This window comes from Pelophylax lessonae, assembly GCF_965119305.1.
Source record: "Pelophylax lessonae genome assembly, chromosome: 3".
NCBI classification, from domain to species: domain Eukaryota; kingdom Metazoa; phylum Chordata; class Amphibia; order Anura; family Ranidae; genus Pelophylax; species Pelophylax lessonae.
Window position 1 is genome coordinate 186,254,954 of NC_138770.1, and position 131,143 is coordinate 186,386,096.

The 131,143-nt window shown below is 42.4% G+C and overlaps 2 protein-coding genes across 2 annotated transcripts; both read left to right on the plus strand.

The window, feature by feature from the left end:
- Positions 1-3,750: 3,750 nt before the first annotated feature.
- SHBG (sex hormone binding globulin) lies at positions 3,751-47,033 on the plus strand (the record flags this gene model as incomplete). Its single annotated transcript, XM_082249322.1, has 8 exons — positions 3,751-3,969; positions 12,231-12,340; positions 20,344-20,533; positions 29,083-29,250; positions 36,980-37,145; positions 40,908-41,050; positions 43,654-43,879; positions 46,896-47,033. The coding sequence occupies 8 exons, from the start codon at positions 3,751-3,753 to the stop codon at positions 47,024-47,026; spliced, it is 1,353 nt and encodes a 450-aa protein (XP_082105448.1). The 3' UTR covers positions 47,027-47,033.
- A 15,576-nt stretch (positions 47,034-62,609) lies between these two features.
- Positions 62,610-117,070, plus strand: LOC309551400 (uncharacterized protein). The gene is made up of 10 exons (XM_082251973.1): positions 62,610-62,799; positions 65,004-65,156; positions 83,014-83,162; positions 83,238-83,378; positions 87,498-87,637; positions 94,557-94,667; positions 98,718-98,853; positions 102,012-102,118; positions 110,207-110,319; positions 116,954-117,070. The coding sequence occupies exons 1-10, from the start codon at positions 62,623-62,625 to the stop codon at positions 116,960-116,962; spliced, it is 1,236 nt and encodes a 411-aa protein (XP_082108099.1). The 5' UTR covers positions 62,610-62,622; the 3' UTR covers positions 116,963-117,070.
- Positions 117,071-131,143: the final 14,073 nt, after the last annotated feature.

A 131,143-nucleotide genomic window follows, 5' to 3' on the forward strand; every position in this document is an offset into this window, starting at 1 on the left:
TTTCTCTCTCCCCCTCTCTCTTCTCTCTCTCTCCTCTCTTTCCTCTCTCTCTCTCTCTCTCTCTCTCTCTCTCTCTCTCTCTCTCTCTCTCTCCCCCCCCCCTCTCTCTCCCCTCTCTCTCTCTCTCTCCCCCTCTCTCTTTCTCTCCCTCCCTCCCTCCCTCCCTCCCTCCCTCCCTCCCTCCCTCCCTCTCTCCCTCCCTCCCTCTCTCCCTCCCTCCCTCCCTCCCTCTCTTTTCTCTCTCTCTCTCTCTCTCTCCCCTCTCTCTCCTTTCTCTCTCCCCCTCTCTCTTTCTCTCTCTCTCTCTCCTCTCTCTCTCTCTCTCTCTCCCTTCCCCTCTCTCTCTCCCTTCCTCTCTCTCCCCCCTCTCTCTCCGTCTATCGCTCTCTCTCCCTCCACCCCTCTCTCCCTTCCTCTCTCTCCCCCCTTCTCTCTCTCCCTCCACTCTCTCTCCCCCCCTCTCTCTCTCCCTCCACTCTCTCTCCCTCCACCGCTCTCTCTCCCTCCACCCCTCTCTCCCTTCACCTCTCTCTCCCCCCTCTCTATCATTTAATTTCTGTAACACGCAGCATGAGGGGGTTAATGTATTGTCCCTGATACATCAGTAACACTGACACTTGTGCCACTAATGCAGCACAAAGGGGTTAATTAACTGCCACTGGTCATTAATGTATCAGTGACCAGCGCAATACATTAACCCCCTCATGCTGCATAATACAAATTGAGTCAAACACCAGTGATAAACACAAAGTACCAATGTGACCGGTACCATGGTGACATCAGCACATCACTCCGTCAGCTGACGTCACGGCGCTTCTCGAATCCCGGAAGGACAGGTAGCTGCGATTAGCCAGCTGGCTTGTTTTGATCCTAATGAAATGACATGTTCTTCTAGCTATAAGTGCAATATTGTATACCTTAAATACATTTTTTAAAGATTTTTAGACTACTACTAGCGAGACTTTTGTATTTTGGGGACCATCTGTGTATTTGTTTCCTGGACGGTGGGTCCATTTGCCATAAGAGGTTCCTGGGGACAGTTAACCACTTCTATACCGGGCATATTTCGGCACTCTGTAAGAACGCTGAACTGCGGGGGGTGGGGGGAGGGGGGGCGCAGTTTGCCATCTTCGCCCTGGGCACCATATGACCTTGTCCCAGCACTGCTAGTAGGATTACCAGCAGGAGGAAGGAGGTTCTGATTCCTCTATATAGATCTTTAGTGAGACCCCCATTTACAATACTGTCTCCAGTTCTAGAGAACTCACAAAAAGATTTTGATAAAATAAAACAAGTCCAGAGACGGGTAACGAAAATGGTGAAAGGTCTGATAAATAAAACATACAGTATCAGGAGAGACTTCAGGAACATTATAATATGTACAGTCTGGAGGAAAGAAGGAAAAGGGGAGACATGACTGAAACATTTAAATACATCAACGGGGTGAATAAGATTCAAGAGGGCAGTATTTTCTATATGTAACCAAGATCAAGAAAACGGGGACATGACCTCAAACTAGCAGGAGGAAAGTTCAAAACTAATCTTAGAAAGTATTATTTTGCTGAAAGAGTAGTTGATGCTTGAAATAGACTTCCAGCAGAGGTAGGGAGTCAGTCAACCATAAGTGGATTCAAACATGCTTGGGACAAACCTAGATCTATATTCAGATAAAAAAAGCTAAAAAAATAAATAAATAAATAAATAAAAAAACATGTATAAATATTTTAAAAAGGGTCAGACTTGATGGGCCACTTTGTCGTTTTTCTGCCATCAGTCTTTTAAGCTTCTGCAGCTGAGGATGAATCTTTAGAACTCAAATGGTGCTCTAGGACTTTCCAGTGGAGTAGCATTGTGTGGAGAAAGGACTGCCACTCCTGAACTAACTTCCTTAAAGAGTTGCTGATGCTCATCCACACTTTGGATCAGTACCTTTGGTCTCATGAAAGGTGCATAATCTCCAGGTTTGTGGCTGTTTCTTTCAACCCATGCCCGAGTCTATGTTAGTGCAGGGTGTCTACAAATAGCAGGATGTGGCTAAGGTACTGTGACCCTTTGGTGAAGAAAATGGACAGAGAAAGAGGTGGGCGCTCTATATGCTGGACCGATGCCCTATTCAACAGTACCCGTGGTTTCTCTATGTCCTTATACTCTGAATTTCCACTCATTTTTTGTGTATTTCACTTTTTACTCTTAAAGTGTATGTAAACCCTAACATTGATCTATTTTATTTGCGCCCTTTTGATCTGTTAAATATACAATAAAATGTTTCTTTTACAGTATATCTGTTCCAAAAGGGCAAAAAAAAATAAAAATAAAATTTGAATCCTACCAGCAATCCATTGAGTTTGGAGCTTCCTTCATGGTTACCATATCTTTCTCTTGACCTGGTGATCATCGATGACTTTGTTTTTTTTATGTAATTAGATTTTTTTTTTTTCGGTTTATTTTTCTATTTTTTTACACAATAGAAAAAAAACTATGTCAAAGTAGCAGAAAAGTTTAATGGGGCAGCAAAGTTGCTATTTTGGTACCATTTTTCTTATTATGTGATAAAAAAAAGTCAAATAGCACCAAAAATAATTGATAATAATACAAACAAAAAGGACATAGAATTTTATGACAAAATGATTTTGGCTATTTTTGTTGTTTATTTTAATCAGAAGGTAAACTTTGCATAGAACCTTTGTCCATTTCTGCGTGTTTTCTATTTATGTATTAAACTGCAGTTTTTTTTTGTCTTGAACTTAATTTGAAAAGAAATACAGACAAAAAATAAGCATTAAAGGCTCACAAACTTTTTATCACAACCATACTTATTTTAATGGTCCTTTCACACGGGCGGTCCGTATGTCCGTTTTTCATCCCATTTTTTTGCGGATGAAAAACGGACATAATGCATGTCAATGGGATTGCGGATGTCAGCGGACAACCATCCACTGACATCCGATTTGCGTCCTTTCCTATCAGTCCTGTTTTTTGGAACGGAAGAGAACCCTTTTTTTCTTCCGTTTAAAAAAACGGAACGGACGCAAAAACGGATGTCAGCGGTGTCATTCACTGACATCCGCAATCCCATTGACATATATTATCTCCGTTTATCATCCGCAAACGGATGGGATGGTAAACGGACATACGGACCGGATGACACAAGTGTCATCTGTAAAAAAAAAAAAAAAGTGCCAGAGCGGATCAAAAAACGGTCCGCCCCGTGTGAAAGGACCCTTAGTCTCTGCTTTTAGGGGCCCTTAACTAGCACTCAATTTCCTGGTTTCAAAACAGGTGCTCCAGCTCAGTAACCCACAACATTGGAACTTTGTGAAGCAGGCCACAATTACGATGCATGGCATGTGGTCACTGCAGAAGCTAATGTCAATGCCCCATGGCAGAGTATCACTTAGAAGAATGGAAAGGCTCCAGGTTGAGCAGCACACCACTGCGGCATATTGGCAGTCCAAAGCTTCTAAGCAGAGCTTCTAAATCGATATGAAAAAAGTGAGATACCTGGAGATGTCTGTTTGCAGCGTCCCATAGTTTATAGTGAGCTCTGACAATTTTTGCACATGGCTAGATAAGATAAAATGCAAATGAAAAATAGGACAGCATGAATGGATAAGGACAAACGGTTAATTATAGTTATAAATAAAATCACTGTCCTTGTGGATAGTCTTTGTCCCTTTGGTAAAGGGTTAAACAATTTGTCTCCTCTGTTCTCGTGGAACATCTGCAGGAGGCAGACACTGGGAATGTGTTATGGTTGGAGCCAAGGTTGGTCTGAGAAAAGGTCTGATTCCCTTCTATCTGAGCTATATAAAGGATAATGAGCATGTGACAACTATTCACATCCACTGCATCGGTAACATGAGGATTCTTAGCTGTATATCCATTCCTATCACCCTATTGCTGCTTTCCTATGGGGAGTTTTCTTCGGGCAGTCTGCCACATGCTTCCAGCAAGCATCACACAGGACAGGTAATTGTTTGCGAGACTGTCTATGATTGAGGCATAGGGAAAAATAGTTCATAAAACAATGTCTATATGGAGATCACCAGTTTGATTTCCGTGATATTTTATTTATAAAAATATATTAAAAAATATTACATATGATTTGTCTAGCTTCAGAATGCTGATAATTCTGAAGCTATATGAGGTGTTTAACAGGTAATCAGAGATGGAGCCATTCCAGAAGGAAATTACCAACGATTTATGAGTAAAATACCAATTCATGACACATAAAGCATTCAAAAGGGACAGAGACCCATAGCTGTACATAAAGTGTACTCTCTTATTAGTTGATAGAGGGTAAGCCCATTATAGATCTTTGCATTGTTACAAAACTTAGACAGTTTAATTTCAAGTACCAGTTGGGGCAAGATATATCTGTAGGAACATCTTAGAAATAAGTTATATGTTCCTTTAAAATAATGTGTTGCTGTATAGTGGCTGAATATTGATATTAGATTTTCCTTTGGGAATTATTCTTGTGTTACTTTTTATGGTTGGGCAATAACTGATCTGTTGATGGTGACTGTGTTGCTTGCAAGCTTTACAGCTAACTGAATTGTTTTGCCAACAAATTTGTTAGTTATCTCTTTGAGGACAGCCAATCAAATTATGATCTTTTGACGTCAGATCTATTTTTTCTGTGCTTTGTGTTCTAAAGCCATCTAAACCATTACATGTAGCATGCTAATTAATTTTAGTATGGTTATAATTAAAAAGATGGTAGGACCACAAAGGAATTTCAGTCCTGCAAATTCACCCTAGTGCCAAAAGAGAAGTAAATTCAAATTTTTAAGTTAAAAAGTAAATTGCAAACCAAATGTAAAACAAATACCTTTTTCAGCTCATCCATTTGTCTTTTAATGTACTGCAAAGTTTGGTATTACACAGCTGACAAATTTTTAAGATATTTTCCACAGTTTGGTGCATCTTATTCTGTATAATGGTCTTGGACTACCATTTGTTTCTGTATAACTATTTCGGAAATACTGTTTAAATGTAAATACATATACCTAATAATTGTTACCTGAGAAAGAAGACTTATGCTGGCCATAGATGATTTTTTTTGTTCAGCCAGTGGGAAACAAAGCAAAACAAATGGATTCCTCCATCCTCACAAGCTAGGTGGATAGGGAAATCCTCCCCACTGCAACATTGTATTCTGACAGCAGTACTCTCTGATGTGAGAATACACCAATCAGTGGATGCAGCTGGCTGGTCGAGAAAAACTTTCCAACAATACTGTACAGCAAAAGTCGATCTAGTGGTTGTCTTCTGTCAAACAGGCATGGCCACACATGGATTAAAATTCGTCTGCTGAACCGACTGAAATTGTAATCCATCCATGGCCAGTTTTAGATTACTCTAGTGTATCCTGCACCTGGCCCATGTTAACCATATGGAATATTTGGAGGGATATATCTTTAGTACCAGAAATGGACTGTAAACATCAGAATACACAAGTCCTCATACAATAGCACTATGGACATAAACTCATGATGGTAGAAATATGTTAGATATATCTGCTGATTTGCCTATAAAAAGTGCAGGCTCAAAGGCTGCCTATCCTATGGACACTATCTAGTCAGTCACTGACTAGACCAAGTACATGATCAGTTGGGTTTAAAAAGCTGCATCCCCTGTCCTACTTGCTTGTTCTAGGTCACTGATATACTAGATTACCAGAATAAAGATAAAATCCCCAGATCCTGTTCCTCAAGAAACAACAATGGCAGTGCTCAGAACGCTAGACTCACAGGTTGATGTTGATATTGTGAATGTGCAATCATAACCTGTAGCAATCATAGATTCTTAGGCCTGTTTCACATGGGCTTTAGCTTGTATAAAAGCAGTGTGAATAGCAAGCATTGACAAAGCATTTGCAGAGCTTTCAGCAAGCTTTTTTGAAGCTTTTAAAGTACCAATCATCTCCAGTTTGTAAAAGATGAACACAAATTATTATGGTAGTGTTGATTGTCACTTTAAGCAAGCTGCTAGCAGGCTTTTAACAGGTTTCAAGAAGTTCTGAAGCCTTAGACCGCATTCAAATTGATCCGACTTGGACCGCGACTTGTCAGCCTGACAAGTCGTGGTCCGTCACGCTCCCATTGTGTAGTACAGGAGCCGTTCTAATAGAAGCGACACAAGTCGCTCCAACTTAGAAAAAGGGTCCTGTACTACTTCTGGGCGACCTGGAGGCGACTTGCATAGACATTCATTTTATGAAGTCTGTGCAAGTTGTGCCGAAGTCGCGCTGCACGCGACTTCACAGGTCGCGCTGCACGCGACTTCACAGGTCGCCCCCTAACTCAGAGCGACGTAGTGTGAACCAAGCCTTAGAGTAGCTTCTTGAATGCAGTAATCAACACTGCTATTAGGATCTCTGTTCAATATTTAAACTAAGGTGTCCTTTTATGAAACAGAGATGAGCAGTGATCCTGCTGATCACAGCTCATTTCCGATCATTCTCAGTTTATGAAACAGAAATGATCAGGGGAGAACATGTTCTTCGCTGATCATCTCTTCACACAGGAATCTGTCATTGCCTGACACAGAAACAGCCAGGCTATGAAGCTGCGATCTCCGCACTTCACTGGCGATCTGTGCCAGAATTCACACTCCCGGGTTCACCAGCCTGGAGCTTGTGAAGCGGGGAGTGAAGACAGAATCGGGGGAGAACTGAGGGGGAAAAACGAAGATTATCGACTTCCTTCATCCTCGTTCAGACCCCCCAACATAGTAATCATGTCCCCCTGCCATATTTATGTATATATATACATGTATATATATATACACACATACATGTAGATATATATTTAATGTGTATATATATATATATATATATATATATAAAATGTATGCGTGTGTGTATTCAGTGTATATATATATATATTTATGTAAGGGGACTATTATTTATTAACATTAGTGGGGATCGTGTACTCAGCAGTGGTAATTTATCACTGCTTGTTAAAGATCGCCAGTGATTTTCATACTACGGTAATCTCGCTTTGTCTCACGAGATTACAGGCATCCCATTCACTTCTACACAGATCGCCGAGGAAACACTTCTCCTCTGATCACCCTGGGAGGACTGAAGTTCTCCGATTCATAAAAAGGGTGCCAGAGGAGATAGTTTTCCCCGGAGAACTGCAGAGAAGCGAATAGAGAAAAAAATTCACCCTTTCATAAACGTACACCTAAAGGCTTGAACACAGCTCTGCACAAAGCTTGCTGTTCACAGTGCTCTTTTTAGATATCTGACTGATAATGTGTTCCTAGGAGGACTACTATTACTGCCCTCTGTATAAATTACAGACATGAGAATGGGCACATTCAGTCACAGCATAGTGCAGCATTATATATCTTCATTTCCTACAACGATACAGAACCGTCCTACTGGATTACAGGTGCTTTAAACTGCATTGCAGTACAGGTATGTGAACAAGTTTCTGTGGTACCCACAACCATATGATGATGTCACCTCATCTGGACAATCATGGGAAGTTTGCAATGTCTGTAGGCTTCCATAGCCAACTTATTTCAGAGGTAAGGGGTTTTTCTGGATTTTTTTTCCTATTGTTTCTTTTTAGATAGATTCAGTACCAAAGGATTTTCCCACATCCTGTTTTTTTCAGCAGTAATCGTTATCAATCCCTATACAGATGAATAAAAGATCTATGAAAATGTTCAAACCATCCAGGTATCAGTAACACCAAGACTAGTCTTCTGTGGTTCAATGATACAACCGTACTTTCTTGGTAAAAGTCATGCAAACCCAAGGCAAAACTTTTTTTTATATGGATTTGGATATAGTGGAGATGGATTAGAATACTTGTCAGTTTTTATTGCTGTCTGTGTCCCCATTAGGGAGATTCATCCTCTCTATTTGTCCTGTTTACCATTATTGTTGGAATTAAAAGTAAAAGAAAATCCCACATTTGGGTTGTCACTAGAAAAGTACTAGAGGGGAAATCTTCAAATGGGGACACTAGTTCTGGTGATCTAGAGTGCCCCAAGGGATTCCCTTAATTTGCAGGGATTCCTCTCACTTCCTGTTTTGGCTATGGGACAGGAAGTGCAGGGAAATCTCCTCAATGTGACACAGATGGCAAACAAAACTGACAGGGGTGATAACCCTCCCTTACTCTATCCAAAATGAAAAAAATTGATTTTCCTATAGTTTTACTTTAACAGTTTTTTTTTCCCAGTACATATCCAAAGGAAGTGGGAGAATGTCGCTCTAAAGGGAGGGGAATCCCCTATTAGACAGTTTCTACTAAAACAGGTGTCCCTGTTGGAAGATTTCCCCTCACGTTTTGTTATATTGACAACTGTGAACCTGATTTCATATCACTTCTGCCCTAGTGTCAGTGGTCACCAAGACAAACAGAGTGTAAATCTCCCCAGTATGGACACAGACAGCACTGGAAAACCTGACAGTAGTATGAACCTCTCACCATTCTATCAAACTGATGGATGAGCTCACTTTGAATAACAATTGTGTGGCCATGCAACACTGTACCCATATGAAATTGTTATCATTTTGTTCACATTAATAGAGCTTTCTTTTGTTGGTATTTAATCACCGCTGTCTTTTTAATTTTTTTTGCTAAATAAGCTAAAAAAGAGCAAACATTTTGGAAAAAAACATGTTTTTCTTCATTTCTATTATAAAATTTTGCAAATAAATAATCATTCCTTATTAGGTCAAAATGTAGACTGCTACATTTTTTTTTTGGTAAAAATAACCCAAAATCAGTGATTTTTAATTTAGTCTGTAGGAAAGTTAGGGAGACTACAAACTATGGTATACCGGTATATCTGAAAACTGATCAAGCATGATGTACTGCCAGTCTATCTCAATTCTTGAGACCCAAAAATGCTAGGACAGTACAAATATCTCCCAAATTACTCCTTTTTGGAAAGTAGACAGTCCAAGGTATTTAGTAAGGGGCATGGTAAGTTTTTTAAAGTTGTAATTTTTTGTCATAATTTTATTGAAAATAAAGAAACTTAAAAAAATAGTTTTCTGCACTTTTTTTTTTTTTCATAGTGCATCATAGTGCATCACCAGTGAAGTCCAGCATCATCATAATTGGTGTGGTGGTGATCAGAGACACTGACTGATAACAGTATGTAAAAAAAATTAAATGTAAAAACTATTTTTTTTCTTTTTTTACATTCTGTGACCAGAGCAACACAGTATTACCATAGTAACACTGTACTACTCTGGGGAGGGTATCAGGAATTTTTTTTTTTTGCACACTATGATTTCTTATAATAGTGAATATCACTGTTAAACAATCATTTTTACTGAATGAACTTGATTCATTCAGTGTTTACTGATTGGCCCCAGCTGATCACGTGGTACACATGGGCTGTGATTGGCCGTGTCTGTACCATGCGATTATTGTGACCAATTACAGAGATGAACACAATAGCACACAATGAATGGCACGAATGTAAGCCATCCAATGTGTACAATTGTCATGTGATCTGCTGTGAATGGCCACAATGATTACATGGTACTGGCAGCGGGTTGGTACACTAATTTGTCATCTGCTTTGTCTGGTGGACACAGTGGGTGACAGATCACACTGTAGCATCGCCCATTCTGGGAAGAATGTCATATGACTTCCACCATGAATGATGAGAGTGATTAAAGACGACCAATCAAGGTTAAAAATTTGGCTTCTAACCATTGAATCTGACTTCTGTTTAGGAAAAGTAGAAGGGTGCTGATATCTTAATGGGAACCCTTGTTCAGATCATCCAGTGCACACTAAACTATTTACATATTCTGAACAAGCAGTAAAATTACTTTTAAAACAAGGTCTCAGTCATCTCTGTATCTATAAGCCTTGTGAAGAAATTATTTTTCAAAATTTACAACACAGGCACTGTCTTTTTCTACGAAAGCATTTATTGGCAGGCTGCTAGCTCTGCAATGTAAACAAACAGCAGGTTTTTGTTAGCCATTTGCCACTCGGTCACAATACTGTGACTGGGCAGCAGCTGCAGGCTCGGCGACTTAAATGATTATTGCCAGCTTGCTTCCAGGTTTGAGATGCGCATGTGCATGCCCTCTGCTCACCCATGCTGTGGTTGCACACAGCACAATTTTGTCAGCAGGTGTCAGCCCATGCTTTATGGCTGAGACCTGGTAATTGGCTGTATTCAATCACAGAACAGAGTCCTGTGATTTTTTTTTTATCTGTACACAGAGCAGTGATCTGGCTGTTTCTTCTCCCTGCAAAGCAGGGAGAAAACACCGCCAGATCTCTTAGTAAAAGCAGCACATATTCCACATATTACACTTGTTAGGCACACAGTTAACACCTTGATTGCTTTTTGATGTAAACCCCTTCCCAGCCAGTGTCATTAGTACAGTGACAGTGTACAGTATTACATCTAATCACTGTATAAGTGTTACTTTTGATGTCAGTGTCAGTTATTGTACCTTTTGCTGACCACCGCCATTACCAGTATAGCGTCATAGCTGTGTAAATTTCAGTATATATACCATAGTTTATAAACTTTTACACAAACCGATTAGTATACACTTATTGGGATTTTTTTTTTTTTTTTTACCAAAGACATGTAGCAGAATACATTTTGGCTTAAATTTATTAAGAAATATTTTTTTTTTTATTGGATATGTTTCATAACAGAAAATATATTATTTTCAGAATTAATTTTTGTTGATTTAATAAAAACGTTTAGGAATGCTCTATTTGAGTAAAATAATTGCTATAAATTCCCCATTCACATGTGGTATTTTGGAATTGCACTGAAATCGTGGCAAAATGAACTGAACCACAGGTATTTGAGTTCCAACTATTTTTAATGGCATTTCAAATTTGGTGTGGTTTTGCCACGATTCTTGCGTGATAATCCCATAGCAATTGCGACAAATCACATTGTCAAAAGAAGCTCCTTTTTGGACACTGAGGTTTGCCGAGATTGGCACGTGACTGTCGCGAAAAAAAACGCACCTCATTTGAGGTACCATCAAAAATGAATGACACCTAAACACGTATGTCGCGTTTTGTCACAATTGCAGTACAATTTGGAATAATTAGCAAAATTGTGGCAATTGTGCCCCCAATCCCAAATTGCCATATGTGAATGGGGCCAATGGCCCGTTCACACCAGAACGTAGTGCAGGAAACCCATGTTTGGTGCATTCAAAATGCCTTGCAGTTCCAATCTGGCAGTTTATAAATGACTCCTAAAATAAAGGGGCAGTGTGGAGAAAACACTGTGGCGTCATGCAGATAGAAGTATCACCTCTCTGTTATCAAGATCCTCTTTAGTGTTTATCTTAAGCCAGCCATAGATGGTTTGAATTTCGGCTGGTTCAGCAGCAATAATCACTGTGTACTCCCGGAAGGAACAACTCCCCATGCCCCCCTGGCGGGAGAACACAATAGCAACACTGAACAATGATGTGTTGATGGGGGAGTCAAGCAATTTTCTTTCCTGCAACCTATGGTTTCTACAGGGAATCTTGGGTGTTGTAGTCCATTCTTCATTCATTCTTCATACAGTGCAGCACTACTCCAGAACTAAAAGTCCCATGATTCATTGCAGCAGTTGTGTCCTCCAGCACCAACCGCTCTGTGTGCAGTGTTGCTGCTGCAGGCAGCCTCTTGCAGCGAGGGGGGAAAAGCACAAGTGGGCACAGCCCACTCTGCAGCAGCCCAGGCAGCGCACCTCCAGGTCATATTGAGTACCTACATACAAATATATTTTCTATCACTTCCTATTGTGTTTCAAAGACAGGAGATAATGGGATTTCTCCCCAATGGGTCAATGGAGGCAAAAATAAAAGAAAAACTTACAGGAGGTTTAACCCTTCTCCACTCTGTCTGAAACTAAATGGGGTCTGCATGCAGAGGTACAGTTTGAGCCATGAGTAGTCCTTGATTTGCCTGTGGGACCTCAAAGTCCAAAAGTAGGTAGTGATGGATTAAAGGAGACCACATCCTTTTCAAGGGGACCATTCTATCATTAGGCATAGCGATCATTTTATTATTTAACATCATCTAGGAGACCTTGGATTTGACTTCAAGAAAAGAAGTCAGCAAATTTCCAAACCTTTGCTCTAGCTTGTTTGGTGACAGTAAAAATTGTATTAGCTAATACACTTTTTATAGCACAGTGTTTTTCAAAACTGACAAGGACTGTGCAGAGAAACAAAATAAGTTACTAGGATTGGTGTTTTTCAGGACTCTTGTTCAGCTGGAAGCCCAGTGAGATCCCCACACAGCCTGTATCTGGGAAATGGAGATCCAAAGAATGTTCTGCTCCTGGAATTCCCTCTGTCATCCTTAACCAGGTAAAAAAAATGCATCCTTTTAAATAATAGTAACTGGCTACTCTAAACACATAGGGTATGGTCTGTAAAAACTTGAAGCAGAACAGTCAAGTTCACCACTCCATTCTCTGACCTAACCTGGGTTATATGAAAGGAGGAGTCTGATGGTTGGCTACTGTATATACAAGAGTCTCTCTAATTTTTTACTACACGTCACAAGTCATCCCCAAGATAGTAGAGATTATGAGTTATATCCTAGTATATGTAACACAGGTGTAAGGTGGGCAACCTTTCTTAGACCTTTAATAATAGATGGGACTTGAACAGTAGCACTGTCTGCACCTACATTGAAGGGACTAGTATGTTAACAAGGCCTGGATTTTATGATTATGCCTCACAGTGTCAATAATGTGAGATAGGAGACCCAAAACATGTTTTCTGTACTTCAAAATGTAATTTAGGAATTGATGATATTAGTCCCCTAAACCACCTTATTTGCAAACCTGACAATGCTACAATTTAGGAATCATTAATCATTAGGGATGATCGAACGGTTCGGGTCGACCATCGGCTCGACCCGAACATTGACTGTTCGAAATTCGGCCGAATTTCGAACTTTTTGCTGAAAAAGTTCGGAATTCGGCAACCAGAACCGACCAAAATGCAATGGGACAGGAACTGAGCTTTAAAAGCCTGTGATTGGACCAGAACCATCAGTAAAAGCCAATTGAGGGGGCAGGAGGATGCTAGGAATGTGATTGGAGTGACTAGGGGGTGCAGAGGCCAATCAGTAGTGAATACACCCCCCCAGTATATAAGATAGCCCCGCCAAATCTCTAGCATTGTAATACAGGGATGTGGAAGAGAGTGGAAGCAGTTCTGTTACTCCTGCTTCAAAAGTGTCATTTAGCAATTATTAGTGTGAGGAAAGGGATATCTAGTGTAGTTAGGGTACTATTTTCCACTATAGTTAGATTCAATAATCTAGTTTCTGTAGGGAAAGTGTTAAGTGTCAGGGGGACCGTAGTGTAGTGTAGGGTTAACTGACTCTGACTGCTATTGCAGGGAGACCAAACCCTTCCATGTCAGGGTGTCCGCCATAGAAAAAAGATTGTTTCTATTAGAATTGCAGTAGAGCAAGATAGTGGCTTCACTACTTTCACACCTGGCCGTTTTTGTTGCAGGCGTTTTTTGGGCTTTTTTGTGGACGTCTTTGGAGGCAGGCATGACATCTGAACTTCTGTGTAGGGGTATATATAGACACACACACATGTATGTATATATACACATACACACATATAGGTGTGAAAGTAGCAGAACCCTATGCCTGCGCTAATGAAATTATTTGCAGGCATAGGACTTCGCTCCTATCACACCTATATGTGTGTATGTTTATAAATACATGTAAGTGTGTGTGTATATATATCCCTATACAGAAGTTCAGATGTTATGCCTGCCTCCAAAGATGCCCAAAAAATGGCCAAAAAAAAAACGCCTGCAACAACACACCTGGGCGTTTTTGTTGCAGGCGTTTTTTTGGGCATTTTTTGGGCGTCTTTGGAGGCAGGCATGACATCTGAACTTCTGTGTAGGGGTATATATACACACACACTTATATGTACTTATACACATACACACATATAGGTGTGATAGGAGCGTAGCCCTATGCCTGCAAATTATTTAATTAGCGCAGGCATAGGGTTCTGCTACTTTCACACCTATATATGTGTATGTGTATAAATACATACATGTGTGTGTGTATATAAACCCCTACACAGAGTTCAGATGTCATGCCTGCCTCCAAAGACATCCACAAAAAAGCCCAATAAACACCTGCAACAAAAACGGCCGGGTGTGAAAATAGCGGAGCCACTATCCTGCTCTACTGCAATTCTAATACAAACAATCTTTTTTTTTTTTCTGGTTCTGGACATGCTACAGAGCTGAAACTTCACAGGTACACTTTTTAGGTCCCCCAGACACTAAATCCAAAGAAATCTCATTTTTTTTTTTTCAATAATTTTTTCAATAATTGGCTCTCTATCAAAAATGACAATTTTTAAGAACTTTTTTTGTGTGATTAATAGTGCCTGGGGCATGACCCAGAACCCTATGCACTTTTTAGGGGCATTTATTGGGTTTTAGGGCCTCAAAATGGTGTTTTTTTTTTGATTACCGAAGTTCGGGTCCCATTGATTTCAATGGGGTTCTGAAATCTGGGCCGAACTTTCGGGAAGTTCGGGTGTTCTGGTCGAACTGAACTTTTCAAAAGTTCGATCATCCCTATTAATCATATGTAACTCCAACTAAAAGTGTATTCCAAAATGCCATGCACTGCTTTAAGTTGAGTTCTTAGTTCAGTGCCCCATCCATTCCAACAGCAAAACCAATAGTGCTTAGGTTGCACAATCTTAAAACCTGTTTAGGAAATTATAGGTCTGATATGGTTTGTGACACAACAGCCTGAAAGAGAGCCACGTCTAAAGTAAATAAGCAGAACTATCCAGTGGCAAAAGTGTTACACAATATGTAGAATATAGGACATCAGTGGCGGTTCTACATTAAATTGCTCCCCGGGCAAGACTCCCTCCCGGCGCCCCCCCCTCCCCAAAAAAAAAATAACATGACAACATAACAATAAATGCAGAGTGCCATAGCATTGCCCCCAATAAATGCAGAGTGCCACAGCATTGCCCCCAATAAATGCAGAGTGCCACAGCATTGCCCCTAATAAATGCAGAGTGCCACAGCATTGCCCCCAATAAATGCAGAGTGCCACAGCAATGCCTCTAATAAATGCAGAGTGCCACAGCAATGCCCCCAATAAATGCAGAGTGCCACAGCATTGCCCCCAATAAATGCAGAGTGCCACAGCAATGCCTCCAATAAATGCAGAGTGCCACAGCAATGCCCCCAATAAATGCAGAGTGCCACAGCAATGCCTCCAATAAATGCAGAGTGCCACAGCAATGCCTCCAATAAATGCAGAGTGCCACAGCAATGCCCCAATAAATGCAGAGTGCCACAGCATTGCCCCCAATAAATGCAGAGTGCCACAGCAATACCCCCAATAAATGCGGAGTGCCACAGCATTGCCCCCTTTCAATGTAGAGATGCCAGCGTGCCACCTTTCAATGCAGAGCGCCAGCGTTCCCCCCGCGAGACCCGTCCGTGCACTTACCTCACTTCTCTTGAGTTCAGTCCCCGGATTCCCCGCTTCTCCTCAGTCCTCCCGCGGCGCCTCCTCCTCGGCCAATGGCATAGGGTTTGCCTTTCGGCCAATCAGGAAGCGGGAGGACCCACTCCCTGATTGGCCAGGAGGAGGATCAGTGTGACAATAGCGAATTTTCATTCGCTATTGTCACACAATGGGCGGGCTCGGGGGGGAGCAATGCTCTGCGCCTCGGCTGCCACAGTGAAATTATTCAAAGTTCCTCGGGCTGGCCGGTACCATTTGATCCACGGACCGGTATCGGTCCGCGGCCCGGGGGTTGGGGAACACTGTCATGCCGGCCCTTCCCCCCCCCCCCGTTTGCCCATGCCTAAAACCGCCTCTGTAGGACATAGTGTACTGTATAGGCCAACCTATTAATTGCTTTTACAGATTATTGTTGGCGTCAAGTGTCCTACATATAGATACATTGTGATAAACAGAACTCAGCATGTTATGTACAAAATTAAGTTTATTATGTTTATTCACTAAACATCTGAAACCTAGGCTGTATTGGTTTTGGTGGTTGAATAGATAGGGAATTATACAAGCAACTAAAGCCATCTTAGTTAAGATTGCATTCAGTAAATGGACATTTGATGGACTCATTGATGACTTTATATGTACATACCATGAATGCTTTTTTTCTGTAACAAAAATTATTTTTTTTTTTTTTTCAAAGTACAGTAACCAGTCTAATACATAAAAGTGTGAAAGTATACAGAGCTGTTTTTGTTGTGGTTCAAGTATATCCATAAATGTTTTTTTTTATGATTAATGCATGTTTATTGCAATGATTGAATCTGTCCTTTTATATGACATCTTATAAATACTGAAAGAATATGTAATGAATGAACAGAGGATGATTATCTGATTGTGTTCCATCAAGCTTGGCATAGTTTGGTCACAAATACAGAAGTGTGTTGTATGTGCCAAAGGCTAAATTGAATTCCCAATCTGGCTTAAGACCTAACAGTAAAGGATAATGTATATATTTGGGTTTCTTTCTTTATTGAACTTCTCTCTGTAGCACCCTCTTCTAGTTAGGCTGGTAGGGTAAATTTAGTTTTTCTTGGCTCCACTGTAGTGAGTGGAGCAGTGATTGATTGTTTGGCATGTTCAGGGTTTTTCTGAACTAAGGGTTTGATGCCTCCCACCTCCCTCTAAAAAACATTTTTAGAGTATAGGGCAGGGAGATTCAGATGACTAGTGTGAATATTTATTAAAAAGGACTAAAGAAAGACCTATTACCCGTGCCGCATCCTGATATATACTATGTTTACAAAGAGTTTGCAAGACACAGTCCTGCTGGTGGAGGATTTTAATGGCACTTACATGAGACAAACTTATTATATTTCTAAAAAAAACATCTTTTATTATATATCATTAAGAACACAATGGGCAGCAACAAGAATTACACACATCAATCAATGGATTGAACGTAGACAGGAGTTCACACCAATATTCACAAGTATATTAGGCTACATTCACACCTGAGAGTAGCGTTTTCGTGCGTTTTTTACCGCGATTTTACCGCGATTTTTACCGCGATTTACAGGCGTTTTTACAGGCGTTTTTTGTGCAGGCGTTTTTAGATTGAATAGAGACCAATGGAAAACGCCTGTAATCTGCCCAAAAAGAAGCTCATGTACTTTTTTGAGCATTGGGCGTTTTGCTCACAGCGTCAAAACGCTCAGATGTGAACAGGGACCATTGAAATGAATAGGATTTGTCTTGTTGGGCGTTTTGAGAGCTGATCCTAGAGCAGAAAAACTCCCCAAAAACACCCCAAAACGCCTACATGTGAACGGAGCCTTAGTATATAAGTATTGATCATATATATTATTTCACTATTATCACATATCATACAGATTTCCCTTGAAGCGCGGTACTTCCCCCCATTTCTTTCTGTCTTTTAACTGTGTGGCCTACAGTAATAAGTACATGCGGCATTAAGGGTATTTCCACCTATATCTCTTAGGACAGCGCAAGATTCACACCCATATACACACAAGGATATTGTATTATACTTTCATGTATTTTAATGTAGTCACCTTTGGGCACCCATTGTGTTCTTAATGATATATAAAATAAGATATTTTTTTTAGAAATATAATACGTTTGTCTTATGTGAGTGCCATTACCACTTGCCGACTACCAGCAGTACATATACTGCGGCAGGTCGGCTCTGTCCCGCAAAATCACATAACTTTAAGTCGCTTCGCCGGACCGCACATGGGGGGCGCGTGCGCCCATTCGCCCCATGGGAAGCTGATCTGCGGGTCTGGCGGCCGCAATTGCCACTGGGCACCTGCGACCACTCCCTGTGGAGACAGAACGGCGGTCTGCCATTGTAAACACAGAAGACCGCTGTTCTGTCAGCAATAAACACAGGGCTCCTGTGTTCCTCCTACTTAGAAAAAACAGGTCCCTGTGTTCATTCCATAAGTACATCCCCCACACAGTTAGAAAGCAGCTCCTAGGGACACATTTAACCCTTTGATCGCCCCAGGTGTTAACCCCTTCCCTGCCAGTTTCATTACTACAGTAACAGTGCATATTTTTAGCACTAATTACTGTAGTATTGTCACTGGTCCCCCTGAAAGTGTCAAAAATGTCAGTTAGGTGTCAGATCTGTCCACCACAATGAATATATAGCTTTTTCCTTCTGCAAGGCAACCCCATGAAACAGAGGCATCCCTGGAGGCACGTTAATACTAAGGGGGAATCGACTGACTGACAAAGTAAGTGACAAGTTGCTAGTGCAACTGATCCCATCCTCCACCACCTCTGCCTCTTATTGATCCCATCCCCTCCCACCACCACAGATCTCATCCCTGTTCACCCCATCACCTCTACAGTAGATAGGAATAGGAATGAGATCTGTGGTGGGTGGGATCAGTAAGAGGCAGAGGTGGTAATGGGAGGATGACTAATCCCATCACCACTGCCACAGATCCCCTCTCCTCACCACCACCGCTGCCACAGATCCCACCCCCTTTACTACCATTGCTGCCACTGATCCCACCCCCCTCACCACCACAGCTGCCAATGATCCCACCCCCCTCACCACCACCGCTGCCATTGATCCCACCCTATTAACCACAGCCACTGCCACTGATCCCACCCCCTCACCACCACCACCACCGCTGCCACTGATCCCACCCCCTCACCACCACCACTGCTGCCACTAATCCCACCCCCCTCACCATCACCACTGCCACTCATCCCATCCCACCACCACCACTGTCATTGATCCCATCCCATTGCTGCCACTCATCCCATCTCACCACCGCTGCCACTGATCCCATCGCCCCCACCACTGCTACCACTGATCCCATCCCCCCCACCACTGCTACCACTGATCCCATCCCCCCCACCACCAATGCCACTCATCCCATCCCATCCCCCCACCACTACCACCACCACTCATCCCATCCCACCACCACTGCCACTGATCCTATCCCACCACCACCCCTGCCACTGATCCCATCACCATCGCTGCCACTCATCCCATCCTATCCCCCCACCACTACCACTCATCCCATCCCCCCACCACTACCACCACCACTGCCACTCATCCCATCCCATCTACCCCACCACCACTGCTGCCACTGATCCCATTCCATCCCCCCGATCACTATCACCACCGCTGCAACTCATTCCAACCCCATGCCTCACCCCTGTATACCTGGATAAGAGGGTCGGCATATAAAGGAGGGGACTAGTTCCTCTATATGCCGCCCCTGCCGCCCCTTTTATCCAGGTGTACAGGGGTGAGGCATGGGGCTTGGTCGCCCCAGGGATCAGGGGAGTCCTTCATGGTTTCTTGCACTGGGGCCCTGAAGGTTCTAGTTACGCCTCTGAGCCTGAGCATTGCACCCTGGGAAAAAAAGGGGAAAAAGTCATAGGCTACAGCATACCCAGAAGCACCAGGTATTTCCTATAGTTCAGACAGACAAATTGATTGGTGGTAAAGCCCATCACAAGTTAGTAAAACTCTGGGTGCGTTTGTGAATGGGTGGGGGGGGGGGGGGCAACATAAGCTTTAAAGTGAAAGCAAAGTTCACTTTTAAACTTGTACCTACAGGTAAGTCTATAATAAGGCTTACCTGTAGGTAGAGTGAATATCTATTAAGCTTGCATTCCTTAGGAGATTTTCACACAGGATGCAGCCAGTGACGTCACCAGTGTATGCGCTCTAATGGGATGACTTATCTGTGCCATACCTTCAGAGCTCCGTTCATACAGCCAGAGCCCGCAAACCCAAAAGGAAGACCGGGTGAGGAAGTCGTGATAACGCTGCATTGAAGGGCTCCGTAAGTTATGACTTTAACCTGTAGGGAGCCCATTTTTTTGTTTTTTGAGGGGGTTTACTACCGCTTTAAAGAAAACATACTACTTTGCAATGAATAGGTATGGGCAGGATAGGCAGACAATTTCCCTTCAAATCTTACTCCCATTCCACTTCATTGCACTGTCGGAGCAGAGATGGTGATGAATTAAGATATTGATGGTGATGGAATATGATATTCATTGTAGGATTCATCCCACAATGCAGTGTTAAGTACCTTAATACACAATGCATATACCTTTCAAAAATGTGGTATTTGTAGGATAATTTCAAGAGGCTCTTGTGTGGTACTCTGGCTGAAACAGTGATGGCAATATTTATCATGTCATGTTAATATCTCCCTGTGGCCCCCATAACGTTTGGCAGTACCTTCAGTTCAGATGTTTTATTCTGGTTATAGATATACTATACTAAAATACAGCATGACGTTTTTGTGACCATTATTCTATACGATTACAGCAATCTCTCATCGTTTGAAATCCGAACATATGACAGCACAGGCATCATATTCTTTGGAAATATTGGCAAGGATAACTGGTTCGTACTTGGGGTTCGCAATCGTCGATTGGAGATACAAATGAGCAATGGCAATGGCCAAATGGTTCTCTCTAAGTGGGGACCAGAAGTCAGCAATGGCAAATGGCAAAAGGTGAGAGCTGGATTAGCTTTTGAATTTCACTGCAGAAGTATAATAAATATAGATAATAAGCACTTCAAGTTCTCACACTCATGTGTGCTAATTACCCCCAGTTTTTGTAAGTCAATGAAGTCTATAGAGTGATAGCTGTAGACAGTAGCAGACTGAAGTAAGCAGAGCAAGATTTATGACACACCATCACCAACACTCATATAGGCATAAATGAAAAATTGTTCAAATAAAATATTGTTAAATTAGTTAGAAAACCCTAGCAGATTCAATAAGGCTGCCATTGATGATCATTCCTTTGGAAAATGCTAGTTGCCTGACATTCCAACGATTTAGTTTTAATGCTTTCTGGGTTTCTGATCTGACAAGTATATTTTATCTTTACAAGGAATTCTGACACTTCTTTATCAACTGGGTTCTGGGGTCTGGGATTTAGAATGTATTTATTTATTATTATTGCAGGTATTTCTATAATGCTGACAATTGATAGCACTTTTACATATTGTACATTGACATCAGTTCCTGCCCTTAAAGGGAAACACCAGTCAAAAATGATATTTTTCCTATTAATAGTATTTTAAATATCTTTATCTTTGATATTATTCAATTTCTGGCTAGCTGATTGTGTAGCTTAAAAAGTCTTATCTAAACTGGACAATCAGCTTCTTCCTGTTCTTCACCGACAACTCTATCTCCCTTTTATCTGAATTTGCTAACCTGTATTTCACTTCCTGAAAAGGTTGTTGGCCTTTCTTAGACAGACATGCCTAGACCCGCCCAGCCCCACCCCCATTCCTCTTATCCTTCACAGAACATGATCTCCTGTCTTCATAGCCTCATTTAGGCTAGCAGCTTCTCCTGAGAGAGAGAGAGAGAGAGAGAGGGGGGGGGTCACATGACCAGCACAAATATAAAAGAAATAAGGTACAAAATAAATTTTTTTTGAAAGTTTAAAAGGATACAGATTGATTTCTATTGCTCATTACATGTGAGTGATGAGTTTTAAGCTCTGTTTCCACTAGTGCGACTTGTCATGTGACTTTGGACACACAGAGTCACATGACAAGTCACAGCCCATTGATTTCAATGGCACCCATTCCCATCTATGCCACTTTGAAAATCAGCGACTTTGAAAAGGTGCCTGCACTACTTTGAAGCTACTTTGATCCAGAGTGTGTAAAGTTCGATCAAAGCTGCATTTAAAGTTGCACTCTAAATCGCACAACTTGAGAGTCACACTTATGGAAATGTAGCCACTAGGATAGAGTGTGACTTTGAGTGCAACGTTGTTGTGACTTTGATCCAACTTTACAATCTCTGGATCAAAATCACATCAAAAGTTACATCAATGTAGTGCAGGTACCTTTTCAAAGTCACTGATTTTCAAAGTCGCATAGATGGGAACAGGTGCCTTGAAATCAATGGGCTGTGACTTGCCATACCACTTTGTGTGTCTAAGTTGCATGACAAGTCACACTAGTGGAAACGGAGGTTTAGTCTACGTTTCCACTATTGGGATTTAGGGTGCGACTTTGATGCGAACCTGATACAACTTTACACTCTCTGGATTAAAGTTGCATCAAAGTAGCACAGGTACCTTTTCAAAGTTGCATAGATGGGAATGGGTGCCATTGAAATCAATAGGCTGTGACTGGTCATGTGACTTTGTGTCCAAAGTTGCATGACAAGTCGCACTAGTTGAAACTGCGCTTTAGTCTACATTTCCCTTATTACGAATTAGAGTGCGACTTTGATCCAACTTTACAGTCTCTGGATCAAAGCTTAATCAAAAGTTGCATCAAAGTAGTGCAGGTACCTTTTCAAAGTTGCTGATTTTCATCGTCCCATAGTTGGGAACGGGTGCCATTGTTTAGTTGCACTGGTGGAAACGTAGACTTTTAGTGTGGTGGCCTGTACTATGATTGTACACTCACAGTCCCCCCCGTGTCCAGCTTTCTTCTCCTATGGTAGTCTTCCCTAGCACAGCTATACTGTATATGTGCATGGAATACTCTAGGGGAAACACAAGTAAGCGTAGGGAAAGCATGCAAACTTTAAGCGGAAAGAGTCCTGGTTGGTATTGAAACCAAGGACCCCAGTGCTGGATATTGACTCCAAACATAGCCAGGCAGTTAGCATCTTTCAGGAGACCAGCAATGGCAACGTCTGTCACAATAGGTTCACTTGAACCGGCTAATTCGCTATCATGCATACTGTGTCCCGCAGTGCATATAAAATAATAATAATAAATAATAGCTAATAAAAAAATAGAGGGCCAGTGGCATGTGATCTGTGGTCAGTCATATCCTTTATGAATTTAACTTTACTTCTATTTACAGTGCCTTGAAAAAGTATTCATACCCCTTGAAATTTTCTACATTTTATCATGTTATAACTAAAAACGTAAGTGTATTTTATTGGGATTTATGTGATAGACGAACACAAAGTGGCACATAATTGTGAAGTGGAAGGAAAATTATAAATAATTTTCACAAGTTTTCACAAATAAATATCTGAATAGTCTGGTGTGCATTTGTATTCAGCCCCCCCCCCCCAGTCAATACTTTGTAGACCACCTTTTGCTGCAATTACAGCTGTAAGTCTTTTTGGGATGTCTCTACCAGCTTTGCACTTCTAGATAGTGACATTTTTGCCCATTCTTCTTTGCAAAATAGCTCAAGCTCTGCCAGATTGGACAGAGAGCATCTGTGAGCAGCAATTTTCAAGTCTTGCCACAAATTCTCAATTGAATTTAGGTCTGGACTTTGACTGGGCCATTCTAACACATAAATATGCTTTGATCTGAACCATCGATTGTAGCTCTAGCTGTATGTTTAGGGTAGTTGTCCTGCTGGAAGGTGAACCTCCGCCTTAGTCTCAAGTCTTTTTCAGACCCTAACAGTTTTTTTTCTATTTGGCTCCATACATCTCCTCATCTACTCTGGCCACCTTCCTTGTCCCTGCTGAAGAAAAGCATCCCCGCAACATGATGCTGCCTCCACCATGTTTCACAGTTGAGACGATGTGTTCAGGGTAATGTGCAGTGTTAGTTTTCCATCACACATAGCGTTTTGCTTTTAGGCCACAAAGTTCAATTTTGGTCTCATCTGACCAGAGCCCCTTCTTCAACATGTTTGCTGTGTCCCCCACATGGCTTCTCACAAATGGGAATTCTTATGGCTTTCTCTTGCCATCTTCCATAAAGGCCATATTTGGGGAGTGCACAACTAATAGTTGTCCTGTGGACAGATTCTCCCACCTGAGCTGTGGATCTCTGCAGCTCCTCCAGAGTTACCATGGGCCTCTTGGCTGCTTCTCTGATGAATGCTCTCCTTGCCCGGCCTGTCAGTTTAGGTTGACGGCCATGTCTTGGTAGGTTTGCAGTTGTGCCATACTCTTTCCATTTTTGAATGATGGATTGAACAGTGCTCCGTGAGATGTTCAAAGCTTGGAATATTTTTTTAAAACCTAATTCTGCTTTAAACTTCTCCAAAAATGTATCTCTAACCTGTCTGGTCTGTTCCTTGGCATTCACGATGCTGTTTGTTCACTAAGGTTCTCTAACAAACCTTTAAAGAACTGTTGTATTTATACTGAGATTAAATTACACACAGGTGGACTCAATTTCCTAATTAGGTGACTTCTGAAGGCAATTGGTTCCACTAGATTTTAGTTATGGGTATCAAAGTAAAGGGGGCTGAATACAAATGCATGCCACGCTTTTCAGATATTTATTGATAAAAGATTTTGAAAACCATTTATCATTTCTTTTCCACTTCACAATTATGTGCCATTTTGTGTTGGTCTATCACATAAATCCCCATATAATACATTTTACGTTTTTAGTTGTACAAAACGTGGAAAGTTTTAATCTGACAGAGCTTGAGCTATTTTGTAAGAAGAATGAGCAAAAAATGTCACTCTCTAGATGTACAAAGCTGATAGAGACATCCCAAAAAGACTTGCAGCTGTAATTGCAGCGAAAGGTGGTTCTACAAACTCACGGGGGCTGAATACAAATGCACACCACACTTTTCAGATATCCAATTGTAAAAGAAAATGGGAAAACCCTTTATCATTTTCCTTCCACTTCACAATTATGTGCCACTTTGTGTTGGTCTATCACATAAATCCCAATAAAATACATTTACATTTTTAGTTGTAACCTGAATAAATGTGGAAAGTCTCAAGGGATATGAATACTTTTTCAAGGCACTGTATGAAATGAGACAAGGCGAGGTGTTACATAAGGAAATCATAGACAGACCCTAGAGCTATACCCCGATTAGGGAGGTTTCAGGACGGTGAGATTCGGAGTGTGAGGTCATACCCTATTTTCCCTCTCAACATTTCCCCTCTTTTCCTTTTCTCTTCCCAGTCTTTGATGTTATTTCTCTTAGGTCTTCTTGCCTATTCCTTCTAAATTTTAAGGAGTTACTGCTAACTCAGGGTGAAGGCCTGTTTCTATGTGACGAGGGGTGTAGCTTCCTTTCCTTGGAGGTTTAGGTCCTCTTTTATGATTGTATACAGTTTATACTAAGCATATTTCCAAGCCTTTGCGGTCCATGGGCTGACCTTAAGCTTGGAGAAGCAATATGTAATAGCTCTGTCCTCTGGGGTACAGTAGGCCTGGGATGTGTCATGTTAATGCATTACTTAGTGTCTTAAACATCACTTGGGGTTACCCCACGCGGGCAGAAGTGAGAACTGACAGCCAGGCTGAACTAAGAGAAACTGAACAAACCAGACTACAATTTGGCATTGTTCTACAGCCATGCAGAACTAAATTTAGAGAGGGCTGATTTTCAGTACTCTCTGGATTGATCGGTTCATATTAGGGAATTTCAGGGTTTAAAAGAGTTTTGGGTGGGAAGAGTCTTCAAACCCTGATTACCAGGACTTTGGTCCTGTAGGGGTCATGAAAATGCAAATGGTGTGTTCTATGCCAGAGGGTGGGACTAACCTGTCTATGATAAAGACAAAGACTGATATGAGAGGCTTCAAAGTCAGTATCACATGAAAAAGAACCGCAATAGCAGTGGATTGCAAGCCCATGTTACAGATTGTTATTTCCAATGTTATTAGATATTGATTGCATACGTGTTCCCTTGCCAATTCATCCAAAACGCATTGGATCCACTTGTTGTTTTTTATCTTCAATACATTGATGAAATAAACCATCAAGTGAGACAATCCTTTGGTACCAGACACTCCTTTATACTCACCTACGTGGTTCCCGCTAAAACATCTCTGCAAACAATTCTCTTATCAGAAAGGTAGCAGCCCAAGACCTTACCATATCAACTGCCACTGTCCTCCATTAGGTAATAACCCCCAGAAGGGAATTCTACTATAACCTCCGCAAAAAATTTGACCAATAACCAAACTTTGGGTGCACAAGTCCAACACTGTCTTCCACACACACCACGCGGCCTCTGATAAGGGTTCAATGCCATGATCAAGAGTTTTGTAAGTAAAAGGCTTCATTCAGCGCTGTATCATCAAATTGCTAAATGTGAAAAGTAGACTAGAATGCCACCTGCTGGCTCTGAAGTTGAATGCAAAATATTAATATGCAGTATTTTATATTTACCTGACTAAAAATAAATGGTAAAAATGATAAAAGAAATAAGATAGGTAGAAGATACAAGGATTCTTCAGAAAGACCAGGAGAGAGGGAAGAAAACTGATAAAATACCATGGGAGAGATATCTGTCAACAGAGGCACCCATGATGGATGGAAGAGTGTGTTTTTTACATATGCTGTAAATACTGAACTTAAAAATAAAGTATTCTGTTTCCATCCATCACAAACACTTCTACTGACCTCACCTCCAATTTTGGGGTTCAAAATCTCCACTTTACACAGTGTAGGAAACCACTCATGCATGTACTTTAAATGGTCCAGTCAGGGACATATACACCGATTAGCCATAACTATAAACCACTGACAGGTTAAATGAATAACATTGATTATCTTGTTACAAATCCATCTGAAAGTCTATGGGATATATTAGTCAGCAAGTAAACATGTTGTCCCTGAAGCTGATGTGTTGAAAGCAGAAAAAATTGACATTGCAGGTTGTTGTGTATAGGGCTGTGTAGCTGCAGACCAGTCAGGGTGCTCATGCTGTCCACAGCCAAAAGTGCTAGCAATGGGCATGTGAACATCTGAATTGGACCATAGAGCAATGGAAGAAAGTGGCCTGGTGTGATGAATCATGTTTTCTTTTACATCACGTGGATGGACGGGTGAGTGTAAGACCCTTACCTGGGGAGGGAGATGACACCAGGATGCAGATTATGCGAAGGAAGAGAGCTGGCAGAGGCAGCGTGATGCTTTGGGCAAAGTTCTAGGAAACCTTGGGTCCTGCTATTCATGTGGGTGTTACTTGACACCTACCACCTGCCTAAATATTGATGCTAATCAATTACACTTCTTCATGGAAAAACAGTAATTCCTGAGAGCAGTGGTCCCTTTCAGTAGGATAATGTACCCTGCCACACTGCAAAAATGGTTCAAGAATTATTATTATTATTATTATTATTATTCAGGATTTCTATAGCGCCAGCAGTTTACGCAGCGCTTTACAATGTTAGAATGAGACAATACAGTTACAATACAATAAATTACAAGAGGATTAAAAGGGCCCTGCTCAGAAGAGCTTACAATCTAATGGGGTGGGGCAGGTGTTACAAGAGGTTGTAACAGTAGGGAATGAGCTGATGGAAGATTAGTTGGAGGTGTGATAGGCTTCCCTGAAGAGAGGAGTTTTCAGGGATCGCCTGAAAGCAGCTAGAGTAGGAGATAGCCGTACAGGTTGAAGTAGAGCGTTCCAGAGGATGGGAGAGGCCCTGGAGAAATCCTGGAGACGAGCATGGGAGGAGGAGACAAGGGAGCTTGAGAGTAGGAGGTCTTGAGAGGAGCGGAGAGGACGATTTGGGTGATATTTGTAGACAAGGTTGGTTATGTAGCTTGGGGCAGAGTTGTGAATGGCTTTGTATGTTATGGTTAGTATTTTGAATTTAATTCGCTGGGCAATCTGGAGCCAGTGTAGGGATTGGCAGAGAGGGGAGGCAGACACTGAGCGGTTGGTAAGGTGGATAAGCCTGGCAGCAGCATTCACAATGGACTGAAGAGGGGATAGCCTATGAAGTGGTAGGCCTATGAGAAGGGAGTTGCAATAGTCGAGGCGAGAAATAACTAGGGAGTGAATGAGTAGCTTGGTGGTTTCAGTTGTTAAAAAGGGGCGAATTTTAGAGATGTTGCGGAGGTGAAGTCTACAAGTTTTTGACAATGCTTGGATTTGGGGCTGAAAGGACAGGTCAGAGTCTAGGATTACACCTAGTACCCTGGCATGAGGGGAGGGATTGATGATTGCATAACTAGTTTTGATGGAAAAGTCATGGAGGGGGGGCACGGTCGGGGTGGGGAGGGGGGGAATTACCAGCTCAGTTTTAGAGAGATTTAGTTTGAGGAAGTGGTGCGACATAATGGTTTGAGGAACACAAGTTTGAGTTGTTGACTTTGCCTCCATATTCTCCATATCTCAATCCAATTGAGCATCTGTGGGATGTGCTGGAAAAACAAGTTCAATTCGTGTAGTCCCCTCCTTACAACTTACAGGATGTAAAGTGGTTGTAATTCTTCGTTTTTTTTTTTTCATAAAAATAACAAACAGGCCTATACTTATCCGCTCTGTGCAATGTTTTGCACAGAGAAGCCCCAATTCTCTTCTTCTGGGGTCCCCCGCCGGCACTCCAGGCCCTTTCTCTTCATTGGGTGTCCCTAGGGAAAGCTGCTTTCCCTGGGGGCACCCGTGCGTGCTCGCTCCCGTTGCTATCAATCTGTCCAATGAGGAGAGTCACAGCGGTGGGAACCGGTGAGCTCATGCATATTGCTGGATCGGATGGGCTCAGGTAAGGAAAAGAGGGGGGGGCAGCTGCAGCAGAGAAGGGGAAAAACCACAAGGCGTTAGAACTACTTTAAAGGATCTGTTTCCTGGGCGCTTGCTGCTAGATACCACAGCGTACCTTCAGAGGTCTAGTAGTGTCCATACCTTGAAGGGTTAGGGCTATTTTGGCAGCAAAAGTTGGTGTTTTTCAGCAAAAGGGGACCTACCCAATATTTGATGGTTGGTCATAAAGCTATAGCTGATTGCTGTATACTTGACAGGTTCGTCCAACATTAAAACTAGGGGCAAAAGAGGCTGCTGTTGATATTCCTTCTATAGGATTACTTTAGAAAGCAGTTCTAGGAAGTAAATTAATAACTGGTTGCTATGAATTACTGTACCTCATAAGTTTTGGACTGATTTAAATAAACACCATGCTTGCTGCAAAATCAGACCATTTAGCCAATAATATTGCGCTAGTCTCATGCAGTGTATATGAGTATTATTATAATATACTGTGAGTACAGAGATTTCCTACACTGAATAACATGTTAGTACATGCAAAATGTGGTATGTTCTAAGATCTGGCCAGGCAAAACATTTTTGTCCCTTATTGACTCACATGGAACTATTATATGGAACTCCTATGTCTTGCAGGTGACTGTGGACAGCTCGATTAATACCATAGATGTAAGAGTGAACGGAGAGGTGGTTATCATGCTAACTCATCATGTAAAGAATGAGCCTGTGATCTCTGACTACGCTAATCTGGAAATTATCCTGGGTGACCTTCCAGCAAATGGCCAAATTCAACTTCTCAGACCGGTACTGTAATCAAATAACATGTCTACAGCATTGAGCTAGACATTTAATAATAAAGCTAGCTAATTAAGAAATGTTCAATAAATTGCATCAATGTGTTATATTTTAGGAATGGGGTTATTGTTACGACCACAGCATAAACAAATGTATAAGTATACAGTAAACCCCCGCTCCATCGCGGTTCAGTTTTTGCGGTCCCGGTATATTGTGTTTTTTTTTGTAATGTTATTTTACTATATAAATCCTTAAAAATGAAATATTTCTGTGTTTTCCATAGCTCTTGCTATGTCTCTCCATATCTTTTATGTGTTTAAATGAGTTTCTATTGTTTTAAAAGTGTCTTTAAAGACCTTAAAATGCTTTTACACGTACAGTGACAGTAAAAAAATCATGCCTACAATGCATTTTAATAGGGTTTTTCTATTTCGCGGATTTTCACTTTTCGCGGCTGGGTCCGGAACGTAACCCCCGCAATGGAGGGGGGTTTACTGTACACACATCTGTGGCTACCCTATGTTTAGCTTTCTAAATAAGCTATTCAATGTTTTTCTAAAATAGGACTATTCCATATGTCAGAGCATGTATAAAATGATGCTATGTTTGTTCTGAGTGTATAAGGCCTCATGCACACTGGGTGTTTTTGCCCCGGAACATTGAACTCTGGTGTTTAAATGTATGTGAAAGGCACAGACGCACCATCCAACCGCACTGCCAACAGCCTGTAAAACTCTGAGAGGCCGATAGCGGCTGTGGCTGGATAGTGCACAGAGTAGTACAAACGTTTAGGGCAGTATGCGCCCAGAGGCACATGCCTGGAACGCAAGCAGTCTACGCTCCAGGCATTTGTCCGAGGCTGCATACTGCCCTAAATATTAGTACTGCTCAGGGCACTGTCCAGCTGCAGCAGCCATCAGCCTCTCATAGTGTATAGTAGTGATGGCGAACCTTGGCACCCTAGATGTTTTGGAACTACATGTCCCATGATGCTCAACCATACTGCAGAGTGCATGAGCATCATGGGAAATGTAGTTCCAAAACATCTGGAATGCCAAGGTTCGCCATCACTGATGTATAGGTTGCTGGCAGCAGGGCTGGATGGTGCACCTGTGCCTTCCACTGGCACCTAAACGCCAGAGTCTCATGCACCAGGGCTACATGCCCAGTATGCATGAGGTCTAAAGTGTATGTAGCACCCTCCTAGGTAGGTGCTAGAGAGTGAGTATAGTTTTTGGCTCTGTCTGCCTATCAGAGGAGCAGAAGGTAAATTCTATATTGCACTCTTCTTAACAGGGAGCAGGATCTGTGAGTTAGTTCTGCTCAGTTGCCCAGTGTGTGATTCATATGGTCTGAGGGAGTGTCCCCACTGTGCCCAATGGGGAGGCACATTGGACAGTGGAGGAAACCTGGTGTAACGTTCATGCGTTTTTGTTAGTGGATGGATTTACAGCTGCAGAATTATTACACTCAGTAGCCTTGTAGAGATTCTGTTGAACAACATATCCAACTCTCAGGACTTCATCACCGTGCACAGCCTGTTATGCAATATACATATACTCAATCAGATGTTTAATGGAGGGATAGAATATATGAGAATGTATAGATGAGAGACAGGCAATTGTATGGTGAACACTAAGAGTAGTATTAGGAGAGTTGCAGGTGATGGTAAGCAGATAGGTTCTGATGTCAAGTATAGTGCAGATGGTGAGAGGACACAGATGGAGTATACTTAGACAGAGTAACCTAGTGCAAAGATAGTTGAAGGTAGTCCCAAGAGCTAACTGTCTATGCAGATGATAGTAGATAGATAGATACAGATAGTCCTGGTATTTGCAGTAGATGACAGTAAATAGATAGATACAGATAGTCCTGGTAATTGCAGTAGATGACAGTAGGAGATTGGTTAGTAAGAACCCCCTGTGGGGTACTTATCACTTAGATAGGTTAGTAGTAACAGTGTCCTTAGAGAGAGGTGATCCCGTAGCGAGATACGGATCAGCAGCGAGGTTCCGGCTTCAGTTCAGCAAAGGGAAATGTCAGCAGCTCCGACTTCACAGGAGAAGGTGCGGTGAACATGTGGTTTGAACGAGCAATGAGTGAGAGAAAGCCGGCGATTGAAATAGCCGCTCATAGCGGCGCTCGGCAATGATGTCATCCGGTCTTAAAGGTGTATGCGTCTCTTGGATAACAAGATGGGACGCAATTTAGTAAGAGAGAAATAGGGAACAAGGGTACCAGAGGTACCAGAACATTACAGTACCCCCCCCCCCCTTAAGGCCGGCTCCGGAAGGCCTCTAGAACTGGTTTTTCTGGATATTTCGAGTGGAAATTGCGAATCAGTCTAGGGGCATGTATATTGGAGGTATCCAGCCAGGTGTCATCTTGGGGCCCATAGTTTTTCCATCGTACAAGATACTGGAGTCTTCTTCTATGGAAACGGGAATCCAAAATTTCTTTTATCTCAAATTCTTCTCCACCTTCCACTTGTACAGGAGGTGGAGGTGAGATAGTAGGCCTTATTCCTTGGTTAGGAACATGGGGCTTCAGTAGCGACACATGGAAGATGGGATGTATTTTGAGGTCCGTTGGTAATGTGAGTTGTACTGCAGCTTTTCCAATAAGCTTCTCTATTGGGAAAGGTCCCAGAAATAGAGGTCCAAGTTTTTTACTAGGGATTTTCAATCTCAGATTTTTTGTAGAAAGCCAAACAAGATCCCCAATGGCATATTGGGGAGAGGGTTTCCTACGGAGGTCGTAGTACTTCTTTTGTTGGCTATGAGCATGGGATATGGTATTGTTGAGTAATCCCAGAGAATCCTTTATCTGGGCAAGATAATCAGATGCCACTGGATTACTTGATGGCAAGATACGTGGAGGAAGGAGTGTGGGATGAAACCCATAATTTAGGTAAAATGGACTTTGTTTAGTAGTGCTATGAGTCGCGTTGTTATAGGCGAATTCCGCTAGCGGGAGGAGATCTGCCCAATCGTCCTGTAGATACGAAGTATAGCAACGCAGATACTGTTCAATGCACTGGTTAACTCTCTCTGTCTGTCCGTTGGTCTGAGGGTGGTAGGGAGAGGTAAGTTTACGCTCTATTCGTAGTATCTGACATAGAGCTAGCCAAAACTTTGAGATGAATTGTGAACCACGGTCAGACAGCAGTGTTTTTGGAATACCATGTAACTTAAAGACATGTTTCACAAGCAATTCCGCTGTTTGTTTGGATGAAGGTAGTTTTCGGATAGGAGTGAAATGTGCCATCTTGGTCAGATGGTCCACTGACACCAAGATGGTGTTGAATCCTTTGGAAGGTGGTAGTTCCACTATGAAGTCTAAGGATACCACTTCCCACGGAACCTGGGGTATCGGTAAACTACAAAGTAACCCCGATGGTTTCGTGTTGTCAATTTTAGACCTTGCACAGATATCACAAGATGAAACAAACTTTTTTACAGTTGTCTTCATGTCTGGCCACCAAAACTGCCTAGTAAGTAGATTGAAAGTTTTAGTCATACCCATATGTCCTGCCATAGGTACATCATGCGACAATTCCAAGATCTTGGTTCGCATAGTAGGGGGTATGTATAATTTATCGTTGTAGTAGAGGAAGCCTTCTGCGTCAGTAGTTAGTTGTGGTGGAGGTGAGTCCAGTCCTATGCTGTGCAAAATCTCTTCCTTCAGGGAGCGAATGACACCGATAATACGTTCAAGTGGTATTATAGGAACTGAGGGAACCTCGGTACAATCCTTCTCGGTTAGTCATGAAAATGCATCCGCTTTTTTATTTTTGTCTGCGGGCGTGTAAGTCACTAAAAAATTAAATCTCAGAAAGAATAACGACCACCGTACCTGTCGGTGGGAAAGAGTTCTATTAGTCTGAAGGTATTGAAGGTTTTTGTGATCAGTATATATCAGGATTGGCAATTGAGTGCCCTCGAGTAGATGTCGCCAATTCTCTAACGCCAGTTTTATGGCTAGTAACTCCTTCTCACCTACTGGGTAGTTCACCTCGGGGCTGCTTAATGATTTTGAGAAGAAAGCAACTGGGTGAAGAGGTGAGGTGTTTGTTGGTCGTTGTGAGAGAACTGCTCCTACTGCCATATTTGACGCATCTACCTCCAAGATGTATTGAAGGGATGGGTCTGGATGGCATAGTATGGGGGCAGTAGTAAAGCTTGATTTCAGCAGACAGAATGCTCCATTTGCTTCTGTTGACCAATTAAAAGGTTTCTTCGTGCTTGTGAGTTGTGTGAGAGGTTTCACAATCGCAGAGAAGTTCTTAATGAATTTCCTATAGTAGTTAGAGAATCCTAGGAACCTTTGTAATGCTTTGCGAGTGGTTGGCACAGGCCAATCCAGAATGCAGGATATTTTGCTCATGTCCATTTTGATTCCAGTTTTAGATATAATATATCCTAGGAATAGTACTTCCTCTTTATGAAACAAACATTTTTTTGATTTAACGTATAAGTTATGTGCAAGTAGCCTTGACAACACAAGTCTCACATGTTTTATGTGCTCAGGTAAGGAATGAGAATAGATAAGTATATCGTCCAAATATACTACGACACAAACATCAAGCAAGTCTCTGAATATCTCATTTATAAACCGTTGGAAGGCTGCGGGAGCATTACATAGCCCAAATGGCATTACAAGGTACTCAAACAGTCCGTATCTGGTTCTGAATGCCGTCTTCCATTCATCCCCTTTACGGATTCGAATTAAATTGTATGCCCCTTTTAGGTCCAATTTTGAAAAGAAAGAAGCTCCACGCACCTGTTCGATAAGTTCAGGAATAAGAGGTAAAGGATAACGATCCTTTATTGTAATGGCATTTAATTGTCTGAAATCAATGATAGGCCTAAGGCTAGAATCCTTATTACGGACAAAGAAGAGTCCAGCAGCAGTGGAGGAAGTAGAAGGTCGGATGAATCCTTTTGTCAAGTTCTCATCCAGATACTCCTTAAGATGAGAGAGTTCATCCTGCGAGAGAGGATAAACATGTCCGAAAGGCAACTTGCTATTAGGGAGTAGATCGATACAACAATCATAGTCCCTATGGGGAGGTAGCATTTGAGCGTTTCTCTCAAGGAAAACCTCAGATAAATCCTGATAACACTAGGGTATAATGTCATCCGGCACTACAGACAGTATCCTATCATATGTGGGGAGATTACACGTCGTTTCACAATAGTGAGAAGAGAAGGTTAGCGTTCTTGTTTTCCAATCGAGGATTGGTTGATGTATGTGTAACCAGGGAAGTCCCAAAATGATTGGAAAATGTGGTGAAGTTAATACATCAAAGGTGGTGGTCTCCACATGAGACTCGTCAGCAGTTACAAGGAGTGCCTGTCTCTGACTGGTGATAGGACCAGAGGATAAAGGGGTACCGTTAATAAAACTAACGGAGACAGGTTTGGGTTTAGAAACAATAGGTATTTTATTAAGGGAGACAAAACAAATGTCAATGTAGTTTCCACAAGATCCTGTGTCGATCATAGCCTTGGTGGTGATCCTAGTTTGGTCCCACTGCAATGTTAAATGAACAAAAAGTTAAGGATTAGAAAAGGAAGTTGTGAGTCCCCCTAGCAAGACATTTGAACACTCACCCTCTTTCCTGCGGACAAGGGGACAGCCGCTTATCAAATGATTCGGGGATGCGCAGTACATGCAAAGATGTTCGGTTTTCCTCCTGGCACGTTCAGAAAGGGTCAGAGGTGGGCGTATCATTCCTACTTCCATAGGAGTAGGGTCAGCAGGCAACATCCGAGAAGGACTGGAAAATGGTGAGCCCATCTTCTCAGCCTTTCTTTCTCGTAGTCGTCTGTCAATATTGATACTGGTCTGTATCAGTCCCTCTAGAGTGCCAAGTAAATCCGCTCGGGCGAGCTCGTCTTTAACGGCCTCAGATAGGCCGAGTCTAAACTGCGTTCTCAAAGATGTGTTGTTCCACCCTGAATCAGGGGACCATCTTTTAAAATTTGCCACGAAATCTTCAACAGGTCTCCTTCCTTGTTTTAAGGCCCGTAATTGGGTATCAGCGGTACTCTGCTTATTGGGGTCTTCATATAAACTAGCGAGTTGTGCTAGAAATAAAGGGTAAGAATTAAGGAGTGGATCATCCTTTTCAAAGAGAGCGTCTGCCCAGGCCCGGGGGTTCACCCGTTAAATAGGAGATGACGGTACCAACCTTAATTTGGTCAGTGGTGTAGGTTAGAGGTTTTAACAAAAAAAGCAAACGACATGCGTTTTTAAATTCACAAAATTTGCTCCGATCACCAGAAAACACTAGAGGAGGGTTTATCTTAGGCTCACGGGGCTGAGCAGCAGAAAGCTGTGTGAGATGGCCAACCTGCTGTCTCAAGGTCTGATTTTCGTTTTGTACCTCTGTGAGCGCAAGGATCAATGCATCTACTTGCTGTTTTAATTGTAGTACATGAGTGGGTAATTCTGCTGAATCCATATTTTTTTTTAAAGGCTCGTTCAATCTGTAACGTTCATGCGTTTTTGTTAGTGGATGGATTTACAGCTGCAGAATTATTACACTCAGTAGCCTTGTAGAGATTCTGTTGAACAACATATCCAACTCTCAGGACTTCATCATCGTGCACAGCCTGTTATGCAATATACATATACTCAATCAGATGTTTAATGGAGGGATAGAATATATGAGAATGTATAGATGAGAGACAGGCAATTGTATGGTGAACACTAAGAGTAGTATTAGGAGAGTTGCAGGTGATGGTAAGCAGATAGGTTCTGATGTCAAGTATAGTGCAGATGGTGAGAGGACACAGATGGAGTATACTTAGACAGAGTAACCTAGTGCAAAGATAGTTGAAGGTAGTCCCAAGAGCTAACTGTCTATGCAGATGATAGTAGATAGATAGATACAGATAGTCCTGGTATTTGCAGTAGATGACAGTAAATAGATAGATACAGATAGTCCTGGTAATTGCAGTAGATGACAGTAGGAGATTGGTTAGTAAGAATCCCCTGTGGGGTACTTATCACTTAGATAGGTTAGTAGTAACAGTGTCCTTAGAGAGAGGTGATCCCGTAGCGAGATACGGATCAGCAGCGAGGTTCCGGCTTCAGTTCAGCAAAGGGAAATGTCAACAGCTCCGCTCGGCAATGATGTCATCCGGTCTTAAAGGTGTATGCGTCTCTTGGATAACAAGATGGGATGCAATTTAGTAAGAGAGAAATAGGGAACAAGGGTACCAGAGGTACCAGAACATTACACCTGGCCAATGAGGACACAGGCTTTTGAAACAGTCCCAGAGATTGGCACAGACGGCTGTCTCGGTGCATTGTGAGGTGGGGTATAAAAAGCCAGGGGCACAGGTGCACGAGGTCTTTGGCAGGAAGCAGAGTCCCAGAAGGAGGGTGGTGGCTGCCTCCTCTTCTGAAGCAGTTGATGCGTGGCCACAGGTAGTCGGCCTGGTGAGCCAGAGGTGTGTAGCTGAGCCCAGAGGTTCAGGAGAGCTGACTGGAGGAGTCGAGGCACTGCGAGAATCTTGAAAACAGTATCATGTGTACAGCGGATCTTGCCTAAGGGTCTGCCCAGGAAGGGGACCAGTCCAGAGTAGTGTAGTCAGTGGACGGGTGTCAGCTGGAAGAAAGGGAGTACTAGGTGAGTGCCCTGAGGAGAAATGGGGCATGCGTGTGAAAAACAGTCATACTTTCTGCTCTTCAGCAAGTGTCAGTGATGTGAACTGTATTCTCTTAGTTGAATCCTGCTCTAGATGCGTGTATGAGGAACTGGGCCTGGGTGAAAAAGAGCACAAAAGCTCTAGATGATGCAATGGATACAGATGAGAACCGGCGGTGCTTTGAAAATGAGGAGAGAGGCACTTTCTTCCCTGCACATGGATATGCCATCTTCAAGCCTACCTGTAAGTCATATTTTATCTACAGTGTTTCTAAACATTGACCTTCAACGGTACAAGTTTTCATAACTTTGGGATAGCAGCACAATTTTGCTGATTACTACAAATTTTTTTAATTGTTTTTTAAGAAGAGTACAAAAACAGAGCCAATGGGTATACCCTGGCTCAAAAGAGAAAAACAACCAGAAACAAAACATATAAAACTTCTATCAAAACCCAACAAAACACACAGCCATGGCTGCTGCTACGAAAGTACTGAGTGCTTACTACATCAGGAGAAGGCAGTAATAATGATTACTACAAATTTGAGGGCCCGGCCATATTTGTACAATTTTTGGAACATCAGCTTGTTGTGGAAATAAGTCTTTAACCACTTGCCGACCGCCGCACGACTATTTACGTCGGCGGTCAGCCCCCCACAGGCAAAGCGATGTAGTACTACGTCGCTAGCCTGTGAGGGTCTAGGGAGCGAGCACGCGTCACGGTCACGGACCCCCCCCCCCGCGCGTGTGACCGGCGGACCCGATGTCCACCGGTCACTCGCGATTGTTGGGGGGAGAGGGAGAAAGGCAGGCGGCTAATGTAAACAAGCCGCCTGTCATTCTCCCCTGTGTAGGAATAGTGATCATACGGTTCTACTATGTAGGACCGTTGATCACTGTTCCTACACCTCAAGCCACAGCCAATCACAGTTAGAATCACGCCCCTAGAGACAAACATAACCCCTCCCTCTCAAAAAAAGTTAACCCCTTCACTGCCAGTGTAATTTTACAGTAACAGTGCATATTTATAGCACTGATTACTGTAGTAATGTCACTGGTAACTCCAAAAGTGTCAAAAATGTCAGTCAAGGGTCCGATCTGTCTGCCGCAATGTCGCAGTACCGCAAAAAAAATCGCAGATCACCGCCATTACGCGTTAAAAAAAAAACAACAAAAATGACAAAAATCTTTCCCTTTGTTAGTAAACGCGATAACTTTTGCGCAAACCAATCAAAATACGCTTTTTGCGATTTTTTTTACCAAACATATGTAGCATAAAACAAATTTGCCAAAAATGTTAAAAAATTTTGATTTTTACATTTTTTTTGGGGAATTTCATATAAAAAATGTGAAAAATATTGTTATTTTTGCAAAATTTACGCACTTTTTTGTTTATAGCGCATGATCAAAAAATCGCACAGGTGATCAAATACCACCAAAAGAAAGCTCTGTTTGTGGGAAAAAAGGACGTCAAATTCGTTTAGGTACATCGTCGCACGACCGCGAAATTGTCCGTTAAAGTCACGCAGTGCCGAATCGCAAAATAGGCCCTGGTCAGGAAGGGGGTAAAATCTTCTGGGGCTTAAGTGGTTAAAGCGCATCCAAGAGCCAAAAAATGCATCTGACTTTTTGCTTTCAGTGCACTGCAAGGCAATATATTTTTTATTACAGTGTGCTGGGGAGTGGGTATATTTCTTCTGTTGTTTACATGAGTTGTGATGTCATAGAAAATCGATGGAAACATACAACAACCTGCATACAACTGTCTGGTGAAAAGCATTGTCAGCAGGGTAAAATGTAGGAGTAAATCTCTCAACTGGAGCTCCAGGTAGCAGTAAATGCTGCCAGAAGCACTTTGCCTTCAAGTAAATTTTAGTGCATGGTAATGTGTCAACATAGTGTGAATGGGTCTTATGCCATTTTTTAATTTAAAGTCAACTCTTAATGGATGTATTTTTTTTAGGACAGATAGGATTTTGTAGGTACAGTAAGAGTCAGTTCACACTAAGGCCACACGACTCTGTACTACTTCGGGGGCGACTTGTGCATTGACATGCACCACGACTTCGGAGCGACTTGCAGGGACTTCACACAATGGAAGTCTATGCAAGTCGCTCCGAGGTCGCCCCGAAGTAGTACAGGACCCTTTTTCTAAGTCGGAGCGACTTGTGTCGCTCCTATTAGAACGGGTCCTGTAGCGGTCAATGGACCGCGACTTGTCAGGCTGACAAGTCGCCTGACAAGTCGCGCTAGTGTGGACCGGGTCTAGGTCGGATTCATATACAGTAAAACCATGGATTGCGAGTAACTTGGTCTGCGAGTGTTTTACAAGACGAGCAAAATTTGTTTGGAAATTTTAACTTGATAAATCATTGAGGTCTTCCAATACGAGTAGAGTCATGTCCTATTTTAGTCAACGAGAGCTGTCTTAATTAGCACTACTGAAGTTTCCTGTACTGCTCCAAGGCGACTTCTATCGGAGGTTTTGTGAAAAAAAACAAAAAAAAACGCTTATGCTCAAAAAGCTCAACGGAGCTCCAAGAAGCTTGAAGAAGCTCAATAAAAATGTGCACAAGAGCACAAAATAATACAAGATTCTTCAAGCTTAAAATAAAAGCTCAAATGCCTGTAAAAACAGCTTTTTTTTTTAGCTGCAGTGTGCATGAGCCCTAATTCAGCTCCTCATCTGAATTGATGCGATTTTGATCCAAAATCACAGGAAGATTACCCAGACATTCCCTGAAGTTGCCTCGAAGTCACTACAATCAAACTATAATCTTTTTAAATGGACTGTAGACTGAAGGACTTATAAATAAATGGCTGTGGAACGAATCATCTGTGTTTTCTATTATTTCTTATGAGGAAATTCACTTTGATATATAAATGCTTTGGATTACAAGCACGTTTCCGGAACAAATTATGCTCACAATCCAAGGTTTTATTGTATTTCTATTTCTAATTCGGAATGGAAAGAAAAAATTAGAAAAAACAATTCCAGTTATTTTTTAATGCTATCCCAGATATTTACCCTAAACATATTCAATAATGCCTTGTGACTACAATGATAGCTCAAATGTACAGTTTAAGAAAAAAAAAAATGATGGAATGGTAAAGCTTAAAGTTTACATTTTAGTTTAGAATAATTTTTTTATTGCAATTTAAACATTTTAATTATTACATTTTTATTGACACATTTAGATTGATGTTTGAAATTCATGGATTAAATGTAACTGTCAACCACAAAATCCATGAGCGGAGGTACCTCTATATTAAGCAATAGGTCACTAGGATTAGGAGGACAACTTTGCCTACACCTTCAAAAAATAGATCAGAATAGAGTAGACCATTCCCATATTTCTATTCTTATACCATCAATTAAGCCTGATTTAAAGTTTAACTGAAAGGCAAAACTTTTTTTTGTTTTGGATCGAGTGGAGAGGGATAAGAACACCTGTCAGATTTATATTGCTGGCTCTGTCCCCATTAGGGAAATTAACCATCTCTATTTGTCGTGTTTACCACTATCACCAACAGTGAAAGAAAATCCCATGTCCTCGGTTTTCCCCAGGACAGGAATTAAGGGGAAATCATCCAATAGGGACACCAGGGATCCCATCACTTTAGAGGGATTTCCTTTCATGTCCTGTTGTGGATATGTGACATTCAGTAATAGAAAATCTCCCCAAAGTGACACAGATGGCAAAACAAAACCTGACAGGGGTTATACCCCTCCCTTACTCTTATAAAATAAAAAAGGCTGTGACTTTAGTTTTAGATTAAGAAATATATAAAAACCATTACAACTGGATACCAAAATTATTTAAATTTAAAGATGCTTATATATGTATTTATATCAATAAATGTATTTTTTGTTTTTAATCAAACATGTTCGATGAAGGCTAAGTGGCTTGTCTTCTGTTCTTTAAATTTCTATGTCTAATCTGATGTATTTCTTCTGTCTTTCTGCTAAATTGTTCTGTAATCATTTCTTCTGGGTCCCTCATAGCATTCCCATTACATACACATGGACCCTGGCATCTATCGATTCAACTGTCATTCCGAGTCTTAGAGGATGGTGGGCTCCTCTTGGCCTTATATGGTGCAGGCAACACCTCAGCATTGAGCATAACCTTGGATGGCCAGAAACAGGTATACACAACACTAACCTGTTGCAACTGGGCTGACTACAAAAACTGGGTAATAGAACAGAAAGAGAAAATGTTGTTAAAGAGGTTGTAAACCCATATATATATATATATATATTTTTTTTGTAACCTGAAAGAGAAACACATAATGAGCTAGTATGCATCGCATACTAGCTCATTATGAAATACTTACCTTAGAACGAGCCCCCGCCGTGCCAACAGCTTACCTGTATGACGGGTGACATGTCCAGTCGCCCGTCTTCCGGGATCGCGGCATCCGGCCATCTGATTGGCCGCAGCCGCGGTGACGTCACTCCCGCACACGGGAGCCAACGGTCACGGCACGGGACTCTGAAGGAACGGCACCAGCGGCCGTTCCTTCAGAGCGCATGCGCCAGTGACATCACTGGCTGCATGTAAGGTAAATATCTCCTAAACGGTACATGTTTAGGAGATATTTACAGTACCTATAGGTAAGCCTTATCATAGGATCACCTATAGGTACAAGTGTCAGAGGAGGGTTTACTTCCTCTTTAAATACAGAAAATAGTCAGAAAATGTCTGTAGAACGCTGTAGAAATTAACTAGAAATCTGGAAACTTTCACTACCTGGCTTATATTAACTGCTTTCCGACCGCCCACCACACATGTACCACGCTCGCTCTGGGGAGTCTAGGGGGCGAGAGCACGCCGCCGGCAGCGCGCTCCCACCCCACTCATCAGCGGGGAAGCAGATGCAGCGGGCATTCGGCTCCGATTGCCGCCTGACACCCGCGATCATTCCCCGCTGAGAGAGAAGGACGGTCGGCTGTTGTAAACACAGCCGACCATCCTTCTCCCTGGGATGATCACAGAGCTCATGTGACCCTGCTATATAGGATCACGTCTCTATGATCATTTCAGAAGCCACGCCCTACTACAGTTATAATCACTCCCCTAGGCTCACATTTAGCCCCTTGATCACCAACAGGGTTAACCCCGTCCCTGCCAATGGCATTATTACAGTAACAGTGCATATTTTTCAGCACTGATTACTGTAGTAATGTCACTGGTACCCCCAAAAGTGTCAAAAATGTCAGTTAGGGGTCTGATCTTTCCGCTGCAATGTCGCAGTCCCGCAAAAAATCGCAGATCGCCGCCATTACTGGTAAAAGAATAAAAACCCAATACAAATGACATAAATCTTTCCTGTAGTTAGTAGACGCGATAACTTTTGTGCAAACCAATCAAAATACGCTTATTGCGATTTTTTTTTACCAAAAATATGTATCAGAAAACAAGTTGGCCTAAAATGTTAAAAAATTTTGATTTTTACATTTTTTTTTTGGGAATGTCATATAGCAGAATGTGAAAAATATTGTTTTCTTTTCAAAATTGTCGCTCTTTTTTTGTTTAGCGCAAAAAAAAAAAAATCGCACAGGTGGTCAAATACCACCAAAAGAAAGCTCCATTTGTGGGAAAAAAGGACATAACTAACTCGCACGACTAACTTGCAATTGTCCATTAACCACTTTACCACCAGAGGATTTTGCTGTCTTACGTCCAGGCCACTTTTTGCGATTCGGCGCTGTGCGACTTTAACTGACAATTGCGCGGTCGTGCGACGCTATACCCAAACAAAATTTATGTCCTTTTTTTCCCACAAACAGAGCTTTCTTTTGGTGGTATTTGATCACCTGTGTGATTTTTAGTTTTTACGCTATAAACAAAAAAAGAGCGTTTATTTTGAAAAAATAACAATATTTTTAACATTTTTTTATATGAAATGAAATTTTTGGCCGATTTGTTTTCTGCTACCTATGTTTGGTAAAAAAAATCACAATAAGTGTATTTTGATTGGTTTGCGCAAAAGTTATTGCGTTTACTAACTAAGGGAAAGATTTCTGTCATTTTTGGTGTTTTTTTTTTTTAATGAGTAATGGCGGCGATCTGCGATTTTTTTTGCGGGACTGCAACATTGCGGCGGACAGATTGGACCGTTGACTGACATTTTTGACACTTTTGGGGGTACCAGTGACATTACTGCAGTAATCAGTGCTATAAATGTGCACTGTTACTGTAAAAATGACACTGGCAGGGAAGGGGTTAATTTTATTGGAGAGGGAGGGGTTAATGTATGCCTGGTGCTTACTAACGTTTGTGGGGGGAGGTGACTGAGTGACACAGGGACAGATCGCAGGTTCAGCTATGCTGAACCCTGCAATCTGTCACTGTTTGTCACTTAGGAGATCCGCCCGCTCTGTTTACACAAGCGGGCGGATCTCCAAAGTAGATTCCCCGACGATCGGGGAAGAGCAGCTGAGATCGCCGCCGCTCCTCCCCTGGCCCGACTCCCGCTGTGACTGAAAACAGTGGGAGCGCGCCTACAGGGGGAGGAGTCCAGCCACGTAGGTCTACGTCTCTGGACGGAATTGAGCCACTTTGCCGCAGTACAGTCCCAGTGACTGGTCGGCAAGTGGTTAAAGTAACGCAGTGCTGAATCGCAAAATAGGGCCTGGTCCTGAAGGGAGAAAGGGGGGAAAATCTTATGGGGCTGAAGGGGATAATTTACCAGAGTATTAAATATTTATTTTCTGCCTGCTTTTAATGACCCTTGTTCATCCTCAGGTACTAGAAGCTTCTCTACTGGACAAACTAGCTAATTCCGTGACATTCCCACCTGGTATTTGCCTCAAAGATTGGCACACTGTGGATGTTAAGATACAGGCAAATCAGCTTGTGCTGAAAACAGAGGAAGCAACATCCTCTATGGACATACCGCCTGCTGATTTCAAAGCTTTGGAAGATACATGGATGGATCCTAATGCATACATTTCTGTTGGTGGCATGCCAGGTAAATGATGACCCTCATCTGCCTAGATATTTTACGTCTGGGTTCTCTATGAGCTTCCATTCCCATTTTCTATGGGGCAGTGGTATGAATATAATTATATGGGTCGTTTGATTTAAATAAATCTTGGCAATTCTACTCATGACAGCCTCCTTATAAGCATCAGCAGCTATATCATTCCTATTTTGCATGCATCACTCTTTTGAATAAATATTGTCCCTTAACATATTTAGTAAGGTTCAAAAGGTATCAGTGCATCTAAATAGGTTGCTATACAGTAAACCCCCGCTCCATCGCTGTTCAGTTTTTGCGGTCCCGGTATATTGCGTTTTTTTTTTGTAATGTTATTTTACTATATAAATCATTAAAAATGAAATATTTTTGTGTTTTTCATAGCTCTTGCTATGTCTCTTAGTATCTTTTATGTGTTTAAATGAGTTTCTATTGTTTTAAAAGTGTGTTTAAAGACCTTAAAATGCTTTTACACGTACAGTGACAGTAAAAAAAACATGCCTACAATGCATTTTAATAGGGTTTTTCTATTTCGCGGATTTTCACGTTTCGCGGCTGGGTTCGGAACGTAACCCCCGCAATGGAGGGGGGTTTACTGTGTCAGGTTTTACCAGCAAAAGTGTTTTTACTAATAGCATCATATTACACACTCCTGGTATTTTACTGCACTTTTTGGTAGCAAAATGGAAGAAGCGTGGTGCAGGGGCCCATTTTCTGGAATAGTCTTGCTTTTGCGCTACTTCCAGTACAGCTGAAAATGCTACTTATTAATTTTAGCATATTTCGGGGCATGTCAAGCTTTACATACTCTATACATTTAGTATAATATTTGCTGCATGAAAAGGACATTAAAGTTAAACCCCAAAACAATAATGTAACATCATAGCTTACCAGTTCTTAGATGTGTTGGCTGCATTGTTTTTTCTTCTTTCCTTTTAGGCATTTTCCCTTTATTTTTACCTGGTGATCCTGCCAGGAACCGAACATCCTGTGTAGGTTAACAATGCTCACTCAACACTGCTCATCTACTCTCCTGGATACAGTATGGTGTCATCCTAGGATTACACCTCTTCCTCTTCTCCTCATTTCCATTACATAGGGAGGAAGAGGATTTTTGTAGTTCATAGAAGATAGCTGGGAAAGCTGATAACATTGTTTGAGATTTTATGTCAGTACATAAGAAAACAAATGCAGCTATCACATCTAAGGGCTGGTAATCTGCAATTTGTCTCATTTTCATTCTTGGGTTTAGGGCTGTCGTGTCTGTTGAAAACTGCAAAAGACTGCACACGAATTTTGTCGGCCAACAACAGCCGACTGCAGAAATGATGTCATGTGATGGTTAACTTTCCTTGTCTTTTTTCTTTTCTGAGCATGCCCAGTCTTGCAAATCTGCTGTCTGTCGGCCGAAATCTGGCGAACAATCGGCCGTTCTGGTGTCGGCCTACAAAAATTTTAATGCTTGCACGACAGATTCTGTTCGGCCGAAAGTGCGCTGTCGGCTGTCGGAAGCATCATACTAACAAGCCTACAATCAGCCGATCGGTCGTCGGCCGAATCTTTACGGCCGACAATCGGTACGTGTGTACGGGCCTTTAGGAAGACTTTGTTAAAGACATTTTTTTTTCCAAAAAATACATTTTTTACAGGCAAGTTGTGGGAGTTGTTGGACCTTACACAATGTCTACTTCTCTGTGGACTAAACAATGGCGATTGCTATTTATGGCAATATAATTTTGAAATTATACCAACTGAAAATGTTTTTTTTTTTTTTCACATCATATAGAATAAGGGAGGGCTATTACCCCTGTTGGTCATTATTTTTCCCATCTGTGTCCTATAGTAGAGACTTCCCTTCACTTCCTGTCCCATAGCCAAAACAGAAAGCCGGAGAAAAAAAAACTAAAAATTCAAGGAATCGCAGGGTATTACAGGGACACTAGTGTCCCCATTGAAAGATTTTTCTTGTTCTGGTGGTGACTGAGAATTTGGGATTTCTTTTCATTTTCACATGGTAAACAGAATATATATAATGTATTTCCCTAACAGGGACAGACAGCAATAAAAACCTGAAAGCAGTTCTAATCCCTCTTCACTCTATCAAAAATTAAAAAAAACATTTTGGCTATACAGTAGTTTTACTTTAAATCAGTGATGTCCAGCCTCCGGGCTCCAGGCTGCCCAAGAGAGATAAGCATGAGATCCAGGCACGTCTGGGTGGGTGACGTGCCCTGCATGGCAGCCGCAGCCACCACGGACAATCCAGGCACAGGAATGTCTGGAGGGATGCTGTGTTTGGCATAGCACCAATGGCAGCGAATGCACAGACCCCCCTGGTAAGTAAGTGCCACATGACAAAATCTAGGGGGAGGGGTTGCGGTGGACTGCACCCCTTCCAGATTTCAGTTGCGCCCCCACCTACAACCCCCTCCGCCACCTCCCAACACAGGACATAGTTAAAATCCAATCATTAACTTGTGATCTGCCTGACTTTGTCTGCTAATCAGCTATCTTTAACCTGGGTACAAACCCTCATTTTATTTTTGTTCAACCCAGCAGACTGAACAAAAAAAACAGACAGATTGCTGTACTTACACAAGCGATGTCAGTGCCCCTGCACCAGAACACACTGATCAGTGCTCGCAGCTGGTCAGATGCTGGTTTTCCAGCATGTCTGTTAGACAGAAGCTGGTTGTGAAGGCTGGCTTCTGACAGAAAAGCAGCTGTATACACTGACCGAATGTCAGTCATATTCCATATTCAAATTGTGTGTACCCAGCTTATTGTTGTGTATTTTATGTGTGGCCCAAGACTATTCCTCTTCTTCCAGAGTGGTCCAGGAAGCTTAAAAGGTTACCCCTGCTTTTGTTTTGGGTGTTGTGAAACCTTTATAAGAGACCGGTCTTATCGCTGAAACATCCCATCATTTTTTTCTATCCAATGTTATAGTTTGACTTATCTATTTCTACTATTTTCTATGATTTGTAATTTCCCATGTCTTTTTCAGAACATTCAGAACAAGGAAACCTTTTTTCGTGGTGTATGAAGATCAGTCTGCAAGGAACGGCTATAGACCTGGACACAGCCCAGTACAAGCACCCTTATGTCCGCAGTCACAGTTGTCCTGCAGCAATATAATTAGGACCAAAAACACGATGCTGGGTCCCCAACATATTGATTTTTAAAATCTTTTATAAAAGATTGCTGTATGTTTTTTATTTTTTTTTATATCTCAAAAGCTTTAAAACGATTTGTTTCCTTAAGTCACGCATTTTTTAAAGTTGTCCTTATGGTAAAACAAAGTATGAATAGTTCAAGTTTCCCAGTGGGGATCTGAAAACTACTATATTAGCTGATTTATTTGTGGTGAGCCTTGTGCTTGTTCAAGAATAATGGTCCTTCCGATTGCCATTGGCTCACACAGATAGGTCAATGCCTTTTCTGTCTTATATTGGTTAATATTGTGCTTAATTCTTAGTAAATTGTTGTTCGCAAAAAATTGATGCTTTCATTATAAAAAAAAGTGCACAACACGTTGTATCATTGTTAGTTAATAGCTGCTTAAATATAAATATTATACTATGTAATAATTTGTATTAGTAATAACAGAGTATAGAGCTAATCTTAAAATACTCAATGGTTTCTAGCTCTTGGAATGATATTCTATATTCAAATCTGTAAAGTTTGAACAGCATTAAAATATATCAGAGAGATGGAAGCTGAATGTTAACATTTTACCTTCATGATGGGTCATTTCATAAAAAATAAACGCATGTTTAAGCAAATGTGTGTGTTTTTCAAGGAACTGCATGTTGGTTACACAATCATAAGAAACGCGGTGTAATATTGTGTTTATAGAGTGCCATGGATGTAACCACTTAGGGTACAATGGGCAGCAAAAGATCGGATCTTTATAATTATATTTGCAGTATTATAATAATACTAGGTGTGAGAATTCCATAATCAAACAAAACTGATTTAATTTTATAAATTTGTGTGATCTGGGTGGCTAAAGGATTAGAAAGAGGACAATCAATGATTTTCAGAATTCAACAAACACATCATTAGCTTATTTTTTATTCATTCACATTAAATCAAGTTTGCATTCCCCCTCCTCTTTCCTTTCTTTTTGCCCTTCTCCTTTTCCCTCTATTTTCAAAATTTTTTTTTTCCTTACACTTTTCTTTTTATCTTTCCTTTCTGATAAAAGTTTTACCATTTTACAATTGATACTTTGTTATTCCAAACACAAATGTGTGCATTTTAACTGACACTACCTTATATCCAAAGAAAAGAAATAACAGAATATAAAAAAAAGAAAAAAGAGAAATTAAATTTTCTATATAATCAGCATTAAACATGTTTAGATCTGCCGTTCAATTTGCACTTGAAAGTTAACATGAAAGGTTTTTTTTTTTTTTTTAGGAAAACTCTGGTTAAATGGTGTCTTGTGCTGGGTGTATGTGGGCAAAGTGCAGATTTTTTGTGACCACCTACTACAGAAGGGGCTTCAACAAAAATACACATTAGTGACACAATCTGTTTTTTTAAATCCATATAATATCACATCACTCCATAATGTAAATGCTGCTCCATGTCATCCCTTTTTTAAGCAAGAGGCATTTATGTAAATCAAGAATAAGAATATTTGTTAAGCAGAAGTCCCTTGACAAGGGGTTCTATTGACATGACAATGACACATTCATCACACTCTTCACCACTGAAGCCTGGTCCCAGGGGTAACAGTACTGCCACAAGCCAGCTTGGTTCCCAAGCAAACAGTACCACCATTGCCCACCACCACCTGGACTGGTCCCCAAGGTAATAGTACTATCGCCAATCTCATTTCCAAGGTAACAGTACTAGCATCACTGCCAGCACATATCTTGGTCCTTAAGTAACTATACAGCCATTACCACTACTCAGCCTGGTCCCCAAGTTAACAATACCACCATCGCCACCACCATCCGGGCTGGTCCCCAAAGTAAAGGTACTATCACTTAGCCTTGTCTCTAAATTAACAGTACAGCTATTAACACCACTTCTCAGCTTGGTCCCCAAGTTAATAGTACTACTGTCACCAACACCACCTGGATTGGTCCCCAAGGTAACAGTTCTATTACCCAGCCTCATCTCTAAGGGAAAAGTACCAGCATCACTACTAGTACCCAGCTTGATCCTTACCAGTACAGCCAATACCACCACTGGTCCCCAGGTTTACAGTAACCACTAGTACCACAACCACCTTGCCTGGTTCTCTGGTGTAAATTCTGAATTTGTTGTTTGGTTATTCTAGACATTGATAAATTGGGAAAATTAGACTTTATTATCTCCCTGGCCCAAACATAATTAATCACTTAAGGACTGGAAGGTTTTACCCCCTTAATGACCAGGCCATTTTTTTGTGATACGGCACTGCATTACTTCAACTGACAATTGCGCGGTCGTGCAACGCTGTACCCAAATAAAATGAATGTCCTCTACGGTTTTTATTTTTTGCGCTATAAACAAAAAAAAAACAATGCTGAAAAAAATAAACAATATTTTTTTTACTTTCTGTTATAAAACATTCACAATAAAAAAAAATTAAAAATCTGTTTTTTTTTTTCACCAATTTAGGCCAATATGTATTCTGCCACATATTTTTGGTAAAAAAAATTGCAATACGTGTATATTGGTTTGTGCAAAAGTTATCGTGTCTACAAACTAGGGGATAGATTTATGTCCTTTTTATTTATTTATTTTACTAGTAACGGCGTGATCAGCGATTTTTAGCGGGACTGCAACATTGCGGTGGACAGCTCGTACACCTAACTGACATTTTTGACACTTTTGAGGGGACAAGTGACATTACTACAGTAATCAGTGCTAAAAATAAGGACTGTTACTCTAATGACACTGGCAGGGAAGGGGTTAACACCAGGGGCGATCAAAGGGTTAGGTGTGTCCCTAGGAGGTGCTTTCTAACTGTGTGGGGGATGGACTCACTAGATTAACACAGAGACCTGTGTTCCTAAATAGGAATCGTCACTGACAGATTAGCGGTCTGCCTTGTTAACATCGGCAGACTGCCGTTCTGTCTCCATGGGGAGCATTCGCGGGGGCCAATTAGGCAACGTGTCTGCCGGACCCGCTGATTGGCTCCCCCTCTAGCCAATCTGCGCATGTTCACCCCAACTATCTGTTACATGAAGCGACGTATAGGTACATCATTTCGCGCAACAGAGCCGAACTGCCGCTATAAAAAAGATGAAGGACAGGTCATAAAATGTACCTGTCATTCATTTGTGGGGACGTAGCATGACAGTTGGTATAAAAAAAAAAAAAAAAAAGATTTAATTACATGTTATTAAAGACAGTCTATTGGTTGATAAGACAGAATATATGATTGGTCATTTAACTCTATTATTGATTGGACAATGACAATGTAATATTACTGGTTACTTTTTTATTACCTGTTGTTGGTTGGTCCAAAAGTGACAGAATTTTCACCTTGAGCCGTTTGGACTCCCCTATATAAAGAGGAAATCTAACGGTTAAAATTCATTCAGCAGCGGGAGCAACAGACAATAGCTTCAGGACTTTTTGTCCCTCCCGCCCGCCCTGTTTTTCTGTTTTTGTCACGGCTTAGTGGTTGTGGGATGTTTAATTTTATTTTGTGGTATAGGCTGTGCTTTTTGGCTAGCCTACAGTATATATATGTATTATTTGTTTATTTTTCAGTGGTGGTTAGTTTGGGCTTTAGGGCCAAGCTATACCTTTGTTTAAATCCCACATAGTATTTTAAAAATATTTAATAAAGGCCGTGGCCGTTTGTACCAATGCAAGTCTGTAGTGTCATAATTTTATATATTTAAAGCTAATGTATGGGTTATTTTAATTATTCATCCCTTATTGAAAGAGTTCTGCTTACGGCACCAAAGCTGGTTGTCAAGTGGGTAAAACATCCCTTTGGAAACACTGACCCTTTTGATTGGGTCATTAAAAGTCAACATTCAAATTTTACATTTATATATAGTGTATATATGTATATAGTATAACAGGGATTTATATAGTGCCAACAATGAATACAGTGCTTTACATATATATTACATATGTACAATAACATCATTACCTGCCTCAAAAAATTTACAATCTAAGGTCCCTAACTCACACACTAGGGCTAATTTACCTACAAACATGTTTTTGGAGTGTGGGAGGAAACTAGGGTACCCAAAAGAAACCCAGGCAAGCACAGGAAGAACATGAAAATTCCATGCAGGTATTGTCCTGATTGGGATTTGAATCAATTACCCTAGCGCTGCCAGGCAGAAACACTAAGCTACTGTGCTGCCCCTATAGCACTCGTAGGAATTCTAAGAAAAGGCACAGTACAGGTATTGCCTAATAGAATATGCTTCTATTATAATTGTGTAATGTCACCATTACTGGCCCCCATCATTGTAAGAAGTATAGTCCTTGTGATTTGATAAGTGTACCTGATCTTAGTGCTTTCAGAGAAGTGCTTGGGTGTCACTGGGGTGCACTACGTGACACTGTGGAACACCAGGGGAGACTTAGGCCCATTCAGGTGTTGTTGAATCATCATGGTGACTTTTATTCAATAGAGTTCAAGAGCAGACACTGAGTGGGTCCATTCACACCTACACATATATATGTGACCACACACCATGAACACAGGAGAGTGTGAATCCAGCCTGAACTCAGCTTCTGAGCCTGAGTGCAGGTTCATGTTATACTACTGAGTCATGACAGGTGGAGCAGAATACCCTCTGTCTATATAGAACCTGTACGAAGGCATTGGGGAGGATTATGGGTGATATTTGTTGTACATGAGGCTTCCAGGGGATTGGATATTAAAGCGGAACTTTACCCATAATAACTTGATATGTTCTCCTCCCACGGCTCGCCTCCCGCTGTGTCTAAACCAATCGCGCGTGTGTGCATCCCCACTAGCTGTCCCGTGAAACGACGTACAAGTATGTCGTTTTGTGGGACAGAGCCGACCTGCCGCTGTATAAGCACGGCGGCTGGTCGGCAAGTGGTTAAATACCAAACATGTTATACTTACCTTCCCCTGTGCAGTTAGTTTTGCCCAGAGCAGCCTGGATCCTCCTCTTCTCTGATCCCTTTTAACTTCTCCTGGCCCCTCCTTCTTGTCAAGTGCCCCCACAGCAAGCAGCTTGCTATGGGGAAACCCGAGCCGAGCTGCAGCTCTCTGCATCCATTCAGACATTGAGCTGCAGTTCAGCCCCGTCCCTCTCTCTCCTGGTTGGCTAACTGACCTTGATTGAGTGCCACGGGAGCCAATGGTGCCACGGCTGTTTCTCAGCCAATCAGGAGGGAGAGTCCCGGATGGTCGAGGGACTTGAGGACAGAGATGGGACTCAGGTAAGTATTAGGGGGTGCAGGGAAGGCTGCTATACGCATTAGGCTTTTTATTTAATGCATAATGCAAGCTGTCACACCCGAGTGCACACAGTTGAGATGCCCACGTCCGAGACAGAAGACCGGGGGGAAGGATAAGCTCGGGTGAGCATATCACTGGATCCTGGGACAGTTTTTGTAGCTGCTGACTTTTAATAAACACAAAAATGACTGGAGCTCCTCTTTAAGGGAAATATCTCTGGCAAAAAAAAAAAACTGACGGGGTCTTTGGTTCTTTACTTTACCCAAAATGTAAAGTTTGGCTTTACATATACCTTAAGAGCCTCATTTTGCACAGTTAAACAGCCATTATGAAGTAGTCATACTTTACTACTAGGTAAATGTATAGTGGGCCTTGTCTGCCTAACAGCAGGGCCATGATTTCTTTGGTTATGGTGTCGGTTTCCAGGTGTGCCTACTGAAGGGGAAGTCTCCCCACTGGCTCCTGTGAGACACTTCTCATAGGGTAGTGGAGGAAGCCCAATCAGGGGACACATTCAGGCTTGTAACTACCCCAGAAGGCAGATTATGCTGCAAAGGATTCTGGGAGTGGGTATAAGTTTGGGGGAAGCGCATCTTTGGCAGGAGTAGAGTCCCAGGAGAGAAAGAACGGATGTCTCTCCTCCTGTCTGAGGAGGAGGATGTCTCGAGGTGATGCTTGAGAATCCAGAGAGTGCTGAGTTGAGCTGAGGGGTTCCGGTGTGCTGAGAAACAGTGGAGAGCGAGAGGGGTTCAGTCCCAGGAAAGCCTACACAGGTCGTGAGTACTGAGGATTGCCCCTGGGGGTCTGCCTGGAGAGTTAGAGGAGACCACTCCAGAGGAGGTTCTGGGATCCAGTGTCAGCTAGTTGTAAAGGGGGTACTTAGGTTGAGGACCCTGAAGTAGCAAAGGGGGTACATAGTCAGTGGATCCTGAAGAGCTAAATTGTGCAGAGTGCCAGTTGAGAGTTGCAGCTATACAGTAATTCACAGTGAGCTACCTCAAGCCGGTGCCAGGCTGGAGAGGGTGGTCAGTGACTTTGCAGTGCAGCAGTGTCAGTAGTTCTATACTCCACAGTCCTGAGTCTGCTGGACCTAGAGTCGAGGATTCAGCACTTCAGTCAAGATACAGTGTGTTCTAAGCATCAGTGAGCGCTGGCTAGCGTCGGCTGGCATCAAGGCAGCGTTAACAGACATTTTCTGGATAAAGTCCCGAATTGTATTTAGTTAAGCCTAAAGGAGTATCCCACTCATTCCCTTCTCCCATCCCCTTTATCTACAATAAAAGCACCAAACAAAGATGCCGAAGTTGTCAATGTCTCAGTTCTCACATCCAGGGTCGCAGCTCACATGGGCTGGGGAGGTAACTGGTAACATTGGCAGACCTTCCTCAGGCCCAATGCCTGGAAAACCTGCTACACTACTATTGGATTTTTAACGCAAGAGAAGAAGCAAGGATGACTGAGAACACCTGGTACTTGTGAAGGAGACTATGGAAATAAGATTTTGCCCCTGGATTCCTACAGAGATATATGAAATCAGAAGGTGATGCTTACACCAAACACCACCTGCAACCGAAAAGCTGTTTTTGGGAAGAATGACATTTGAGAGTAGAAATACACTGAATAGTGCAATTTGTTTCTTCCATGACAAGTTTTCAAACTCTACAACAAATAATATCAGCGCAAGCAATTAAAGATGCAAATATCAAAGCAGCTGACACCAAGGTAAAATATATAAAACCCCAATCATAAGACAATAAAAAAAGAGTGCAGCGCTAAAATGGTTAAAAGTAAAATGTAAAATGATCAATGAATGAAATAAGTCCTTAAAAAGGCACAACCAATGAATAAATAAATCTATAAATAACACGGGGGAAACAAAAGGAAAGTCCAAGATAAGATTCCATATGAAAGTGCTCAGTGCTCCATTTGATAAGGTGCTCACAATCGGTGCAATCCTTCACCAGTGGTACTAGCCTCTCACCTGAAGGCTGTGAAAAAACAGCCTCAATCAGCTCTCAGCATGGCAATAGCTCCCGACCGGGTCATCAACCATATAGGATATCCCTTTGTCTCAGGTGCAAGTCACAGTATTTCCCCCGTAAAGAATAAAGGGCAAATCATAGTGTATTACATTTAAACATATGAGTTTATTGTAATAGAAAGACAGCCTCTTACTTGGTCAGTGGTAAAAACGAGCAGTTCATGTACAGCTGATTGCAGAGCCACGCTCTGCCGACAGGGACTGCGGGTGACGTCACAATCTCCCCCCCCTTCCGCACGCGTTACGTCCGTGGGCGGAAATTCTTCAGCGTATGGGCGGAGGGACGGACGTCACCTTTTTATCTGCGATCCCGCTTGTTTCAATGGGCATCGTTGCTACTATGGCAACACAGGACGCCGGACCGGAAGTGCCCCGGGACCCGCTCCACATAGGCAGCCGGGATTAGTTCCGGAACACGAACGGCAGTAATTAATATGCACCGGAACAAAAACAAAGATTCCTGGTCATAAATTGCCCTTAATGCCCTAAAGCGAAAGTACAAATGCAGATCTGAATACAAGTATAAAAACAATTGTGCATGGCAAGTAACTACAATTGAAATATAGATAAACATCTTATAAAATAGACTAATTATGTAAATACAAGGGGATCGTGATATGTCACCCGCAGTCTCTGCATACAAGTACTGTAACAATATTGAATTTACAAGATAAAATCACTAAACACACAAAAACACATCATAAATATACCTATTAAATGCATATTAAAAACATTTACTCAAAAAACGTATATTAAAAAAGTATGTTAAAAAACAAAAAATTTGAGCTACCGATCTGAAATAAAACAATTGAGGTCGAAGTCGACATTGAGACCTCTTGGCACCCCTACTTTTGTCTCAAAAATCCAGTATGATTCCCGTCTACTTAATTGACATACAAAGTTACCCCCCCCCCCCAATGTTTTTTGACTTTCTCGATCCCCCAAAACTTCAGCTCTCTGGGGTCCTTGTTGTGAAAATGCTTAAAATGCTGAACAACATGGTGGGCTTTCTTGCCCTTTCTTATGCTACTCATGTGTTCACCTATTCGTACTTGTAGCGCCCTAGTGGTCCGGCCCACATACTGGAGTCCACATTTGCACTCCAGCATGTAGACCACCCCAGTTGACGCACAAGTGATCAAGTCTTTGATTTTGTAAGATAAGTCCGTGGTATGGGCTACGAATTCCTTTTTCTTTTTTATATTGGATTTCGAGGTCTTACACGCCACACATCTCCCACAAGCATGAAAACCTGATAGGAATGAGAACAACCTATTTTCACCTAAAATCGGGGGATCAATTACCCCTGGTGCTAGAAGGCTTCTGATTGTGGGGGCTTTTTTGTAAACGAATACTGGTTTTGTAGGTAGGGTAGGACCTATTATCTTATCCTGCTGAAGTATCGGCCAATGTTTTGAAATTATTTTTTCTACTTTTTTATGTTGGGCGTTATACTCCATGATAATTCTATATCCACCATTGTCATAAAGTGCTGCCGGTGCCTTGTTGGTCAATAGACTGGACCTCTCCATATTTTTCACTTCAAGGATTTCACTGTCTAACCTATTGCCATCATAACCCTTTTCCTCAAACCGTTTTTTTAAAACCTGTGATTGTGCCTCATATTCATCAACCAATGTGCAATTTCTCCTTAACCGCACAAACTGCCCTTTGGGTATATTGCACAACCAATTTTTGTGGTGGCAGCTGACTAACGGAATATACGAATTCCGGTCTGTCAATTTAAAGTGCGTGTGCGTTTTGAAATGATCTTTATCTTTGGAGATAACAAGATCCAGAAAGACAATTTCTCTTTCGCTTACAGTCCATGTGAGAACAATGTTCTTGTCGTTATTGTTCATTTTAGCCATGAACTTGTCCAAAGTATCTCTATTGCCATCCCAAATGAGCAACACGTCATCTATATATCGTTTGTAGCATAGTAGCTCTGGCGGACGCTCATTGAAAATCACTTCTTCCTCCCAGTGGGCCATGAAAAGATTTCAAACTCTTCCTACATAAGCTGAGTTTTACATGTGTGGGTGAGAATAAAACTGCCAAAAAAAAAGGCAAAGAAGAAAAGTTTACTGTATTCCATATTAATGTTTTCCAAGCAACCTCTGTGATTAAACAACATGTTATGTGATTATACAGTAAATACTAGTAATCATTAAATGCCTACTAATTTGTTTTATGGCAGCTGTATTATTTATAGTATATATATATATATATATATATATATATATATATATATATATATATATATATATAGTGCCTTGAAAAAGTATTCATACCCCTTGAAATTTTCCACATTTTGTCATGTTACAACCAGAAACATAAATTTATTATTTTATGTGGTAGACCAACACAAAGTGGCACATAATTGTGAAGGGGAAGGAAAATGATAAATGTTTTTAATTTTTATTTGAAATAGATATCTGAAAAGTGTGGTGTGCATTAGTATGCAGCCCACCTGTACTTTGTTGAACAACCTTTCTCTGCAATTACATCTGCAAGTCTTTTTGGGTATGTCTCTTCCACATCTTTTTTTGGACATCTAGAGAGTGACATTTTTGCCCATTCTTTGCAAAGTAGCTCAAGCTCTGTCATATTGGATGGAGAGTGTCTATGAACAGTAATTTTCAAGTTTTGCCACAGATTCTCAATTGGATTTAGGTCTGGACTTTGACTGGGCCATTCTAACACATGAATATGCTTTGATCTAAACTATTCCATTGTAATCCTGACTGTATGTTTAGGGTCATTGTCCTTCTGGAAGGTGAACCTTCGTCCCAGTCTCAAGTCTTTTTCAGACTCTAACAGGTTTTCTTCTAAGATTGCCCTGTATTTGACTCCATCCACCCTACAATCAACTCTGACCAGCTTCCCTGTCCCTGCTAAAGAAAAGCATCTCCACAACATGATGCTGCCACGATACTGCATGTTTCATGGTGGGGAAGGTGTGTTCAGGGTGATGTGCAGTGTTAGTTTTCTGCCACACATAGCGTTTTGCTTTTAGGCCAAAAAGTTCAATGTTGATCTCATCTGACCAGAGCACCTTCTTCCACATGTTTGCTGTGTCCCCCACATGGCTTCTTGCAAGTCGCAAACTGAAAAGGGGACTTCTTATGGTTTTCTTTCAACAATGGCATTCTTCTTGCCATCTTCCATAAAGGCCAGATTTGTGGAGTGCACACATAATAGTTGTCCTGTGGACAGATTCTCCCACCTGAGCTGTGGATCTCTGCAGCTCCTCCAGAGTTACCATGGGCCTCTTGGCTGCTTCTCTAAAAAATGCTCTCCTTGCCCTGCCTGTCAGTTTAGGTGGATGGTCATGTCTTGGTAGGTTTGCAGTTGTGCCATACTCTTTCCATTTTTGGATGATGAATTGAACAGTGCTCTGTGAGATGTTCAAAGCTTGGGATATTTTTTATAACCTACCTCCGCTTTAAACTTTTTAAAAAATGTTATCCCTGACCTGTCTGGTGTGTTCCTTAACTTTCATGATGCTGTTTGGTCACTTAGGTTCTCTAAAAAGCCTCTGAGGGCTTCACGGAACAGCTGTATTTATACTGAGATTAAATTACACACAGGTGGACTCTATTTACTATTTAGGTGACTTCTGAAGGCAAGTGGTTCCACTAGATTTTAGTTAGGGGTATCAGTGTAAAGGGGACTGAAAACAAATACATGTCACACTTTTCAAAAATTTAATTGTAAAAAATGTTGAAAATCATTTATCATTTTCCTTCCACTCTATAATTATGTGCCACTTTGTGTTGGTCTATCACATAAAATCTCAATAAAATACTTTTACATTTTTGGTTGTAACATGACAAAATGTGGAAAAATTCAGGAGGTATGAATACTTTTTCAAGGCACTGCATTTAGTATCGTAAAGGATTCTTAGCCTTGTATGTTGGGATAGTTAAACAGGGTTACTAGTCTGGGAACACGCCCAGGCCAGTGCGTTGTCACTGAGCTCTTGTTGAGACGTTTGTAGATACCATAGAAACAACAGCTCCTTGCCAGACTCGGGCTGTCCAGAACTCCACTACAGGTATTGTAAATCTTGTCACAAAAACACATAGCTTTTTCTAGTTTTTACCAATGAAAAAAAGCACATTTAAAATTTTATGTAATTCTGCTGTAGTGTAGCACAATAAATGTCATGTTGCAGTGCACAGATTTTTTAAAATATACCAAAAAAAAGTGTAAATTAAATCAGATGAGAGCAAACTGCTGGTTGTTCTGTCTTTAGGGTATACACACACTCTGGTGACATTATTTTCATGGCTGCCAATTATTAATCAGAGTTCAAGGTCTTTTTCTGTAGCATATAATACATGCATGCAGTGGGGAGGGAGGAAAATAAAAATTTAGTTGGATGGCAGTCCTTATTATGTCAGATTTCATACAGATATGCTGGCAAATAGGTACAAGTACACAGGCTCACAAACAAGATTGTAACACATAAGGCTACATGCACATTGACATACTGAGGCATATAACATGGCCAAAGTTAAAAACACTTTGTTTTACTGTGGCTGGGGGGCTGCAGGTGGGGTATACAGCTGGCCATAGAATTGAATGGCTGTACTCATGTAAATGCTGATGCCTCTCTGTATTGGCATTTACTCACGCATGTAAGTATAGGAAACAAAGAAGGCGCGTAGGCCCAGCGCATTATCCTCAAAACATGTTTTATTAAATGGTATAAAATGGAGGTGAATGTACTCAGAAACCAATGCTTGCATCATAGCTTGGACATAACTAATCTGCTTAAGTCCATATACGTAAATTCACATTCTCGTAGACACATTGGCTAACGCCAATGAGGCTACAATCTTCTTCAGAGCATTGTCTGGATGCCTAAATAAATATATTGATCCTGCGAGCTACTATCTATGAAATTAAGAGAATTTAAGCTGCTAGCATTGTTCACAATCCCACTCATGTGCTAACTAAATCAATACACAATAAATGCTGCAATGCTAAATGACTATACAATCAGAATATAACAATAACAAAATAATATTAAACAGTGCATAAATATAGTGAAAAATTGTCCAACATACAGGGAAATATTGTCCAACATAAATGTGCAATCACCATATAACAATGAAAGAGTCCATGCAAATGATTGCTTGCAATGAAAATATAAAGAAAAAATAAGAAAATCAAGAAAAACACACAGTGCTTGATCCCCCGTGCAATTCCTTCTCAGTGCAAAAAAACAATAGTGTGCCACCTCAATGTGCTCCCCCCACCAGGAATATTCTCACCTGGGGTAATGTGACGAACCGCGATTAAGCATGATCCAAACCAGCTTTTTAGCCCACTGTTGGCTATATCCAGCTTCTCCAACCTCCTTCTAGGCTCCTCTCATTATGGATTGTAGTACCCCGATATACTGATTAAAAGATAAGAAAAAACAATAGTGCTTATACCCTTTTTAAAATTGCATTTATTAAAAAAAATCACATGGTACTCACTCTTTGCAGGTGCTTGCAGCACACCAAACCAACACAAGCGTTCACAATCTGAAGATACATTGTTTTTGGGACAATCCGTGTAAACAGCAGCCTCACAAACAGACCTAGCCTCCAGCTCCATATTGGTTCTTAGGTGTCGTCACCATCCTGGCCCCTCCCCGACGCGTATCAACACAGGGTCACGTGTCTTCCTCAGGGGGAATTTTAAAGGGTAAAAGCACTATTGCCTTTTCTTATCTTTCAATCAATATATCGGGATACTACAATCCGTAATGAGAGGAGCCTAGAAGGAGGTTGCTGGTTGCTTAACTGTTGGGCTGCAATGCCTCCCGCCTGGCTGCACACACAGGGTGAACCTTTTTAAATCAAGCGGCTCCTACGGGGTTAGTGCTACAATAGTATGTAACTTAAGGCAGAGCTTACAAAGGGCAGTGGTCAGTGTAAAGCTTGCTTACACTGGTGGTCAGTGCTGTAGTTTCCCTTACTTTCCTGGCCAGTGTAGCACCCCCTTATGTTTCAAGTCAGCAGTAAAATGCTTCAGGATGTTGATGGTCAGTGGTGAAGTGCCTCCTACCCCCTTATGGAATTGTGATGTGCACGCTTACCTTGGTCATTAGGTAAGCTAAACAAATTATTTGATTCAGTGGTTTCTTTACTGGCAGCTTTGCTATGCTGGGTGAGATCAATGCAGGCACTGTTGGGTGGAAGATCACTGGGTACCCAGCAGCAGACCTGTGCATGTGTCCTAGGTTTGGTTTGATGAAACCAGTGATGCCAATGCCAGTACTGGCCATCAAGGTTTTTCTACTGAACTGTTGAATTGACTTGTTGGAGCTTAGTTTGAAAAGGAGAAAATGTGTCCTCCCCGGGCACATGGAAATTCATTTTTTGAAGGGCCTGCAAGGTTGTTGCATTTTTTAAAGGTTCTCTTTGTTTTTTGTTTGTTTTTGTAAGATATAAAATACATCTGCAAAGTATTCACAGCGCTTCAGTTTTTCCACATTTTGTTGTGTTACAGTCTTATTCCAAAATTATTTAAATGTATTATTTTCCTCAAATATCTGCAAAAAATACCCCATAATTACAACGTGAAAGAAGATTGTTTGAAATCTTTGCAAATTTCACTAGACATTGGAGATTGTTACTTAATCATCCTGATTGATAGCTGTACATTCTACGATATAAACCAGGGGTCTCCAAACTTTCTAAACAAGGGGTCAGTTTACTGTCCTTCAGACTTTAGGGGGGCCAGGCTGTGGCCAGTGGGAGTAGAAAATGCCCCAATGTCAGTTGGAGCAAACAATGGCACATCTTTAGTGGGAAGTATAACGCTTCATCATTGGTGTCAGTGAAAGGAATAGTGCTCCATTATTGGTGTCAGGGAGAGGAATAGTGCTCCATTGTTGGTGTCAGTGGAAGGAATTGTGCTCCTATTGGTAGTGGGAGGAAAAGTGCTCTATCGTTGGTGTCATTGGCACGAATTGTGCCCCTGTTGGTGGTGTCAGGGGGAGGAATAGTGCCCCATAGTTGGTGTAAGTGGCAGGAAACCACTGATATAAACAAGTCATTTGGTAGGTAATATTAATCTGAGGTGTACTTCCCAAATTCAACCATCCAGCCTAGGCTCTATTAAACTTAGCGAATGTACCTTTATTTGCATTGGTTGCTTTGTATAAATGTAAGGAAGAGTTAATTAGGGCTTTTCAAGCTGACAAAGCAGGTGGTTAAGGTTTTTTCAAGTTCAGAATAATTATTTTTCCAGCATATAATGGCGGGTCCAACAAAGTTTTAGCAGCTATAGTAGTAGCTAGACCTTTAAACAGATTTTATAGGCATATAGACATTTCTGGGGTAAGCTGAAGTGTAGTTAGACTAGATTTAAACTCCACCACTTCCTGCCAAAAAGACTGTGTCAGAAGATATGGTCGGTCTTGGGAACACCTCCAGCGTGTCAGCAGGCAGAAAGGATAGATTCTAGTAATTTAAATAGATTTGGTGTATGCATTCATACTAAATAATCAATCCCTGGCAGATACTAATTAATCAATCCCTGGCCTTCAAAACTTCACCCAGTCTTCTCTCTCCAATATCAGGGAGTCCCAAAGCCAGGCAAATCTACATGGTCTTAATAAGCTATTTGTATCTGTAAATACTGTAACAACGTCCAAGCATTTCTCCTGTTTTGTTGGAATGCACATTTTGTAGGATCTGACAATTCACTTTAAGGTTACAGTCACACCACACGGTTCAATGAAACTTGATTTCATAACTAGAGTTCATAATAGACATGTAGGGATATGTCGCTGCTCCAAGGCTGTCTGAAAAGCTCCTGTTTCTGACACTGTTTGCCAACCAAAGGAAGCCCAACTGTGCTCTATAAATTCAATAGGAAAGCAAAAAGTTGCACACCAATTTACATGTCCTCAGTTAATTTTGCTTTTATCGGTGGTTGATTTTTAACTTTTTTTTTCATGTTGAAGATTTTTAATAAACAGTAAAGGTTTTAGGGTTTCTTTTGTTATTGATGGAATATTTTGATGCTCAATTAACTTTGCCTTGGGATATGTCAAATGAAAAAAAGCCTTATCTGTTGGCCATGGGATCACTACTGCAGAATTTGTATCCATTCTGATCCTCTTTATTTACCCTTCCCAGAAAGCCTATATACATACCTCAAAGTTTGCTTTTACAGTAAGCATAGATTTTCTTTACTACTGTAATAAGTGTAGGTTGGTATGTTTTTTTATTGTGAAAATGCTGTCTATTTATAGGAACTATTACTGATGCCATGCCAACGAAGGCAAAGAAGAAAACAGGATCTGGAATTAAAGCAGTGGACACATCAGTGCTGAAGAAATTTCTGAAAAGATATGAGAGTCATTGTGCCCAGTGCCAGTCAATTGCCAGCCCCACCATCACCCAAGCACTCAAAAAATGTATCCAAAATGGAACCAGTTACCTCAAAGTAAGTTTGGCATTTAAAAAACAGTAACTGATAAAAAGCACTGTAGTGCAGAAAGATTCCAAAAATGATCATTAGCATTCCTGTGTCAAGCAGAAGTTTCCATGATTCCATAATTGGTGCGAGGAATGTTTAGTTCCCATCCTCTTATGAAAATGTAAATCAGCCAATGATTGAAGGTGACCTTCAAAATTTTGTCTGCCCATTCACTGTAATGATGGTATTTTTACTAAAAACTAGACAGTAGAGTTGCCCCAATAACGTTTTTTATCAGCGAGTACCATTACCAATGCTTTTGGTCAAGTACCTTTCTAAATCGCATGCAGTTTCTAGCACTGCTCCTGTGTAAACCCAGGCTTAAGTCACTATGACAAAGCGCATGTGATTTGGGCAGGAATCGCACTGCATTCCAGTTCAAATCGGATGTGACTCTTTGCAGTGTAAATTGGGGCCATTCACTTTGTACGGGCTCAAATCTCACTGCAAAGGTATCGGTTTTAGGTATTGGAGCATACATTAGCATAAATTTGCACCTGCACTTGTGCAAATGCTCGGTATTTGCACTGATGCTGATATCGGTATCAGTGCAACCCTACTGGACAGTTTTAGAAAAATAACCAGAGCAGATAGATTTAATGTTAGGGAAATATACTGCTTTCTTCTGCAAGTGCATTTCATAATTTCATTTAATTTTTTATAACCATCATAGCAGTTAGTGCTACTATCCTGAAAGGAGAACACAGGTGCCACTCTAAGTGCAGTATATTGAGTTTTATTAAGAGTAAACCGATAGAAAGGTACTCACAAGGATGTATGTAAAAGAAGCATCATAAAACATCATGGTATATGCAGGCAATAGCTCCCGGTGTCCTAGTTCAGGATGGCTCGAGCAGTCTCTGGGCGTTAGGTTGTAGCCGATGGAAAAACGACACTTCCTGATTGCGGGGACACACCACTACCGTCCTGTCGTCACTTCCGGGATGCGTAATGGTGCCGGAGACGCGTTATCAGAGCATGCGATCCTTCTTCAGGCCGGGATCGCTCAGGTGTGAATGGAGCCTAACTGAGCCAAATCCTTAATAATTTGTGTCTCACTTGCCTTCTAGACACTACAGCCTAACAGCAGGAGAGTTTCAGCAACAGTGGCAGTGTTGTCAATCCAGAAAACAGTTAGGCAGGACTAGAAATGTCCAGCTGCTGATTGAAAAGCTATAGATTTGTGAATAGGTAGAGACAATGCCACACCCTGCAACATTTTTTTCATCCAGCTGTAGTGTAAGCAGGCACAGTCTACATGAGAGTGGCAACTCTGCTCTGAATTCAGGAGCAGTGCACCATTATTGCCACACCATGACAAGAAGCTCCATTAACTGGACCTCACTGGCAGGCTCAACAGGTATTTTTGGGACTTTGCAGAGGGGCTAGGGGAAAACAGTAAGTGCAGATGTACAGTGCCTTGAAAAGGTATTCATACTCCTTAAAATTTTCTACATTTTCAATTGAGAATCTGTGGCAAGACTTGGAAATTTCTGTTCATAGACGCTCTCCATCCAATCTGACAGAGCTTGAGCTATTTTGCAAAGAAGAATGGGCAAAAACGTCGCTCTTTAGATGTACAAAGTTGGTAGAGACATCCCCAAAAAGTATTGACCCAGGTGGGCTGAATACAAATGCACGCCACACTTTTTAGATATTTATCTTTAAAAAAATTTGGAAAAACATTTGTCATTTTCCTTTCACCTCACAACTATGTGCCACTTTGTGTTGGTCTATCACATAAAATCCCAAAAAAATATATTTAGGTTTTTTGTTGTAACATAACAAATTGTGTAAAATGTCAAGGGATATGAATACTTTTTCAAGGCACTTTAGTTATAAATATGTGCTGCAGCATGTTTCTTTTAAAAAGGGGATCATTGTTCTATGTTAGTTCTACATTTAAACTTTGCAAATACAACTTACATGCTTAGCGAAAGGTTTAATTCAATAATTTTTTGTTTTAGGGATTTAAATTGCAAACTTCAAACAGTAATTGTTTGTGTCAATTTGGTAATGGTGGCAATGTGATTCACACCACTTTAGAAGTGATTATCTTGGTCCACTTTTGTAGATTATTTTTTTATGAATGTAGTTCAACAGTATAAAATGATTGCCTATTCTAGTGTGACAATGATCCATAAATGCGGTACATGTCTATGTCCCTCCAGATTATCCTGTCCTGCCCTGGGAACCCTTCAGACAGCTCAGTTTCTGTTTCGTTAAGACCACTGCTGATGACAATCCGGGATGAACGGTATATGCTTGGGACAGACCTGTGCTTGTGGGGAATCTCACTCAGTAACCAGGATGTTGCCAGTCTTGTAAGTTTCCTGTATGCTGAAATCATATGTGCAGCTATTGTTAGCATCTTCTTGGTGATAATCAGCTTGGGTGTCAGACACCCCACTGGGTTTTTGACCTGTCAGGGGTGTAAGCAAAATGAATTTATGCCACATCGTCAAAGCCACGAGACATTGGAGGTCACATTCATTTTGTTGCAATGACTTGCAAAGCATTGTGCTAATCACTACGCAAATACCCAACAGAAATAGGAAATACATGCTGGGTGCCATTCAAAACATTCTTAAACAATTAAAATCTCATTACTGTTAAAGGATCAGCCCTTCAAAATCAAATTGTTGATTTTACCAGGGAAGGGTCAGCAAGGAGGACATGGAGTAAAAAAATCCTCATAGCCCAAAGTTGTATTACAAATATTGGCTGGCCTGGAGTTTGATAGTACATAGTCATGATATATCCAACCTATTAAATATAAATACACTTTATTGTCAAAAGTATTGGGACGCCTGCCTTTACACTCACATGAACTTTAATGGCATCGCAGTCTTAGTCCGTAGGGCTCAATATTGAGTTGGCTCACCCTCTACAGCTATAACAGCTTCAACTCTTCTGGGAAGGCTGTCCACAAGGTTAAGGAGTTTGTCTTTGGGAATGTTTGACCATTCTTCCACAAGTTCATTTGTGAGGTCAGGCACTGCTGTTGGATGAGAAGCCCTGGCTTGCATTCTCCGCTCTAATTCATCCCAACGGCTTTCTATCAGGTTGAGGTCAGGAGTCTGTGCAGGTCAGTCAAGTTCCTCCACCCCAAATGTGCTCATCCATGTCTTTATAGACCTTGATTTGTGCACTGGTGCGCAGTCATGTTGGTAATGAAGGTGAAGCTGAACTCTTGGCAGCTAAATCCAGTGGAAACAAAACTGACTTACTTCAGTTTATCCTGACACCCGAAAAGTACCCAAACTCGTCAAAGATAGCCAGAGCACCCACAAGGAGGAGTTTGCATCTCTGAGGTAGAGCAGGGTATCATCTGCATAAAGTGAAATCTTCTCCTCCAGGGGGCCGATCCGCCAACCCTTAACAAGTCACGAAATACACACCAGAATGGCCAGTGTCTCAATTGAATGCGGGTATCAGACCCCTGCCCACTTCACTAATTCGTGACAAAGGACCAGCCAATCTCACACCATGCTGTCACTTACCTAACAATGCCAATCTCAGCTGCACCCTACACCAAGATTTTCTAGCTTGCATGACCACAATCTAGGTAGCAGCCAGCAGCCTGAGAGCGATTGTCACTGGGCTAATTAAGCAATTAACCCTTTAAATGCCACCACCCCCCTGTTTCAGGACCGAGCAGGAGGGAGCTCGTAATTCTAACAATACCAATTATGATTTTAGAATAATCGCCTGTAACACACACTGTCACCGCAGACAGGTATGTTCATAGGATTAATCATATACAGTAGCACTCTTCTACTGAGCTGGTAATCCCCCCCCCCGCTCATGTCTCCCCCCCCCGCTCATGACTTTTCCATCAAAATCAGTAATGCAACCATAAATCCCTCCCCTCATGCCAGGGTACTAGGTGTAATCCTAAACTCTGACCTGTACTTTGAGCTCCAAATCCAAGCTTTGCCAAAAGTGTAGAGACTTCACCTCCGTAACATCTTTAAAATTCTCCCCTTTTTAACAAATTAAACCACCAAGCTACTCATTCATTCCCTTTTTATCTCTCGCCTCGACTATTACAACTCCCTTCTCATAGGCCTACCTCTCCATAGGCTATCCCCTCTTCAGTCTATTATGAATGCTGCTGCCAGGCTTATCCACCTTACCAACGCTCAGTGTCTGCCATCCCTCTCCGCCACTCCCTCTACTGGCTCCCGATCGCCCAGCCAGTTAATTTCAAAATACTAACCACAACATACAAAGCCATTCACAAATCTGCCCCGAGCTACATGACCAATCTTGTCTCCAAATATCACCCTAACTGTCCTCTCCGCTCCTCTCAAGACCTCCTACTCTCAATCTCCCTTGTTTCCTCCTCCCATGCTCTTCTCCAGGATTTATCCAGAGCCTCTCCCATGCTCTGGAATGTTCTACCTCAATCTCTCCAGCTATCTCCTACTCTAGCTGCCTTTAGGCAATCCCTGAAAACGCATCTCTTCAGGGAAGCCAACTAATCTTTTACCTCTTCCATCAGCTCATTTCCCACAGTTACAACCTTTTGTACCACCTGCCCCACCCTTTTAGATTGTAAACTCTTCTGAAAAGAGCCTTCTTAATCCTCTTGTATTTTATTGTATTGTAACAGTTTTGTCTCCCTTTTATATTGTAAGGCGCTGCGTAAACTGTTGGTGCTATATAAATCCTGTATTATAATAATAATCAGTGCCAAGGCAAATAGACTGGGTGACAAAGGGCATCCCTGCCTAGTGCCCATGGCCAAAGTGAAAGAGATTCTATCATTAGTGTGGACTCAGGCCCTAGGAGTCTTATACAGCACACCCAACCACTGGAAAAATCTGGAGCCAAAACCAAACCTAGGTAACACTCTCCAAAGAAAGGGGCACTCAACAGAATCAAAGGCCTTTTCCGTGTCCAAAGAGGCCACCACCCTTGTGTCAGCATTACCATGAGTGGCTGAAAGAGTGAGAAAGAGGTGACGGATATTTATGTCAGTGCCCTGTCAGAGAGATAGGCCTGTATGAGGCACAATCTTCAGGATCCTTACCTGGCTTGGGCACTAAAACAATAAGAGCTTAGAACAGGAGTCTGGTAGAGAATCTAAAGGTGTGAATTTTTTAAGTATAGATGATAGTCTAGGTGCCAATACTTCTTGGTAGCAGGAATAAAATTAGATGGGAATACCACTAGGCCCAGGGGCTTTGCCTGATTGGCGATTGTGACCAAGAGTGGTCTGAACCTCCTCCAGCGTAATATCTTTATCCAACCTATCTCTATCCTTGTCTTCGAGAACAGGAAATGCAACATGGTCTAAAAAGTCCGTTAGGGCAGCGATCTCGTAAGTCACTTTAGGGGAATAGAGAATCTTATAAAACTGGAGAAAACTGGAGTGATAGAGTCAAGCGTCATTACCATCTCTTCCTAATTCTGCCTATACGAGTAGCTGCAAATTGATGCTAACCATGCACGCAATCTTCCATTTTTATCACCATACTCAAATATCTGCTGGGCTGTGTTAGGTTTTTTTGAGTCTTTTCAACTCTATAAACTAAAAGTTCCCTGAGGACATGCGGCCAGGCCTGCTTCTGTCGTAAGCTCTTTTCCCGTTGCTCCAGAGTATGCACAGAATATTTTTTAATGGCGGCAATATGTGTAATATATTCTCCCCTCAACCATGCTTTGAAAGCGTCCTAGACCACTCAAGAATTAGCTGTTTCCTCATTGGAATGCCAGCAGTAGTATAATGCCTCTGGGAGTTCTTGTATTTTAGGGTCCATAATTCAGAACCTGGACAACCCCCATGCCAGCAGGTTTAGACAGTTGGAGAGTAATAAGGAGCAGAGCATGATCCGATAGTCCCCTGGAGAGGAGGTCTGCAGACACCGACCACCGAAGGACCTCCAACAATGTGAATGCTAGATCAATGCGCGAGAACATCCTGTAGCAGGTGACATGTGTATTCCCTATTAGATGGGTGAAAGTGTCTCCATACATCTGACAGGGCAAAAGCACTCACCCATTGAGGAAGGCCATAGGTCCATACAGAGGGGGATTGGAGTCTATCCAGGTCTGGGGATGAAACCAAATTAAAGTCCCCTGTAATTAACACATTAGAGACCCCATATGAGGTGACCATATGCATAACAGTATAAAGCAAAGCTACATCAGCTGGAGTTGACAGATATAGACCAACACTTATGAACAGAACACCAGAAATAATTGCATGTATCAGTACATAACGCCCCCCCAGAATTGGTTCTCACTTCTAGGAGCTGAAACTGCAGGGATCTGTGTATGAGGATACTGACCCCCCTAGCATAGTTTGAGTAAGTTGCATGATAATGAGCGCTGACCCAGGCTTTTTCAGACCAAATATGCGAGAGCCCAGCAAGTGGGTCTCTTGGATTATACAAATGTGAGGGGAGAATGTACGTGGAAAGTAAAAACCAAGAACCGTTTCACAGCAGAATTGAGGCCACGAACGTTCCATGAGATTACAGTAACTTTGGGCATTTAACATGGGAAGTATTAGAAAAATGGGGGGGGGGAGCAAAACCCCATCCCAGATACCTGCAGTAAACTTTAAATGCATCATCACTGTAAAACCAATAGCATCCTCAATAACATAAAGAGCAAAAACAAAGCAAACCTGAAGGAAAAAGAAGAACAATAGTAAATCAAAAACTGGAGAAACAAAAGCCATGCTCTCTCCACTCCCCCACCCCACCGAATCAAGAGCCCTGGATAAAGCATAAAACCCTGAACTTGTCCCAGCAGAACAGTTAACTTAACAGGAGGCGTGTGCCCAGAAACAAGGGCACAAAGTTATCTCCAAAACGTGGTATAGTGCAGACAAAAATTAAAGAAAAACCTTTAGGCCCCATGCACACAGGGCATCATAAAAACGAGCTCCAAAGCTGTTTCTTGATGCCAGAAAAAATCGGCATCAAAAACGCGCCTCAAGCTGCATTTTGCATTGGCGTCATAGTGCGTTTAGGCGCATCAGCGCTAACCAGCGTTTTTTGTACTAATCACAACCTTTTTCATAGATACACTCCCAAATTACCCAGAATTCCATAAAATATGTGAAATATCATGTGACTATGCCATTTTGTGAGGAGAAACTGAGGAGAGAGCATTTTACAGATTTTTGGGAGATTGTTTAATTGAGGAAAATGGATCTTGTGCTTCAAAAAATTGATGAAGCAATCCTGCTGATTGCTCTGCAAAGGATACGGTGAAAGGAGACAGATGAAGGAGGAGAGAAGCAGCAGTTTGCGTAGGTTCTGGATACATCCAATTGTATCCCAGCATCCTACGTTGGGGTACTTTCAGACCATGTACGCCCATCTTCGCATGCATCCTGAAAAATTTTATAACTTCACTAGAATGTCAGTGCCTGTCTTTGATGACCTGCTGGAGAGGCTCAGACCAAGACTGGAAAGGATGGACACCATGATGAGAAGCAGTGTGCCACCAGAGGAACGACTGCTTGTGACACTCCAGTAAGTGATATTTCTTTTGAAGGGGGGTTAGTGCCTGTTCACACATATGCAATGTCACACATTCCATGACATTGCATGCAATTTTTACCGCACTGCTATGCAAATCTCATGCGATGTTTGTTCATTGCGATTTCATCCAAACCGTTTGTATGGCTTATGTCACATCTCATTCATACAAAATGTATTGTATTGTATTGTTTTGACACTCACATTTTTTTTCTTTTAGGTTCCTTGCTACAGGACTAAGTTTTGTGTCCTTGCACCACCACTTTCTTCTTGGCGTCTCAACGGTGGGCAAGATAGTCAGAGAAAGTTGTGTGGCAATATGGGAGAAGCTGAATCAGGTTGTAATGCCGGAGCCAACAGAAGAACCCTGGGAAGAAGTGGTGGACGAGTTTTGGGAAAAAACTCAGTTTCCCAATTGTCTGGGTGCCCTGGATGGCAAACACATCAGGGTGAAGAAGCCTCCGCACTCAGGCTCGGCATATTACAACTACAAAAAATATTTCTCGGTATTTCTCCTGGTATTGGCTAATGCCAATCTGCAGTTCATAGTAGTCGATGTTGGAGCATACGGCAGCCAGGGTGATGCCCGCATATTTTGTGAGGTTGGCTACATGAAGGAAGGCTCAACATTCCAGCAAGCAGGCATTTACCTTTTACAGAGGAACCAAGCTCACCATTGGTCATGGTAGTAGACGAGGCCTTTGGACTGGCTGAAAATCTCATGAGGCCATACAGTGGCTATTGTCCCAGGGATGCCCAAAAAATATTCAATTATCGTCTCAGCCGTGCACAAGCTGCGTTGTTGAATGGGCTTTTGGAGTCTGCACAGCAAAATGGAGAATTTTACTAACTTATATGCAGCTTGATGTGGAGAATGCCATTAAGGTGGTCCATGCATTCTGTGTTCTCCACAACTTCCAGCGGGAGCGGGAGAGGGAGAGGAGCACCGTTGAACCGGAACCCCGAACGGGCACAGGTGATGGCCATTCGTAATCGGTTTGTCGATTTCTTCTTATCACCTGATGGAGAAGTTTTGTGGCAAAATGATTATGTTTAAAAAAAATGTGGTATCTTTCTTTCTAAGCTCTGCCTTCTTTAATTGTATTGTTTCTTGAAATAAAGCATTTTAAAATTTGGCAGTTCTTTTCATATCTCCCATTCCTTTAGTTCAGGTGTACCTTGTACCTTGTTGGGCTGTAAATACGCTTGCCCCAGGCAGAGGAAAAAGAGTCCATTTCTTCTGCATAAGGCAAGCGTATGATACCCCTTGTTGGGCTGCACATATGCTTGTCCCAGGCAGAGGAAAAGGCAAGAGTATGAAACCCGTATGCTAACATACTGCTGACGTGCACCATACCCCCCCCCAAAAAAAGACATACAAATTAATGTTTATTTAAATTAACAAAGATTTATTGGAGTAATAACAAAAAAAGGTCAACTCATAATTGCTCATATTGAAAAGCAGATTGGTCTGCAAGGCTCGGACGAGGTGATTGGGGATGGGAGAAAGTGGATTCGGGGTGGGAATGGGTAGGTTGGGGCAGGCGTTCGTTGCCAACGTCTTGAGGATAGTAGGCTCCATGGAAAGCAGAGGGTATGGGATCATTGTAGAAAGTTGAATGCCCTGAAGGAGGAGGAGGAGGAGGAGGAAATTCTGTGGAGAAATGGGGGGGGGGGGGGTATTAGGAAGGGTAAGAATGGGTAGGTGGTGGCTGCCGTCTAGGGTGCTGATATGAAGGGGGTGGTAGCGTTGCTGCAGTCCTGGGGGAAATTTTGAGATCCTGAAAAGCACTGTATGGATCGCTAGGTGGTGGCCCACCACTTAATTTTGCATTACAGTATTGCACAGCAATACCGTACATGCGATCCATACAGTGCTTCTCCTGGTCTCCCCCAAAGTCCTCCAGAATGTGGTACAGGTTGCGCAGGAATGAGGCTCGTGGGTTTAAAGGATCCAAGAATGGGTCTACACTGCGCCTCTCCTGCCGCACTTCCTGCAGCAGGGCTACCACCCTGTCCTCTGTTTCGACAGTGAATATGCCACCCCTCTGGCACTGATTGCGACCTTGACCGCGTACAATGCCACTGCCACGGCCACGAACCTCGCCTGGTTCTTCGTGTTCCTGATGGAGGCAGATCGAAACCACATCCTGGGCCCTAGATTTCTGTGAACAAAAATGAACATGTTCAGATTGGTACAGAAAGAGACATAATGGTCGGATAATTTTAACTGTACTGGGGATTGACTTTGTAGACTTGATAAGTTAGAGGATAGCACCTCTGTATCCGTGGCACTGGCACTTTCGGCACATGGAGCATCCACCTCCTCCTCGATACGCTCACTGCCGTCCGTAATGTTGGATGTTGTCCTAAAGAGAATAAAATGGGTAAAGATTTTGTACATTTTGGAATTTTTGTAGAATAGAGCAATGCACAAAGGGTATATGTGACATAAAAAAAAAAAAAACGTACTCTCTTGCGTTTTCTATCATGGCTCAACGCAAGAAAGTCAGATGGTGATAAAATAAATGTTGCTTTTTGGGCGGAGCTGCTGCTCCACTCCTCTGTGCCTTCTGAAGCTCTGTTAAATCCCTCCTGACTTGGTCGAGGAGGGATTTCCACCTACGTTCTAATGTTTTGCCTACAGAAAATTGAAAAAAGGGTTAATATGCTTTCTAAAAACACTACATAGCAAACATATCTTGCAATAAAACTTACTTCTGTCCTTTTTGGCTGAATTGCTCAGATGGGACCAGTCTGGTGTGAGAGCCATTGAAATTTCAGTCCATATCTTCGCCTTACAGAGGCGTTCATTATATGATGGGTGAGCTAAATCCCATAGCTCTGGATTGGCTTCAATGGCTGAAATCACTTCGGCCTGGGGAACATTAGCAGCAGCCATGCTCTGCTCTTGTCTCCTTCCACACTTCTCACAATGAGCAAAGGTCTCTTGGGTAATGTGGGCATGTATTTCCTGTTTTCCATGTGATTACAGTCACCAATCACATTTTTCTGTATTTCCTGGTTTTCAGGTCATTACAGTGACCAATCACATTTAAAAAAAAAAAAAAACGCTTGACACTGCTAAAAGCGCGTTATGCCGTGTTTAGCCACGTTTAGCAGCGTCGGGCGTTTTTTCAGCATGAAGCTGGAGCTCCAGAATGCATTGGTCCTGGTTTTTTTTGGAGCTGTAAAATGCCTATGCCACTTGGAGCTCCCAAAAGCTCTATGTGTGCATGAGGCAATAGAATAACATGGATGGGCGTTTTGCATCTGCAAAAAAAAAATGCCTGACGCTGCTAACAGCAGCTGCAAAAACGCCCTGTGTGCATAGGGCCTTAGTGTTTCCAACCAAAGACTTTTATATATTTTTACAGAAAATTTTGAATGCACCACCCCCAACTTGTTGGCAGATGTTAGTCTCCATTTAGGTTTTGCCCCTCCTGTAGTGATGTGGTGGGTGAAGATTGTTCCCTAAAAATGTCAGCTGTGGGTGGGGCCCAGAGTAGAGTGGGATATGGGAGAAGTTCACCCCTGTGCAGCACCATGTAATTTGGACTGGGCAGCACCAACAAGTGGGACAGTTGTGCATCATCCCAGAAGCAAGTGGAGTCACCTTGCCACCCCTGACCCTCTTCTGCAGATCTGTGGCGTGGTGTGGAGAGACCCTATGGGCTAAGACTGAGGAACCCTGCAGGAAGCTAAGTGATGCGAAGGACTTATGGTGGAAACATGGGAAGATGGCAAACACAATTGATGAGTGCTCTACACTGATTTGAATCCACTTTCAAGATGTTGATTAGGTACTGCTGGTGTTCTACACTATAGACTCTGTCAGTGATTCGGTGGAGATGTGGTGTTGTGACAGAGATGTCTTTGAGAGGAGTTGCAGTTAAAAAAGCTAAAAAAAGTAAAAAAGTAAAAAGTAAAGTAAAAAAGCTGTTGGAGTGGACATTCCTTTATTTCCAGTTGCGGGCTGGGAGGAAGTGTGGTATAAGATGGCACTATCTCCTTAGAAGCCAGGTAAGTGGTTGCCCTTCCTAGGAAGAAGCAGGGTTGGACCTGAGACAGCTTGTCGCCAACAGCTACGTTATCCAGGTCCCTTACAAACAGTTCAGTATTAGCTGCATTTTAAATAGCATTTCAGACTACTACTGCCATTTCTCATTTTTATTAATATTATTATTATTATTATTATTGTTGTTGGAATACAGAATTATATTTTGTGCAACAACTACTGTACATCAGTATTTAATAAAGATATATTCCTCAACCAGCAGATGGCAGTATTTATAAGTTTGTAGCTGCATCTATGATATGCCCTATGTCTTTTCACTGTATAAAGTTTCCTGTTTCCTATCTGCAGTTAACCAGCAAAGCTCATGTGCACTGTGCGCTGTTTGTTATGTAGGGCTATATACGGAATTTCTAACAATTATTTATTATAATATTATTGTTTTAGTATCTAAGCCCTATTAATTATGGGGACTAGGGTTTTTTTTTCACATACATTTGCAAATGACTTTCCCTTATCTCTCTTCCCCCCCCAAAATCATTAGTAATCTTACATAATTCAAGGTTATAGTCTCTTCGTATTTCCTTGTTTTAAATGTTTGTAGAGATGAACAAACGTGTGTGAGTTTGCGTTTCACCAAAATTGTGGGGAAAATCAAAGCATTTTTTATTGTTTCAGCAAAACAAGATTTTTTAAGGGGATCATTAGGTTTTAAACAGCTTTTCAGATAGGTGAGCTAATTATAGCTATCCTGGACCTGTTTTTGTGTCAAGTAAAGCAAAGCCTAACACTAACCGTAACACTTTGTTTGTAAACAAAGTCATGTGATGGCCAGAGCAACAGTGTGACACGGTAATCAAATGACTTTGCTGATAGTAAAAAACCCATGTCACGCAATGCCCATTTCTCAAAGCTAGAAGCATTGCGTTTTTGCAGCAAATTAGGTTCATAGAAATCACCTGTTTAAGGTGGGCTCAAGTAGGCCCCATACAGATGTTTAAAACTGAAGAACATCTAGTTCACAACTCTTATATTGATTACCATAGTGGAATTGGAATTTGGGATTGGCTTTGATCACATTATCTTTGTATGTACAAGACCACGATAGTAGGGTCCTAAATATTAACAGTCTTTGGAGTTACAGAAGTCCAAAATCATAATTTTTAGCATTTATTCCAAACAGTCCACCCAATACCAAAACAAGAAAAGCTATTTATGTGGCCTATTTCTTGGCTAAATTACTTTTTTCTGTAGTTCTCCTTATATTACAACTACCCATTATTGTATACTTTTTACTATGCATACTGTACTCTATGTCAGTTAACACTGACTTTTTTTGGATATACAAAGAACTAAAAACATTTTTTTTTAAAACGCAGGCTGATTTGTAAGCACATATTGACATTATGATACATAAGTTCTACTCTTCCAAGTTTTTAATAAAACATAATGATGGGTACGTCCTTTAGCTCAAGGCGTTTCGTTACAATAATCTCACTTCTTCAGAAGCAGATGCCCATTGTAAAATCTGAAAACCAAAAAACAGCTTCATAGATTATGTTCACAAATTCCCTCAAAACAGGGGAAGGGTGGAGATGGTGTTATAGATACAGTATCTCAAAAAAGTGAGTACACCCCTCACATTTTTGTAAATATTTTATTATATCTTTTCATGTGACAACACTGAAGAAATTAAACTTTGCTACAATGTAAAGTTGTGAGTGTACAGCTTGTATAACAATGTAAATTTGCAGTCCCCTCAAAATAACTCAACACGCAGCCATTAATGTCTAAACTGCTGTCAACAAAAGTGAGTATACCTCTAAGCAAAAAAGTCCAAATTGGGCCCAAAGTTTCAATATTTTGTGTGGCCACCATTATTTTCCAGCACTGCCTTAACCCTCTTGGGCATAGGGTTCGCCAGAGCTTCATAGGTTACCACTGGAGTTTTCTTCCACTCCTCCATGATGACATCACAAAGCTGGTGGATGTTAGAGACCTTGAACTCCTCCACCTTCCATTTGAGGATGCCCCACAGATGCTCAATAGGGTTTAGGTCTGGAGACATGCTTGGTCAGTTCATCTCCTTTACTCTTAGCTTCTTTCGCAAGGCAGTGGTCATCTTGAAGTTGTGTTTGGGGTCGTTATGTTGGAATACTGCCCTGCATCCCAGCCTCCGAAGGGAGGGGACCATGCTCTGCTTCAATATGTCACAGTACATGTTGGCATTCATGGTTCCCTCAATGAACTGTAGCTCCCTAGTGCCAGCAGCACTCATGCAGCCCCAGACCATGACACTTCCACCACCAAGCTTGACTGTAGGCAAGACACACTTGTCTTTGTACTCCTCCTGGTCTTTGTGCCACCACACATGCTTGACACCATCTGAACCAAATATGTTTATATTGGTCTCATCAGACCACAGGATATGGTTCCAGTAATCTATGTCCTTAGTCTGTTTGTCTTCAGCAAACTGCGGGCTTTCTTGTGCATCATCTTTAGAAGAGGCTTCCTTCTGGGACGACAGCCATGCAGACCAATTTGATGCAGTGTGCGGCGTTTGGTCTGAGCACTGACAGGCTGACCCCCACCCCTTCAACCTCTGCAGCAATACTGGCAGCACTCATATGTCTATTTCCCAAAGACAACCTCTGGATATGACGTTGAGCACATGCACTTAACTTCTTTGGTCGACCATGGGGAGGCCTGTTCTGAGTGTACCCTGTCCTGGTAATCCGCTGTATGGTCTTGGCCACCGTCCTTCAGCCGATTTTGAGGGTCTTGGCAATCTTCTTATAGCCTACGACATCTTTATGTAGAGCAACAATTCTTTTTTTAGATCCTCAGAGAGTTCTTTGCCACGAGGTGCCAGTGACCAGTATGAGAGAGTGAGAGCGATAACACCAAATTTAACCAACCTGCTCCCCATTCACACCTGAGACCTTGTAACATGACACCGGGGAGGGAAAATGGCTAACTGGGCCCAACTTAGACATTTTCACTTAGGGGTGTACTCACTTTTGTTGCCAGTGGTTTAGACATTAATGGGTGTGTGTTGAGTTATTTTGACAGGACAGCAAATTTACACTGTTATACAGGCTGTAAACTCACTACTTTACATTGTAGCAAAGTGTTATGTTCTTTAGTGTTGTCACAGGAAAAGATATAATAAAATATTTACAAAAATGTGAAGGGTGTACTGACTTTTGTGAGATATATATATATATATATATATATATATATATATATATATATATATCCATTAATAGAAAAATACTGAGAAACAAGCTGTATAACATGGCACCCCTAGGAGCAGTACCTAAAATTATATGCATGGGGTTAGAGAGCCTATTGCTAATCAAGAACAGGTAAAAAAGCCTATTAAACATAGACAAAGTGACCTGGGTGCAAAAAAAGTGAAAGCGAGTCCCAGAATATAGTACCCCTAGTGAAAATGGTGTCCATGTGCATAAGCAAATAGAATATCTTGCTATAAATATAATTACTAGAAAGAAAGAAAGAAAGAAAGAAAGAAAGAAAGAAAGAAAGAAAGAAAGAAAGAAAGAAAGAAAGAAAGAAAGAGAAAAAAAATAAATAAAAAGAAAAAAGAAAGAGAAAGAGAGCAAAGCTATAGTGTCTAGCACCACTTAACCACCTTGGCGGTAATCCCGAGCATGACTCGGGGTTGATTTTTCCTATCAGGAGCGGTAACCCCCGAGTCACGCTCGGGGTAGAGTTGCAGAGTGCCAGCGGAGCCCCCCTTGGCTCCCAGAAGCAATGCACTTACCTTGTCCCGGCGATCCAGCGATGTCCTTCGATCCGAACGCCGGGTGACCGGCGTCTGACTTCCTGGTTCCGTTCCCTGCGAGCAGAGGCGGCGCACGGGAGCGGAACTGGGCGGGAAATTTGAAAGTGAAACCAAATAAAAGAGGTGATACACTGTAATCTGAGAGGATTACACAGTATCACCACAGATAATTACACATCTGACAGTACAGTGCCCCTTCTTACAGTATACTTGTGATTTGTGCCCAAAAAAATATATATATTATGGCATCAAAAAAGCGCCAGTCTAAAGCGCTTTTGGACCAGCTGAGTGACAGCGGCAGCGACAGCGACCCAGAGGTGCTCGCGGAAGTGAGCGATAGCGAGTCATGCAGTGATTTGTCGTCTGACACTGACACTGACACGGATCTGGCAAGTGACAACGGCGATGACCCTGAACCTGACCTGAGCGATGTGCGCACTTGGTGCGCTATTGATTGCGATGCGGACCAGGTAGCGCCCCCAAGATTCCCGTTCACCGGATCACTTGGGATGAAGGTAGATGTCGAGCGTGACAATCCTCTGGCCTACCTGCAATTATTCCTCACTGAGGAGGTAATGGAAAAAATTGTCACGGAGACGAATCGCTACCAAGAGCAGCAATCTGCTACGCTGCATGCCAGGCTTTCCCGAAGCAGAAGGTGGGAACCGGTGACGAAAGAGGACATGTGGCTGTTTATGGGACTCCTCTTTCTTCAGGGGTTGGTGGGGAAACCGTTCCAAAAATGGTACTGGACCACCAACAGGTTACTGGCCCTTTGGCACCGTGATGTCTGAGTATCGCTTCTCCCTGATTATGAAGTATTTCCACTTCACGAACAATGAGGAGTTTGATGAGGCCACGCATCCTGCGCCCAAACTGAAAAAAATCTGGGAGGTATGGCAAATTATTGTGGGCAATTTCCAGCGGACCTACGTGCCAGAAAGGGACGTCAGTGTGGATGAGAGTTTGATGGCCTACAAGGGTCACCTAAGTTGGATTCAGTACATCGCATCCAAAAGAGCGCGGTTTGGCATCAAATCATATATGCTCTGCGAGTCATCCAGGGGGTACATATGGAATTCCGTAATTTACACCGGCAAAGGCACTAAATTCAACCCCAGGTACAGCGGCTATGGGATGGCCACATCATCCGTCCTGACACTTCTGGAGCCATTGCTGAACCAGGGATATTGTTTGACCACGGACAACTTCTATACCTCCCCGGAACTATATGATGTTTTGCTACAAAATAGAACCGACGCATATGGTGCCGTTCGGCCTAACTGTCGAGACATGCCATCTTTTTTTGCCAAAAAAAACCTAAAAACCGGAGAAATGGTTGCCTGGCAGAAGGGTAAGATGATGGCAATGAGATGGCGAGACAAGAACTTATGAGCACTGTGCACACTACCACCACGGTCCACACAAAATGTGGGACAGATGTGCTGAAACCACAGGTCGTGATTGACTATAACAAAACAATGGGAGGTGTCGACAGAGCCGATCAGGCCATGACCTTCTATCCCGCTGAACGAAAACAGCAAAAAAAATACTATAAAAAAATATTTAGACATCTTCTGGAACAATGTCTATGGAACGCTTACATCCTGCACAAAGCCAACAGTGACAACCCTCTTGTTGATTCCGAGTTTGTCTGGAAGGTGGCTGAGCAGATTTTTGTAAAGTACCAGACACCATCAGGAGTTGAAAATAGACCTGGACGTCGCGCTGTTGACGTGGTCAACCCAGAGCGTCTGACCGGCCGTCACTTTGCAGACTATATTCCGCCAACTGCAAAAAAGGCAGCACCGACCAGGGTGTGTGTTGTTTGCTGCTCGAAACGCGATAGAAATGGAAAGAAAGTCCGAATGGAAACCAGGTTCCATTGTCCTGACTGTGATGTTGGACTTTGTGTAGTTCCTTGTTTCAAGATTTATCACACGCAGCATGTGTATTGAATTTTCTTTCTTTGACAAATTTCCTTATTTACTGCATTATTGAATAAAATTACATTATTTATGAGATTATAATTCATGATTTTGTGTTTCAAAATTTATCACATCTGGGATATCTACTAGAGTCTTGTTTTGCTCAGGTTTAAGTCAGTAATTACTAAGAATTGTAGGCCTATAATACATAACACCAAATTTCCATGAAAATAATTGTACCGCTTTTGGTATAAACTACCAGACATAATCATACTGCCAGGGAGGTTAAGGAAATGTATGTAGTATTCAAATGAAGATACCAACAAACCAACAGACAGGGGGTTTATTTACTAAAACAGGAGAGTGCAAAATCTGGTGCAGTTCTGCATAGAAACCAATCAGCTTCCAGGTTTTTTGGTCAAAGCTTAATTGAACAAGCCTAAATTAAAAGCTGATCGGATACCATGCACATCTTCACCAGATTTTGCACTGTAAATTACCACTGATAAAATATAAAGCAAGAGTCAGAAGTTACCATGAAATGCACCATATGTATGCTGCTACAGGTATGGTGTAAAACAAAACTCAGGAATGGGCATAAAAGATCAGAAATTACCAAGTGTTGACATGTGTGAGTGAGCAATCATCCCAAACATGACTCCAGGTCCCACGGGAAGAGGAATAGAAAGCCCCCCCCCCCCCCCACCTGCCTCCCTAATATATTTCATCAGAAAGGGACCATGCCCTCCCAGCACCATCTAAGCCCCAAGGAATAAGGGCAAGATGGAGCCTGGGTCAAAGACCACACAAACACATGGGGATGACGCATGAGCATGCTTGCGCACGCACGGTGCCGGCATGCTGACGTTACTTGCGCAAATGCACGCAACATCATCATCAGCCAAAACAGACGGACAGTTGGTGGTGGAGAACATCGCAACTCCTGGAAAAAATGCCAGACCCCACGCAGCAACCCCACAGGAGATCACTCAAATGTTGCCTTTCAAAACACTGACTTAAGCCCCGTACACACGTACCGATCGTCGGCCGAACGATCGGCCGTCTTTTGTCCAGGGCTGTCGTGTCTGTTGAAAACTGCAAAAGACTGCACATGAATTTTGTCGGCCAACAGCAGCCGACTGCAGAAGTGATGTCATGTGATGGTTAACTTTCCGTGTGTTTTGTCTTTTCTGAGCATGCCCAGTCTTGCAAATCTGCTGTTTGTCGGCCGAATTCTGTACTGACTGGCGAACAATCGGCCGTTCTGGTGTTGGCCTACAAAAATTTTAAAGCATGCACATCAGATTCTTTTCGGCCGAAAGTGCGCTGTCGGCTGTCGGAAGCATCATACTAACAAGCCTACAATCGGCCGATCGGTCGTCGGCCGAATATTTACGGCCGACAATCGGTACGTGTGTACGGGCCTTTAGTAAACAGATATCATCCAATGTCATATATGTTAACACACCTTGGCTGAATGGGCAAAATACCAATCTCACTGTGGAGAACAATATAATAGATTCATCACATTGATTATATCAATATAATCAGTACTAATAGGCAATATAAAATCATCATATCAGTTACAGTATATCATAACCACTTAAGGACCGAAAGGTTTTACCCTCTTAATTGCGCGGTTGTGCAAAGCTGTACCCAAATACAATTGATGTCCTTTTTTCCCCACAAATAGAGCTTTCTTTTGGTGGTATTTGATAATCTCTGCAGTTTTTGTTTTTTGCGATAAAAAACAAAAAAACTAAAGTTTAGGCCAATATGTATTCTGCCGCATATTTTTTGTAAAAGAAATCCTAATAAGTGTAAATTGATTGGTTTGTGCAAAAGTGTTTGCGTCTACAAACTAGGGAATAGATTTATGTCATTTCAATTTTTTTTTACTAGTAATGGCGGCGATCAACAATTTTTTTTTATCGGGACTGCGACATTGAGGCTGACAGATCAGACTTCTCATAGACACTTTTGACACTTTTGAGGGGACCAGTGACTTTACTACAGTAATCAGTGCTAAACAATATGCATTGTTACTGTACTAATGACACTGGCAGGGAAGGGGTTAAAACCAGGGGCGATCAAAGGGGGTAAGTATGCTACTAGGGAGTGCTTTCTAACTGTGTGGGGGATGTGCTCAACAGATGAACACATAGACCTGTGTTCCTAAATAGTAGGAACACAGGATCCCTGTGTTCATCTGTGACAGAACGGCAGTCTGCTTTGTTTACATAGGTAGACCGCCGTTCTGTCTCCATGGGGAGTGATTGCAGGTGGCCGGCGGACATCGCGTCTGCCAGTCCTGCTGACTGGCTCCCCGTCTGGCCAATAAGCGAGTGTGCATGCCTCCAGTGGTGCGCACGCCCCCCACTGTCTATTACACAAAGTGACGTATAGGTACATCATTTCACATAATAGAGCCGACCTGCCGCAGTAAAACTACAGCGGCTGGTCGGCAAGTGGTTAACCTAAAAATACTCCAATATTAATAAATTAAGATAAATGGCCCCGGTATGCATATTAGTTAATTAGGCAGGTTAAATAGGTAATTAGGCACCAGAGCACCAAAAAATAATTTTATGCAAATGTTGTACCTCATTAAAAGTCCCATGTAAAATGTTCTTATTTCTTATTACTCGTGCGTCACCCTCTGATTTCCTATATCTCAGGAAAACTCAGACACTACTTTTGTTTTTTTTTTGTTTTTTTGTTTCCAGGTCGCCAGTAGACCTTAGTTAGTGTAAAACATTTCATGGTGAGGAAGAAATTTAGAATCTGGTAAGGAGATCTAGCTGTGCACAATAGTCCAGTGAAAAACCTTATAAACTCAATTATAAATATAAGAAAATGTACAGATTACCAGAATCAAAATTGCTTCTTCTAATAACATTAATACACGGTCTCTTTCCATCACTGTAGGCTATATTGTTGGAGCTGAACGGAAGAACCTCCTATCCATTTGTAAAATTAGAAGCTATAGATTGTGGGATGGATGTATGGTCGGTGGAGAGGCTGGGAAAAGCCATAAGATGCAGCCAGTTAACATCTGTAACCTTGGATTACAATGAGTAAGACCCTCACCTATACATAGAGTACAAGGTGATATTCCGTCAACGTGACCAAAACATTTTCTTGTTTGTCAGGTTCAAGGATGAAGGGATACAAGGTCTTGTACATGGCCTGGAAGGGAACATGAAGGTGGTTTCTCTTAGTCTGTGTTATTGTAAGCTTGGTCCATCCAGTGGGGCGCTACTGGGAAACATTTTGGCAGAATCAGCAGTAAGGTAATGAGTCATGGTCTTTTGTTACAAATTGAGTTTGTCTTGGTGATGCTGTCCTGAAAATGGTAAAGCAGAAGTAAACCACGCCAATTTTTTTCTTTTTTTTGACCACTGCACTATAATCCCATACTAGCACATTATGAAATACTTACCTTAAAACGAAGCCCTGTACCACCACGTTGTGAGCCTATCTCCTAAACCGTGAAGGTTTAGGAGATATTCAAAGCACCTACAAGTAAGTCTTATTATAGGCTTAGATTGTAGGTAAAGACCTACAGAATGGGTTTACATCCACTTTAATGGACAGATATCCGGAGCAACCAGATTTTAGCAAATAAAAATAAAAAATCAGACCACTGAAACCATTTTCTGCTTAGTTAATATAGTATACTGCACTCTATAAAATGTTATTTTTTGATGTCATTTATACATCATCCTACACATTTTACATAACGGGAGAGGAAATATTTAAAATAAATAGTGGAAGCATTTCAAAACGTATAAACATTATAAATAACATAAATACAACAAAACAAATACATTTATTAGCCAAAAAAAGAAACATATTTGCCTATATATAAATTAATAAAGCATGTCAACCAAACCAAATGAAACAATACATACATGAATGAATACTATCCAATCGTGACTTTGACCTTATGTGAGACCTAAACCCAAGAAAGCTGAGAAAATTTATGTTTTGTGTGTTAGGTCTCTTTTAGACATTTAAAATGGATAGAACCCAAATGTTGGCACAATAGGTTTAATTCACAAAGCTACAGTAACATATCAGAATATGGATCTTTACGTTCAAAAAGGTATTAGATTTGAAAATTACAGTCCCATGGCTAAAATACAGATCACTATTCTAATTGTAGCCAGATGCTGGACTACAGAAACATGCAGAAGGAGACATTTCCCTCTCTACAATCAGTTTACTTTCAGTTTCTGCTGTTATGCTGATTGTTGTGATGCACTATCCCCTCCAATCAGCAGAGGGAGAACTATAGCCAGAAAACCCTAGGGAATCATATGCAGAACACTGAGGATCATGGGATTTATAGTCTAGGAAGTAGGCCATATTGGGGGGCTTACGGCCACTTTGCACTATAATTCCCAGGAGACACTGGCGCAAGGAGGAGAAGTAAAGCTGCTTTTCTGAGACTGGACTGTCCAGCTAGGTTCTCCCTCTTGGCCTTAAGGTAACCGATGTGAGCACAATTACTGCATACTGACCAGACTGCTGAGAGGCCAGACCAGCAGAGACACCCTAATAACCAGCACAGACAGAAACGTCCGCATCTGCAACTTTGCTGTGGGATGACTAGAGTATCTTCTCACCATCTACTTATCACCACTGAATCTCCGGAGGTTCACCACTGAATCTCCGCTTCTTAAAGGGCCCCAATGGCAGCTGGCAGTAAAACAGCATAAAGGACTGCCCTCCCTGTAAAACCATCCTACAAGTCTTTGATATAGTACTAGTACTGGGTACTAAGTATTATTTTCAGTGATTTTCTGTGACATTGCATGCTTTGTACACTCAACCTAGTGTGTCAGAAGAGGTGAAGTTTTAAGAAGGTCATGGAAAAGAATAGAGGAAGAGAACCTATGTAGATAGTGCTACTAAATGCTTTGGGAATTAAACTAAATGGGGGGATTAAGCCTCTTTGTTAATCTAGAGTGATCTGCTCCATTTTCTATACCATGTCTGCACCAGACATGACATAGAGAACAGGAAAACTGGAGCTGCTTGCGCCAGCTCCATCTTTCCTCTCCCTGCCCCCTCCATGCAGCAAAGAGCGGGGAGGAAGTGTGTCTGTCAAGGTTAGCAGATAAATTATATCACTACTTACTATAATTTTCCTTTCCCTTGTGCCTATGACTGCATACTAGTGATAGAGATCCACCCTTATTCCAACCTACAGAACCAATTTAAACTTTCAAAAAAGTGAGAGAAAGGCCCAGCCACATTCTCACATTCTCAGTAACTAGAGCAAGATGAAAGATCATATACTGGCATAGGAAAGGAAAGGATAATTATGGTATTTGATACAATGTTGTGGATTTCTGGTGCCTACATGGGCACCATACTAGTGATAAGTAACTAGCTGACTGGGGGGGTGATGCTGTATAAGTAACATTTTAAAAGCAGGAGACATAGAAGCCTGAACAGTTCTCCTCCCAAAATCAGCCACGGTAAAAGTCCTAGATCTACATTGTAGTGCCTGAGAAAGGGGTGCTGAGACAACCTGCTTGCTGCCCTGCAGATAACTTCTAAGGAGACCCCTGCATGTGCTGCCCATGACGTTAAGATGGATCTTGTTGAATGAGTCCTCACCACTGCTGGAGGCTTCTGCCCTCCTGCCCTGTGAGCCCTCTGGATAGGAGTAACAATTAAGGAAGATAGAGTTATGGAAGTTGCCTTTTTCTGTTTGAACTTTCCTGTCTGAGGTCCTAAATGAAGAAGGTATGCCCTAAAAGTTCTGGGAACGTCAAGTTTATGAAAATCAGAAGTTTCTCATTTTGCCAGAAAGGATGGATGCACCCATTAATTTGCCAGATGAAAGAGCGAAGTAACTTAAGTTATGAAGTGTTGAAGTGGTCTGAGTTCCATCCTGTCTGGAAAAACAGGCCCTGTTTGTAAGGCCCTGAGTGTAAGGTCCTGTGACGTTCAGTGCTTGAAGCTCTGCCTCTCCTCCTTCTCCCAAAGTAATGGCCATTTGTTGTTTTTTTTTTATGTATATACACCTGCAAAACTATTAGCAAAACCTTTACCGTATATAAAAGTATACAGAAAGCTAAAAGTACCACGGATAGGGTCCTAGTGAGTTGTGGCACCGGAGTCAAACACCCCAGAGCTATTCAGATGTAATCAGCTACTGTCATATGGCTCTCTTAAGGCCCCTTTCACACATGCGAACTGTTCAGATCTGCCTGTCAGTTTTTCAGGCGGATCTGAACGGATGCCCCATGCATCTCTATGGGGCAGCGGATGTCAGCGGAGACATGTCCGCTGACATCCAACCCGATCCTGTCCGTCAAATCCGGACTGATGGAAACCCTATTTTTCATCTGTCTGGCGGATCGGATGAGAACGGATAGGCGGTCCGTTCTCATCCGATTCCCCCATAGGGGACAGCGGGGATCTGACACCTCTGTCTCCGCACACAGAGCAGAGACGGATCTGTCATCCGCCTGCTCAGCGGGGATCGATCCTCCACTGAGCAGAACGGCTCCATCGACGGAACGGAGCCGTGTGAAAGCGGCCTTAGGGGTGGAACTCAAGGTGAGGTGGTCAACATTCAGCAGGAACAGCTGTAGTTTCCCTGACTCTTTTCACAGTCTTCTGTGAGCCATAAGTGGGAGTCCTCTGAAGTGAGTACTAGTACACCTGGAAATGAGTATCTGGCTAGGCAGAATTATAGAAGGAAAATTGGGAAAGACTGGTATACTAATAAGGACACCTTGGTTAAACTTGGTGAAGCTGAATACTTAGTATACATGGGAGAAGTGATTCCAATTCAGCGGTGCTCCCTAAGAAGGTGGAAAGAGAAGATGGCTTACACATTTTTTGCTACAGAATAATTAAGTCAGATGTCATGGCCATCTTTCATGTTTCTGAGGAGCACCCTCGTAGTCCACTGACACTTCCTACAGCTTTCTAGAAAGCAGTGTCTGCAAGAGTCTCACATTGTAACCGTGATCCACTGATCACAAGTGCAATGCTTTGCAAGCCTCTGTAGGAAAAAATAATAAATGCACATTTTTTTTCTGTAAAAAATATACTGTATGTATTTATTATTTTGTCCTAAAAGATATACTTAGCCTTTAAAGGATTTGGAAAAGGAGGCATCAATGGTAACCCCATTCTTAAACAGTGTACTTTAAATAAAGTTTTTCAGTTTTTGCTTATTGGAAATTACTTTACTCTGCAACACCCTGTTTTAATGAATAGCATTAAGCAATACAAATCAGTTTTACTTCAAAGAGCAAGTTTATTTTCAGTGTTTTTTTTTTTTTTCCAGTAGTAACATTTATAATGCTTCTTGTTGACTAGATACTGTAAATCTGATTACTTTAATAATTACTGACTTCTTGTCTACTATCCTTGTCTTGCAGTGAACTGTACCTTACTGGGAACTATCTGCAGTGCGCTGGAGCAGTAGACCTAATTACAAGTATAGCAGATTATGCCCAGGGTCTGGCTACAGAGAGGCCACCTGAGCAGCCATTTGATTTAGCTCATCAGATTCTAGAAGGTAAAAGTGAATTTCCTTTGATCTTGATAAAACATACAATACTCACAAAATAAATGAAAGGAACACTTTGAAAACACATCGGATCTCAATGGGGAAAAATATCATGCTGGATATCTATACTGATATGGACTGGGTATTTCCTCTTGATACCTAATGGCAGCCAGGGTGCCATTGTCTAGCCTGTAGAGGTCTGTGTGTCCCTTCATGGATATGCCTCCCCAGACCACCACTGACCCACCACCAATTTGGTCATGCTGAATGATGTTACAGGCAGCATACCATTCTCTACAGCTTCTCCAGGCCATTTCTGTCACATGTGCTCAGGGTGAACCTGCTCTCATCTGTGAAAAACACAGGGTGCCAGTGGTGGATCTGCCAATCCTAGTGTTCAATAGCAAATACCAATTGAGCTTCACGGTGCTGGGCAGTGAGCACAGGGCCCACTACAGGACGTCTGGCCCTCAGGCCACCCTCATGAAGTCTGTTTCTGATTTTTTTGGTCAGAGACATTCACACCAGTGGCCTGCTGGAGGTCACTTTGTAGGACTCTGGCAGTGCTCATCCTATTCCTCCTTGCACAAAGGAGCAGATACCGGTCCCGCTGAGGGGTTAAGGACCTTCTATAGCCCTGTCCAGCTCTAGTAGAGTAACTGCCTGTCTCCTGGAATCTCCCCCATGCTCTTGAGACTGTGCTGGGAGACACAGCAAACCCTCTGGTAATGGCACGTATTGATCTGCCATCCTGGAGGGGTTGGTCTGCCTGTGCAAACTCTATAGGGTCCAGGTATCGCCTCATGCTACCAGTAGTGACACTGACCCTAGCCAAATGCAAAACTAGTGAAAAACAGTCAGAAAAGATGAGTAGGGAAAACAAATGTCAGTTGCCTCCACCTCTAAAACCACTCCTGTTTTGGAATTCATCTCATTGTTGCCCTCCTAGTGCACCTGTTTTTAATTTCATTAATATTAAAGCAGCTGAAACTGATTAACAACCCCTTCTGTTACTTAACTGACCAGATCAATAGCCAAGGAGATTAATTGACTTGATGCTATACTCTGATTAAAAAGTGTTCCTTTAAATTGTTTGAGCAGCGTATGAATTGTGTCATTGTAGATGCAGGTTGATCACAATAGACCACATCCCTGCATGCAGTGTAACTAATAGGAGTATGTAGAGCTCACCCCAGAAAGAACTGTTAATAACTGGGGTCTTCAGTTATTTTATTCAGTTAATAACCAGCAAAAAAACGTTCAAAGGGTTACTGTAAATCAAAGGGTCAATGAACACACCAATATACAAAAGGGAAAGCGATAACAAGTACAGTGGGAAATAGTACAGGAACCATATCTGAAAATGCTAAAGCACACACTGAAATGTGATCGGGCAATATTGTTCCAAGCTTAACAGACAAAAAATACCACCCAACAGGCCTTATCCCAATATCTCTGGGTAAAACAGCAACTCTTAAAAGGAATTTACCCACAGTGACCTAATTCTAGGGCATAGTTCCTCTCTATTCCATTAACCAGTGGGAAGGTAATTAACATGGCATGTGTTGAGGTCTATGTCGGGAGTTAGAGAGCTCAAACTAATTTGTAATCCTGAAAGATGTGTAACACCCCCCTAGATAGGTGTTAGAAGAGAAAATATCGTTTTTGAATATTTCTGCTTACCACAGTGATTGCCAGGTAAATTTGTATTGCTCTCTACCTACCAGAGAGCAGGATCTGCTAGTGAGGTCAGCTCAAGGTGCTCAGGTGCAGCTCAGTTTGTCGAAAGTGTTTCACACTGGTCCAATAGAGAGGCATATTGGACAGTGGGAGGAATTCTGACAAATGAGTGCACAGGAATTTAGCACAGCCCTGGTGATTGGCAGAGGAAAGTGCCTCGGTGCATGCTGGGATGCTGTATAAATGCCAAGAACACATGTGCTCGGGGACTTTCAGCTGAATAGCAGGGTCCCAGAGGGAGTGGGCAGCTGCCCCTCCTCTGTAGAAGTGGTAGACCTGAGGGCTGGAGAGTCAGAGAGGAGCTGAACCCAGATGTCCTGCAGAGCTCACTGGTAGGGAGACACTGAGAGGATCTGATTCTGCCTACAGTAAATACAGATCTGTGTTGTGGGGCCTGTTCTAAAATGACCACCCCTTCTGTGGAAGAGTCAGTGGACAGGTGTCAGTCAAGGGGATGCTAGAGAGTGTCCTGAAGATTAAGTAGTTGCAACAAGTCTGCTGCTAGAGAGAGCAAAAGGACTTAATTCTTCCATATTAGTGGCAGCAGGGCCGCTGATAGAAATCATGGGGCCCCGTACAGCCTACCTGACGGGGCCCCCTTCAGCCCCACCCCTGGCCCCTCCCGAGACCCCGCCTTGAAACAAAGTGCAGGTTTGTCTTCAAGTGATAATTTATCATGCCACGCCATGTCATTCATAGTAAATATGTGCAGAGCGCAGTACAATTACCACACCATGCCATATTGCCATCCATAATAAATATCAAAAAAAAAAAGTCCCTCCACTTGCACCAGCAGAGAGGTCAGGGAGGGGCCCAAAAATGGCAATTACTCCCCTGTTAAAAAGAGCAGCAGAGCGGGGGCAGTAGCGTCACTAGGGTTGGTGTCACCTGGTGCGGTAAACCATGGTATCACCCCCCCAAGCTGCAACAGAGACTGATGGCATCATACAGGAGACAATCAAAGACTGCAGGCATGCTATAGGAGACAGTCAGAGACTGCAGGCATGCTATAGGAGACAGTCAGAGACTGCAGGCATGCTATAGGAGACAGTCAGAGACTGCAGGCATGCTATAGGAGACAGTCAGACTGCAGGCATGCTATAGGAGACAGTCAGAGACTGCAGGCATGCTATAGGAGACAGTCAGAGACTGCTGCAGGCATGCTATAGGAGACAGTCAGACTGCAGGCATGCTATAGGAGACAGCCAGAGACTGCAGGCATCACAGAGGAGACAACCAGAGTTTGCAGGCATCACAGAGGAGACAGCCAGAGACTGCAGGCATCACAGAGGAGACAGCCAGAGACTGCAGGCATCACAGAGGACACAGTCAGAGACTGCAGGCATGCTATAGGAGACAGTCAGAGACTGCAGGCATCACAGAGGAGACAGCCAGAGACTGCAGGCATCACACAGGAGACAGCCAGAGACTGCAGGCTTCACAGAGGAGACAGTCAGAGACTGCAGGCATGCTATAGGAGACAGTCAGAGACTGCAGGCATCACAGGAGGAGACAGCCAGAGACTGCAGGCATCACAGGAGGAGACAGCCAGAGACTGCAGGCAAGTACTGTGGATGGTGTGGTTGCAGTCAGTGTAAATATCTCTGGGGAAGCCTGTCCTCACTCGCTCTCTAGAATAGACCTGTGTGACCCCCTCACCACCACCTCTGTGTGCATCTATGGCAGGAACTCTGCTCACTTACATTAGCAGTGTCCCAGTCCAGATGGCAGGTCTCCTCACACTCCCAGCCTTTCCGTTGTCAGTGGGAAGTACAGCAAACATGGAGGTGGAGGTGGAGCAGCAGCTCAAGAGGAGAAAGTTACATCTTCCTCATGTCGGAGCCTCCATGCACCTGATTGGTTGCTGGGATGCTAGACGGCCCAGCAACCAATCATTTTGACAGGCGGGACTTGGACGTTCTGGGAGCTCTGCCAATGGTGCAGGCTTTTATCCGAAGACTACCAGACTGATTGTCTCGGATGCCCGGGCCCCCCAGCTGAGCTGAGAACACAGGGCCCGGTACAACAGGGCCAGTTGTACTGGCTTATCAGCGGCCCTGAGTGGCAGTATGGTTAAAGCAGTGTGCCTGCTTCCACAAATAACCTGGTGAAGCCAACTGAGAGTTATCCTTATTAACTGTAAATAGTTCAAGTTTGAATATCCCCCTATTCTCTTCTTCCATCCAAGTTCCACAAAAAAAATAAAACCAAAACCCCTGGACTGTTTACAGTATTGAGAAACGAGCAACTGGGAGTATAGATGGTTGAGTGAACTGTCCCTTTGTGACTCTCTGCAGGTAATTAGAAGAAGTCAACACACAGCAAGCCCTATGGGGACAGTGCTACAGCAGAACAGGCAATAAGTAAGTCTGCTGCTGTGAGGCCTCTGACCAGGCCTATTGTCTTCAGGGTGCCCACCATTGCGAGATGAAAAGTCTAGGGACCCAACTCTCAAGCCAATAATTACAGATACATGGCCTTCCCTTGCAGTTAGCAGGTCCTGAGCCACACTCAGGAACCACGGGATTTTAATGCACTCTGGTCTGCAGAAGCAGGGGTCCCAGGGACCAGGGACCAAAGTTTCAATCTCCACACTCCTCTCTCTTGCCTTTCTCCACTCCGGCTCTTCTCATTGGGCTGTCTCTGTCACCAACTCATAGCCTCCCAGTCCTTTATAAGCAGCATTGGATAGAGATCCTCTTCAATCTGCTCCCAGCATGGGACTGTCCTTTTGCAGCCTGAGCTTTTAGCCCTCTCCATTCTGTTCAGCAAATACCCTCCTGGAACTTGTAGTCTCACACTGTCTATCACCGCTTGACTGTCTTTCTTAAGGGCTACAGTGCTGAGCAGTTTTTGCATCCCCTCAGTCTCTAGGTGCAATGGGCAGGGCTTCCTTACACAGGTTGCTTTGCAGCCAATCCAAGTCCTTCTAGCACTGCCCCTGCGTTCCTGCCATCCCTGTGTCCTATTCAGAAGCAAGAGAAAGGAAAATGAGGAGAATGAGGAGCTGTATAGTCTTTTTATCATGCAGCGGCACAAGTCCCATTGAAAGGCCAGGATGCTAACCAGGCCACACGTATCTCCTGCAATAGGTAAAATGTATACTTTATAAACACACTGAAGCCAACAGCTTTTTCTTTTTTAATACTGTAAGGAATGGTTAAAATGTTAGATTTTATTCTTTTTTTTCCTGTCTGGTAGACAAAACAGAAAGTGATACAAAGTCTCTCCAATGTAAGGGAACACCTGTCCTAAACAGTTGTCCCCAGAACAAGTGTTCCTAGTGGAAGGATCCTGAATCATGGAGTGCACACTAAACAGTCCCAATGAAGTACCCCCTGCTGTAGTCACCAACCCACTGACATCCACAGGGGTAACTAAAACATGTTACAGAGATAGGTGTCCTTCAAAAAATGGCTATCTTTAAAAATAGCTCTTTCTAATTCTCATCAAAAAGAGAGCATCACAGCATAAATTTTGCAAAAATGATGACGTTTTGAGTCCACATAAGCTCATTTTCAAGCTAAACGAGGCTTTCTAAATAAGGCCTGATAAAAGAAAACGAATGCAGGAACCACACTTGATGACCGATCAGCTGCAATATATTACATTATGTTTTTGGGTTTAGATAAGCTTTAATTGCTATTGCAGCTGGATAAATCCCTTGCTGGTGAATTTGTCTTCACCCACATTTTGCTAATGCAGTTTATCACAAAAGCATGGGCTTCTTATTGGTTTTAGTGGGAATAATTCTCGTGGGTTTAATTATATCATTAACCACTTGCCGACTGCCGCACGACTATGTACTGCAGCAGTCAGCCTCTCCTGGGCAAAGTGACGTATGGGTACGTCACTCGCCCACGAGCCTGTAGGGGGCACGCTCCTGCCCCCGCTCGTTCCCTACCTTCCCCGCGCGTGTGACCTGTGGCTCCGATGTCTGCCGGCCACTCGCAATTTCGCTCAGGAGAGAGAGAGAAAGACAGACGGCTGATGTAAACACAGCCGTCCGTCATTCTCCCTTAGATCATCACTGAGGCTATGCGATCCTGCTATGTAGGATCGTATTTCTCTGTCATGATCTAACAAGCCACCCCCCCTAACAGTTAGAATCACGCCCCTAGGGACACACTTAACTCCTTGATCACCAATAAAGTTAACCCCTTCCCTGCCAGTGCCATTTTTACAGTAACAGTGCATATTTATAGCACTGATTACTGTAGTAATGTCACTGGTACCCCCAAAAGTGTAAAAAATGTCAGTCAAGGGTCCGATCTGTCCGCCGCAATGTCGCAGTCCCGCAAAAAAAAAAACGCAGATCGCCGCCATTACTAGTTAAAAAAAAAAACAATAAAAATTACATAAATCTTTCCCGTAGTTAGTAAACGCAATAACTTTTGCGCAAACCAAGTACGCTTATTGTGATTTTTTTTACCAAAAATATGTAGCAAAAAAAAATGGCCTAAAATGTTAAAAAATTTAGATTTTTACATTTTTTTTTGAGAATTTCATATTAAAAAAAAATGGGAAAAATATTGTTATTTTTTTCAAAATTGTCACTCTTTTTTTGTTTATAGCGCAAAAAGTAAAAATCGCAGAGGTGATCAAATACCACCAAAAGAAAGCTCTGTTTGTGGGAAAAAAAAAGACATCAATTTCATTTGGGTACAGTGTCGCACAACCGCGCAATTGTCCGTTACAGTCACGCAGTGCCGAATCGCAAAATAGGGCCTGGTCTTTGAGCAGCCAAATCCTCCGGGGATTTAGTGTTTAAAGCTGAACTAAAGTCTCCATACTGACATCCTCTGCAAGGGTTAAAATCTACCAGGGGTCCCTTGCCGGCCCTGACATCTTCCCAACTCATTCCGGGGTCCAGTCTTTAGCCATCTTCATTGTTGGTTGGCTTAGAATGACAAAACTCCTGCCCCAGGAGGCAGTCATCCTGGCACACAAGGACCGTGCCAGCGATATAAACTGAGCTGGACATGCATGCGCAGCTCAGTTCACATTCCGCAGAAGACTGTGAGCAGGCAGGTATGTGTATTTCATTGCAGAAGAAGAGACGTTTCTCTTCTGTAATAAATAGACTGCCTGTTTATATGTATTTCATGTTGCCTTCAGCTCCGCTTCAAGTTTCTCTCTTCATTTTCTTGTAATTTATATTTGTTTGTGTCCTTTGTTATCTGTACAGCTCAAGGTCAAACTGGAATTTATACTGCAATATCAGGAGACCCAGACATTAGTGAAAGACCTGCAACTTCACCTGAAAGAATAGCTGAACACAAAAAAAGCAAGAAAAAGGGTACATTTGTTTTATTTTCTTTATTTGTTCAAATACTGAAGAATATTATATGTGGGATGTCCGATGTACAGATGGCTAACACAAGCAGGGAGGTTCACTGGATTGCTTTAGAGAGAAGGCTGAAAGCATTGTTGCAGCAGTGATACCTTTTAGTGGCTAACTAAAAATATTAAAACGTTGTTGATGCTATAAAACTCTCTCCACAGGTATAGTGATAGATGAGTGCAAAATGTAAAAATGTATACACAATCTTAAACAAATAACTTGTTACATATCAAATGTAAATTAGATAGTAAAATATGGAATCTAATTAGATAAACAACAAATTGCCGAGCTACATAGGGTCAGCTATTAGCAGTGCAGTGTGAAATGTCTGATTTATGCTCTGCAACTGCTGTTCATTCCTATATTGCTTTATTTAGCATTGAGTCATTAGGGATATAAATGTTCTGGTAGTGCAGTGAAGAATGTACAGCTGTACTTCAGGCAGTTATAAGAGACACAAATGAATATAGTCATGTATCCATTAATACATCCGTTCATGTTTTTTTTTAAATGCTAGCAGTAGCAGTCCAGTTCCTGCGTTTGAAGCAGGAGCACAAGGGGCCAATCAGTTCAAAGAACATAACTATAGGCATAGAAAGCAGAGTGAATAAGGGAAAAGCTCATGACTGTGCTGCTTCTCCTTTCACTGTCCAGTCAGTTTGGGAGCAGGCCTATGATGGTTGTCATTTGACTCAGCAAACTAAGGACATCTAGAGGTGGAAAAGAATTACTGCAGGGAACAGCTCAAAATTGAATAATTATCTATTTATTTTATCTTTTTAAGCAGTGGTCTCCAAACTGCGGTCCTGGGGCTCAACTTGGCCCTTTGCTTGCCTTTATTTGGCCCTTAAGGTATTATTACTGCCACTGACATCAACAATGGGGCATAATTCCTCCCACTGACACCAACAACAGGATACTGACACCAGCAGGAAGATCAATGAACTACAAGAGCACTCACCAGCGCCGTTGCATTTCATTGAAAACCACAAGCCATCTGCTTTGGCGAAAGATGGTAGTTGTAGTTGATTCGTTCACAGACCTGTGTGAGTGAAGGATGTGGCCTGTTCAGATGGAGCCCTGCACTGCCATGCTCTTTTTAAATTGTGACAGCAGGTGCAGGGAGAAGATCAATGAAGGGGATTGGAGAGGCGCAGGCAGGTGCTCTTTGGTAACATGTTACACCCTAAATACGGGTGTAACATGTTACCAAAGATGAATGTATCCTTCAATTGGCAATTTTTTGGTTTATGTTTTGGACATTTGCTCCAATGGCAATTTTTTTTTTTTTTTTTTTTATATAGCTAGTGTTTCAACCGTGAGCTATAAAATCTATGAACAAAATAAAAGTGGAACTTTTTTGTCTCATTTAAACATAACACAAAAAAAAAAAAGCTAAAAAAAAAAAACTTTTGTTGCAGGGTAGTTGGCCCATCAATTTGACAGGAGTACCAAATACTCCTTTTGAAATCAAATCAAATCTGTTTGCAAAGAACTGTCTTTCATTACTAATTGTAGCACTATTGCTTCTTTGCTTCATTTTTATGTCTAAAATGCACTCATGATGTGTGTCTGTTGTCTTCTATGTACAGTATATAGGTAAATAGGGAGAGCTTGATTTGTGTGTATAGTGCTCTACTGGGACAAGATTACTTCTTAAAGGACACCTGTATCTTTGGTACAGGCGTCACTTTATTACGTGCCCACTCCTTCTAAGTGCATCCCACTACCACCTGGATAAATACTTACCAATCCAGTGATATGCACTATTTGGCCCTCCTTAAAGCTGCCTTGGTGGGTTCCCTTTCTTGTGCACGTGTGCTGAAACCGCTTTCTTTCCTATGGGAAAGCCATACCGTTTTAACTACTTCCTTACCGCTGGACGTCATATGACATCCTGGGCTTTAAGTGGGGGATATCTGAATGATGCCTGCAGCTACAGGCATCATTCAGATATCATTTTTTAGTCTGCGATTTACTTTACTATAAGAATAATCATAGCAGCTGTTCAGCCACTTGCTTCTACCGGAACGGCGAGCCGGAGAAGGAATCTGCCAGCAGCGGAAGTACACCATAGAAAATACCCAGGACCAGATGGTCCCTGGCAGTCTCTATGACTCTTGGAGGCCTGGCAGTTGTAAATACTGCCGTGATCTCGGCTGGATAACAGAGATCATTTTTTTTATTTTTATTTCAGGCTTTTCAGCCCGTAGAAGAGATCTGAGGTCTTATTGGCCCCAGATCTTTCCAGAAAGAGGACCTGTCAAGCACTATTCCTATTATAAGGGATGTTTAAATTCCTTGTAACAGGAAAAAAAGTGATAAAAAAAAAAAAAATTTAAAGTGCCCCGTCCCCGCGTGCTCGCACGCAGAAATTAATGCATACTTACGTCGCGCCCACATATGTAAACAGCATTCAATCCACACATGTGAGGTATCGCCGTAAACATTAGAGCGAGTTGCAACAATTCTAGCCCAAGACCTCCTCTGTAACTCTAAACTGGTAACCTGTAAAACATTTTAAAATGTTGCCTATGAATATTTATAGGTACCGAAGTTTGGCACCATTCCAGTGTGAGCAATTTTAAAGCGTTACATGTTGGGTATCTATTTACTTGGCGTAAGAATATCTTTCATATTATAAAAAAAAATTGGGCTAACATTAATGTTTTTTTTTTTTATTATTCATAAAACTCAAAAACGTTTCCAAATAAAAAGCGTTAGAAAAAATGCTGCGCAAATACCATGTGACATAAAAAGTTGCAATGCCGCCATTTTGTTCCCTAGGGTCTCTGCTAATATATATATATATATATATATATATATATATATATATATATAATGTTTGAGGGTTCTCAGTAATTTTCTAGCAAAAACAAAGATGATTTTTACATGTAGGAGTGGAGTGCCAGAATTGGCCTGTATGGAAGTGGTTAAAGGATCAACAATGGCAGGGCTAATTTTTATATTTCTTTAACAATCCAAGTCACAGCAAGTGTGTCACATACTACCAGCCCACCAGCCCACCAGCCCCATGTGCTTGTAGCCCCAGAAAATGGGACCAAAAAAAAAAAAATGTTAAGGGACACAGTCATGAGATTTTTTATGGAGGCTGCCATTACTAAACTTTCCTTGAAGAATGCAAGTTCCCTGGCTGCTATTCTAATTCTTTCACTTCAGTGTTGTCCCAGTTGCTGAGTTGACCTAGAATGAGTATAGAAATAAGCAGTCCTGAAATTTTTGTGACATTCATTCATAGCATGTTTTTTTCCAGAAATATGCCTAAAACATACTGATGTCAGACACAGGCATTTAGCGTCTTCAGATTTAGGTCTGCAGTGGCAGCCCCCATACCTCCCTCATGACATAGTCACTTTAAATCTGTTTTATTTAATGAAAAAGTAATAAGTTAAAACCACACGCAAAACAGTTGCAGGTGCCTAATAATACAACAATGTTTTTCCTGTTTGATGAATCAAGTATGGCAATATAGCTTGATATTGCATTTAAAGTGATAAATGATAATACAGCTTGGAACTATAGGCAAACCTTTTATTTTTATTTTACATTTTACCATCTGTGTCCCATTGCAGAGATTTTCCTTCACATCCTGTCCCATAGCCAAACAGGAAGTGAGAGATAATCCCTGCAAATTAAGGAAAATCCTTGGGGACCCCAAGGTCACCAGAACTAGTGTTCCCACTGGAAGATTTCTCCTCTTTTACTTTTCTGGGGACAATCTAAAATTTTGGATTTTCGTTTCCATTCACTTTCAATTATAACTGTAAACAGGACAAATATAGAGGGCGAATCTCCCTAAACAGCAATAAAAACTGACAGGCATTCCAATCCCTCTCCAATCTATCCAAGACTAAAAAAAAAAAAAAAAAAAAAAATTGCCTTTGGTTATACTTTAATGAATCAGACCCGATGAGTGCAACAACATGGATGTTTGGATATTAGAAGATATATAATAAATCACCAATTTTAGCAAAATATTCTTAGGAAGAAAAAGAAAAAAAAAGGCAGCATTGCCGCCTGGTCCCTGGGTGACTACCTTACACCTGGCTGATAATGGGATTGATGCCATGGGGGAGGAAAAGGAGACCGGTGTTTTGGAATTCTCTCAGCTGCTGAGCAGGTAAGTGCTTTGCATGTACTTACAATGTGGATATAATGAGTGCACAGTGCACAATAGCTCATGAGGTCATTAGAAGTGATCATGACTTTTATTACCTTTAACAACCATGTGCACACTTACTCCACACACTGTACAAAATAGAGAGGCATATCTCTTTCCTTTACCCCTTTCTTGTGTCTGCCACTGAAACCTCTAGTTGACTTTGATCTGAAAAGGATGACATTTTGCCAAATTTTACTACCAAGTTAAGATAATACACTTAATTAAATACAATGAATTAGGTGGTTTGGAAAAACTCACAGAGTTCCCTATTATCCTTATTGTTACTGCAGTGATAAGTACAGCACTGTGGGTCATGACACATGCACACTCAATAGAAGTTAAGTACATATGTCCATGTGCATGATGAGAAGGAAAACGAACCATCTGCCTTACAGATGATTTCCTAACATATGAGATATTTGCATGAAGCACTGGCAAGTAACTTCCTCAAGCCTCCTCGGTTTATAGTAGGTGCATAGTAGGATTGCTGGTACATTGATAATATTGTTAATTTTCTGTTTGGACTGAACTCTGGTTGGATCACAGATATTTCAGGAAGATGACAGTGCAATTGGATATTATTATAACACTTATTTAATATAGGAAAAAGGAAGAGAAACTCTTTTTCCAAGAATAATAAATTGTTTTATTTTTGCCATATTTGTTTTGAAAAATATGTTAGATTTTGGTTCAAGAGTTTCATCTCCAGAAATTTTGGCACGCAAATTTTTAAAAGTAGAGCTTTTTGCATTTAATATATACAGGGCCGCTGATAGGGGGGGACCACCAGCCCTCTTGTAGGGGGCCCTAGCACACAGTGGGGCCCACACAGAGAGGGGGATTAGTGATGGACAACAAATACAGAAATCTTCCTCCAGCACCTGAATCTGATCTGTCCCTCTCCCTGCTATCAGCTTTTATCTGTTGAGAAAGAGACAGTTGTCCCTCACTAATCCCACTCCCTTGTGTGGGCCCCCCTCCCAGCACTTATCTCTGCTCAGGAGTTTATTTGTAACTTTGTTTCTCTCTCTCTGTCTCTCTGATCACTGAGCTCCAACTGCCCAGCCTGTATATTTTTCTCATCTCATCTTCTTTTTTATTTAACATAGTTTTTTTTTAGATTTAGCAGGAATTATGCGAGTTATGTTATATTTGTGTCTGATAATAGTGATTTTGTTGTAATTTTAGCTAAATATATCTTTAATATTTTCTTGAGGGGGCCCTGCCAGGTAGTCTGTACGGGGCCCTGAGATTTCTAACAGCAGCCCTGAATATATACTTATTACATCCACAACATACTGTACATGTTTTACACCTAAAATAGTTAGTTACTTACTGAGTTTTAGGGACTATTCCCTCCATTGTGTTGCAATACTTTCGGCAATGCTCATTACATGCATTGGTGCACTGCAACACATATGTTTTGGTGCACTGCAGAGCCATTCATTATGAATGGTACCCCAATATACTTCCAAAATGCATGTATGCTGTAACGTACAATGCATGGTGGGTGTCCTGTTCACTATGGTTAAATGCAGAATGCCCCATTTTTGCTTGTGATTACTGTGCATTTCCGCCCATTTATTTTGGGCTGCTTTGCAATGAGCAGAATTGTGGTATGAGTGGGCCCTTTACCTCAGTGTAACCCCAGAACCCAACACTACCCCTAAATCTAGTAGAATATTCTCTTCGCACAGGAGGGATCACATCCCTGCAGTAAATTGTGATGTTTCGGTGCCACACAGGACCTCTTCATCAGTCATGATCACATGCATGATGAAGGGGTCCTGCATGACCCTAAAACATTTTAACTTTTATAGTTTATTCTAAAGATCCATGGTGAGCTGGCAATTTAATCAACATAAATCTATCTCCTGAACTTTTACCTTAATTTCAAGCTGAAACTTAGTAAATGTTTAGCAGAAGAAAAAAAAACAGCACAAGGGTCAGAACTTACAATGAATGAAAAGGTGTCCCATGTACCGGTGGCTGCTATCTTAGGTTGAAATTTCCATCCCTCTGCCTCCAGATACCCCTGCAACTGTGATCTTCCGGTGCTGCGGGGGTCAATATAAGCAGCTGCCACTGTGGTCAGCACTCATCAAGAGTATAGTGTCTACCTATTGCACCATCATGCTCTATCCATAGAAGCCACAGTATTGGTTTCCACAATGAAAAGCGCTCCATGAATAGAGGAGGCAGACCTTTGTTTTATCCACCCGTCCTTCATTCATAGAGTGCTCTTTTCATTGTGGGAACTGATAGTACAGCAATAATGAATGAAGTCAGCACTTGAGTGCATACAACAGCTGCAGATGCCCATACTAATCCTCACACAGTGGTAGGGGTATCCGAGTCATGAAGACTTCAACCTAATACAGCATCCACTAGAACGTGGGACACTTAGGTGAAATGCATACTTTTACAGCCATTAGATAATAGTGTGTTTTCATGGTATTAATGTCAAAATTACTATTAGGCTCCATTCACACTATGATGTTCCAGATAGCAGGCATATTCGTTGCAAGTCTGCCTAAGATTCTACAAATCACAGGACGCCCTTGCAATCCCTGTTATTTTCAATGGCACTCAAATCTTGCCTCGATTTGAGTGCCAGATTACCGGCGGACTGGGTTAGAATGGTCATCTGCCGCTGTCGCAGGCATTCAAGTGCTGACTTCATTCATTAAAGCTGTACTATAATTTCCCACAATGAAAAAAGCGCTCTATGAATGAAGGTCGGGTGGATAAAACAAAGGTCTTCCTCCTCTATTCTTTGAGCTCTTTTTATTGTATAAACCAATACTATGGCTTCTATGGATGGAGCAGGATTGTGGGATAGGTAGACACTATACACTTGATGAGTGCCTGCCATAGCGGCAGCTGCTTATATTGACCCCCGCAGCGCCTGAAGATAACAGTTGCAGGGGTATCTGGAGGCAGAGGAGTTATTTTCAACCTAACATAGCAGAGATCCGGAACGTCATAGTGTGAATGGAAGCCAACAGACAAATGTTTTGCAATAAAAGCTCCAATGATTATTAGCAAGGTGGGTTACATCATCTACTTATGTCCAGTTATTGTGACCTATTTTTGGATATCCACTATTTTTCTAGCCTGATCCGTTTCTCAGAACAGCTTTCTGAACTGGATCTCGATAACAACTGTCTAGGAGAAATGGCATCCACTGACATCTTGGAGGCCCTGACCTACAGAAATCAAGGTACGTTTTCATTTTTACTATATTTAATTGAACATTTTCTTGCAATAAATAGTGAAAAATTTAGAGTTGAAATATAGGCTGCAATGGTCAAAGCCACAGGTACAGGTAGGTTAAAGGAGTATTAAACCCAAAACCAAAAATGTATTATATTGCATCTTACAATCATTAGATGTGGTGGCTGCATTTGTTTTCTTTTATTTGGCCTTTCCCCTGTTTTTACCTGGTAATCTGGCTAGTAACTCACCTCCTGTATTAGTGAGACACCGCTCTGAAGGACTGAGTACTGGGGGCACAGCAGACAGCACCATTATTAGTCTGGGGGGAGAGGAGTGTTAAATAGTTTGACCTATTTAGAACCACTAAAAAATGTAAGCCAAGCTCCAGGTCACACTTAATAATCAGTTACAGCAAACAGTTTTTTTTCCCTTTTGGGATAAAGGTTTTGCATAAATAAAATAAAAGCTGATCATTTTAATCACCCACCCCTGCCAGTGTTAATGGTTTGTCTTATCCATGTAAATTAATACATTCTGCTGGAGAGCTGAAAAAGCTATGCTTTTGCAAAAAAAAACAGCAAACATGCTGGCTGGTTAACCACATGAAAATAGAAGAAAGAAAGCCTAAAAAAAGAAAACGAATACACAGTGGCGGCCAGTCCATTGAGGATGCAGGGGCGCCGCCCCCCGTCAATGCGTCCAGCCCCCTAATCTACATGCAGGATGCCAGACGCATGGATTCCAATGTTTTTTTTTTTTTAAACACATGATTAGAGCCAGAGGCTCTAATAGCCTTAAAAAAAGGGTGGGCTCGGGGAGCAGAGCACTGCACTCTGAGCCCACCTAGTTGTGTGACAATAGCGAATGAATATTTGCTATTGTCACACGGATCCTCCTCCTGGCCAATCAGGAAGCGGGTCCTGAGACCCGTTTTCCCGATTGGCTGAAAGGAGAAGCCATGCCATTGGCCAAGGAGGAGGAGGAGGGAGGAGATGCAGGAGACTGAGGAGAAGCCGCCGCTGCTGCTGCCTGCCTACCCTCCACATGTTCAGGGTGAATGAGCCGGCCACCGGGGGGGTATGATGTGCGGGCTGGTGTGGTACGAGGGGGGGTATGGTGTGGTCCCCCTGCTGCCCTCCCCCGGCCCATGGAGCACCAGCCGCCACTGCTAATACAGCTATCACATCTAAAAATGTGTAAGTTGAAATAGAATACGGTAAATAATAAAGGATATCAAAACCCAAGAACAAAAATGTAATATGTCACAGATTCTCAGACCTTAGATGTGGGCAGCTGCATTTTTTCAAACCTAAGCCTAGTACACACTATTCGTTTTTTTCTGATAAACGAAAGATCTCAGGAGGAGCCGCTGTACTAACTATGCGATGTTAGTACAGCGATCTTTCCCACTGAACTATCATGTTCTGACAGGGTGACCGACCGCCAAAACACACCGGTGAGCGCTCTTACTGCTGATTGGATGCTGATTGGCAGACCTTTTTCAGTCATGCCCTTTCGACAGAAGCTGGACAAACAGCCGACTTCTGTCGGACCAGCGGCTGTATACACAGGCCAAATGTCAGACGGTTTCCATTGCACCTGCTGATGCTGCCCAATATTCAGGCCATGTGAACAGCCCTTAAAGACAATTTCAAAGTACAGAAAATATCTGTAAATCTTTCTAGAAATGAAGTGTCCTTGTCACTTCATGTGAGTTGGCTTGAAAGCACAAACAATTTTATTGATTTTCCAAGCTATCTTCTGAAAACAGCAAGTCCCCCTGTCCCAGATAATGTACCGTATTTTCCGGCGTATAAGACTACTGGGCGTATATAAGACGACCCCCCTATTACATGATCTACCGGTAATACTTATACTTAGGTTACCTTGGAGATATTATACTCGGCGTATAAGACGACCACCCATTTTTGGGGGATTTTTTTGAGGTTCAAAAGTAGTCTTATACGCCAGAAAATACAGTAGATAAAAAGAAGATGATGTGTTTGTATTCCAAATCAAGAAAGCTGCCTTGGTGTATGGGTTCCTCCATAGATACTATGGAGAAATGAACAAAGCTATAGGACTAACAGGTAAAAATAATGGAAAAAAAAGAAAAAAAGAAGAAAAAAAAGAAAAATAACACAGAAAAAGAGAGAAGGTGTTCGATGGACTGACTGGGCAGCCAAAGAACCACCAATAGGTATAGGACTTTAAAGGTGGTATGGTTATGGCAGAGACAGACAATCAACAAAAGATTGGTTTAAAAATACAAGTTTAATTCATTTTGCAATATAAAATATACAAAGGACACATCCAATAAGTAACAAACATGAACATTGATCCATGATAAAATTGATACAGTTGATACAGACACTGTGATGTTTCGAACCAAGGAGATACATGGGGTCACCGGGGTCCTACATGTTTCGCCATTTCAATGGCTTCGTCAGGGACCAAATGACTTATGACCTCTCAAGTTAGTTCAACAGATAAGTATCAAGAGATTTGACACTGTAGACTGACTTATTGGGTATGGTCATGCATGCAAGGCGATATTGGACCACCCCCAGGTCCTAAGCGGGCGCAGGGTATTACATGCCCTCACGGGCTGGCGGATACTGGACCGGGCCAGGACAAGGCGACTGGCTATTTTGTCAAACACAGCAATGGTAAATGAACAATCCCAGCCTCAAGAGCAAGAAGTATTTCGTGTGGGTCCGGAACGCTGCAGCGTCAGGTAGTCGTGACCATAAGTAATTTGGTCCCTGACGAAGCCATTGAAATGGCGAAACATGTAGGACCCCGGTGACCCCATGTATCTCCTTGGTTCGAAACATCACAGTGTCTGTATCAACTGTATCAATTTTATCATGGATCAATGTTCATGTTTGTTTGTACTTATTGGATGTGTCCTTTGTATATTTTATATTTCAAAATGAATTAAACTTGTATTTTTAAACCAATCTTTTGTTGATTGTCTGTCTCTGCCATAACCATACCACCTTTAAAGTCCTATACCTATTGGTGGTTCTTTGGCTGCCCAGTCAGTCCATCGAACACCTTCTCTCTTTTTCTTTAATAGTATATTGGGGATGTGGTGGTATTGGTTGGCAACAGGTGAACCCATGTCAGTCATCTAATCTTTTTCTTCTGTAAAGAAAAATAACAGTCTTAACTGGTAAGCTGCAATATATTATAATCTTGTTTTTGGGTTTACATACGCTTTACTGGTGTGCTTTAAATGCTAAGCCTAGTCTTTATTTCTAGTCCAGGTCAAGCAAATATTTTTTAGACATTCGTGGAATATAATAAGATTGCATCCAGGATCCAGAGTTATAATTAAATGTAAGAATTTAGTCTACACCTACTGAATGTTCAGCTACATGTTCCCATTAGCTACACTAATAATTAAAGTTATTCTTTGGAAGCCAAATTATGCAATCTTTCCTGGGATTTATGACATGAGTGCTGCCACCTGTGTGATGAAATTTGCAGGCTTATACATATTTAAATTGTTAGGAACTCATTTGTCACTTTCCACAGCTGAATATGTACAATTATTTGAACATGATATTACTCTTAAGAGTATAACATGTAAAAGGTCAGTCAAGTTGAAGATTATATTTCACATTCATGTCCAACCTGCTGACTTATTTTATCTCCTGGGAGCTCTGGTGAGAATCGTTCCTGAGTTCCTAGGTCCGCCATCTGTGATTACCCCTACTGGGGCATTTCACTTAGATTTTTAAAGAAAAATTTCACAGCCATGTGTTGATCTCAGCCATGTGTTGATGGAGCTTACTAGGTGTCAGTGATTTTAAGGGACCAGGCAAGGATTTTCAGGTTTATGTACTAAAAAATAAACAGTACAACATTGTGGCGGTAATCTTCGAGGCATTTGTACAGTTCTGTAATATGTAGAACTTTCAAGTGCATTGTACTCGAGGACTGGTCTTTAAACAGATCCCCTGAGGCTTAAAGTGGACCTTAAGATAGGGTGCTGTGCTGGCTATTTAGGATGTGCCAATCCAATGGCAGGCTGGGAAAAAAGGTTCTTTCCCAAACGCCAAGAAGTATCCAGGGGTACTCCTGAGTGTCCCTTCAGAACCTCTCATTAAAGTGGAGTTTCAGTCCCCCAAATACTTCTTTTTTTTTAACACTCCTCGGTACTTGTTTAAACATAGCTAGCAACATTTAGAGCATGTCCTATGTGTAGTCCCTGTAGTTTGTGTTAAAATATTCAAAGACTAATCAGATCTCGGAAGCAGGCAGGTTCCATGTCATCTGTGGGCATCTGAAGCCCTCTTCTGTTGATTTCCGGTATTTGGTACAGCTGGCTTCCCAGCATGCACCTCCCGATCTCACACCTGCGCACTGAGCAGCTCTCTGTCTTCCTGACAGGTTGCCATAACAATGGTGGCATCGGCGGATATTCCCGTATTATTGTATAGCAACCTGTCAATCATGACACCCCAATCCTCCTGTTCGTGTCTTTTCTGGTCTGGAAATAACGTGAGATTTCATCACTAGGCGATTTGCAAGAACTCCTGGGATACATGGCGCCGCTATCCCAGGAGCCCTTGCAAATAGGCTAGTGGCGTAATCGCCTAGGCACCCGCAGCCAGGAGTGCTGCAGGAGAAAAGTTAAAAAAGGTATGTACAAATAAAAAAATATAAAAAAAAAACTATTTATTACAGCATTCAGGATGGGCATGAGAGTAATAAGACCTTCAAATAACGGGTGGAACTCCGCTTTAAACTAGTTCTTTATCTCCCTAGCCAGAAAGACTCTGTCTCTATCTCACATTCCCCACATTGCAGGGCATGCCAAAATTACTTTATAGCCTCTCTGTGTCCAGTATGGCTACCCAAATCTCATGTGAGCTCTGTGTCTAATTAGACACAAGTTCCCCCAAGATGGCCACAGGAAGTCAACCCTCTACAGGGTTCCCCTAGATCCAAAGGTTAGTAGCAATCACCTGATTGTTTTACCACTTGCCGACCGCCGCAAGTACATATACTGCGGCGGTCAGCCCCTCACAGGCAAAGGGACATATGGGTACGTCCTTAGCCTGTGAGGCTCTGGGGAGCGAGCGCGCGCCGCCGGAGGCGCGCTCCCGCATGGTCACGGACCCCCCCGCGCGTGTGACCGGCAGACCCGATGTCCGCCGGTCACTCGGCGATCGTCGGTGCAGAGGGAGAAAGGCAAGGCGGCTGATGTAAACAAGCCGCCTGTCATTCTCCCCTGTGTAGGAATAGTGATCATACGGTTCTACTATGTAGGACCGTTGATCACTGTTCCTATACCTCAAGCCACAGCCAATCACAGTTAGAATCACACCCCTAGAGACACACATAACCCCTCCCTCTCAAAAAAAAAGTTAACCCCTTCACTGCCAGTGTAATTTTACAGTAACAGTGCATATGTATAGCACTGATTACTGTAGAAATGTCACTGGTAACCCCAAAAGTGTCAAAAATGTCAGTCAAGGGTCCGATCTGTCCGCCGCAATGTTGCAGTACCGCAAAAAAAATCGCAGATCGCCGCCATTACGCGTTAAAAAAAACAACAAAAATTACAAAAATCTTTCCCTTTGTTAGTAAACGCGATAACTTTTGCGCAAACCAATCAAAATACCCTTTCTTGCGATTTTTTTTTACCAAACATATGTAGCATAAAACAAATTGGCCGAAAATGTTAAAAAATGTAGATTTTTACATTTTTTTGGGGGAATTTCATATAAAAAAATGTGAAAAATATTGTTATTTTTGCAAAATTTACGCTCTTTTTTTGTTTATAGCGCATGATCAAAAAATCGCACAGGTGATCAAATACCACCAAAAGAAAGCTCTGTTTGTGGGGAAAAAAAGGACGTCAAATTAGTTTAGGTTAGGTACAGCATTGCACGACCGTGCAATTGTCCGTTAGAGTCACGCAGTGCCGAATCGCAAAATAGGCCCTGGTCAGGAAGGGGGTAAAATCTTCCGGGGCTTAAGTGGTTAAAGGTAAAAAAGGGGAAGGTAGAAAAGAAAGCTGCCAACAGTGTATGCAATATTCCTATGAATGAAAAAACGCAATCCTTTTTTAACCATCAATGAAAGTGCTTACAACATATATTGTTCATGTGAATAAAAAAATTGATATCATTGAAAAACACTCCTGTGATCCAAAAAAATATATCCAAATATATATATTAAGTGCTAAAATAAAAATATTTGTATATGCGTGCAATAAACTTATATGCAATAAAAATATGAATAAAAAATTTACTGTATATATACAGTATCTCACAAAAGTGAGTACACCCCTCACATTTTTGAAAATATTTTATTATATCTTTTCATGTGACAACACTGAAGAAATGACACTTTGCTACAATATAAAGTAGTGAGTGTACAGCTTGTATAACAGTGTAAATTTTCTGTCCCCTCAAAATAACTCAACACACAGCCATTAATGTTTAAAACGGTGGCAACAAAAGTGAGTACACCCCTAAGTTGAAATGTCCACACTGGGACCAAAGTGTAAATATTTTGTGTGGCCACCATTATTTTCCAGCAATGCCTTAACCCTCTTGGGCATGGAGTTCACCAGAACTTCACAGGTTGCCACTGGAGACCTCTTCCAGGCCTCCATGACAACAACACCGAGCTGGTGGATGTTAGAGACCTTGCGCTCCTTCACCTTTAGTTTGAGGATGCCCCACAAATGCTCAATAGGGTTTAGGTCTGGAGACATGCTTGGCAAGTCCATCACCTTTACCCTCTTTAGCAAGGCAGTGGTCTTCTTGGAGGTGTGTTTGGGGTTGTTATCATGTTGGAATACTGCTCTGTGGGCCAGTCTCCAAAGGGAGGGGATCATGTTCTGCTTCATTATGTCACAGTACATGTTGGCATTCATTGTTCCCTCAATGAACTGTAGCTCACCAGTGCTGGCAGCACTCATGCAGCCCCAGACCATGACACTCCCATCACCATGCTTGACTGTAGGCAAGACACACTTGTCTTTGTACTCCTCACCTGGTTGCCGCCACACATGCTTGACACCATCTGAACCAAATAAGTTTATCTTGGTCTCATCAGACCACAGGATATGGTTCCAGTAATCTGTGTCCTTAGTCTGCTTGTCTTCAGAAAACTGTTTTCAGGCTTGCTTGTGCATCATCTTTAGAAGAGGTTTCCTTCTCGGACGACAGCAATGCAGACCAATTTGATGCAGTGAGCGGCGTATGGTCTGAGCACTGACAGGCTGACCACCCACCCCTCAACCTCTGCAGCAATGCTGGCAGCACTCATATGTCTATTTCCCAAAAACAACCTCTGGATATGACGCTAAGCACATGCACTCAAGCTCTTTGGTAGACCATGACGAGGCCTGTTCTGAATGGAACCTGTCCTGTTGAACCGCTATATGGTCTTGGCCACCGTGCTGCAGCTCAGTTTCAGGGTCTTTGCAATCTTCTTATAGCCTAGGCCATCTTTCTGGAGAAAAACAATGCTTCTTTTTCAGATCCTCAGTGACCAGTATGAGAGAGTGAGAGCAATAACACCAAATTTAACACATCTGCTCCCCATTCACCCCTGAGGCCTTTTAACACTAATGAGTCACATGACACTGGGGTGAGAAAAGGGCTAATTGGGCTCAATTTGGACATTTTCACTTAGGGGTGTACTCACTTTTGTTGCCAGCGGTTTAGACATTAATGCCTGTGTGTTGAGTTATTTTGAGGGGAAAGCAAATTTACACAGGTTATACAAGCTGTACACTCACTACTTTACATTGTAGCAAAGTGTTATTTCTTCAGTGTTGTCACATGAAAAGATATATTAAAATATTTCCAAAAATGTGAGGGGTGTACTCACTTTTATGAGATACTCTATAACTATGGCCAACAATTTGCGCAGATCTTTACAAGATGATGACAGACAGTACAGTTACTATATAATTCTAAACAAGAGAAATCAAAGAAAATATAAAAGTATTATGGACCACTACCCATCATACACTTTTCTTTCTTTTTTTTCCCTAATCCACTCACAAATAGTTATGAGATTATATTTCCTTTTTCTCCTTAACATATGCTCTTTCCAGGAAAGTTGCCGCGTTTGAAAATTAAAGTCACAGCCCAGATTTCATCAATTACATTTAAAGGCATCCTAAAACAGAGTAAAAAACTGAAAGTCTCGAAGAAGAAAAGGAAGAAGGTAATTGGCACCACTTTATATTGGTGTATACATGTGATTTAATTGCCTGGACTCTTAGGCCCCTTTCACACTAGCAGACCGCTCAGATCTGCCTGTCAGGTTTTCTGGCGGATCTGAACGGATGCCCCATGCATCTCTATGGGGCATCGGATGTCAGCGGAGATCTGACAGCTCTGTCTCCGCACACAGCGCGGATACAGAGCTGTCATCCTCCTGCTCAGCGGGGGGGTCAGCGGATCGATCCCCCGCTGAGAAAAACGGAGTCCCCTAATGTGTGAAAGGGGCCCTAAAGTGTTACTAAACCCAGGAGCCTGCATTCACTATATCTGGTCTCCCACACTACAAAAGAACATGGAAATGCAATTATTTTAGTAAATATAAATTGCTAAATACTTTTTCTCATCAGCAGTATATAGCAGTCTTATGACTTCTATCAGTGTCTGGTTAAAGCTTGTAGGAGGAGATTTCGTTCTACTCTGACTGTCCTATGAGGCTGCAGGACCCTCAGTCTGGACAGTGCTGATTGGCCCTGTGCTGATCACATGCACCCACCCAGGAAACAAAAAACTCTAGCAATACACACCAAACTGAGCATGTGCAGAGTGATTCCAAAGGCTGTGCCTTATCAGGAGATGGATTGGGGGCAGTTATAGAAGGGGGGGATTAGAGAAGACAGGATCAAACAGTTTTTTTTTTTTACACAATGCAGATCCGTTAGGTCTCACAGTGAGTATAACAAGCATGCTTTACTACATATACAGACTTATTTTACCTCTTTGTTTAGCAACACGTTACCTTAAATGAATAACTGATGACTCTGTCTTGCCATAAAATGCTTGATATTGAAATGAAAATGAAACCTATATGGATGAGCTATAAATTCCAATTGCCCTAGGCTCACCCTCCTGACTCTGCTGTTTGGCAGGGATATGGGAATCACAAAAGTGATTTGACAGAATTATAAATCCTTTGGCTGATAATACAGGTCACCTATGTGTATATCAGCTGTGCCATCTTAAGAGCATTAAAGGGCTCCGGGCAATGCAGGGCACTGGTGCCCTGCCTTCACAATCACAGACGAGACTAAAAATGCAAATTATCAATAAGGCAATATTTATTGGTACAGCAGTGCCAGGCTAATGACAGCTTCCAGTGGTTGGGTCCGGTTCAGTGGCTGGGTCAGGTTCAGTGGCTGGGTCCGGTCACTATCCGGAGTCAGATCTGACTGTCCTGTGTGTTCCTGTTCCCGTGGAGGTGGACAGGCATTCCTGCAGTTGTGGGTTCTCCCTCCACGGCCCAAGTGGCCTGACAGCAGCGCAGAGCCGACAGGCACTTGCCACCTGCTAAGTTCGGTGGCGGGATGCACAAGGAAATCGGGATTATTGCTTAGCTGAGTCGCTGTGCAGCTGGGGCCCCTCGGGAAAGTGGGGCCCCCAGGCAACTGCCCAGCATGCCCATTTGGTAAGATGGCCCTGTATATCTGCTATGTGTTTATTTGCTTTGAATCCAAAGCTACTCAGCTACCTATTCCTGGGAGACAACATTGAATAGCATACCAAAGGACAGGTCCTACTGCCTTGCATTCAGTGACAAAAGTACACAAAAAGTAATTGTATCTATATACCCACTATTTGACGACAACACCCGTACATTAGCTTACCTAGGTACAAATTTATTTTATTCATGTTTGTTCATGTTAACATGCTCTATTCATGTTTATGTTAAGTGATCATGCTGTGTGGCAAATATTCAGCCTAGGCATTAGAATTTCCTGCCCTAAGCTCTGGAAGGTTCTTCACAGAGGTAGGGGAACAATCAAATCCCTGGGCTGTGGAGCTATGTACAGACCCGGGCTGGGCAATCAATCTAAGCTCCTCTGATTACAGACCAAGCCAACAACTAAATTAGCATTTTATCCTAGGAGGGTGCTACACATGTTGGATCAGTGACCGTTTACAATCTGGCCGCTCATAAAGCAATAACGGGTCTGCCTGTGTCCGCCAGGCTTAAAAGGAATGGACATGGATGTAAAAGATTTGACATCCATCCTTTTTGGCTCTGATTCAGCATGGGATCTTCACAGTTCGCACTGCGTTCTGCAACCCCATTTGCAGAGAGCAGTGTGAATTGCCTGCAAGTTAAGCCTCGTACACGCGCACCGATTGTTGGCCGTAAATTTTCGGCCAACGTCCGATCGGCCGATTGTCAGCTTGTTAGTATGATGCTTCCGACAACCGACTGCGACTTTTCGGCCGAACAAAATCTGGTGTGCATGCTATAAAATTTTTGTTGGCCGTCACCAGAACGGCCGATTGTTCGTCAGTCAGTACAGATTTCGGCCGACAAAAGTCAGATGAGCAAGACTGGGCATGCTCAGAGAAGAAAAAACACACGGAAAGTAAACCAGAACATGACATCACTTCTGCAGTTGGTTGTTGTTGGCCGACAAAATTTGTGTGCAGTCTTGAGCACATTTCAACCAACACAACAACACTGGACAAAAGACGGCCGATCGGTCGGCCAACAATCGGTGCGTGTGTACGAGGCATTAGATGCGATGTGGGAACCTGCGCAGGATTCTCGCTGGTTCCCGCATCGCATATGTGTAAACTGAGACTTAGGCTGGCCATACATGTTCAATGTTCTTGTACAATTTTCTGTTAGATTTACCACAAACCACATAATATGAGGTCAAAACTAAACAACACTTTCAGTTGTAGCCATTTAGGCAGGCCTTTGCACTTTGTACTACATAGTTGAAGGTAAATTTTAATAAAACTGTGCAGGAAATTGTGAGAAATTAGTATAATGTATGGCCAGCCTAAGTCTTGCACAGTTGTACAGGCTTCTCTCCTGTACAAATATAATTTACTCATTCCCTCCTGGGCGACATCTAGCATCATCTAGTCCATTCCTTCCTCAGTTTTGCTCACCTACCTTGCTTTGTATTTTAGATATCTGCACTATTTTTATTATTTTTGTGTTCCATTTGAAAAACATCGTCCTTATCATGTAGCACAGTTAAGGGTTACAAGAACACATACCTTTGCTGAGCAATCCACTTGCTCCTGAAACTGCTGCGAAGTTACCATGAGCAGCTTTTCCAGGTCTTTGCGTTTGGCTACTACTTTTCAAATAACTTCCATGTTTCATGCTGTTGAGGCCCTTCCTCTACATTCAATCTTAAATTACATTTCACTTTCTCTAGAGAAAAAAAAAATGCTTGTTTTCCCAAAGTGGCTCATTACATAGTTCTGTGTACTCATTTTCTTTTTAATCTCCTCTGTGTAAACATGGAGAACAGCTTGTACCCAATGAGAGACCTTTAATGTATTACTAAACAACATATTGCTTGGAATAAGGGATAGACATCTGGCTGACCCCCCTTCGTACTTTTGCAGTACTTTAAGGATCGGAAAATATTTGTTTTCCATTATCTTTTCTACGCAAAATTCGCAAATGCTTTAATGTACTGATAAACATAAGGTGGCAAGTTACTGATGAGAGTTTACTATCTTATTGTCAAATGATTCATATTCTAAAAAAGGTGCATAAACATGTATGCTTGCACTGTATTGTGAAAAGTGCTGATACATTGTGCAGCTATTACCAGCAGCAGCTTTATATCAGGGAAACAACAGAAAACACACACACATCATAGGTTGAACTGGATGGGCTGATGTCTTTTTTCAACCTCACAAACTATGTAACTATGTAAAAATGGCTGGAAGACACTAATGCCCCGTACACACGTACCGATCGTCGGCCAAACGATCGGCCGTCTTTTGTCCCCGGGCTGTAGTGTCGGTTGAAAAGTGCAAAAGACTGCACAAGAATTTTGTCCGCCGACTACAGCCGACTGCAGAAGTGATGTCATGTGATGGTTAACTTTCCCTGTGTTTTTTCTTTTCTGAGCATGCCCAGTCTTGCAAATCTGCTGTCTGTCGGCCGAAATCTGTACTGACTGGCGAACAATCGGCCATTCTGGTGTCGGCATACAAAAATTTTAATGCTTGCACGACAGATTCTGTTCGGCCGAAAGTGCGCTGTCGGCTGTCGGAAGCATCATACTAACAAGCCGAAAATCGGCCGATCGGTCGTCGGCCGAATCTTTTCGGCCGACAATCTGCACGTGTGTACGGGCCTTAACACAGTTGACATCTATATTAGAAAAAAAAAATTATAAATAACCAATAACTAAAAAACTGAAAATTAGGTAAAATAAATAAATAAATAAATAAATATAAAAACTAAGTTCGGCACTGATAGTTATAAATATCACCAGTGGAAATCAATTCACATTTGTTTGGATTTAGTCCATCACTTCAGCACCCTTATTATATAAACCAGGCATTTTGCACCTGGCACTGCACAAGTATAATTTGGTCACCATATATATTGTTTATTGTATTGAATAGGTTTTGTTTTTTCTACCACTTCAGCACGCAAATCTTTATTAATCGAGCATATTTTCTGGTACAGGATGTACCTATGCTTGGTTTAAGCACTTTACACAAAGTAGTATTTTTGAGCACTGCACACTAATTTATATATTGTTTGTTTTTTTTTTTTCTAATATTGATCAAGTATTGTTTATACACTGTTGGAATATTTACTACTTTGATTTTGAGACACTGTATGCATCAGCGTCGATTAGTAAGTTTGTTCCTTAATAGGCAAGGATGAAATTGAGAGTTTTCTCTTTGCTGAATTTTGCTAATGTAGCACCCTCCTAGGTAGGTGCTAGAGAGAGAGTATAGTTTTGGATCGTGTCTGCTTGCCAGAAGGATTGCCAGGTATACCTATATTGTTCTCTGCCTACCAGAGAGCAGGGTCTGCTAGTGAGGTCTGCTCAATGTGCTCAGGTGCAACTCAGTTTGTCTGCAGTGTTTCACACTGGTCCAATAGGGAGGCATATTGAACAGTGGGAGGAAACCTGATAAATGAGTGCACAGTCATTTAGTACAGTCCTGGTAATTGGCAGAGCAAAGTGCCTTGGGGCATGCTGGGATACTGTATAAATGCCAGGAGCACATGTGCGTGTGGTTTTTCAGCTGGAGAGCGGAGTCCCGGAGGGAGGGGGCGGCTGCCTCCTCCTTTGTAGAAGTTGCCATGATGCCTCAGGTAGTCAACCTGAGGGCCTAAAGAGCTAGATAGAAACTGAACCTGGAGTTCCTGTAAAGCTGACTGGAAGGGAGATACTAGAAGGATCTGATTCTGCATACAGTTAGTATAGATCTGTGTCAAGGGGTCTGACCTGATGGAGGCCATCCCTGCAGCTAGAAGAGTCAGTAGACGGGTGTCAGTAAAGAGAGTATCCTGAGGATAATGTAGTTTACCAAGTCTATTGCTGGTGAAAGAGCAAGGAGACTTCACCCTTTCCATGCATGTGGTGGTATGTTCAAAGCAGTGTGACTGCTTCTACAAGCAACCTGGTGAGGGCAAGTGAGAGTTGTCCTTATCAACTGTATATAATTCCAGTTGGAGTATCTCACTATTCCCTTCTCCCATCCAAGTTCCACAATAAATACTAAAAACTAAAACCCCTGGACTGTTTATTGAGTAACGAGCCATTGGGAGTAAAGATGAATGTGTGAACTTTACCCTAAGTGACTGTCTGCTGGTAATCAGAGGAGGCCCAACACGTCATCATACAGCAAGCCCTACGGGACAGTGCTGCACTAAAAAAACTATGACATTTTGACAAAATTTGCCTTTTTTGCGAAAATCAATTGGTAGGGGGAAATTGAGATGTTTTTTTTAAGGGCACAATTAGTTTCAATGGTTCCTGAGGGCTAGAAAAGCTCCTTTCAAATAAAATGGACCTTTTTTTTTGTTTTGTTTTTTTTTGTTTTTTTTTTAGCAAACGGTTTCAGCTTGGAATATGACATTATATATGATGGAACCCTAACTTTTATACAAGTGAGCAATAAAATGTGAAACTGTGTAAATTGGGTAGCGTCTTATTTAAGAAAATTGTTTCTTTCTTGGTGCATATCAAGTACACATAGGAGGAAACAAAACGGAAGCTTTTGCTAACATGGCTTTGTTTAAGAAGCAATTTCAGAAGTGTTACATCATGTTTCACTTCTAGAACTAAAAGTCACACAGTACTCAAAAACTGGCCATACATTAGTAAAATTTCATTTGAAAATTATTATTTCAAAACTTTCATTTGATTTTCTAATGGTTAATGAGGTCAAATTGATAATCATTTTCATGATAGTGATGAAAAAATGGAAGGAGCAGGATGGAAAATTTTTCTTAAACTAACAAGTTTCTAACAGTGTATGTGTTTTTTGTTCAGGAAATTCCAGTTATTACACAATTCAAATGGAAGCAAATTAATTTTTTAAATATTTTCAAAACACATTTTTTAAATCTCTGATGGCATTATTAATATTTTTTTTGTAACAATGTTTTCACAAGATCTACCAGTTAATGGCCAGCTAAATGCCATTCCTCTCTAAACTGGTTAAAATGTATTTGATCAGGTAATAGTCATCCAAACTGTGAAATTATTAGCATATAACTTAGCATACTTATATTCACATATGGGGTGAATGTGCACTGACTTTTTCAATCCACATTAGATGAGTTAAATCATGTGTTTTTATTTTTATGCTCTTTACAGAAAAATTGAGAAATAATACTCTACAGCACTGAAAGAACACATCCATCTCTACATTTTAAAGCTACCATCACCATATTCAGAAGATAACTGTTGCACAAACTAGTGACTGGCACACTCCAATTGGTTGGTGCAATTGTAGAAATCTCAGTAAAGTTGTGGATTTTCTATGTTCACATTCCAGTACTGCTAATTGTTCTTAACCATAACATAATCTTCTTAGTGCCGGATTTATAAGGGGGCAAAAGTGGCCCCATGCCAGAGGGGGCTCCCCTGCTTTTTGTAAATATTGTAGCATGATGCATAACTATGGTGTATGATTTTCCAGTTCCAAATACCTGTGTAATATGTATTCTTACAGTCAATAAAATTGAGGGGAAAAAAAAGCAAACAAGTGTCTTTTTTGCAAACCTTACTTTTATTTCATATAATTTAATTTCAATGTTGAGGGGCCCCCCAAACTTGAAGTGCCCTAGACCACCCGAAATTCTAAATCTGGCACTGATTCTACTTCCTTTTAAAGCGGAGTTCTGGCCTCAAATACCATTTTTAACCAAAAATACCCCTATAATACTAATCCATCGCCCTTTATAGAACCACTATTCTCATACTTACAAGGCGTACAGTATTGGATTTTAGTCAAAATCTTACTTTTAAAAACGCTGTCTGAGCGTGGCCATCTTGGATGTGGGCATCTGAAGCCGCAGTGTAATCTGCTGTGCCCTTTTTCCTGATTCCAGGGAGTGTTCTGGGATTTCTTCCTGTTTCCAGCCTCCTGGGAGTGATAACAAACAGTTCCCAGGATGCAATGCAAAGGTGGAAGTGATGTCGGTGGCCGCGGCCACAGAGGGGGGAGAAGGAGGAAGCACAATCAAAAATGCCCTAAAAATAAGGGAAGGGACCCCCGAAAAAAAAAGAAAATGCCCAATTGTTGATCAGCATAGAGAGCACTCCAGGAATCACTAAAGTAGCAAAATAGGCCGGAACTCCGCTTTAAGTAACAGCATTGTTGAACTATATTTTGCATAATTTCCAACAAAATACTACAGTTGTATTCACCATAGCTACACATTAGACATAACCATCTTTAGGCAAACACAAAATCAAATGTTGATTCTGTATAAATCGTTTGGGAGTGGACAAAAGAATACATTTTAAAAGTTTAAGCTGACCTAATATTTTAAAATTGAAAGTCAAGACTTCATAAGATCGCCTTTGAATCAAATCTAATTTATTCTAATCTAAAATCTCTAATTTATCCATAAATGTGGGAAATTCACATAATAAGCTAAAGACTTCAGGGCTATGTCTATAGTAAATGTAAAGGCATTTTTGAATAACACTGTCCCTAAAACCTGTCCAAAAATTGCTATCCTAAAACTGAACTCCATTAAAGTCTGCATGGTCTGCTGGAAACTGCCATAGTGGACATGTAGCAATAGAAAAAAAATATTTAAAAAAATATTGAACAGCAGGGCAAAAACACCAATCCTGCTTGAGAGATGCCTTTAAGCTGTGTGTGGAGTTGCGGAAAAGTACAATTCTCTCTACCAGTGTCATGGAGAGAGCAGATCATTCTTTAATGATGGACCACCAGATAATGGACACTGAGAGAGAGGCTTGGATTAATTCTTTGAATAAGGACAATAAAGCTTCCCTTCTGGAATGGATGGAAAGGTGTAATATTAATCTTGTACAGGGCAATGGTCAGAAGAGATATAGTGACCCTCCTGCAGACTGGGTTGGAGAGGCCCCTTCACTTGGGACAGAAATATTTATCAACCATAATCCTCAGGAAAACTATGAAGATAAATTAATTCCACTGTATCTGACTGCGAGGACATAATTTGTCTTCTGATGACTTGTCTAGTGGACAGGATACACAAGTTTGTGTCTCTCTCATTGTTAATTGGGTCACCTATTGCTTCTGTCTGTCTGTTAGCATGGTGTCCACTCCTTGATAGCAAACTATTGTGAGATATTATGTGTTTATGTTGATTAGCTTGCAGGTTAATTAAATCACTGTCAGCGATTAGTTGCTAGATGTGGATTAGCATTATGTGAATGTTGGCTGTTCCTTAGATATGCTATTTATATCCCAGTTTACAGTTTGTATTGTTAGGGTAATGTGATCAAACCCTCATCTGATTGTGTGGTATATAAATTCTGTGTGAGTTTTCAATAAAGAGTTCCAGTAAGCATCTAAGCTATTGATGGCTAGTCTTGGATGTTAGCTATAATATCTGGTTCCTATGTTCAGACAGGAAGAAGCTATATAACCTGACGAAAGCACCCAAGCTGGGTGCTGGATGGTTCTGTTACAAAGATGTAGAATATAAGGTAGTACAAAAACAGGAAAAAGAAAAAAAAGATATGGGGAAATAAAAAAAGCGGAAGGGAAGTGCCAATTCTAAGGGGGACTGACCCTGACCCAGGAAATTCATATACAGTTATACATCCATTTCTCTACTAGAAAACCTCAGTTGCAGTCATAAAGCAAACAACATGTAGAGTGTTACCCAAAAGCTCAGTATTGCCCACAGCAGACAAAGGCATCGTTGGGTAAAATCTAAGGTTATAGGGATACCCTTGCAAGGCAAAGAAAAGAAAACAGGAGAGACAAAGAAAATATTTACATTATTTATTCACACGAGTCCTCCAAAAAGTAGGAATGTCACTTCCCTTAAATGGCACTATACATTTAAACTGCAATACATGGATCAAAGTTTGAATTTTGATCCATGTATGAGCAGGCTGGTTGCACAGAAGTCAATATACGGATCGTCTTCTTTACAACCACCCTGTCAGGTTTTTCCCAAACATTCAGTGCCTTCCGTTGCCAGGGAAGTCTCCCCACTATCAGAATACAATGACACAGTGGGAAGGATTAAATGTGTGGATGGAGGAATCTGATCTTTTTTTTTTCCGGTTAACTCACTGTTTAAATTAAAAAAATGACTAATGCATGGGTTGCCAATAAGTTGCAGCGCTGATCAGTGTCTGTGTCAGTGATCATGCATCTCAAATGTATGGATTGGTAAATCTGTTTTTCTCTTTCGTTCATTGACGGACACAGCTTTCCATTATGCACAGGGTTATATTGCCTCCTAGAGGAGTAGGACACTAGGCAGAAAAAAGACTTGGCTAAGCCTATGGGTAGTCCTAGGTGTTATACATCCCCCTCTCCAGTGGTGGGATTCAGCCGGTTCACACCGGTTCCATAGAACCGGTTACTAACTTTCTGCAAGTTCGCAGAACCGGCTGATCCCTCTGCGCGTCTAAGGACGCGCAGTACAATTGAATGTACCACGCAGCCGCAGACGTGGCGGCCGGGGAGGAGAGCAGTGCGCCTCGACCCGCCCATTCTGTGACAATAGCGAATGAAAATTCGCTATTGTCACACGGATCCTCCTCCTGGCCAATCAGGGAGCGGGTCCTCCCGCTTCCTGATTGGCCAAAAGGCAAACCCTGTGCCATTGGACGAGGAGGCGGGAGGACTGAGGACTCAAAGACGCGGGGAGCCGGGGACTGAATAGAAGCCGTCCGTGAGGTAAGTCCATGGGGATCGCTGGCACTCTGCAATTTTTGGGGGCAATGCTGTGGCGCTCTGCAATCATTGGGGGCAATGCTGTGGCGCTCTGAGATCATTGGGGGCAATGCTGTGGCGCTCTGCAATTATTGGGGGCAATGCTGTGGCGCTCTGCAATCATTGGGGGCAATGCTGTGGCGCTCTGCAATCATTGGGGGCAATGCTGTGGCACTCTGCAATTATTGGGGGCAATGCTGTGGCGCTCTGCAATTATTGGGGGCAATGCTGTGGGCACTCTGCAATTATTGGGGGCAATGCTGTGGCACTCTGCAATTATTAGGTGCAATGCTGTGGCACTCTGCAATTATTGGGGGCAATGCTGTGGCACTCTGCAATTATTGGGGGCATTGCTGTGGCACTCTGCAATCATTAGGGCCAATGCTGTGGCACTCTGCAATTATTGGGGGCAATGCTGTGGCACTCTGCAATTATTGGGGGCAATGCTGTGGCGCTCTGCAATTATTGGGGGCAATGCTGTGGCACTCTGCAATTATTGGGGGCAATGCTGTGGCACTCTGCAATTATTGGGGGCATTGCTGTGGCACTCTGCATTTATTGGGTGCAATGCTGTTGCACTCTGCAATCATTGGGGGCAATGCTGTGGCACTCTGCAATTATTAGGTGCAATGCTGTGGCACTCTGCAATTATTGGGTGCAATGCTGTGGCACTCTGCAATTATTGGGGGCAATGTTGTGGCACTCTGCAATTATTGGGGGCAATGTTGTGGCACTCTGCAATTATTGGGGGCATTGCTGTGGCACTCTGCATTTATTGGGTGCAATACTGTGGCACTCTGCAATCATTGGGGGCAATGCTGTGGGCACTCTGCGATGATTGGGGGCAATGCTGTGGCACTCTGCAATGATTGGAGGCAATGCTGTGGCACTCTGCAATCATTGGGGACAATGCTGTGGTCACTGTGCATTGAAAGGGGGCACGCTGGTCTCTCTGCATTGAAAGGGGGGCACGCTGGTCACTGTGCATTGAAAGGGGGGCATGCTGGTCACTGTGCATTGAAAGGGGGGCACGCTGGTCACTGTGCATTGAAAGGGGGCACGCTGGTCATTCTGCATTAAAAGGGGACACGCTGGTCATTCTGCTGGGAAAGTCGGAACTGGTTACTAAAATTTTCGAATCCCACCACTGCCCCTCTCTGCTATAGACCTTCAGTTTTTTTCTGCCTAGCCAGGAGTAAGGACCTAGTTCTCTTCTGGGATCTCTGGTCCTGGCATTTTTTTCCTTTTACATGAAATTTATTTCTCCTGTTTTTTTTACCTGTGAGATCTACAATTAACTACTGAACTGGGCAACAGGCTGGACATCTAGTGGTCCCCCCAGTCTGGTCAGCGAGCATGTGCAGACCAGAGCTCCGTGCTGGGTCAGCCATGACATAGCCCCACTGGACAGGGGCTGGCCTGTGTGGTAAACACCTCGCGAGGTCGCATACGACCGGGTCTCAGCCCGAGTTGCAGCGCTTCTCCTGGCTGACAGTCCCCCATTTTGATGGTGAGGAGGTTCTGTCTGGAGTGGTGCCCATCTGGTTCCTGGTATGGTGATTAGCTGTATCCCCTGTCTACCTGGATGGGTTTGGGGTGGACGCAGGCCCCTCCCTAGGATGGTCGGACCTGTGGGTCCCCCTTTCTTCCCCTCAGACCCCCCTTTTGTTTGGTGGCCTCTGTGGGCCATCCTGGTAACCCCACCCCCCCCCAGGGTAGCGTCGTGGATTGGCAAAAGGCAAGGGATGGTGTGCTGCGCTGTACCGTTAGGGGGCACGCCGCCAGTGGATGGCCTTCACAGCTGGGAGGGGGGGATCGCTGGCTGCTGATGATGGTCCTGTGCCCAGATTCCTCTTTCCACAGTGGATGTTGTCAGGGCTCCAGGGATCCCTTCTGGGTCCCTGGGAGTCTCGTGGATGCGGAGACCATTTTGGCTTGGCGCCATTTCTTTGGGGCCTATGTGTTTCTGTTGACTGGTGGCCATGTTTGGTTGATCCGGCATGCTTGTGGAGCAGCAGTCATGACAGTGGAGCCTCTGGGCGGCAATTTTGGCTGTGGGAGTGCCTCCTTTTCCACTGGTGTTGACTCCTGGGTTTTTCCTTTCCCTTGGTCACCATACATGGATACAGGCTGGTGCAGACCGGTGCTACTTTGATGGGGTGATAAGTCTGGTGGGGTCCCTCCCTCTCTCTGCTTCAGGTGTGGGATGCTCTGCTTGCTGGTGACCCGGTTGTGCTACCGGTGCGGTAGGGGGTGTCAGATAGCGGTGCTAGACTTTTGTGATGGGTCCCCCTTTTTACTTATGGAGTTTTAGGAGCATGTTTCCCCATCTGACCCTCTCTCGGAGGCAGCAGGTCCCTCAGGGTCCCAACCACCCATTGATGCACTGACGGTGATCCTGGAGTCCTTTGTTTCCCGAGTGGAGGTGGACTTTGGGTAGCAGGCTAGCAAAAAGCATCCCCTGCCTTATCTGTTATCTTTTCAGATCCTGAATCTGACTCTGCCACCATGGACGTGGCCCACCCCTGCGGGGCTTGTAGCCACGCTCCCTGATCTATCACACAGTGAGGATAATTCTCCCATACCTGTAGCTGCGCACGAGAAGGCACTGGTTGACACACTGATTACATTTGTGCAGGAGACTTTAAAAATGGAGGATGCAGCTGAGACTTTGGAGGAGGTGCCAGTTCCCTTTGGCACCACAAGCCGTCTCACATGGCAAAAGTGTTTCTTTATCCCTCCTATTTCGACAAGTTTGTCTATAAACAATGGGAGCACCCAAAACGCCTCTTTGTGGTTCCTAAACGCTTTGCTGTGAGGTACCCATTTGAAGACTCACTTCTCAAGAAGTGGACTGCCCCATCAGTGGTGGACCCCCGTCTCCAGGTTGAACAAGTCAACCATGATTCCGGTAGAGGAATCTCTGGCTTTTAAAGATCCGTCTCACAGGAAGGCAGAGTCTGTGGCCCGCAATATGTTCACTATTGCTGGTTCAGTGCTGAGGCCAGTCCTGACCATTGCTCTGGTGTCACAAACACTAACTAGAGGGTGAGCAGATTCCCCCTACTTTTACTGAGTTGATGGACCAGTTGGTTCAGGGGCTGCAGTTTGTCTGCGATGCCTCTTTGGATACAGCTCCCCTGATTTCTAAGCTATCTGTTTGGCAGTGGTGCTTAGGCGTGTGTTGTGGCTTAAGTGTTGGTCTGCCGACCAGACTTCTAAAAAAAGCCCTGACTGATTTACCTTTCAGGGTGATCGCCTGTTTGGGGCTACCCTGGATGACATCATTAGGAGTTTCACAGGGGGGAAGAGTACCTTTCTTCCACAGTCTGGGAAGGAAAAAGAACGCAGATGTGGCCCATCTTTCTCGGCTCACAAAAAGTATTTTTGCCCTTCGGGGTCCACTGACAAGGGTTCAAAGCCTTTCAAGTCCTCCTCGGGAGGTTCCAAGCTGCCCTGGTCTGGCAAGCCGAGAGCGGGATTCTCCAGATCTGCGGACAGGGCTCCTTCAGCATGAAGGTTCGCCCTCATCCGTGCCTGGGGTGGGAGGGGGGAGACATCTTCGCTGGTTTCCGGGCCCGTGGACCTCCTTGGTAAATGACAAATGGTCATTCCATGAAATTATACTGTCCAGTTACAAGACAGGGTGTCATTCTTGCCCTCTGAAAATGTTCTTTGCTTCCAATGTGCATCTGTCCCCGGACCGATTGCAAGTTCTCTTTGGGGAGGTGCATGACCTGTTGCTTCAGGGTGTGAATGTCCCAGTTCCGGTATCAGAACAGTTTCAAGGTTTTTATTTGAACCTGTTCACGGTCCCAAAGAAGGAGGGCAAGGTACATCCGATTCTGGACCTCAAGGCCCTAAACTGCTTTGTGCGTGTACAGAAATTCAGAATGGAGTCCATTCGCAAGGTAGTGGCATCCCTACACCAGGGGGGCTCACTTGCTTCCATTGATATCAAGGATGCTTACCTGCCAATTCCAATATGTGCCCGACACCAGCGCTTCCTCTGTTTTGCTGTGAGAGAGGAGTACTATCAGTTTGTGGCATTACCCTTTGGTCTCGCCTCCTTTCTTCGGGTCTACACAAAAGTGTTCACCCCGGTTCTGGCGTTGCTACGTCAGCGGGGGATTGCAGTAGGCTTCTAAATTACCAGAAGTCTGCTCTGATTCCATGCAGAAAATTGGATTTTCTGAGTCTGACTCTGGATTCAGCTTCCAGAAGTTGCATGCTGCAATTCATCTACTGCTGTCCAGCATGTGGTCCTCCCTCTGGACTTGCATGTGGGTGCTGGGTCTGATGGTATCTACCTTTGAGGTGGTTCCGTTTGCACAGTTCCACACAAGGTCCCTTTAAAAGGAGATCCTGGTGAAATGGGACAAGTGTACAACGTCTCTGGACAATAAGATTTGGCTGAGCCGGGAAACCAGGGGATCCCTGGTCTGGTGGCTTCGCTCTCCAGCTCTTCGACAGGGCAAATCCTCTTGTATTGGACAGTGGTGACTACAGATGCCAGTCTGTCCGGGTGGGGAAGTGTCCTGGGACTGAGCTCCACTTGGGTTGTTGGACGCTGGAAGAGTCCAGACTGCTAATCAATGTCTTGGAACTTTGGACAATCAGGCTGTGCCTGGATCACTGGGTGGATCGACTCCAGGGGCTCCCGATACAGATCCAGTCGAACAAATTGAAAATTTAATAACAAACTATTTCATAGTTTTATATTCACATAATCGGATTGTACAGATATCAATATATATATTCACTATTCCTTGTATTTTTGTATATTTTTTGTGCATTTTTTTGCGCTCTTATTCTCATTTTATAATTGACACATATTATTAAACAATGGTAATTTTATCCACATCTTTAATCACAACACATTTAATTTTCATACATAGTTTATACATATTTAGATTTTATCAGATTTTTAGCATTTACATATTTTTTCATACACATTTGTGTCACAGCATTCACATTCGATTTTTCACTGGTTTCACATAGATGTTTTATGAGTCTATCAGTGTCCTCGGTAATTAGGAAAATGGTTTACCCCTTATTTGTATCACCTGTTTTTTAATTGATGATTGGATTTTTGTGTGTATATATTAAGATGTTATATCCATTTTTCTTTGTAATGATTAAGCACACAGTCAGTGTGTGAAACGCGTCTACCTTGTCACGATTGTCATATTTGGATGTCCAGTCAATAAATATGGATTTTGACTCAACCTGGAGTGCTGCCAATTCCTTTTCCTTTATCAATGCCATGGCGTTGGCAATCATCAGGGCAGAACAAAGAGTGTGTTGGCAGCCCTGGAAGTAGCCAGCATCCTCCAGTGGGCAGAATGCTTCGTTCTGGCCCTCTCCGCTGTACACATTCCAGGAGTGGAAAACTGGCAGGCGTTGGACCAAGGAGAGTGGTCCCTTCACCCGGATGTGTGTCATCAGATATGTCTCCGGTGGGGCACCCCTGAGGTGGATCTTTTGGTGTCCCGGCTCAACAGAAAGGTATCAAGGTTTGTGGCAAGATCACATGATCCTCTGGCGGATCCATGGTCTGGTGGCCCGATGGGGTCAGTATCGTTTGATTTACGCCTTTCCTCCTCTCAAGCTTCTGCTGCGATTTTTGTGCAGGATAGAGGCTTCACTGGTCTTGGTACGCTGACCTGGTGTGACTGGTCGCCAAAGTCCCTAGGAGACTGCCTCTCAGGGAGGATCTAGTGTCCCAAGGGCCATTTTTCCATTCTGCTTTACAGTCGCTGGCTGTGACAGTCTGGCTGTTGAAAGTCAGGTGTTGAAGGATAGAGGTTTGCCTGGGTCGGGGATTCCGACATTGCTGAAGGCTAGGAAGTCTACCTCTAGGAAGATCTACCATGGTACATGGAAAGTGTACATTTCATGGTGTGAGTCGATTGGAGTTCACCCGCTTTTTTTTTCCAGTGGCTCAGATTTTGATCTTCCTTCAAGGAGGTGCAGAGCAGAAACTGGCATTGAGTACCATCAAGGGCCAGGTGTCGGCCTTGGCAGTCTTCTTTCAGCGACCTTTTATTCAAGGGGTTCAATGTCTGACTCCACTGGTGCGGTCTCCTCTACCGCCGTGGGATATGAACTTGGTGGTTTCAGTTCTCCAGAAGCCTCCCTTTGAAAATGTTTTCAGGAGATTCCCAGAAGGTGGCCTTTTTGGTGGCTATCACCTCTGCTCGCAGGGTGTCAGAACTGGCGGCGTTATCCTATCGTACCCCCTACTTGGTGGTCTACAAAGATAAGGTGATTCTTTGCCCATGTCCGTCGTTCAGGTAGTCTCTGATTTCTATTTGAATGAAGACATTGTATTGCCTTCCCTGTGTCCCAAGCCAAAACATCTTAAGGAGTTTGCCTTGCATGCCCTGGATGTGGTTCGGGCGATTCGGGTGTATTTGGCAGCCATTGAGTCCTTTCGGAGGTCAGACTCACTGTTTGTGATCATGGACGGGCCAAGGAAAGGCTGTCTGCTTCTGTGACCATATCCAGATGGATCAGACAGACAGTGAGTCAGGCCTATTCTATCAAGGGTCAGGTTCCTCCTTTCCCTGTACAGACAAATTCTTCTTGGGGGCATATTGCTTCTAGGGCCTTCTGTCATTAGGCGTCAGTGGCGCAAGTTTGCAAGGCAGCCACTTGGTCATCAGTGCACACTTTCACTAAATTCTACAAAGTGGTTGTGTTGGCATCTGCGGATGCTTCCTTTGACTGCAAAGTTTTGCAGGCTGCTGTTTAGAGGGTCTGTTACCTTTCTGAGGGTGTATTGTTCAGGTTGGGCTCCAGTTGTTTTTTGTTGAGCTCCTGTTTACTTGATTGGCTATTGTGTTTAGCCTTGGGACTTTTTGTTGTCCCATCCCTCATGTTATGTACTGCTTGGGGACGTTCCTGTGGTTCTGAATAATGCAGAGCTGTGTCCGTCAATGAATGAAAGAAAAAATTGGATTTTTGTACTCACTATAAAATGCATTTCTCTGAGTTCATTGACGGACACAGCACCCACCCACCTATGGAGTTTTAATACTTCTGACACTGCTTGTTACTGAACTGAAGGCCTATAGCAGAGAGGGGGATGTATACCAACTAGGACTGCCCATAGGCATAGCCAAGTCTTTTTTCTGCCTAGTGTCCTACTCCTGCAGGGGGCAATATAACCCTGTGGTTCTGAATAATTGAGAGCTGTGTCTCACTGAACTCAGAGAAATTAATTTTACGGTAAGTACAAAAATGCAATTTTTTTTTTTTGTTTTTTTTATCAGTCCACTGGCTAACCAAAAAAAAAGAAGATTCATCTATAGCCAGATTACCACATCACTGCATACTTGTGCACTACAGTCATGTGCACCAAAGCACCATATATTTGCACCAAGAACAGAAGGTCAACTTTAACAAAAGACTGGTGCCTTTTGGGCATCTTAAACTTAAAAAAGTCCCATTTAGGCTAAGGTCCAACAAACCACAAAAAAAACAATGAAATTCCCAGAATACTATTATTTTTATAAGGTTTTCAGCACGAACAAAAAGGGGCCGCTCAATTATAGAGATATCTCCAGATTATTGTTACAGCCAACTCCCATTGCAGGAGTCCTTGAGGATAATGCAGCATCTGTCTTTGTGTCAGTCTTGAAGAAAGATCTGCTGTGATGAGGAGACCATCCCATCCTCTTCTATACATAATGCCCACTGTCATACTCTCCACACTCCTCCCCTGTACATAGTGCTCACTGTTATACCCTCTTCACTCCTCTCCTGTACATACTGCCAATTGTCATACCCTCCCTCTAAAAAAAATGACATGCCAAATGTGGTAGAGGAGGGGGTGAGGAGGACTTAAAGCACAAAGTTTTGTAAGTGTTGGTTTTCTAGTGCGAAGTGTTTAACGGGGAAGTGATGTAGAGGAAATTATCTATTTTGAGGTGTGGTTAGGTTGTGGAGTGATATCAGACATTTATGTGAATTAATTGATCTATAGAACACTTGGCTTGGTCAGGCTCAACTTTACTGAAACAAAAAGCTTTGCCACTGACAGTAATGTTCTATGCCTCTGCTCCTACCTGGCACTGTCAGTATTGCTGGCTGGCTTGGTGACTTTACCCACACACAGATGCTAATGGTGTCACCACAAATCTGCTCTATACAAGCAGGAAGGGACTGGAGCTTTTCTATCCTACTTCTCTATTGTCTCCCGGTGCATTCTGGGATACAGGAACCACTGCTGCCTCTCACCCAGTGCCCAGCTAATACTTTATAAATGCTACTAAATGCTCTAGGTGCTATTAACATTGACAAGCATTGATGCTAGTGATTGACCGATATCGCTTTTTTAATGCCGATACCAATATTTTGGTCATCGGATATCGGTATCGGCCGATATCGGCTGATATTTTCGACATGTAAAAAAAAAAAAGTTTTTTTATTTTACAAAGGTACTCCTAGTGGAAGGATCTGGGGGTCTAAAAGACCCCAAACCCCTCCTCGGCACTGAAAAGCATTCAAAACGCCAAGTTTGTCTGTTTTGAATGCTGTCAGTTTTTTTAATTCAGCGCCGAGTACCCAGAAGTGATGTCATGACATCACTTCCGGGTTTTTACATGCAGACCCGATCAGAGCCAAATGCGGCTTTGATTGGGTCTTCTCTTCGGCGGCAGTGGAGGTAGGATGCCCAGGTCTCCTGGTTGGACGGGAGACCCAGGCGAGCCATGGAAGGTGGCGGGAGGGGGGGACGTTCCCTTCCGCTCCTTGTAATGACAGCCGAGGAGCGGCTTCTCAGCCTCATCGGTTGTCATTACAAGTCAGCCAACTGTCGGCTATGGACACCAGTACTGAGGTGATGCCTCTAGCTGCAGGCATCACTCCAGTACATGCCCTTTCCTTAAATATCGGCAATATCAGTAACCTCAGGGGCCGATTCTGATATATCTGGTAAAGTGCATATCGGCCCCCGATATATCGGTGTTGCCAATAATCGGTCGATCACTAAATGATGAAAGAGACATGCTGCCTAATTTTTAACATGACACGACACAACGCTACTGCTCCTGTGTGGACAGCACGGTGAGGGTCCCATTGTAACATTAATGGCAGGCGTTAAAGGGCAGTTTTGAGGCTTTAAAAATGCTAAATAAATGCACCGTAAAGAGTTTATTAATGCACATGTGAACAAGCCATTTCTTTTCATCTCCACCATCACAAGTGAGCTTTCAAACACTGAGCTTAGAGCTACTGCATGAGGGGAGAGAGCGCGCATGTGAGGGGTTTGAATTGGAGAGCTCACACCTGAGATGGTGAAGGTGAACAGTATCAGCTGGGCCTCTCTTAGCAGCATCCTAGAAGTTTTTCAGCCAGACATCATGCGCTACATAAATGGCCTACACCTATAGCAAGGGCAATACTCAATTTTGGTCAAAACCGCACAGTTTATTTTATCTACAGACACCTCTTATCTGCAAAGATGGTTTTTGGTAATGGCGAACGTCACCTTTAAGCCATAAGTCCCCGTTCACACTAAGGCGACCTGTGAGGTGACCTGGTCGCCTCACAGGTCGCCGTAGGTTCGCCTCCCATAGGGAAGCTGCGGACCCGTTCTAATAGGAGCGACACAAGTCGCTCCAACTTAGAAAAAGGGTCCGGAGCTTCTTTGGGGCGACCAGGAGGCGACCGCCATAGACTTCAATGTTATGAAGTCCGTGGCGGCCGCTCCGAGGTCGCGGCACGCTGCTCACACCGCGACCTCGGAGGTCGCGGTGCGAAGTAGCGTCGCTTGTATGTGAACGGGGCCTTACAGGCTGATATAATTGCAGTTGTACAAATATATATATATTTTTTATTACTGTTGGATCATGGAAGGTTTTGGTTTACCAGGGGTGCGCACGCCCATTCACCAGCGGGGAAGCTGAGGCATGGGGCTGGGGGCCGCGATCACCCCCCCCCCCCCCGTGGAGAGAGAATGGCGGTCTGCTGTTGCAAACACAACAGACTTTTGTTCTCTCGGTAATCATCACAGGGCTCCTGTGCTCCTCCTATTCGGGGAACACAGATCCCTGTGATGATTCCATGAACCCATCCCCCACACAGTTAGAAAACCCCCCCTAGGCTCACATTTAACTCTTTGATCGCCCATGGGTTAACCCCTTCCCTGCCAGTGTCATTATTACAGTAACAGTGCATATTTTAGCACTGATTACTGTAATGTCACTGGTCCCACCAAAAGTGTCAGTTAGGTGTCCAATCTGCCCGCCCCAAAGTCACAGTCCCACTAAAAATCACTGATTACTAGTAAAACATAAATAAAAATGACTTAAATCTTTCCCCTAGTTTGTAGATGTGATAACTTTTGTGCAAATCAATCAATATACGCTTATTGGGATTTGTTTTTGCTAAAAATATGTAGCAGAATACAAACTGGCCTAAAATGATGAAAAAATTTGATTTTTATTTTTTTTATTACTGGGAATGTTATATAGCAGAAAGTGAAAAATATTGTTTTTTTTTTTTTTTTTTCAGAATTGTCCCTCTTTTTTTGTTTATAGCGCAAAAAATAAAAACCGCAGAGGTGATCAAATACCACCAAAAGAAAGCTCTAAATGTGG

Excerpts from the sequence above, each read along its gene's own strand:
- LOC309551400 (XM_082251973.1), top strand. The coding sequence starts at position 62,623 with ATGCCAACGAAGGCAAAGAAGAAAACAGGATCTGGAATTAAAGCAGTG. Across the intron at positions 62,800-65,003 it reads ATGGAACCAGTTACCTCAAA|ATTATCCTGTCCTGCCCTGG; the intron begins GTAAGTTTGGCA and ends ATGTCCCTCCAG. Across the intron at positions 83,379-87,497 it reads TTGGCAGAATCAGCAGTAAG|TGAACTGTACCTTACTGGGA; the intron begins GTAATGAGTCAT and ends CTTGTCTTGCAG.